This window comes from Takifugu flavidus, chromosome 18 (genome assembly GCF_003711565.1).
Source record: "Takifugu flavidus isolate HTHZ2018 chromosome 18, ASM371156v2, whole genome shotgun sequence".
Classification (NCBI taxonomy): Eukaryota; Metazoa; Chordata; class Actinopteri; order Tetraodontiformes; family Tetraodontidae; genus Takifugu; species Takifugu flavidus.
Window position 1 is genome coordinate 6,739,048 of NC_079537.1, and position 135,095 is coordinate 6,874,142.

Genomic DNA, 135,095 nt, shown 5'->3' on the forward strand with positions numbered 1-135,095 from the left:
CACTGAAAACAGATTACCAATCCAGCAGCCTCGCCTGCCTGTCCACTACACGCCCGACTGGAGAGAGTGACAGTGAATAATGATCTGGCACGGGGGTTTTTTGTTGGTTAAAACTTTCATCCCCGTCCGCGTGCTCCTTTCGTTTTGGCGCCGCATTGCTTTTCCAATTTCGCCCACGGTTGTCTGCGAGTGTGAAATGCTGGTAATTAAGCTCCACTCTCACGGTGTGTAGTGGGTCGCTCCCGGATCCGCACAGAAATCTTTGGAGTTGGAGTTGGAGTTGGGGTGGGGGTGGGTAGTTTTAGAGGGGCATTGTGCTCCCAGCACCCTCTCTCATGAGTCCCCACAGAGGGAGCGCTGTGAAGACAGAGAAGAAAACAAGTTTAGGAACTCAGCCTGGAGAAGGCTGCTGGTCTGGTAATTAAAGGATCTGCAGAAGACCGAACATTTAAAAAGCGGCGGCAGGATCCACACAACCCCTTCAGTCTGCGTCGCCGTTATATGAAACTATGCCGAAAAATATTCTGTTCTGTTCTGTTCTTCTCTCGGGCTCGATCCGACGACCAATATATTCTATTAGGAGAACAGAAGAAGCCTTTTGGGCGGGAGGGCGAAGCGTCTTCCAGTTGCTTTCAACAGCCAGTTGGCTCTTCACTAGACCTTTATGGATCCTATTAGGAGGGCACTCGTTTCCACGCACTTTCTGTGTCCAGGAGTGGATGTTAATCAGTGCCGCTCTGCAACTTTTCGACCCGTTTAACTGAAGATGTTTCAGGGGAATTAGAACAAGTGTAATGAGGAAGGCTTGAGGGCGGGATGAACAAATTCATCAACATGGAAGAGGAGACAGCTGCTCTGCCGCAGTTTTGCGACTCCACCTCTCCAAAGATCAAAGTCGTCGCAGATGTTCAAGAACAGGAGAAATTAAAGCCAGTCCGACTCCTTCCACCGGTACACATCTTATCTCCTGGGAGGACATCATGCAATCCACGAGACCTTTTATGTTACAAATATCGCTTCAGTTCCAGCAGAAAGAGCCTTTAATAATGGATCTAGAGGGCTGTGGAGCAGAAGTTTCCCATCCTCTCAACCCAGGGGAGGCTTCTCATCTTTAATTTCAGAAGAACTTCTGCTCTGCCACAGATCAGATGTGAGACAGATACGGTTCTTTTAACAGGCTCTTCTAATAGTGCCAGCATACCCTATCTATCATACTTCTTCTTGAAAAGATTATCCCACTTTTGGATCATTCAAAAATTTGAGAGAAATGAGGTTTTATACTCATTGACCACAAGTGGGCCTAAAAACAAGCTAGCTGACTGTATGCTAATCCTACAATGAAACATGCATTTTGAATGTATGTCACATAATCTACCTCCACATTTTAGACCTTTAAATTTAACATGCATGATAGATTTCCTATTTAGGATTATCTGATTATCCGTAATGATCCTTCCTGTTCCATCCTTGCTTCCTGAACTCCTACAACCAGACCTGTCTCGGGTGGATAAATGAGGAACAGGATGTGAGCCGAGCCGAGCAGGTGTTGAACAAAATAGTCACCTCAAGACGGCAAACAAAATACCTAAATGAGTCCTTCTTGACTGGATTACGGGCAGAAATTCATCCCTCTATTATGTGACGTTGATTTGCAGCTCTCAAAGCCGCCCAGTGAAAGTACGGGCATCTGAGTCATCCTGATCATTTCATCTCCACAGGATCTAATCAGATGTCCTGCCCCCCCCACCCCCGGAGAGGCCGGGGATAAGTGCATTACCACCATCATTCCACCATTGCGAATGGAATCAGCAGCCACCGGTGTTTCCTGCCCAACCCTCCCTGAGTTTGATTAAGCCCTTCCGTCCGCTGACTTTACAGGGTCATGTGACTTTCATTAGAGGGAGGGGGATCTAGGGGACTGAGAGCCATTTAGAGGAGGACGTAATTCCATGCAGGTTCTATTTATAGGCCATGCTATTTCTTAATATGAACTTGTTGTCTTGAGCCCCATCCTGTTTTCATCACAGAGTGGGTTTAAGCGGCCAGATGAGCGGCGCACAGATGGAGGAACGTGGCGCCGCAGCAAATCGTTTAAAAAAAATTGGACGTGTGAGCGTTTGACAACGACGGATGGAGACGCCATAAAACGTGCATCTGTTAGTCTTAGTGTGAGAGGAATGACCACCAAAGGTCAAGAGCAGCGCCGCCAACGTCGTCACGAGCCCACTGACCAGATGTGTTCCTCTCCGCCCTGGGGAGAAGGTGTTTCAACCATATGTGGTTAAGTCGGGTTTCAACGCCTAAAGCAAGTCCATGAGGCCTGAATCATAGCAGAAAAAAGCATCATTCATATCTACTCTCACCCCGCCTTGCTCATGGGCTTCGCTGATTACGCCATTAGATAATCAAGAGGTTATATATCCTGCAAAGGAGACAGCCAAATGATAATGACACGTGGAGCCGGAGGAGATTTACAGGCAGGCATACGCCAGGAAGCCTATCGTTCACCCGCATTAGGTGCAAGCTTCTACGATTGAGCGCAGCGAGAGTTTAAACGCCCCACAAGAGTTTCAAGGTTGTCCACAATAACAGAGGGTCGCTTTGCATTATTAATAGTCAGTTTGTTCTTGACAAGTCGTTCCTCAGAAGGCCGCACATGGCCATTATTTCCTCCAGTAATAGCATTTTTAGCCGGAGCAGCCGCTCAGCTGGCTAAGAATACATCTGATTGATGGATTATTCTGGGGAAAGTCGCGACGCTTGTAGCGCTGTGGTTTCTGACACGCTGATGAAGAATTTGACTCTTCCTTGTGGACGTGTCAGTGCTGGTCAGCCAGTTATTTTAATAATAATAGAAAGAAAAGTTCTCTGACAGGTCCTGATCCCAACTTAATGAATAATAATGAAGATACATCTGCCTGTTTCATGTTATCATGCATACATTTCACATTAGCCTGAAGCTAGTTTGTGGAAATGGGAGAGAAACGCGTGGGGAAATCCATCCCACCACAGCCTGTTGTGTGTGTATGTCTGCGTGTGTTCTTGCTGCATACTGAGTACCAAAATCCACATCCTCCTAGCAAAGTGAGGACCTTTTTGGGAAGCAAGGACATTTTGGCTATTTGCTGTCATCTGTGGCTCAAAATATTTTTTCTATTTATTTTTATTTGAGGCATTTTATTTGACAGAATGAACTTCAGCTATAACTGATTTCCATTTTGGCTTTCAGTTTGTATGCTTAGTGTAGCGGGCTGTCCAGCTGGAGGCCGGACCCAAAATGAGACCGAAGCGTAACATGCTTATGCCAATAAAAGTGAGTTTATTAAAAACCCAGCAGAAAGGTAAAGGCAGAAGAAATCCAAAGGGTAGATAAAAAGCGCAGGGAACTGCATGGGTGAGAACACAAAACGGCTGCAAGAGCAGGTAACTGGCTCCCTCAGGGAGGCACTGAACAAAGAGAAAACACATCCATCAGCTGGAAGAAAGCCAGACAGCCTTTTAAAGTGAGATGATAGGCGACTGCTTCCAGGGAGCTTCCCATGTGATCAACCCTGCATAACTTCACCCATTGTTTGCGAAAGGCCATATTAGAAGTGTGGAGCTTTTTACAGGATGTCGTAGCCAGAAGTAGCCATATTTGGATAAGAGGGTGGAGCTAGAGGGGGGGCAAGGGGCGTGTCTCTTGATGCAGCTCTGTGCATCAGGTGTGTCAACCAGAGACAGTTATGGAAATTATTTCACATTGACCACCATTTTATATTTTGGGATGATGAAAGTTAAAAAAATGTATATGTTTTTGAAAGAGTATTTAACAGCTGAAAATGAACGGAAGTGGATAAGAGGCAGGACCTTTTGGAGCCACCCCTAGTGGATCTCAGTGAGATCGCGCATAAAGTCACTTCTGCTTTGGCTTCACTTTTCAGACCAGAAGTCTGCGTCCATCTTTCATATACTAATTATGGGGGGGTGAGGATGATGGGGAGGGGGGTCAGAGTAATGGGGGCACAAGTAGAAAAACAGCACACGCACACACACACACACACAATCATGATTATAGATCGCAATGCTTTACTGTTAAAGAAAAAAAAGACTAATTCCCTTCCAGGTTCAGCCTCAGTGTCAAGGTGCCGAGAGTTACCCTGTTGGGAGTGATCAAAAACCTTCAGGTTCTGCTGGGACTAGTGCGTAAACACAACAATTATAGCTCCGTGCCTATGCTAACGCTTCCTGCCGCGAGGCTTCGGTGGGCCTTAAAATAGCAAGTGTTTACAAGATGCAACAGGAATTCACATTATGCTGGTTATGATGCTCCAAGTAGGTGTGTGTGTGTGTGTGTGTGTGTGTGTGTGTGTCTGTGTGTGTGTGTGTGTGTGTGTGCGTGCGTGTGCGTGTGCGTGTGTGTGTGTGTGCGTGTGCGTGTGCGTGTGTGTGTCTTTGGCATCTGAGTCAAGCAAACACAGCAGCTCCATAACTTTTAATGACTCTTTCAGGCCACAGATGGACTTTAAAACAGGATCTATTAACGTCAGCAGGCCGAAGCTCTTCGCTCCACACACACACACACACTGCTCACACGTGGAAGCTTCATCCCCAAAACATTGCGCCTGACACCAGCAACATTATTAAATTTTCACACGCTGCCGACCTCATATCATCGGAAGCTCATTGCGCCCCCATCCCTCCCAGGGTGGGAGTCCTGTTTACTTGCAGAGTCATTACAGGAGTCCAGGGCTGGCGGGGCAGCACCGATGGACCCACCACAGGCTGATTCAGAAAATACCAGATAAATCAGAAAATAAATAAATCAAATGAGCCGATGTCGTACCTGCAGAGGAGGTGAATCAGTTCTACGTACAAGGACGGTGAAATCAGCACAGCAGCCAACAGATGCTAAAAAAAAACAATTTTGAAAAGACGGTTCTGGTATGGTTCTGGGCCTCTTGAATGGTCTCTTTGAAGAGCCTCTCTCTTTACTGAAGTGTGCATCACGCTAAAGTACTTCCTGCCTCCTCCGGCACCAGCACATCATCCATTCAGGTTTTATTTTAGACTCAAATTTACGTCCGCCACCACCTGCAATGAGTTTCTGGGAAGGACTTGGTGCAACACATCTCAACGTTCAGTGTCCAGTGTCCATGCCTGGTTCTATCTGTTGTAAATAAACATATATCTTTTCCTATATTGATTCTTATTTAGTTTTGCTATTTTAAAACAAATAGGAAGTTCATTTGGGTTATTCTGTGGCCTTCTCACCTTTAGATTAAGGTATCGTTCATGAAAAGTAATGATTTTAACCCTGCAGTCACAACAACTAATCTAAAAAAAGAGAGGGGAAAGTCATTTCCGTTGCATTTTTCTCCACTTGTCAACTGTTGATTAGATTTGCTAGCTTGAACTGCAACATTGTGCACACGGTTCAAGAAGCATTGTCAGCCATTGTCTGCCCGCCAGTTCTGTAAAGGTAGAGGGGGTCAACGCACATCTGAAAATGAAGTGGCCTTGGCGCTGCGCCGTCATCAGGCTGCATTTTTGAAGACCTTGGCACCCATCATGAGTGGGAAGGCAAAAGGCAGACAATGAAATAGGTCACCAATCGCTGGAACAATGGCAGAGAGAACAGTGTGTGCGGAACTTCAGCAGGCAGAATGTTCCACATCCCATCTTTGTCTCCTGCGGCCATGATGCAAATCTCAACAACAGTGACATGTTTTATAAGAACCTTGCATCCGTTCTCCAACCCGTGACCATTTTTACCCCCTTTTCTTCATCTCCTCGGCCCCCCGCTGATGTTAATAATGTCACTTTATCTGCAGCTGGGTGACAGGCTCTGTGATTTGGGGAGCTTAAGACACTGACGGGCAGAAGATGAGAGATGTGTTCATTTGATGTCAGCGATGGCACAGATCAGATTTAGATAAATTAGATGCAGGCGTCAAAGTGACTTGTGTCAACAGCAGACTAAAATGTGGCAAAACATACACAAGCTGGAAGGTTATAGAAGCACAATAGGACTGGAAAATCAGCTCAGTAGGAACCTCACTGACCTTAAATCACCTACAAAGCGGTAACAAGACACCTTAGAAACTCAGTTCTACCTGCTTTGAAATAAAAGAACAGAAATATTCAATTTTACCCCCTCAGATATGCTGATGACCAGTTGGAGATGACCTTTCGGCGGTTTTATTTAGCATGGCATTCTTTATATCTGCCCTCCACAGAGATGTAAATCAGTTGGAGACAGAAGTGATGGCTGTGACCATGACATAAAAACCGGAGGAAGAGGAAAATAGAATGTCACTCACTCAGTGGAAAAGGGTAGGCTTATTCTGCTGCATCTTCTCAGACTGCGAGCTCTGGTCTGCGTTCAGAGCCGGAGGGTATGCTGGCTTGCTTTACATTCAGCTCTTTTTATTTCCAGCTCCATGTGGCTTCAGAGGCTTTGCAAAAGTTGTAAAATCAAATGACATTTCTAAAGCAAAGCCCCAGTTTATATGTTCTCAAAGCGGGCCTGTGTGTTCTGTTTGTAAAGCACAGAGAGGAGCTTCGTTGTGTTTGTGTGCTGGAGATAAATTTACCACCGAAAATTAAATTATTCAGCCAGACTCACATTTTTAAATCCCCCTTCATTCTAAAAAGGTCCCTCAGCCTCATGGAGATCAGCTGACCATGAGGGACCTCTAGCGGTGAACACTGAACAATTCTCAGTAGCGTACAAATGGCGCTCCAACTACTACCGTCAGAAAAAGAAGCCATTGTTTAGCGTTACTCTTGAAATAAGTGAAAATAATTCATGTGACCATAGCCACCATGTCCTTTAAAATAGCCCTGACACATGGAAAATGTTTATAACTCTTTGGCATCAGTAGCTTCCTTCCCTCTGACTTTAATGTATTATGGCCTGGCTGCCTCCAGGGAGCGCCCGTCTCCACTGGTTTTTCTTCACACCACCTTTTTCTACCTGCCTGAAGCGACTGTGGAAATGACTCAGACAACCGGAACAAAATAGGAAGTGGACTTTAGGAATAAGAGCGTTGAAATCAACCCTGGCGTTAAAACTGTATTGCCTTAAACCGTTTTAGGGAACAAGAAAGATGAAAATTGTACGTGTCTCCTCGGCCAAAAGAGCGTTTTAAGATTAATTCATCGACTATTTTTTTTCAGAATAAAAACCATTACGGGACACATATAAAGAGGCTATATTGCCCTCTCAATATCATAGTTCACTAATGGTTAAATAATTGCTTTTAATACTGTTAAAATATCAGCGGGAATAGTCGAGAATAGCGACGCAATTGTGAAGTTTAGTTTGAAAACGCCAGACCGGAAGTGCCTATTATCATTAATTATGATTCCGGTGGTTTCCACCTTGTCGAACCTCCCCTCCTCTCCGCTGTGCTCCCATAACAACTTTGACAGCTCAGTTTAGTCTCGCCGCCGCCGCTCCAGCCACTTTTTATCCGTTTCCCCTCAGTTTTACCGACACCCTCCGACACCCTCCACCACCCTCCGCGGGGACGAACGCCAGCGTCCTGCGTCTCCCGCTGGCTATGAGGAGTTACCTGTAGGCTCGGTTCGGCTTCCCCATTCTCAAGACTTTTTTTTTTTTTTTTTTAATTGATTCGTCGTGAGGATTCTAACCGGTAACAATGTCGAAGAGCGTGGAGGAAGTGTCCAAGCTGACTGAAAGCACATACAAGGTGGGTACCGGTGGGAAGACAACAGGTGCTCGGATGCAGCAACAACTGGACCAGTTCGGCTTCCTCTGCGACTTTAACCAGCTGAGCAAACGCCAACAGGTGTTTTCCGATCACGCTTAAATAGCGAGTTTAAAGCCGTTTGCCGATTAATAGTGATGAAAGGGAGCCTTGGCTCAAGCTAATTATGGTAATTATTCAACTCATAACTTTCTCCTTTGTTCTGTACAGATCCGTTCTTCATTAATCCCAAACACTGTCACATCTTGTGATGTATTGGACTTTCTTAGTCTCCACCGCGGTCCCACCTGTACACACTAAAGCCCAGCCCTGAAAGAATAGATTCCAAGTGTGTGCTGCAAGTTATGGATCAATAAAGTGAGAGGCGTTGGGATAATAAAGAGGAGGAACGGAGCCGCACTTGTCAGCAAGGTTCCTTCAACGTCCCACACCGTCCACAGTGATGCTGAGTGCTGTGTGTTTAATAAAGACGGTGGGGGCGGTTATGTCCCCCCCAGCTCCTTGGTGTGCTGAAATGCAGGGAAAAAAGACTTAGGTGTTAATAATTTAGCCGCTTGTGTTCTGTGTTGTAAGACTATACAGTGGGCTCCCAGACAGGCGTCACCTCTGGCACCCGCCGACGAGCAGCAAACCGGGCCAGGTTGCCTTTATGGCGTAAATCATTCTTTTTCCAAGTTCCGGAATTGTGAAATCCGAGTTTTAGCAACTTAACGTCCCATGTGTGGTTTGTTAGCGTTTCCTGCATTCTGGGCCTGGGTGTGAATCAATGCACAGCCTCTCCTCTTACCGTCATCAAAAGCATTGCTCAACAGCACATTGTTGGGTGATAGTTCCGCCACATTGCCTGCCCCCACTGAGGTTTTCTAATTGTTTCCTGTGTGTCTGTCAATCATAACTCTGTAGCGCGCAGGCGCCTAAAGGTCAGGGGTCACGGCTCCTGTGAATAGGTAGTCAGCAGGGGTTAAACGTGACTGTGCTCCATGAATGTTTAAGCTCTGAACGAAATGATCTCTCATCGTCTTTCTGTTTGTCCTGTTTGTTCAGAGTGTGATGGAACAGTTTAATCCAGGACTGAGGAACTTGGTCAACCTGGGCAAGAACTATGAAAAATCTGTGACTGGTGAGTATTTGGATCCGAGGTGTCACTTTACCTTGAAACTGAACGTTGGATTGGCAGTATAGGCGGAAAGAATAGCCGAGAGAGTCGATGCTATTAAACCATCTGATAAAACTGAACATTCTGTAATGATTTTCCAGCGATGACCCTGGCAGCAAAGCTGTATTTTGATGCAATGTCTAAGATTGGGGAGAGCGCTGCGGTGTCTCCGGTCTCTAGAGAATTAGGTAAGTTTTCCTGTTGTGTTCTAACATTTGATCTCAGATTGGGGATTCGACATTCGCTTTCTTTTGTTTACTTACTACAATCTCCTGGTTGACTTTAGAGAGTGATAACAAAAACGGAGACACTGGTAATGACAGTTCACCAGTGATGTGTCCATCTAGAGAGGGAAGAACATTATTAGTGTTCATTCTGACAAAGGTAGCAGGGCTTAGTGCTGGTCCCTGTGGAACACCCTTTGTACCCTCTCTGAAAATGACTTCTCAAACCTTCCACAGGTGCATGCATCCAACTTTAATATATCAACCAGTGCAGCATTAGACCAGATGAATCACGCATTTGTCATTTTTGTTACAGTGTTCTCATCACAGATACACTGTGACGAAGGCTTTTGTCTCAGGTCTCCAGGCCTTTTCCCCTGCAGCTCATTTGCAGTTCAGACGTCTGGCATCCGCGCTGACTGTTAGTAGTGTCACATGATTTAACCACTGCATGTCTGTCATCTCCCCTGCTGATTAGCAGCAAAACTGCTAATTAAATTTAGTGAGGCACTGGGGGCTCGCCTGCTGTTGCTGCTGTTCCTGCTACACTCAAAGGGACGTTCTGGTTTCATCAAGTATCTATGTCCGGGAGCTGCAGATGTTTTCTGGTTAATCAGCAGTTGCGGCCAGTCACGCCGATTTCCTGTTAGCTGATGGTGACGAGTGTCTTGGGCGGTTTAGCTTTCCCTCACTGTCCCATATGTTCTGCATGTTTGCAAACTGTCTGTGTTCCAGCAGCAACGTGCGTAAAATAACACGGACAACTGTGAAATGACTGCAAAAAGCGAGGCCAAAAAAGGCTTCTGCGTTTTTTTAAGTCATAGTTTGGCTGTTTTATTACGATCGGAGTTCCTCAATTCTTGGCAAGTGCTGGCTTAAACTGTGGCAGTGGGTCAAATTGTGCCAAGTCATGGCACATTACCACCAAATATAAGGGTTGTTCAAGGCTCAGTATCGCAACTAGCCCCAACCTGTTCCCTCTGTCATTTTAGAGAGAAAAGACTGTAAATAAATAAAATAGGAGCAAGATAAACAGTCGGGAACATGTCCTGTTTTAGGAAGTCAGGAGGAAATGAGGGGAGGGTCACAAATAAACTTTAGATAGTATCAGCAGCAATTAAACCATTAAAATAGACTAAACCCACAAAGAAGATTTAGAATAGAGTAGAAACTATAAACCAATATCATTAGTAGACATTTGTGAAGGAAGTAGTGATCATCAGAGATGAGACGCTGACCTCTGACCTCCAGCACACACTAATCCCTGCCTGTCAGCGACGGGGAGGGACACGCTGATCCCACGACAGATCGGTTGTGTCTGAGTCAGTAGGAGATTACGTAGAACAGGGAGTGATTAAAGACACGCCACAGCCTAATCGAATGAACCGGGACCGTTAGCTCACAGGCTCGTGTCTGGACAGTGTAGAGCAGGAGCAGAACAAATGTTCTGGCCCCGGCACATCGACACTATCAGCCCTGCTCAAAGAATGTGAAAAAGCAGAATTTCTTACAAAGAGAACATGCCTTATCAGTGAGTGTGTGTGTGTGTGTGGGGTGGGGGGGGGTGGACATAGCGAAGCTGCCCCATCAGAAACCTGAGCTCCAGTGACACGTAGCCAACCAGAAACCAGATACACTCGAGGTGCACTGGAGGACCGGCGCGCCTCGTTCTTTATTCCGTTCCATTTGCTCCTCCCCCTCTGACAGAGTTCAAATGTCAACCTTCGTTTCATTCAAGCGCTCTTTTCTTCCCGGTCTGGTCAGACCAGAGTTGGAGTTGGAGCCTGATGGAGAGCAAAAAATGTGAAGTGCTGAGGAGCTAAAGGGCTTCAGCACACGTCTGTGTGCATAACACTACCCGGGGAGCAGCGGTAGTTTGTGTTTAGACCCTTAATTATTCATACATGTGTTTGAGGTGAAACCTAATTGATTCCCTCCATATAAGCATATCTCTCTTCGATATTTCTAGTACTGTGACTCATTTCAGGCAGCTTATCTAAGCGTCAGAGTCTGTGCTGCTGGTCAGTGACCCCAGAATCTCCCATCCCACCGGACCGACAGTGCCAACAAACGTATAGTTTGAATGTGCGTGGATTTTCACAAACAGAGGCGATAGAAACACACTTTACAGACCTCTTTACACTGCTCATCCCTAATGTGAAGCTGCTGGGGTCTGGAAACTGTCCTCACCTCTGCCTGTCGCACACGTGCACATACACAGTTCTAACACATGCCCCTTGACTCAGTGTAGACACACGTGTCCACAATATCTTCCAGTTTTACAGTCCAGGGTACGCTCCACGTGGCCCGAGTGGTTTGGACACAGATGTTTGATTGGTCATTTATTTCTGGGAGGAATCCCAGAAACTCAGACTGATGAAAAGATTATTGCCCAGTAGGAATGAGGGCAAACAGGGTTTATATTTGTAATACATAATAAAGCAACGTTACACCACAATACACTGGAAAATACACATTATTAACTGGTTCACTTGTGCGGTTTTGACCCAAAGATGAGCTTAAGGTTCGGCAAGTTGCCAGGTTTATGAAGGGAACCCCCAGAGCCCCTGTCAGAGCGCGGTGTTTGTGGACCCCTGAGCAGATGTGGTGTCCTGAAATCATGAGCTGTGTAACAGGATCAACTCCCAGATGAGCTCCTGGGACAGGAGGAATTTTAGTCCAGATTTACCTTGTTTGCTTCCAACACTGTACAGCCCTGTGTGCAGACACTTCATGGTCTGAGACACGGCAACAAATGCCGACTCACAACTGTTCAAGTGACGTCAGACGCACTTTGCATGATCCAGAGTGTTTGCATGGTGTGTCGGGTTGCTCTCACAGATGGTCTCACAAAAAAGGCCCCATTGTTGGGACCTGCAACATGTTTCTGAAATAACTTTCGTAGGTATGATGATTATTGTCCTGCTTGGGTAACTGTGGTTTTCCACATTTGTTTTTTCCCTCCTGTTGACCATGAAAGAAAAGAATCACCCACCATTTTCCTTTTGTCTGACACGCCTGTGGGACGATGCAGGATACGTGGCATGTGTGCACTGAGAGTCACACATCACCGGAGACAAAGTTCAACTGATCTAAACCCCTGGCAGCGCCCTGAATTAAAGTGCGGGCGTAATACTTTGTTTTGAACAAAAGTGTAGGAAAAGGGTGGTGAGAGCCGGCGTAAGCAGCCTTTACATCCAGGACATTAGTCAGACAGCGTGTGTGGGTTTGTCAAGCTTGGCTTTGGTTAGCTCGCCGCAGCAGATGGCTTCTCAGGTTATCCACATCATGACGCCCTTTTGTGCAATTCCTACGGTCATGAAAAGCTGTTGCCTGGCAACATTTCCTAGAGATAGTGACAACAATAAACAAAGAGTGACTTGCCAGCGAGACTTTTGATTCCAGTAACACCCGGGGAACAGTGTCGATCCTCCCAGTTGAAGCGTTTGGACAGTAAATTGGCTGATGTTTTCCAAACCCCTGTCTACGCTCTGGATTTATTTTTTTAGGTCAGACATGTCAGAAACTTGCTTTTGCCCAGTTTTCCATGCACAGTCTGGTCATATGTGGTGGATTTATCCTTTATCATGCGCCTCAACCCTGTTTTTTTTTTTTATTTGCCTGTTCTGACTCTTGCTGTACTCTGTAACACTATCTCACCCCACCACCACCCAGACCCCTCACTCCTGCTTTGTCACAGGACAGATTAACCTGGATTAGGGCCTGACCTTTATCCTCAGAGCTGTTTGAACCTGTTGAGTGAAGGAGTCACTCTCCCTGTAAAGCAGGCTGGTGCTGCTGAGGTGTGAATGGCCTGTTTACATACGGATGAATGTACACTTTATAGACGGGTGGATGTTGGATGGCTGTTCCTTCATTTGGCAGAGTGCCTTGAGAAAATGGCACCGCTAACGGAAACAGATAACAGTGTGGTCCATTGGAGACAAGAACGCCAAGGACAGATGCTCATTTTGTTTGTTTAAGAAGTAATCTGTCAAGGTTTTTCACTGGGATTTTATTGGTCTGCAGCGTTTTCCTGCCAAGGGCCATTTTGACACGTGAGAACCTTTTGAGAGTCATAACCTTGGTTGCAAAAGTCAAGATGCAGCTCATTGGTGGAGCCCATCAATCTGTGAATCCTTAGGTTTTATCTGCTCATGGGCAGATTACTCACCATCAGTTTCATCCTGTTTAATATATCGATGCATCACTTCCAGCCCTGCCATGCTGCTGGCTGCTGTACCAGTGAGCTGATTATACAATGTTTTATTTAAATCAGCAGATGTAAATAAGATTTTTGTAGTTTTGATTTCATTATTTTCTCATTAATCAATATCAGTGTGATTCTCATTGTTCATGTGTATTTATATATAGCATTTTAAATGGAACCTAAACATGAGTCCCTGAGTTCACATTTAAGAGAACCGTGTATTCAGCCATACATTGATGTACATTATATATCCTATTATATAATGTCCATAATAGGGGTAATGCAACGTTAATAAAAGCATGTGATTTGCTTGCTGCTGCTCTCCCGGTTATTAACCTGCCTGTGTTTCTCTGTGTGGCAGGTGTAGCGCTGATGGAAATATCCGAGGTTCACAGGAAGGTTCACCTGGAGCTAGAAGAGAACGTGAGTGCCGGAGACGGGTGAAAACAGTTTATTAACTGCGTCGCCTCACCCATTCGCAGATTTGAATGACAAAGACGCCCTGAACTCGTTGCTCAAGCTGCAGTCCCACGAGCACACGCCTCTGCTCTTTCCTCACACTCGCAGGGTTTAGGTCGTAGGAGCACCTGTTGTCCGTGCTGAAAACAACAGGCACGTCTCAACATGCCCCTTAAAAAAACAGCTGTTACACTTTATTATGTAAAGTACAGTCTGATATTAGCTGTTGCAGTTAGCTGTTACACTCCAAACCCCACAGCAACAATGCAAACAGGTAATTTCATTCCTGTATTTATGCTTGTTTTATCATTTGCTGTGTTGTTTATGTGCTTTGTAAAAAAAAACACACTGACATATCACATAAGTTTCTCCAACAACTTATAGCAGTTTTAAAGTCAAGGGTAAGGTTGGGCTCTGAGTCGTAGCGAGTAGCTCCTGAGGCGTTGTTGCTAACATTATCAGCGAGTAGGCCGACGTGTTAATGGCCTTCACTCGGTGAGTCACAGCATCATTTCTGGTCCGCAGATGATGGGAGCCCTTTCACAGACTTAAATGTGGGTGTCGTGCATGTGTCGCCGTGGACGTCTGCATCACATGTGCTAATGGGTGGGCACTGCCACCGTGTGTCTTCAGGCCTGTGGGGATATGGATGGTTTCAGCCTGAGGCTGGTAAAGGAAAAAAGAGCAGCGCTGAAGAGTCCGTATTCCCACGCTATGGTTCTGACTCATCAATAACTGCAACCTAGAAGTTAACTCTCACCCCCACAGTCACACGCCATTGCACTTTAAATAATAATCCTTCATTTTTCTGTTTTGACGCCCTGATATCTTCCCCGTGTGCTATCGAAAGCGATGCCGTCAAACACTTGAGCTCACCCTTCCACCCAGTTTCTAATCTGTGCTGTTCTCTCCTCTTCCTGGTGCCTCTTCCACCTCCTTCTCCTGTAGTTAAAGAGGTTCCACAGGGAGATAATAGCCGAGCTGGAGAGAAAGACTGACATGGATGTAAAATACATGACCGTAAGTGGTTTGAATAAGTCAGTGCATCTTGTTATTGTCATGTAAACACACACACACACTATTATTTAGTGCTTCCATATAGAATATAGTTTCTGTTTTCTCTTCAATTTTCACCACACTGCAGGGGTTTACAGGGCGGTGCGTGTAAATCTGTCTGTTCTGATAACAATGCTGTAGATCAGGTTTTAATACCATTTGAACTGTAACTGTCTGTCACTACGACTGCAGTTACAGCAAAGAATTTATGCTCTAATGAAAGTTAACACCACTGTTGGTTTGTCAGAACCTGCAGAAGTTTTTTTTTATTTGCATGTATATGAGATCTACACTCTTGTTACAAAACGTAGATGGAAGATTTTCTATAATATCCTCAGTTTTCAGCGTCTAATATAAGGTTTTCCTCTTTGCTTGGCAAAGTTAATAAAATAAGTGAAATGTAAAGCACAGTAACACAGTAGCAACATGGATTCGTAGGGTGGGAAAGTTATTCAGCGCCAGCATAACTGCAAATCATCTGCTTTAGGCCACATTTAAGAGGTATCAGATGGAGCACAAAATGAAGCAGGACTCCCTGGAGAAATCCCAGTCCGACCTGAAGAAGCTGAGGAGGAAGAGCCAAGGAAAGAACGCCAATAAGTACGAGAACAAGGAGAGCGAGGTGAGCCGGACGCAGACCTGCATACAGATGTGCTACTTAAAACAAGAGTGTCTGGCTTTGACACACTAGAAGTGTTAAAGTGCACACAGTCACAGGCCGGTAGGGTAGATTATTTATCTATGACTGCTTTATTGCAGAATATATGATGAAATACTGTGGCGGGTGAGGTCATGACAGCCAGTTTCAGTAGTCATTACGTACGCCTCCACACCCACAGTGTGCACGTGGGTGTTTATGTGTGTGTGCATATAGGTGTTTGGATGTCTTTGTTTCTCCTGCTAACAGTGCGCTCCGCCCCTGCACAGGCCACAGGAAACAAAAGAATCACTGACATCATTATATTACCGATGCAGTGTAGGGCACGCTTTGCTTTTTATTGTTTCAGTCATTACAAAGTGGAAACCAACATGTCGGAGTGTTTTATCAGATGAGGGCAGATGGGTTTATGACATTAATAGCAATGTTGGAACAGGACGGCACAGTTTCCAGTGTAAATGAAGGCATCACCACTGTCAGATATTATTGTTAGTATCACAGGGCAGCACTTTCAACAGGGTACCCAAACCATCTTCACCACAGCCTCTTCCAGCTCCTCATTAGTGCCCCTGAGAGATCAGAGCTTCGCTCCCCCACTTTAGCCACCCTTCAAAAGAAACTCGGTGGTCCTACTCTTGGGTCACAACCCACAGCTCAGGACCGTGGGTGAGGGTCAGAACATAGACCATCTACTGTAGTTTATTAAGAACTTTCCCTCCTGGCTCAATGGCAGTTGCACGGGTCCAAGGACCAGGCTCTCTCTCTCTCAACCAAGACCCCGAGACACTTGAACTGCTCCACTTGAGGCAGCAGCAATTTAAAGAGTCTCCAACCAAACGGCGCTGCTCTGCACATATGATAAATATTGAGCAGAAAATGTTTTATAGCTCTGAGGATGAACACAGGTTGCCCATAGCAACAAGTTATGTTACAGTGTTGACACTTGTAACATGACTGCGTGCGTGTGTGTGTGCACGCCCATTGGGAATGGTGTGCATGTTGTATATCCTCTCCACCCCACCCACCTCCATCCATTCATACAGAAACAATGATGGAGCTCCTCTACAATCAGGAAAAGCTGCTCACTCATTTTGCTTCATTGTTTGTTTAACATCCTTGGACCAGATGTTTTTGTTTAAATGTAAAAACACCAAAAGAAAATAGGCTGAAGCACTCAAACCTGCACTAACTGCAGTTTGGACCGCTCCTACAGGTTGTACTTCCCCATGGGGGGGTGTCCCCCACAGCATTAGAGATTTCATGTCTGATTAGTTTTAATCAGCACTAACTGGGAAATTAGTTCCTAAATTATTAAAAATTCAGTCGACAGACTGAAACTGAAAATCAGTGATATGTAAATGATGCCGTTTGCATTCTGCCCGATGGGCTCCTAAACAGAAGTATTTTAATAATGTGTGATGGGGATTATTTTTTCTAAGCACTGAAAATGATCGTCTTTATATTTATATGACCATAAATCCTAAGAGTGATTATTTGCTGTGCTGTTCAGCTCTACAGAGCTAAATTATGGAGGATCCTGCGTTCACTGGGCTGGATTCAACCTGAAATCTCTCTTTAAATCTGTATGCTCGCAAACACAGTGGTCGACATGTTTAAACACCGTTTCCTGCTGTTATTTTTACAAATTAAACCGTAATTCAATTGACTGCAAACAGTCAGATCAGATACAAAGATGCATACATTATGCTACACCGGCAGCCTCTGCTGTGCAAGAGATACCCTCCAATGATTTAGGAGTGTAAAGGAATGAGGCTAATGAAGGAGAATTCATCTGCTTTACAATGCTAATTAGCCATGATGCCTTGATGTGTTGTCTTTAATATCAAATGTAATTCTGTTTTTTGTGTTTTCTTCACCAGAGGCCCTTCATTACTCTCTAAACTGCCTGTTTCATATTGTCGTGTGTGTGTGTTTAGCCTCCACCATCTTCACACTCCAGTGATTAATGAATGTCACAAAATCCTGTCTTTAAAAATAATGCGTCCTCACAGCTCCAGAGGATGGGCATGCTCTGTTGTGCAGCTTTGTGACCTTTTATATTCGGATCCTGTTGGCGTGGATAAGAGATGCCCTCCTTTAACGGGTGTGCCTGTTTGTCTGGTCTTTTCTCTGAAGTCACAGCAGTCGCCACTGTCGGGGCAGCTCAATGCAGCCTCGCTGCCTGTGAGGAGAGATTAGTGTGGCACTCGGCTCTGTTTATACCCTTCGCCTCTGTCAGCTGTTGGTAATTGGGGTCTGAACAGCTGTGAACCATGTGGCTATAAAGATAAGGCTGATCCCTGATTGGACATTTAGTTGGAGGGTTTTAAAAGCCAGTGATGATTTTGGCTTATTCTCTGAGTTGCTGTTTTCTGATGATTGTCTTATAATTTCCCTGCGTTTTGTTGTCAGTGCCTGGAAACGTTAGTGAGCCGTCAGATGGATATGCAGCTGTTCCTGGCAGACGGCTGCAAAGAGGCTCTGCTGGAGGAGAAGAGACGCTTCTGTTTCCTAGTAGACAAACACTGCATGTTCTCCTACCAGACCGCCTCCTTTCACGACAAGGTACGGAGCATCCGAGGCATTATCTCATCCGATTGATCCTTTCTGCGGGTGCGGCGGTGTCGCGTTTACATCGAAAACCTCACATCTATTCGACACCCCAGCAGGAACGTGTTATTCCGCAGCCTCAGGAGTCCCAATCTATTGCGTTACCATGGTGATGGAAAACTTTGAACTGAGCTCAGACGCGTTGCTTTTCTGCCTTCAATGCCGTCTGTGTCGCAACAGGCCAGAGACATTCTAATGGCGAAGCTGAGCGGCTGGCAGGACCAGTGCACCGACGCCACCGAAATGCCAGACGGCGTCCTGACGATGATTGAGGGGCTGCGCACCCCCGTCACCGTCCCCATCACACCTCTACCCTCTCCCTCCCCGTCGCGGCACAGTGTGGTATGAGGATGGCTTCATTATGTTCACATGAATATATCGATTTGAGACGCTGCCATTACTGTCCTGCACACAGACGATCTCGGCCCCCCCGGTCCCACCACTGAAGGCTCAAACCAGTCCACTGGTAAACCTGTTCAACCAGGATAACAGCACCTACACTCCCAACATTAACAAAGGTATAATGGCTGTGCTTTCCATCGATTTTGACAAATTCAGGATTTTATTTTTATGTTTCATGTCTAGTTTTTCCTTCGTCTTGTTCTAGTTTTTATCTAATTTATTCTTCTTCTTTTTGCTTGATAATACCAGATACCCAGAATTATCAATTGCTCATTAATGTTACTACTCACTTTAAAGTATGAGAGTCTGTGCTGCCGTTTCGTTAGTGTAGTGCAGAAATAAAATCTAACTATTGATATTCTTCGACAAATATCCAATCATAAATCACAATTATGCTTATTATTCACACATAATGTCTGAATTTTCTGAATGTACACGTTGCTCCTCTGAGTTCACTGAATCTCTTAACTTTGTCAGAGATGTTTGATGAGTAAAAGAAGCATTACAGACTGGTCTTCTTGCAGTCTTTTTTCCATTGTCTTTGCTTCTCCTCTTATCTTCCGTCCTTCCTCTCTGCCAGATCATCAAAGCGTTGAGGAGAACAATCTCGCCAGGTCTGTGTCTGTAGCCACGGGCCTCAACAACATCGTGAAAAAGCCACGCGTGCGCACCATCTTCCCCCACACCGCCGGCAACAACAGCACGCTGCTCAGCTTCGACGAAGGAGACGTCATAATCCTGCTCATCCCCGAGGAGAAAGACGGGTGGATGTACGGCGAAATGGAGAAGAATGGAAAGTGAGTAGAAGCACGTGTGGAGCTGGGATGCTGCTGAAGGCTGTAATTAAGCAAATGGGGGAGGAGGGCGTGCAGGGAGTTGATTACATGCTATACATACATGTGCGCATACAGTAAATGTACACCATAACTACTTCATGATGTGTGCGTCACACCGCTGTCCTCACTGCTGGATTCTTATTCCAGCCATCAGACACACACAGCTCCAGGCTCATCGGGTGTTTCCTGAGCTGGAACACACGCTGATAAGAAAATCAAAGGTAAATCTGGCCTGAGGGGAAGATGTACAAGAGTGGACGGTCCCAGCAGCCAGAGGAGCGCCGGCTCTGCCTCACTGACAGGCCGGGGCCCAGCTCTCCCACCACCTCTGACTGTCCAAACAGGCGTTTGATCTGCAGCTGTTTTGAATATGAATCAGGTCTGATCTTTAGCACTATCAGGGGAAATTACCTCTCACATTAATCAGGAAAAAAATCAAGCGCCGAAAGGAATAATTTGTGAGTTGCTTTCAAAAGTCGTGCGGTCGGCAGTAAAACTTCGGTTTCACTGCCTGAAGGCTGCAAACTGGTGGGGCTCCAGTGCCTGAAGGCTTAAAACATGGGGATGGTGGTGTGTAGGAGAACACGGAATATGCGTCTAGGTCCCTTGCTGGATTTCTGCATTGTCTTGTGTCAATATTGAGCGAGTCCCAGCAGGTTCCTTGTCAATAGCTGCAGTGATTTACAGTCCCGCCCGTGCTATTGATGGAGTGGGGATGAAATGTTGACAGAGAGGGAACATGATTTAAAATAAATATCACTTCTTTTTTTTTTTACAGCTTGATTGACATATTTAGAGCCCAAACTGTTAATGTAGTTATGAATTCTTGGAGGAAAAATAGGTGCATTGTTAAAAAAAACTTCCCTTTCAAAGGCAGAAACCTCAACCGGACCCTGGTTTGAGGCGGGTGGTCACCTGATTTGAAAGTCTGGGGAAAGATTGGGATAGTTTCATGGAACAAATGCCGGTTGCTAAATGTCTAAATATTAACTTTCTTCTTTCTTTTCTGACTGATGACAAACAAGGAAACTGAGTCACTCTGTCTTGCTTCAGCAGTTTTCTCTGACTTTTTTTCCTTGTACACTATGTCCCTTCCGTAATGGTGAGATTATTGTGGTGTGTGGATGGATTACGGCCCCGTTCTAAAGTCCCCCAGGTCTCCAGACAGCCCGAGGCTCCGCCTGACTTAATACAGCAAAGATTTTAAGCAAATCCGTTTGCATCTGGTCACTGAGTTTGAGGAAACAGAGCCTGGCATTAAGACCTTGATGTGTTTCATTCGCTGCACTGCACAGCTGCTAGAAGGATTCAAATCGGTCAGAATCAGAGAAAAATAGCATTTATCATCCTTCATCAGATGGCTTTTTCTATAATTAGTGCGGTCTTTTTGTCGCCATGGTTACCACAGTCATACATTTCCACCACATTGAGATGAAATGACTTGTTTCTCCATGATCTCTATATTAAAGGCAGCGGTTCAATGCAACAGTGTTGATGAGTGAGGAGCAGTAACATCCACCACTTCTCCTCCTCTGTTCCCTACAGGCGGGGCTGGTTCCCATCATCTTACTGCCGAGCACTCTCTGATCCACGGGTGAACAACAGGTAAGGGGACTCCAGGTTCACACACGTACACACACACACCGGCAGGTTTCATGTTACAGCGCTCTGTATTGTTGCCGGCGCTTCCTCCAGTTACTTTTGCCAATAATAACCCTTGTCGTCCTACGAGGTCCTCAACCTTTGATTCCAGCACAGAAGTCACGCCCCCCCACCCCTCCCCCCACACACACATGTAAACTAGCTTCATAAGCCACAAATGGGTCTTTCTCTCAACATGCTGTGTAAACCAATAAAAGCAGAATCACCACCAGGAAACAGGATGTTGGTGCTGCTGAAGAAGGAAAGTTCAGACTGTGGAATCCAGCCTCCTCTTCAAAGAGATTAATCCCTTTTGGATTAATTTACTAGATCTTAATGTGCTGCACCTCCCATAAAGAGGCTCCCAGCCAGAAAGTTAAAACTGTTCCAGCTAGAGTTTGCAGCCATTCTTCTGAGGACCACTGAGAGACCGTGTCTCATATCCTCTCCTTCATCTGAACACCACCTCTGATCTCAGTGGTTTGTATTTGGTTTCCAGTGTTTCTTCCGCCCCCTACCGCAGCAGAAGCGTGGTCAACCTCCACCACCAGGACACCGAAACGGACGAGGCGACGATGGTGCTACCCCCGGCAGACTACTGCGACGCCGCCCAGCACAACAGCGTCAAGAACAACGTCACAGCCACCAACACAGCCACCACAAATAGAAACCACCAGCACTCCCCCACCCCTTCTGCGGCCTCCTCCTCTTCCGATCACATCACGGTCAGTCACCAGCACCAGAACTCAGCCTGTCGTCTCCATTCACTCTAAGGTTTTTAATCAACACACCATTGATTCCTTTAGAAGCAAATATCCAAGTGGGTGTTTGGGTGACTCTGAATGGATTCAGATTTTTCCAGTGGTGTTAGTAAAAACACCTTTCTGTGTGTGTGTGTGTGTGTGTGTGTGTGTTCAGCCTGGAGAGCTCCTGTATGCAGTGTATACACTGCCTCTGGCTCAGGGCCTTTACTGTCCTTTGCAACCCGAAATGGCCCTGAACAGGATAAATGATTATACAAGCAGGGAGGATATAGTCAACTACAATACTCCTGAATGTTGTTGCGATAGGGATGAGTGAGCAGACCCAGCTGGGAGCTGCCTTTGTCCCAGTATGCCCAGAGTACAGGTCATCAGCGGTAGCTCCGCTGTTCCCTCACCCGATGATGGAGGAATATTCCTGCCTCACAGCTGCAGCTCTTCCTGACCGCTCCAGACACGTTTCCATGGGATTACGCGCTACTGTCTGCCATCTTTGCTTCTTGTCGGGAGTCATTAGTTTGCAAACGTTCCACTTTTGCATCCCATGCAAAGCATCAGCCAGTCCGGTGGTTTTCCTCCATGAATGCTTTTTTTTGATCCACCTCATTACACAATGGAAATCAATGTAAACACACCTGCCACCGGTAGCTTCTCACGTTCCCCATGGCATGTTTTATCTTTTACACCTTTCATCATAGCGTAAAGATTGTCTGACTGTTCTGGCAAAGGTCTGAGGGTCAGGTTGCCCCACCAGCTGTTTGTGCCCTGGTGGAGCCACTTGTCCCACGCATCCACCACAGACTGGAATTCCTCTCCGGGTGAACCTGATACCCACCTGCTTTACATTCTTTCAGTTTCTCCCATCTCTGCACTTCCGTCACCATCATCCGCAGTATTCATCCGTCTCCAGCCTCTGTGTTTTTTGACGGTAAATAAGTCCCTTCCAGGAAAGTGTAGCTTCCAGTGGCTGCAACCTCTTCTGAGAATACACACACACGGATCTGAGTAGATGTGTGTTGGGGACAAAGTTGGTTTGTGTTGAGCTCCTGGATGAGTGGGTGGGTGCTAGTTAGACCTGCAGCATCATTATTGTTGGCGTGCGCTTGCACTGCGTCACTTTTCTGCTCCCTTATGCGGGTTGCTGGGTTGATAAATCATTAGGTGCTTTGAGTCTTGTTGGTCCTGTTAAAGTTGAAGATGGGAAGATGGAGAGAACAAAAATGCTGGAATGCACCATCACAACTGAAAAATGCACCATCACAACTGAAAAATGCACCCTCACTGGTTTAGAGTCCTGGACTGAGGAAAAGATAGTGAACGTAAGAGCCGAGCGTTGATACCGAACGTTCACCAGAGCAGAACCTGGCCGAGCTTTAAATCAGCATTGTTCACATGCTATTTATAGACACGCAGATCAGTAAATGATTGTTGCTATGGCGTTTTCATTGCAAACATCTGTGGTGCGAGAACAGCTGTTAAACACTGAAATGAGGGGACGTACCAGTAAAACCTGTGCAGTGACCCTCTTCTGCTCTCTAGCGGAGCCTCCTGGGTACTGCAGGATGATTCACAGTATTAGATCTGCACCACTTCTTTTTTTTTTTAATGTTGCGCAACTGTTAATGTTCGGACGCTGCAGTCATTAACAGACTAATCCTCCTGCCAGGAACAATCTCGGAATCATTATGAGTGGATAGACTGGAATTTCCAGATGTTTCAGATTCCACACACACTCTCCCGTGATGAAACTTTCCCAGACTCGACGCTCATTCATGAAGCCGCCGTCAGCAGCAGAGTCTGGGGAAGGCTTTTCATGATTGTCTGTCTTTTCAACAGGCAAACCAAGCTAACGGTGTATCAAGACCACCTCCTGCTTACCTAGTGTAAGTTACACACACACACACACACACACACAGCCTCTCTGTGCCACACACTCAGCTCTGCTCTAATTCTCACAGGGGAGGGAACCCGTTCGCCACAGTCAGGCTACGTCCAACCGTCACCAACGACCGCTCCGCACCGATTATCTGACCGGTCCCATCTCTGCAGGCCTCCATTCCTCCCGTCCTCCGTGCGCCCTCGTGCACCTTCTGAACTGAACCAGAAGTGAAACCTGTGATTACTGTTGCAGAAAACTCACCTGAGTATTTAGGAACATTTTACACCGCAGAGGCTCATATTTAAGATGGATCTATTTTTGTTTTTTCCCCCCCTGACTATTTTTGTGGCTGTGGTATTGATATTTCCGTGCCCACGCTGCAGTCGACAAAAGGAGCAGAAAACCAAACGGATCTTGTTGGACACGTATTTATACGGTTGCCGTTGCTTGTTTTAAAGGTACCTTCTGTTGCCATAGTTAAAGACTGTATCATAGAGGATCTCTCCATTTCACCTACAAGCCCTTAAATCGTGTCTGAATTGATCATGTCATATATGTATCACGTGATTTACCTGTTTTTTACAACTGTGGAGACAAATCATTTGCCTTAAAGCTGTAGTCTGTTATTCTCTGTCTCGAATGTTTTTAGTAACATCACTGAAGGTGATGGCAAAAGGAACAAAAAAGTCCGTCCTCCACACACACACACACACACACACACACACACACACACCCCTCTGCACTAACGTCAGCTTTCAGTCACAATAAACCAGCATAATGTAATAAAAGCAGCACACAATAAAACCACTGCCCTCTGTGTCCCTCTGTCGCTTTCTGTCTAACAACTTTTCAAATAAATGATATTGTAAAAAAACAGCATTAAACACAAACCTAGGTAATACCCAGACCTTTGTCAGGGGAAACGGAAACTTTTCAAGACCCTAGTTAACAGATCATGAAAAATAAATTCACTTTAAGTCATATTTACAATTTTTTTTTTTTTAAATATTTGGAACTTTTTTATATCACTGAATTTTCATCACAAGAAAACATGAATAAACTTTACAAATCGTAACACAGCATGGTATATCTTTCTCACCTCACGCTTTGTTTTTTTAGCCCCTTTTTCTCCATCCTGAGATACAAATTTTGTCCAGAAAAGCTGAACTGACTAAATCCACCGGGAAAAGAAGGGTTTTATTGATAGGCTAATTTCTTGATCATAGTTGGTATTAAGGCAGGAAAGTTTCATCTGGGTCTGAGCCTTGGGATCAACTTTATAACATTGAACGATCTGGATAAAATATGGAGCTCCAGGCAGGTCTGGAAGAGCTCGGGAAGAGCTGCCAACAGGGAGTTGAACAGGAACAATGCTGCCTGTAGGATATTAAAGCATCACTGAAGTACATGAGAGACATCCATGGATGAGCTGGGACACCTCAGCCGTGATCTTCCCGAGCCCATCGGGACATCTCACACCCTCCCTCAGGTGACCCAGCCGGGGCTTTTTCCTCATCTTCAGAACTCGGTTCCTGGATTCAGCTGCTTTGAAGCTCAGTCTTGACCTAGAAATGAGCTTTTCAGGCCTTTTAGTATCTCCTGGTGACAGTGAAGTCGTCCATAACGGCTCTGACGGTGATTTCAACAGCACTGCTGTCGCCCGTTTTAATTTCATATACACGAGTAATAAAATTAGGCCATTTCCCCCAGACGGACGTTAATAAAGAGGTTCGAGACAGAAAACCAGATTACAGCTTTAATGACATAAACCGTAAACCAAAAGTTTACCTTTACATTCTTTAAACGGTGGCCAGTGCCTTGTCACCGCGGCAACAGGTTGATTATCACACGTTAGGTCATGGATAGTTGTATGAAAAATAAATGATTTATTTCTTAAATCTCGATATGTTTACTTTGTCGATAAATGTATAGAAATTGAGTATTATTGAGCGTGTTTACAGGTGAGGGAGGGAAAAAAAAAATCAGCTGAAGAAGCAGGATTCTCTTTTAGTCAGTGGTGGAAAGAGCCTCGATCGGTGATGAGAGCGTGTGTGATGTTCAGACAGTTTGTTCTCCAACAGAACATTTCCTGGGATGGAAGACGCAGACGCACGGCACACACGTGGACGCACACATGCTCGATTGTCTGATTCGGAGGAATGGGACCAGAGCGGAGTACTGAGATCACAGATGCAGAGACTACACACGACTGGTCATCTCGGCCCGTTTCCCGCGTTCCTTTAAGAAAGGCCCGAGTCCTGTCAGAGCAGGTGAGAGGGGGACAGACCGGAAATACCTGAGGGATAATCAGCAGAATAATCAGCATGATCAGTGCAAATATGCCCACCCCGCCAAAAAAAATTAAAATAAAAATGCTCAGGTCTTCTGACTGAGGTGTCCCGGGTCCGAACTGGGACAGTTGTTCACGGCGTTGCCGACAGAGACGCATCAGCCCTCGACTTAACAGGTGAAGGGAGGAATCTGAAGACGAGCAGCTTCAACGTTATTGCTTAAATCTGGGCTCCGGTACGGTCCGGGCCTCCTGGCGTGACCTCATTATTAGCCAAAAACGACGCAAAGTTCCAGCAAAATAAAGAAAAGGATACACGGCCGCGCCTCGATTAGGCTGAACGCGACCTCCTCGCGGGTCCGTGACGGCAGGGACGACACCGGGAGGCAAAAGCAGAGTTCTTCGCGCAGGACTAAACGTAATAACTTGATCATAAGTGACGCATGACTGAAGTGGCAACAGCAGCACGTACAACGGCGGTACAAAGGTCAAACGGACAGGACCGCGGGAATGTGGCCGCGTCCCCGTGGGAGCGCCGGCCGCGCTTTGGTCCGTCTACCCGAAGGTGGCGCCACAGTTGGGACACCGTCGCTGGCGCAGCGCGAAGCAGAAGAGGAGCCCCAGGGGGAAGAAGAAGATGGCACACAGGATTCCCAGGCAGGTGAAGTCGTCCTCCAGGACGCCGACCCTGCAGGTGGAACAGCATCGTCATGGTTACCATGTGATCAAACACAAGCAGGTGAAAAGAACCACATCCTGACACCACGGCTCGGTTTTCCTCATCGCCGACTTCCTCGTTTTAACGGTCAGGCTGAGCCTCGCTGCAGACGCCACGGAGCTTTTCCAAACCTCATTTATATCTAATTTGACACATCGGTGGCTCCCCCCCCCCCCCCCCCCGACACGGCGTGAAGAAACACGCGGTGAAGTCGGCGTCTCGCGGCCGCTTTTAACCGAAGTCACGGCGTCTCGTGACTGCAGCGCGCACATCCTGAGCAAATGGGAGCTGAAAGGTCCCTTTGACGGTGAGATTAGATTATACTGAGATGATCTGGGCTTAGTTTACGTTTAGATGTGTAATGAAGTCAATTCTCCCGTCCCCTGAGCCGCCCGGGTACAGTGGCAGCGCCGGGCGCCGTGTGTCCGAGCAGACGAGGCTAAAGCTTTCGGGACCAAAAGTACACATCCGTGCTCTTAATCTACCTTTCGTTCCTGGAATGAACCATATTGTGTCAACATTTACAACCGCCGGCGCTGAGAAAATCCGTGACCTTTGCCCCCGGCCCCCAGCGTGGCCGTGACCACCCGCCACCTCGTCACATGTCTGAGGCCGAGGTCATCTGACTGGCGGGACGTTGACTCATGAACATTGAGACTGACGCACCGAGTTACTGATTCCAACCGCTTAAAGAGGAACAACCCACAGTGGCGCCGCCGTCTCCTCACCTGCAGGCGGGGCAGCCCCCCACCACCACCACCGACGGCTGGATGATGGCGTAGGTGCCGTGATACGGCTGCTGGGACACGGCGGGAACCGTCTGCGCTGATGGGTAACCTGCGGTAGAAAGGGTGCGCACGTTATTTAAGCACAGGTGACAAAGCATGGACATTTTGGGGAGAGACGAACAGTCCTTAGAGGCTCAAAGAGGAAATGGGACTCAATTTAGCAACACTTTTCTCATGAATTCGGTCTGGAAACACGACCAGATTATTGTCACATGACCATAATCCGAGTGTGAAATCTAAGACGTGGGAGTTGTGACAGGCTGCAGTTTGGTGTCACAAACGACAATAACATGTGACCCAGGTCTGACAACAGCGGTGCAGCGGTTGTTGCTGCAACCTCAGAGAGCAACAAACAGGAAGTCACGTGCAACTTTCAAGAAAGGAGAGGGCCTGTTTACTTTCTGTTTGGGATTTGGGCTTTTTCCTGCCTCAAATTTCAACAAAACTGTTATCAAACTGCGCGTGCGCGGATGATAAAACAAACTAATGCTTGGGGGGATGTTACCCTTGGAGATTTGGCTAATAAAGTTCATCAGTTCGGCATTAATAAGGCCGAATCAAAGCCACCAGATTTGGGGCTGGCGCCGGGCAGGGCCGACACCTGTACCCGGCTGGGGAGCGACTCCCACGGCTTGTCTTACCTTGAGGGTCGGGGTACGCGTAGGGCGGCGGGGCGGGCGGGGGTATCGACCCATAGCCGGGCTGTTGCGGGCCGTACTCGTAAGCGCCAGGGACGGTGTTGTAGGCGGGAGGTCTGTCCTGGAGGAGAGGTTTGTTGTCCATCTCCGCAGATCGAACGAGTCTAGATCCCCGCGGTCAACTTGACTAAACTCGGCCTCAGAAGTGGAGTCCGGCCGCTGGTATCAGCGAAGCCCCGCGGAAAAACAAAGAAAGGACGCTGCGCCAGAAGGAAACTTCGTCCCTCTCCATGCGCCAACTTTGTCCCCGACGGCGCAGCCACAAAGTCTTCACCGAACGTCTCGTTGAAAGGCAGCAATGAGCCGAGTCCTCCCGGGAATGTTCAACTTAACACCATTTCCAGCTTCAGGCTTGGTCCTCAGGCACCGACGCGGCGGTCATCTGTCATCGCCTCGGCCCGAAACTCGAGTGGAAGTCAGGGACGCTTTTTTTGGTCTCTTTCTGTCTGGATTGTCACAAGAGAAGAATCATGTGATGCGCTGCTGTAGCGCCTCTGCGCACCGGAAGGCTTCTTAAAGCGGCAGAGCACGCAAATAACGCGCGCCTGCACGAGGAGCACTGCCTGCACGAGGAGCACTGCGACGGGCGGAAGACGCGCGCCGCGTGCGCGGCGGTCAGCTGTTGACATGATGCGGCTCCTTCCTCGCGCCTGAACCTTCAGGTTATAAATTGCAAGATGCGAATGTTTTAGGCCGTTTTTGTGGACTTACGTAACCGCTGCCGTTCACGTTATGTAAGTTTCACTATTGGGGCCTTAAATTCTGATCCACGTGAAAGTGATGCGGGCTGCGATGCGGAACATGAATATTAAAACAAGCAAAAAAAATTCCACACCGTAGAGAAAGTGCGGTGCTGATAAACCTTCCAGCAAAGCATTAAAACAGGAAAAGGTCCCACGAATATTGGGGGGGGGTATTATTTTTTTGTTTCCTCCTGAAAATATTCGTTTGTTTAAAAAAAATAAAGCGATTTAGTGACACCAGGCGGTAAATGTACAATAGCACAGAAACGAACGTCTTTCCTGAAGCCCCGCCCCCTTTTCAAGACGCTTAAGCAGGGCCGACAGCTTAATGGCTATAGGGTATTTATTTAAAGGTATTTATTTATTCCGAAATTATAACATTCAAGGTTAAAATCAATTTTATGTTTAAGGATGTTAGTCCAAGTTACTGATCTCAGCTTGGTTGTCTCTCTTGTTGATTGTCGTACTGGTGACGATTAAGAGACTAACACAATAATCCAAATTTAAAAATGTAACTCTAAAATTATCATAAGTTCCTCATGGAGACTTTTATTTCCAATGTTCTCGGAGGAGTCTTGTCATTAACTTCTGGAAATAGCGGTTGAGTGTAATTAAAGCCGATGTTTTTCAACAGAGCAACAATCTTTTATTTAAATACGCCGTAGCCAAACGTGTAAAACCATACCTAACGCTTTAATAATTGATACGTCGCTGACTAAATTATTGAAATATGCGCGTAGCTCACCTGCCGCCGTCTACGGTCACACGCGCCTGCGGTCCAACCAATGGGAGAGCGCGACCCGGTGCTCGCGCAGAGCGTCGGCCAATCAGAAGCCGCGCTGCCTCCATTTCCTGTTGTGGGCTCGAGAGTGGGACAGGACATTCCTTTGCTCCGAAAACAGCATATCTGGGCCGGGATGCGGCTAACTTTCGCACCGCAGACGCGTTTGTGGTGACAGTGCGGGTGTTTGCGGGCGGTCTGCGGCTGGGCCGGCGGCCACAGAGAACAGATTACCACCTTTGCGGCGTCCCTCCCGCCTCGGTGCTTTATTACGCTGCGCTGCGTTGCGTTGATGTGAATGAACATGTTGAATGGGTCGACAGCTGTCGGCTCGTGCACCTGATGTCACGTGCTCTTCCCTTGACCACTGCAGATCGGATACCAACATTCAGGTAATCAGCTGTAGTCTATTCTAGAAAACTGCAGCGAAACGCATTTATTGCGAACATTTTCCTGTTTAATTCTGATTATTTTGGTTTTTGGTTATTTCCAGCTGCCGGTCTGTTTCGCCTCCTTCCACATTTGTTTTGAATTCTTAAAATAACCGACTGTCAACGTTGGAGCGGATTAGTATCAGTCGATGAAGCTAACGCCAAGTTATGCAACAACACACATAATAGAACTTCCGGTAATTTTCAGATTAAAACATCGTTTTAGTGCCTTCAGAGCAATTTGCTTAAATATTATACTCTTTATTTTAGGAGGAACCCAACTCGAAAATCATAGATTCAGAATTAGATTATTGAAATAAATCTGTTCTCAGTAATTCAGTTGTTTAAACACTGAAGATAATTTGATATTGTACAATAATGCCTCTTGGATATTAAAAATCATTCTAACCTAATTTCAGTATTTTTTTTAATCACGTCAACGCGTTTTAAAGTCATAGTTTTTCAATAATATTTGGCACAAGTAAAACGAGAGATTTGATGGGTTATCATTTTAATAGTATATTGTCAAAAGTAAAATATAGTAAACAAGCTTTTTAATTTTAAAAAAACACACATTTCTGTGCTATTTTTTTAAATACACCAGTAACAATTCAGCACTTTTGAACTGACTGCCGTGCGCTCTCTGCGCAGGGGTCACCATGCCGATCACGCTGCTGTGGGCCGTGGACGTGTACGGCCGGGTGTACAGCCTGTCTACGGCCGGCCAGCAGTGGGTGCGTGCTGACGACATGCTGCTGGAGCTGAAGCGGGTGTCTGCAGGGAAGGGCCGCTGCTGGGGCATCGGCTGTGACCACCGTGTTTACCTCAACATGATGCCCAGCGAGACCTCCGTCCGCTACCGCGAGGAGACCTACGAGAACCAGGTCAGGCCTCAGCCGCACGGCGGTTCGGGAGGTGGTGGGTGCTGATGTTTGAGGTGCTGAATCTTTGTCGCCAGAGGTGGAACCCTGTCGACGGCTTCACTGACGTTCTGCTGCCCACCGACCGCTGGCCGTGGAGCGACGTCACCGGGCTGAACCCCCAGCCGCTGCACAGTTTTGAGCTGCCGTCCCGCAGCTGGGAGTGGGAGGGGGACTGGTATGTGGATCAGTGCTGTGGGGGAGAGCCCAGTCAGGGTGGGGTAAGAAACTAAACACGTGCACAGCTCTCTTTCCTCTTTTTTATGCCCTCATTCTTCCTGTAACTCTCCTCAGGGCTGGGAATACGCAGTGGATTTTCCAGCCAACTTCTCTCCGGATAAGAAGTGGAACTCTTGTGTGCGTCGCAGGCGGTGGATCCGCTACAGGAGATACATCGCACAGGGCACCTGGGCCAAGGTTTGCACCGTTTCTGCCTCACTGCGCCATAATGATGATCACTAGAAACATCTGACTGCCTCCCCGTAGATTCCTCTGGACAACCCAAGGAAACCCCTGCTGCCCCTCTGTGACATAAGCTGTGGTGGTTGGGAGATGAGTGACCAGTCTGGGAGGTATCCCTACCTGTGGGGGGTGTCCCAACAAGGCCAGGTCAGTGACCCCCAGTTATGTGGTTCAGAATTTGTCAAACATGTAAAGTCCAACGTCCTTTACTAACAATTAATCTAAAGTTTTCAGTCACACTACTGTATAACAGCGTGATCTATTATGTATTTCACCACTAGATGGCAGCACGATCCCATGTAATTTCCTGTTCAGCTGTCATTTTATTTGCTTTTTTATGTGATTTGTAAAGTAAGGATGACACTTTCACACTTTAGGTGTGGTTCAGAGAGGGCATCTACCCCCGTGTCCCAGAAGGCTCCAGCTGGGAGGAAGTGGAGACGCCCAAGGAGGTGGCTCAGTTATCGGCCGGCCCCGGAGACCTTTTGTGGGCCGTGCTGTGGGACGGGAACCTACTGGTCCGTACTGGCCTCAGCCTGGATAGTCCAACTGGTCTGTAGACCACCTGTGTCGTGTTCATTTAACAATTTCTTCTTTTTATTGGGGTTGTTTAAAGGGTGACAGTCAGTATTTTCTGTCTTCTTCCAGGCACGTCGTGGGTCGAGGTCGAGTCTCCAGGAACCAAAGTGGAAGCGCTCCATGTGGCGGTCGGCGTTAGCGTGGTCTGGGTGGTCACGAAAGACTATAAGGTGAGTCAAAGAAGAAAAAAACTACAGCTGCTGCTGCTGCTGCTGCTGCTGCTCGCGGTGTGTTTGACACACGTGACTGTGTGTGTTTCAAGGTGTGGTTCAGACGCGGCGTGAACTCCCACAACCCCTGCGGCTCTGGCTGGATCAGCATCGGAGGGGAGATGCTGATGGTGGATGTTGGACTCAACGATCAGGTTCAAAGATGTCTCAGTGGTTCATAATCTTGTGATTGTAAGGTTTGGATGAGTAGCTGTTGATGCAACAAAATGATTCTTATCTGGATTCAGGCTGATGTAGAGGCATAGAAACCCACTAGGGCCATATTTGAAACTTAATGGCGTTCTAATGACATGTGTACTGGTGCTAAACCTGGTTTCCATGGATACCACGTGTAGGAATATTCCAGAGTTCATCATTTAGAGCCTGACTGCGGTGCCACACTTGTGCATCTAAAGCTTATTCTGAAATTCAGGCGATTGCTGTAGAACCATGTGACCTTTTGGCTCCTCCCACTTTACTACAGCTTATTGCACCCAGCCATGAACCTTCTTACCCACTTCACCCTTGGCGGCGTTGTCGGGGGAGTCTGCAAAGTCACTGCCCTGTAACATGAGTGCGTCCCACTGTGGCGGCCAGCGTCCCGGCAGCCCCCCCCCCCCAGACGACGTCCCTCCTGGCCTGACATATGGGCCAATCTCTAATTAGAAGCTGGGCAAGCCGCCATCACCATATCCCACATTTCATGTTGGGGGTTGTAAATATGGAGCCGGCTTGTGTACGGCCTTGCCTTATTTGACCTGACAGAGCAGCGGCGCCGGTGGCTCAGTGACGGGATTTAAGTCAACTTCTCTGTTTTTTCTGCCTCGTCTGCTGCGGAAAAGTGTAAATCAAACTGTTGACACATCTGCAGTCAGCGCCTGTTGTTGTGTCTGTCAGGTGTGGGCTGTTGGTGAGGACCGCGGTCTCTACTTCAGGATGGGCGTGACCCTGTCTGAGCCCAGCGGGAACGGCTGGATTCCCGTCTCTGCCCAGTGGGGACCCAGGAAGGATCCAGGTCCCAGGTCAGTGTGAGAATTCAGCTTATTCTATGAACCAGGTTGGTTGGAGTCACGTGTGTCTCTTTGGAATAGGAGCAAGTGTGCGGGTCATGTGACTCAGGCCACGCCCCCTCCTCTCCTGAGCTGCTCGGACTCGGACTCGGAAGTGGGTCCGACCGGAATGCAACCCATCAGGAATGAGACCCCCGTCCTGGAGGCAGCGTCCCCCTCCGTGGTCCCTCTAGCGGGACCCGACGAGTCCCCGCCCACCGCCGGTTCAGACCCTCCCTCGGAGGCTCCCAAGCCGTTCATCCCCACGAGTGACAGCTTCATCAACAGTCTGGTGTCGGACCGCGACAAAGCCTCCACACCACAGGCGTCCATCCTGGAGGAAGCCGAGGAGCCGTCGCCCGCTCCGGTGCTGGCCACCCCCGACCCCGAGGCGCACAACATCCCGTGGATGAACGTGGATCTGGAGGGCGCGGAAGCAAGTCAGAGCGGGCGGGAGGCGGGAGCGTCTCCCGCCGATGGAGCCGCCAGCTACGCCCTGGGGACGCTGGAGACGTCCCAGGCTGTCGGAGAGACAGACGGGCCAGTGTGGGCCTGGATTTCCGGCGGCGGCTGCGAAGTGGATGCGGAGTCTCAGACCAGCTGGCTGAGCCCCACAGGTACCTTCAGAACCTGTACGACGATTCCGCCGTCACAAACGTGGCCGTATTCAAGCTTCTGCGTGTATATCTGTGTCGTCTCGACAACCGCGTGTCCCCGTCTCGTGCAGAGATAACCCTCATCTCTCTAAATGTCCGTCCTCTGCACCAGGTCCCCTCACCAGCTCCCTGTCCCTGACGCCGGTCCAGTCCACCGCCTGGAGCGATCAACAGCAGCAGCCGGAGCGCAGAGACGAGATCAGCCGGAAGCCGCTGGAGCGGAGCAACGTAAGAGCCAGCGGTCGCTGGGAGATGCTGTCCCCCCCCCGAGCTCACACACGTGTCTCCGTGCAGTCGGTGTGGGTCCGCAAGGGCGCGCTGCGCTGGTGGAGGGACTGGAAGCCCCAGCGCTGGGCGGACGTGGGCGTCGCCCTCGAGCAGTCCACCGGCTCCGACGGCAGGAAGGACAGTATTTTCTTCGTCTACTACACACAGTACGATGAGAAAAAGGTCGGTTCCGCTGCGAGAGCAAACGTGTGGCGCGTACGTGCACGCGACCCCGGCGACCCGCCTGAAGAGCGTTTCTTTTTACTTTCAGTACCTTCAGGTGTTTGTGAACGAAGTGACGGCGCTGGTTCCGCTGCTGCGAGACGGACACTTGGCCTTCGCCGTGTACACGCCTGAACGGACCAAACAGAGGTGGCCCCTGATCCTGGCGGCGCACGCTGAGCAGGACCTGAACCACTGGGTAACAGTAGACAAAACTGGCCTTCAGAGCTGACCCCTGTAGCCTAGGTCTTGGTAGATCTTCCCATCTAACCTTACCGCTAAAGTTCCCAGGATTCCCTCTGCTGACAGCATTGTCCTGCGTCCCCAGTTGTCCCTGTTGTCCGACTGTTGCTGCGAGTTTCGAGGGATCGCCGGGCCGCCCTCCAGGCAGGCCCTGTGGTCCACGACCTCCAAGGGGGACATCATGGTGCACGAGCCGTCGTTCGCCCTGGAGTCCACCGCGCACACGCATGGCTGTGACCTCATGTAAATATCAGCCGACCCATCTGGCTGTGGTCGCTTCCCAACACTTGACGTCCGCCAACGTGTCCAGAACTCGCTAACGTTAATTCTCTGCCTGCTGGAACTAGTTGTCCTGCCTTGTTTCTTTCCTCTGTGTGTGTGTGTGTGTGTGTGTGCGTGCGATTAACGAGGCTGCTAACGCTCGGTGCTTCTGCTGTGTGGTGCTGCAGGTTCTGGCGACAGGTCCCGGGTCACCTGCGCTGTGTAGAGTCTAACAGTCTGGGGCTGGTGTGGGGCATTGGGTGGGACGGCACCGCCTGGGTCTTCAGCGGGCGCCATGGGCAGCAGCCCGCTCCTGGTAATCTTGCCCCTGTAGACATGGACCCGTTTGTTCCACACGTATTGAGTCCTTTAAAATCCGCCCCCCTCGTCTGTGTCTCCGGTTTCTCACCTGTTCTCCGTGCAGCCCTTTGACTCCGCGCGCTAGCGTTACATTAGTGTCCGTGTGCTCTGCAGCCCAAGAGGCTCCGCTGCACCAGCAGACCGACGTGAGGAACGTTCACGTGTACGAGAACCAAAGATGGAACCCCCTGACGGGATATACAGACAAGTAGGAGCATGTGGGCGTGGCTTAACGCGCTTTGGCGGTCTTTTCTGTCTTCTGTCACTAATGGGTTGTGTCTGGGTTTGTCCCAGAGGGCTCCCGACGGACCGCCCCATGTGGAGCGACGAGAGCGGGCTGAAGGAGTGCACCAAGGGCAACACGCCCCCACCCTCCCCACAGTGGTCCTGGGTAGGCGCGCTGACCCCCATTCATCTCATCAGCAAATATTTGACCCGTTTTCCCCCCAAAACTGTGTTTCAGGTGTCAGAGTGGGCCGTGGACGTCGGCGTCCCCGGGGGGACGGACAAAGAGGGCTGGCAGTACGCCGCAGACTTCCCCGCGTACGTCACCGCCACCGCCACCGCCACCGCTCAAAGCCAACAGGGGTGTAACAGAGTGTAACATCGCTCCTCGTTTCCTCCAACAGAACTTTCCACGGACACAAAACCTTGAAGGACTTTGTGAGACGTAGAAGATGGACGAGGTACCTGGACACGCGCCTTCCTGAGGCGTCTCTGCCCCGGGGCCGACGGCAACTGACCATGTTTGTGCGTGCAGGAAGTGCAGGATCACAGTGGGGGGCCCGTGGCAGCAGGTGCCGCCCCTCCAGCTGAGCGACGTCTCCCTGATGCCGTGCCTGGCCCAGAGCCGGATGGAGCAGGTCCCCGTCTGGGCCATCAGCGAGAAGGGGGACGTGCTGTGTCGCCTGGGAGTGAGTCCCCAGAACCCTCCGGTGAGGACGCACGCGCTCCAGCGCCACTCTCGCTCGGTCAGAACCCGGCCGTGCCAACTGTGTTGACCCGCCGGCGCTGCTCTTCCAGGGCAGCTCCTGGCTGCACGTGGGCACCGACCAGCCCTTCAAGTCCATCTCCATCGGTGGAGCCAGGCAGGTGGGCCATCGCCAGGGACGGGGCGGTGTTCTACAGAGGGTCCGTTTCCCAACAGAACCCTGCAGGTCGGAACGCTGAACTGGGACTAGTTGATCACCACTGCACTTTTGTTCACTTGTATTCAAGGCTGTAATTTACCCCCCCTCCCCACAGGAGAATGCTGGTACCACATCCCGTCCCCCCCCCGACAGACGCTCCGACAGCTCTCGGTGGGCCGGACTTCTGTCTTCGCTGTGGATGAAAACGGTGAGCAGCGGCGAAACCGTTTCCACGCCAGCATCATAAACGCTCACGGAGCCATTTTGGGTCCCTACAGGGAACCTGTGGTACCGACAGGGCCTCACCCCCAGCTACCCCCAGGGTTCCACCTGGGAGCTCGTCTCCAACAACGTCACCAAAGTGTCCGTGGGCCCGCTGGACCAGGTCAGAGCAGAGGACCCTCGCATGCGTAAGTAGGTGGGGCGGGACCGGTAATGACGCCGCTGTCGTCCGCAGGTGTGGACGGTGGCGGAGAGCATCCCGGGCTTCCCCACCGAGACGCCCGGGGCCGTCTGCCACAGGCTGGGGGTGGGACCCATGCAGCCCAGGGGCCAGTCCTGGGACTACGGGGTCGGGGTGAGTGTTGCCTTTAGAAATGCGCCATTTGGCTTCGCCGACCTGAGCGAGTGCGTCTCTTCCTCAGGGAGGATGGGAGCACATCAGTGTGAGGGGGAACTCTGTCGAGGCTCCCCGCACCCGCCACCCTCCTGCTGCGTCCCCCCGCAGCCCGCTCCCCCCGCAGCGCCCGGCACAAGTCAACGGGAACGCCGGAGGGGTGTAAAGCACGCCCACCCCTCTCCTCCTCACTCTTCTGTCACCCCCTTGGCCACGGCGGGGCCCTGAACGCGTCTGACTAAAGGGTCCGGAGTGGTTCGGTCGGGCCTGGGTGGGAAGGGGAACACTTCCTGTTGGGAGACGGCGGCCTGGAACTGCTTCGGATAGAAGGGGAGAATAAGCTGTGCATGTGTCCTCTCCTCCTGGTGGAGCCAGCGCTCACGCTCCTGCAGTTAAAGGGCTTAAGGTTCAGGCATCCATCCACCGCCTGGAGCCGTCTTCATCCTGGTGTCCCTTTGTTTGTGTTTGTGTTTATTATCTTTCTTTGTGTTTGCTGTCCACTTCTCCCGGTTTTGTTTGCAGATGTTTGGGGGAGTTTTTTTTTTTCCCCATAAAACCTTCTCAAAAATACTTGATTTCCATGTTATTTCTACAAAACTGCTGACGCTTGATCAAATCACAAGTCAACAGAGCAACTTCTGACCTTTCACCTGGAGTCTGACGCCCTGCGTCGGTACATACGCCAGCAATGCTCACTCTGAAAGCATCAGACTGGACCGTTACAATGACCTGATCACTTCACTTCTATAATTGGCCTCATTGATAAGGCGTTGACTGGCGCCCCCTGCTGTCCTCGCTCGTAACTGCAGCGACTGTTGACGCTAATCGCCATTGTGACGTCACAGGGAAACCTGAGTTAAAACCTTCAGCGAATGTTTCATTTGCATTTATTTTCATATTAAACAGTGTAATTATAAACATTTCATTCAATTACACTAAGCATGATAAATATGAAGTAAAAATCTTGTTTGTTTGTTTTTTAAAATCTACAAGTTTAAAGGACAGAATGATTTCACATCTGCTCCGTGACTTGCCTCATTCTCCTCGCCGACGGCTGTGATATGTTCCTCTGATCGACTCAGCATTTAAGTTACAAAACCAAACCTCAGACCCAGAACTCAATTACAGCGTTTCCCATTTACAGACAGCAAAAAAACAAAGAAATCAACATTTACATACATCAGACCAGTTCAACATTAAATTACATTTCTCAAATGTGCAAGATTAAGCATACTGTAAAAAAACAAAAAAAAGGATTTTTAAATAATGTTCAAGTTTAAATGAAGCACGGGCTGCTGGTATTTAACAAAGGTGTAGTTTATGGTGCCGTACGGAGCCGTTTGTACGCAGCGTGGCCGTCCAATCCATCGTGACCCCTCGAAGACGGAGTTCATGAAATGCTTTAAAACTGCCAGAGACAGACGCCACAAACAAAAGCGCTTTTGTTCTAGTGTCGCGATTTCGCGTCCCTGCACGTTACCAAAGTTCGGAACCGAGGCGCGTGTTCACAAACGGCTCGTCGGGAAGAAGAAATAAAAAATAAGCAACCCCCCCCCCCGGGGTGTGATTTTGAACCGAGCAGTGGCAGTAAATCAAAGAGTGCAGTGTTCTTTTTACAGCGTCACAAAACATAGAGAGCGTCAAACCGAGCACAAAATATACGTTTGTTTTGTTTGTCCCGTAGATTTAAACACCAACAGTCTCACTGAGACGTCTCCGAAAGACAAAACTAGCGACCGTAACTGCTCCTTTCCTCCTTAAGGGAACAGTGTCGAGTGTTTGTGTGGTTTTTTTTCCCAGTCGGACATTGTTCAATCATCCTATGCACAGATGCTGCTACAGATTTTCTCTCCAAATCTGAGATTTGGACAAAAATATATATATTACACGTCAATAAAAAGGCAACCACTGATAACCAAACAACATGAAGACCCTAAATTAAATTAGAAAAGCTTAAATTCTCATCTTCAAGCTCAAATCAGAGCTTATTTCTTCTTGACTGCAGTCATCTTGTACCAGTGTCACAACATTATTTTAGCTTTTTTCTTTTACATGGGTGAGGACAAAGTCCTAAAAAGGGACACTTTGACACGTGATACGGAAGCAGTCAAACACCTGGAATGTGCTTGATTAGTGTTTGAAGCAGACGTTTAGAAAAGTAGGATTGCACAGACTTGGAATCACACGGATGTAGCTGGAGAGGTGATGCTGGACGCCCCGGCCGGAGCCTGGCCTCCGTCTCCTTCACTCATCAGGTGACCCCCGCGTCGCTGAACTTCTGCCTGAGCAAAGTGTCCACAGTTTGTCCCACAAACCGCGTCGTCGGTCCTTTTCCAGCAGCTCTTTCCCAAAAAGTGCAAGAAATAAGTTTATTAGTGTTAAGAACGTCCCTTCATTAGTCCGTCTCTCCGCCTTCACTGCGTCCTGAAGTGATAAAAAAGAGGAAAAGGGGAGTTTAGATCAGCAGCAGAGAATTATGACGTCAGACCTTCACAGTCCGGGACGCTGAGACGCGTTTCGACTTGCCTCCTTATTCGATGTCGGAGTCGGTCAGGTGCGTGAGGGAGAAGCTGGCGATACTGGCCGGCGAGATGGAAAAGCGGGAGTAGTTGGAAGAGCTGCCCCAGCTGGGCTCCGGCGCGCGCCCTGCAGCCGGAGGCGGCGAGGAGAAGCGAGCGGCCCCAGAAGAGGGCGGGGCCGCCGACGCTTTGTCCTGGGCAGGAACGCGGGCGCGGGGGAGGAGAAGTCGTCGTCCCACTCGAAGCCGCCGCCTGCGGAGACAAAGACGGGTCAGCTCTGTGGAAGATGGCCGCCTGCAGGCGAGTCGGGGTATTACCTTCTTCGTCTGTGGAGCTTTCGGAGTTGGTGAAGCGGCTCAGGCAGCCGGCCGAGGGCGCCGCGCCGCTGAGCTCTGGAGCGGGACTCCTCGAGCCGTAGGCGTGGTCGCCAAGCTCCTTGGTGGGCGTCTCCTAAATCAGCCAGTAGAGATTTTAGTAATATCGGCACCCAGAGCGTCCTGGGAGTTTGAAATTCCAGAGAGTTTACCTGGTCGAACAGGAAGACGGTGACGTCATCGAAGAAAGACACGGCTCTCCTGGCGCCGCCCTTGACGGGCGGCTCTGAGGCGTCGATGTTCAGCGTGGTGGGTTTCAACAGGCTCTTCAGGTTCTTGGCGCCGCTGTCGTCGGAGACGACGATCGGCACCGCGTGAGCGGTCTCGTCCTCGCTCTCCGAGCTGGAGCTGTGAAGCTGGTAGGCGTGGGCGTCGTCCTCGGAGTCCTCGCTGTTCTCGTCTTCCTCGTCCGCGTCCATGCCGTCTTCGTGTCCCAAGCCCGAATCCTCCCGCCTGGCCAGGAAACGCCCCTCCATGTCCGGTTCTTTTCTTTTCTGGCCGTCGCTGGCGTGGGTCCTGGTGAGTTTAGGGTGAGCGGCAGGTTCTGACGGCTGCCTTAAACCGGCGGCAGCAGGAAGCAGGTCCAGATCTTCTGGTGCCGGTGGCGCATTTGTTAATGTGACCACCTTCAGAGCGTCTTGAAGGTCTCTGGTCTCAGACTCTCTCTCAGAGAACTCCGCTTCTAAGAGACTCTCTCCAACAAGCCGCTCGGATCCTGTTTGTGCTTCAGCGGCTGTCAGAGGTTCTGTCCCAGAAGGTGAGGAATCCAGATGTTTCTCCATCCCGGGACCTCCAGCCTCCCCGCTCGCTGCACCCTCAGAGTTCCTCAGCCATCCCACTTCACCAGAACCTCCTGCTGTGCTTTCTTCGGGTTTCTTCTCGGGCTCTGATTCATTGTCCGAAAAGTAAGCAGAGTCTCTGTAATGGCTGCCCACGAGGGGCTCCTCCGCCCGAGTGGGACCTGGCCGCGACTCCTCGCCGGGAGCGCTCAGAGCTCCCTCGGCTTCGGAGATGATGATCTCCGGTGGAACCGCGGTTGCGTTCGCTGCAGGATCTTCTGGCTCCTCGTTTTTGGCAACGCCGGAGCCATTGTTGACGGGGGAGAGGTCTCTGACGTTTAGCTGGGAGTTCCACTCGGGAGACTCCAGGTTCTCGGTCTCATATCCGCTGTCTGATATTTTATACGGAGGATGGAGTTTGTGAGGGACGACCTGCACACGCGTCTCCTCCCCCTGCTCACCGAGTCTATGAATGTCCAGGGAGTCTAAAGAGTCTGGGGTCTCCACGGAGTTATCTACGGTGGCCAAGTTAGTGGACGTGCTGTCTTCTAGTAAACTGTCCTGACTGATCTGGTCTAACGAAGGCCCGGAGACCAACAGAGAAGATCTCCCCTCGGTCTCCATGAAGGATTCTTCGTGGTCAGACAGAGTGTTTTCCAGTTCCATGTCTGCATCCTCGATCAGGTCGCTCACCAGGATGTTGCTGGTGAGCTCTTCGCTGTGGCCCTCGTCCGAGGACGGCGTCTCGGGCGGTTTATCCACGCCGGGCTGAGGGTGTGTTGAGGTTCCCAGGTTGTCTTCAAGGCCAGAAGGTTTGGCATCAGTACACAGCAGATGGGGAGGAGCGCTTTCCGATAATGCATCCGTGTTGCCGTCCTGGCAGATGACGATCTCGAACCTCTCCGAGGTAGAATCAAAGCCCGAGTCTGTCCCTCTGTCTGAGGGGTGCGCTAGACCCAGGTCGTCAGAGGAAGAACTGCGTGTGAGCGGGAACTGGATGCTCGCCTCGTCTTCTGCCACCACGGTAATAAAAGGCACCAGCGTTTGGGTTTCTACTGCCGGCGGATGGAACTCTCCCAAACTGGCACCGGGAGAGTCCACTTCCTGTCTCGCCGACGTGCTACTTGCAGAAGGTCTCAAGTCGTCGTCTGCGGATGTGAAGCTGCCTAAAGTGTTCAGGTTGTCCCAGGAACCCATCTTGAATGCATCTTCTGGTTCATGGGCGACCCCGGGGGACAGGAAGTTCTCCTGCGGGCTGGAGAGCATCGACCTGTCTTTCATCAGGTTCTGGTTTTTGAGGAACATGAAGTTCTCGGCTAGTTTCTCAGTGTTCAGAAGCCTCTTCACATCTGTGTTCTCGTCCTTCCACGTCAAAGAGTCCACCAGATGAGGGGCTTCTGAAGCCTCCCCTAAAAAAGAACCCCTATACCTCGTGTCCACGTCCTGCACTTCTCCTTCATTGCGGAACGAGTCGCCGTTGCGTTCTGAAAAGTCCATGAAGCTGGTCCTCCAGGAGGGCGAGGCCTCTTGCTTGCTTCCCCCGTCGGTGAATATGTTGGTGCGGTACGGGCTGTCGTTCTCCAGGGAGGACCAGATGTGGCTGTCCGGTAAGTAGGAATCCTTGGAGTCGATGCTTTGGTGGAAAAAATCGGCCTCCGTGCTGGACTCATCCAAACGGACATCTTGGAGGAGAACAAAGTCTTGCTGGTCCAATAAAAAGTCCCGCCGGTTCCCATCATCTTCCACGATGCTCTCGCCCTGCTCCTCCAGCTGGATGTAGTAATCACGGACTTCAGACGGCTTCTGGGCATCCAAGACTTGGACAATTCCCGGAATTCCAGAGGGAGTGTTGTGGCCATCTCTGCCTGCTGTCCTGACTTGGGGATCAGGGAAATGGGCCTGAATATCTTCGCTAGAGACGGGAAAGAACATGCTGTGGTAGTTCAGGGTGGTGTCCGCGCCGGACCGCCCGTGGCCGCCTTCGTAGTGGTCGTGCTTGGCCGCCTCCCACACGTACTCAAAACTGAGGCCTTTGCTCGTTTCGGTGACCGTCAGAACCTCGTCGATCTCTTGCCGCATGGCGTCGTCGGCAAACTGCTCCAGGATGGGGAAGGAGGTGTGGCTGATGGTGGTTTGTCGCCCGGAGGGGTTGGGCTTCAGAGCATCCCAGCGTTGCTCGAAGTCTTCTTCCATGTCCTTCTGACCTTGCATGCGCAGATAGACGAGGAGACGGTGCACCTCCTCCGCCGTGGCCCGCTCGTCCGGAGACAGCCAGCAGAACTGCAGAACCTCGTGCCTGCATTTACAAACACACGTTTCTATCCATGCAAGAAGATATCTAGGAGCTCAAGGACCACGTGGAGCTCAGAGACGTGTTTTACAATTGGCCGACCTACCATCGTTCAGAATAGGGAAGCTCCAGTTGGGGTTTAAACAGCTTGATCTGCTGGTCCTTGATAACGTGATTGAGAACCTCCCGATCAGACAGATGAGGGTACGGCTGGGCGCCGTTCTCAAACAGCTCCCACAGGGTGACGCCCAAAGCCCTGCAGACAGAAGCAACAGCAACTGTAAATCACAGCGCAGCTAAAGCTGCTTCGTGCCGGCTAAATTCAGGGACTGACCGTGACCTCCGCTTGACCCAAAACCATAAAACAGAAACATTTTTTTACAACCACGTGAAGGCTGTTAATCATTTTGATCCTAACTCGGGTGTTGGCAATTGTTTAGGTAGCAAGAGGCCAGGCCAGCAACGGTTACAGTCATATATGGTTTCCATTACAACGTCCGCAGATATCTAATCATATTTGGGTGTAAACTTTACTACAGTATCTGGTCTCTTCATGATAACATCCAATCCTGATGATTAACGGCTAATGGCCTGGAAGATGGTTATCTGGTACCTACCACACATTGCTGGCCTTGGTCTGCTCCATAGTAATCACACCCCCATGGCGCTCGCCCACCAGCTCAGGAGCCAACCAGCGAAGGGGCGCGTATGCGTCGTCCTCCGTGATGATGTAATCCTCCTGGATTTAATATCATATGGTTACAGATGGCATTTATTACTTAGAGTTCATGAACAACAAGTCTACAAACTTCCTTTGAATGGCAAATCTTTTGTTCTGAATGAGCCCCCGACTACGCCTCCGGCTTTCTTTACAGAAATAGATTTAGGGGGTGACCTTATCTAAGGAGTATTAAATTCAGACGTCCAAACTGACAGCTCAGCAACATTTAAAGAATCCAGATGAGGCCACTGCCTTAGGACACTCGCACTGGATCCAGTTTCCAGGAGGAGGCCTTCGGAATACTTCAGGGAAACGTACAATTAACACCCGCACAAGCTGGGACGGAGGTTTTTCCTCACAGCTGAAGAGACGTTATCGGGCCGGTAATGAGAAGAAATACGGTACAAACGTTCAACCGGTCAAAAGAAGTGCTTACTTTGTATCTGTAAGGTCCAATTCCATAATCTCCTACTTTGACGGTGAGATCTCCGGTCAGGTAGCAGTTCCTCAGAGCCAGATCACTGGGAGCATCAAGAAGAAAACACAGCACCGTGGATCAGTTCCCAAAGTTCCAAAATGATTGATAGTGAATAGATGGCTCAGAGCTCGGCTTTGTGATTAACACCTCATTAGCATATTGTATCGTTGGTGTGGCTAAAGTAAAGCCAGGCTTAAGAAGAGCATCGTTGTCTAAAGAAACCTACTGCTGCACTCAAGCCTACAGGCCTCAGCAGAATCAAGGGCAAAGGACTCTGGCAGCCATCACAAATAACTCTGGCAACTGGAGGGAATTCTTCCACCGGCCTTGAGCCTCGCAGGCAGAGGGGCTATTCCTGACTCCTGCATACAGTGGCGGGGTACGCTGGGACAAGGGAACCGAGGATCTGCGAGCTTTTTTTGGGAGTTTCCAGGACATGGTGTAAGAACTTTTGAATCTCTCTAAATATTAAGCGCCCCCCACCCCCCACACCACCACCACAGAAGCAGATTTTAGTTTCCTTCAGTCCCGCAGCAACTCCCGGCCACCTGTAGGAGGAACGCTGCTGTCAGCGTTATGCGTGCACGGTGCGTGGCCCAGCGACCAGATGGACCGAAACCTCGCCGTCCCAGAAGATAGACGTCGATTTATTTCAAACTTTTAAACTAACAAAGGCAGCGAGGGGGCTGACAGCCTAATCCCACAATCATAAAATGCGGCACGCTGATGGCAAACTGCAGCGCACTATTTGGCAACACATATTATTAGTGACACGGTTTCTCTTTTGGAGCTTTGCTCTCGCAGATTCAGGGCAAAGCTGAGGTTTGACACAACAGGACACAGGCCGAGTTTTCCGATGTTTAAGATGGAAGCACATTTGACCTCACATGGAGGGAACCTTGGAGAATCACTGAGTTGTAACAAGGCTCGATCCTGGGAGATCCTTTTACACGCAAAATGCAACATCATCATATCCTTCTGGCAGGGGACAGCTGACACTGAGGCATTGCATGGGAGCTGTGTAATTGGAACTCTCTGAGCTTATTCTGAGCATGCAAAATAGAACTGATGAGTTGAGCATCATATCTTGCCCACCAGCCATACATTCCCAGCAGTCCCTGTGGCGGTCCCTCATACCCAATGACTAAACGCACACAAGAGGTTCAAATGAAGAAGAAATTCAGCGTTTCTACTCTACACGTGCCTGATGTAGAGGCTGGTACTCCAGGGAATAGGTAAACAAAATCAATCAAGCAAAAAGCCACCCGCTGATCCACGTCTGTATTCTTACCAGATGACACACGACAACATTGGCTAAACTCCAGAATGTCCTGAAAACTCATTATTTATATGTTGATCCTTGCTCGTGCATCTACACACATTACATACATATTTCCGGCATATGTCCATTTCCCTTCTTGCTCTCCAATTGAAACTGACCAGTCAACCAGACACTCATCTCTATGAGAGGTAGATCTGACCTGGTGAACTGGTGCCAGACCAGTTAATCAACGGTCCATTGTGCACACCACTATGATTCTACCGACCTCATGCGGCCAAGCATTATATATAGTGAAGTGGATGGATCTGTGTTTGTGAGGTTGACCGAGTTGCAGCGCCGAGGCCGTACCTGTGCAGGAAGTTGTGTTTGTGAAGGTGAGCAACGCCGGCAGCGATCTCACACGCCATCCTCTGCAGCTCCAGCGAGTCAGCGTTTCTAAACTTCCAGTCTTGCTGAGTCAGATAACCCCGAAGATCCCCCTGGAAACACAGATACACACATCTCTAAGAACTAGATTATCAACAACAACAATCACAGAACATATTATTGCAGCAATAATTAACAATGCTTCTAAATACAGGCTGCGCTACACAGAGACGACCACTTGGGGACAGTAGATTCTGTTACCGTCTCCTCCCTCCTGATGTTTGAGAGGACCAAATAAGGGTCGTGCTGGTGGCTGGACCTCTGAGCCGTGTCTCAAACATTTATAACTAAGAGGCCAGGTTCAGGAGTGGAGGAGGGAAGAGAAGGAACTGTCTCATTGAGGAAATGATCAACTTAATCACCTTATAAACAAGCAAGCAGACCCCTGTATTACCACCGAGAGTTTTCCTATCAAATCACAGCATATGTGAACTTGGCTTTCGGCAACTGACAGGTCATTCATTACCAGTGAACATTAGGTCAGACCACTCATACCACAGGGCAGCTGTCCAGGACCCCTCCTACTTTCAATATTTACTGTTTTTATTGCGTAACCTGCAACTGAGCACCATGGCTACTGATGCCCGCGTTTCAGTTCTTTACATTTCTGTACCAACACCAACTCAACCAGGAAATTAAGCATTATTTTTATACTGCTTACACTGGATTTGAACAAAATCCGGAAGAAAATGACCTAGTTTACAGGGGAACAGAGGTCAATACAGACCCCTGGATGTAGCTCCACCTTTGACAGCCAAAGCCAAGAATACACGTACACAAATCACAAGTCACATAATTTATGAGGTCGGCCTGTTGAAAAGGTCTCATCACATCCAGTAACTGCATCGACATGTCAATAAAGTCCCTTAATTACTTTTTCTCAGTCAGTATAAATGAGCTAAATCTCTGAATAGAAACATATAAAACAATCAAATCTCAGATACACAACCAACACACAGCTCCAACAAGGCGTCTTCAAAGAAGAGCTATATTAAATGTATAGTAAATGACACCCTCTCTGTCTGTTTTTATCTGTGATGGTTGTGAAACAGGTGATCGGGCCTGAGCTTCAGACCAGCCTTCACACAGAAACAACGTGAAATGTGGAACAATTGCACCTTTTGTCCCTTTAGGAAAAAACAAGAATGTAGAAAGCTCTTTAGGTAAAACACTCATGCCTGGCTCAGCTGCTTCAGGGGAAAGTTATGTAAGTATAAGAGAATTAAGTTTGGAATTCATGGACATGAATAAAAATTAATCTGCGTCCATCCAGATATAGAAAAGACAAAAATTAGGTGGCAGAGTTTTTTAAAAAAAGGGAGAAAAACTGCAGGATTAGGGACATCTTCGCTCGCCACTTCTTCCATGCGAGTGTGCAGGAGCAAATCCAATCCCAGTGTCAAAGTGTCAGATTACACTGCGCCCAGGTCACCAGATCATCACATTCACAAATGGAAAGACACACGCAACAACTATGCCTGCTCTCATACTGACAAGGAGAACCGGGAAATATGAAAACTATAAGCAGAAAGGTCCTCCTGTGGTAACCACACTGCACAAAGATCACGTAATCTGTGCTTACATCTTTGAGACAAGCTTAAAAATAACCTCCTACCCATGAATGAATGGAGGTTTAGGTTTCTGCCACTGCACACAGACGCCCATAATGCGTTCCTTTGCAAGGCTCCACTTCAATGCTGCCGTATTTTGAGATTTTGGCCAGTGTGAAGGCTCCGAGCTAGACATCCTGCTGCATCTATAATAAACGCTTGGGTTCCTGTGTCCTCACACTTCACACCATATGATTGCTAATGAAATCAAATGTAAATTAATCCCAGGACAGTAATATGAGAAGCCCTTTCACAACACAGCCAGAATTAATGTATTAATGACAGCAATAAACAAAGATCAATGACCAAGTCAGCCACCCAGAACCAAAGGCAGGCGACTGAGATCTGTACATTGGAAGCTGCCGCTCACGATAGGGTGTGTGAAGTTCTTGCAGCAGTTGCTTGATGTATTCTGATGTCTAAAATTGTTTGAGTCAGGGTTACCCTGCACGGGTAATACGGAGAGGCCTAACCACCATCAATCACCAGGTTGTCAGAGGGGACATCGCGGCGCGCTTGCCTTAAGGAGCCCGTCTTGTCCACTGCAGCTGTAGTGTCGCATTTCATGTTTCAAAATCTGGAGGATGATTGACAGCACCTGAACAGCTGCCATTAAACTGCGGTGCTTTCATATAAATTCAATATGCTGAGAGGATCTTTCCAACATTGTTACTTTTAAGTATGTAGAGGGAACTGGGATGTGTTGAAAGTTATCCAGATCTATTGTGAAGGACAATAAGTTTGAGGACTTGAAGTCCTCCATCCAGCTGGGGATGGCGAGCATATGCATCAATCAGTTGCTCGTCCTGGCACATTATCGCTTTCAACAGGCAGGATGTGGTCTTCATCACGTTATCGTCCCTAATGGCTCACGCAAACTCGCGATAAGCCATTCACCTTGACTTATTCCAATCTCCTGTCAGACCCTTTAACAGGGACCACAATGCCGGGACAGCGGCCAGACCTGAGCCGTCCCAGCGGCTGTGGAGGGGAATGAAGACACAACAGAGACACTGCTTCTCACAAAGAAAACAGGTCAGAAAATGGGTTGAACTGTGATCTTTAGATCTCAACACACCTCCAGACACAAACACAAGTTTTATTGCTTCCTCAACAGCGCTGAGAAAGGCGTTTGTTTTATTTCTGAATTAGAAACAACAGCTACCTCAGCCACAAATACTGAACTATACTCACACCTTTGTGATCATTCAACACAGAATAGTGTGTTCTGGTGAAAAGCTAATCATTTAGACGGCGGTGTTTATTGACGGACACCGATGGGGTTATTTAAGAACAGCTTTTGTTTACTTTAACATGAACTCAACAGTCTCAGTACACACAAGGTGGCACCCATAAAAATGCACAAACAGCAACTGCTGGAGCTGACACCAGAGGAGTGTAAATGGAGCCTGTTGCTTTACTGGGTAAAGTGGGAATGTGAGAAGTCCTGGGCTTTAACTTGCTATGCGATTGAGGGGTGCGGAGGGTGAGGAGATGGGGCAGCTCCTTACAGTCGGGACCCACCAGACATCGATAAAGCAAATGAATCAGATGCCACAATGAAGCCTGGGTCACGCTAAATGTGAAGGGCTAATTTGGGATTAATCTGGGTCAGCTGTGACTCCTGGCTGGTCAGTATTTAAATAAAAGGGACCGGCCCGTTAAATCTTTGAGCTTAACGGTCGGGCTGAGGGCTAATTCTCAAATGTCGTATTTAATGAATGCTGCTAAGTGAAGGACTGGCTGACACGGTAAAGAGATTATCCATCAGTCTCCCCACATTTCTTCACAAAGGAACATTTCACAAGAGCGTTCACACAACCCAAAGGCACAATTTCATTCTAGTTCTAATGAACGACCGTGAAAGAGGGAGCACAAGTGCGCTGCAAATTCTGAAGCGCCGTCGTGGTTCAGTGCAGATGTTGGTGGCTGGACACTCACCATTTCACAGTACTCAAAGACCAGCAGGATGGGGATGGCCTCGACACACTGTCCCAGGCACTGGAGGATGTTGGGGTGCTGCAGAACTCTGAATGAAAAGAACACCGTGAAGCCACTTGGAAATAAACAAACAACACATAAATGATGCGAGACGTTTACCTGTATGGGTCACCCTGCTGTAAGAAATCATTTTGCTCCTTGGAGCTTGCATTAGCCTTTAACTCCTTCACCACGGCTCTGGTTCCTCCTGAATCTGTGTAGAGCTCACTCAAAATAACCTGTTATAACGCAGACAGAAAAGACCATCAAGGAAAATTTGTAAAAGTCCGGGGAAGAGAATTATATTGAGTATGTACGATACCTGTCCGAACCAGCCATTGCCAATCTCTTGAATGTAGCTCAGGTTGTGGCGTGCGACCTGAAACTCGGGGGATCCTTCTGTCAAACCAATCAAAAAGCAAAATAAACACGGTATCAATGTCACTACACCAACAGTTGTTATTACAAAGTGTCTCTGTCCAAGTGTCTCTGAGAGCGCATGTGTCCTACCTGTGATGCGGCCAGGAGGTTGGAGGTGTGGCGGTCCAGGGAGGGCTACGGGGGACACGGCAAGGGTGTACACCTCAGCTGGGGACTGCATAGAAGGTGTGTCCTCTGCTGGTGGAGTGAAGTCGATCTCATCGTCAAAGTGGTCCTCAAATTCCTGCATCCAATTAAGACGGAACAACTCGGTGCATCACCAATCAAGCTGATGCCACCTAGCCTGGGTACTGTACCCGGTCTCCCACCTTAAAGTTGATCTCCCGCTCCTTGCAGCAGGTCACACAGTTCACTAGCAACACCACAAAGGCCACAAGAGCTGCCAGCGACACCACCAGGGACACGCCGAGGGACAGGGACAGTGTGTCCCCTGTGCCTCCACCTGAAACGAGGACAACAGACACCAAATATGATGAACAATATGTAGATTTCTGACTCTCAAACTAAAAGGTGGAAGCCTGGCATGAGGAGTTTGACAGCATTAGTGGTTTAGTAGATTAGATTATTGTCACGTGTTATTATACACCACCTCAACCCCCATCAAAACAGCTCAAAAATAGTAAAAAACAACATTCAATAAACAAGAAACTACTGTTAAGAAGCCTGGTTGTGTAGATAGAAGCTATCCTCAAGGCGACTGGTGAGTGCCTGGATGCCCCAGATGGTTGCCCCACGGGAGGTAGGCAAACAGGCTGATGGCTGGGTGACACCAGCCCTTCAGGAGCCTTGTTCTGGCCACAGGTAACAGGCGTAGCCGCCCAACTTGTGAACCTCATCCATGATGTTGCCTAACCAGACATGGAAGCCTCCTGTGAGGATGCTTTCAGTAGCAGAGCTCATTTCCTAAAATCAGCAATCAGTTCTTTTATTTTTGCAATGCTAAAAAAAAAAAAAAAGGGTTATCATTGCATCATAGACTATAAAGTGAGGGCCTGAGGCCACAGCCCTGAGGTACACCACTGTTGTGAACAACTGTGGATAAGTAGCAGGTCTTAACTGGTTCTGACTGAGTCCTGCTGGTCAGAACGTCTGGTATCCACCTGCAGCTGGTATTGCTGAGGCCCAGCTCTTTCAGTGAGGGAGACCCAAGTGTGTGCTGGGCCAAAGAGTTTGAGAAGTCAGACTAATCTAACTTGGCAGCACTGGCAGGATTTTTCAGAAACTTGTCTACAGGGGAAAGTCAGTCACAAGAAAACAATTTTAAAAGATGCCTGTATCATGTTGTGTATTTAAAATGAGCCTGACCAAACCTGCCTTCCCTGACAAGTCAGTGGCAAACACAACAAGGAGTTTCTCTTCTCTCATCCCGAGTCTCGACATTCATCTGCTGACATGTGGGCCCGTTTACAACTAAAATAGGAGCAGCTCTGTCTGTGCCACTTACCCCTGAATGCTCTTTTCCACTAGATGAAGATTTATGATGCGCTGCATGTTCAGATTCTACAAATGTGTTCTGTTTTATGCTGAGGTTGTCAGAATCAAAGAGCTAAAGATAGGATGTTGTACTCTGGTCAGGCTTGATTAACCTCGAATCAAGAGTTGTGACACAGGCTCATTCAGAAGGATTATTTTTCCCACCCTAGACAGGACAGAAAGTAAAAGTGTAGGGTAGAGGACCCCCCCCCTTACTCTAAATCATCTTTTCTTGACTTTCCTTGAATTCTATCTGCTTCTGTCGCACTTATGCAAAAAGCGATCAGCCAAATCAAGCTGTCAGAAATGACACAACCAAAGAAACAAGCCCAGAAAATGCACAACTCAGGCAGTATTTTCTCTAATTTAAGATAGTTATGGGCGATTATGCAGTCAGCTTAGACACCTTTGCGTTACCTTTTTTCACAGGGAATTCAAGTTAGCCTTAAAAAACACACTGAGCTGGACTTGAAAGGTTCTGCTCAGCCTGAGAAAGATCTGGCAGTGGTGTCAGGTAGTTATTTTAATACCGACACCCGACTGTTCAGCAGAGCGGAGGGGGCTCCAGGCAGCGCCAGACTCAGAGGAGCTGCAGCCCCATCCAGACAGCAAAAGCAGGAGACGGCTCATGCGAGCTCTATGTGAGATGGCTTCACTTGGCCCTTTAGAATTCAGCTGCATATATAAAGAGCAGCTCACCAAAAGGGGAAGCTGACCCATTATGCAGATCCATCCCACCTCAAAACATCCCACCAGAACAGAAACGAGCATTTTATCACACAGGATGAAGAGTGACACTGTCAGAGGTGTTTTTTCCACTAAACATTTAGCAAAATAACAGAGAGGGTAGTAACTCATTGTCAATGCTTGTTGAGGCAGCCAATCACACAGAAGCGGTCCCAGGAAACAATGACCTGTAATGTCAATGATTTCCTGCTTCTGTTATTACGTAATGGATCTGCAACCTCATCTGACAAGCTTCCCTCAAGGTGGTCTCGATCACCACCTTCATTGATGTATAATTTGTGCAATATGTTGTTTACTGAAGACTTCCTCTAAGCTGTTGTTAATCACTCTTACGTCTTATAAAGCACAATCGAGATCAAGTAAGATGAAGACACAAAAAGGTCAGAGAACAGTTTATGGGCTGCAATAAAACTATAAAGACCTTGCTCAGACTGAAAAATTACCTTTACACTGGATGACACTTGAGCAAATACCCCTATTGCTAATCATTGACTACGATAAGCTCAGAATGTCTTATGATCCTACATTACTGACCCTCAGCACATCTTTGTGTAATCATCCATTGCTCGCTCACGCGCACAGGTTAGATTGTACCTGTCTCAAGTCTTTGCAAAATTCAGGGAAAAGGTGCCGAACCCTTCCAATACTTTAATGTGGGGTGGAAAGAAAAAGCCTGGGAGTATGTGGTAAATATACACAAGTTAAACCACCTCTATTTTAGAATAATAACTCATCCTGTTAGGGGAGGACACTATCATCGGGGTGCTATTTGAGCTCTATTTCAAAACAAGAAACAGTTTTTCTATGCTGGTAGTTCAACACCTATTGTATTGTCCCATAAACGGTTAAATGTGAAGCTCGACCAAGCCTAGTGAAATGTTTTTAAAGCACTTGGGCTGTATATTAACTTTGGTGCACAAACGGTACTGGCAGCTTTGGAACTGTTGCGTGTCACTCAAAATTAAACTGGACTGGTTAATAATTGTCCCCTTTCAACGTTTCAAGTCGAAATAAAGTTGCCGGTGCGGCTCGTATCCCATAAGAAATATCATATTTTCATAACCAATATGTAAAGGTATATGCTGTGTTTCAAAGAGCAGAAAAAGAGAGATGCAGCGATAACACAGTTTCACTAGAGAGCAGGAAATGCAGGTTGTTGTTGTTAGCTTCAAGATGCTAAACCAGATGCTAAGCCGGTGGACAGAGCAGAACCAATGAACTAATTGTACAATATATCAGATTCCCGTCACATATCTCACCTGGTTTGTGAGGTTGAGGCAAAGGGGCACCTGTAGACAGGCAGAATACCGAAAGAAATATCCCAATACCCAGCAACAAAACATATCCTTGGCGGCTCTTCATCCTCTTAGATTAGCTAACAAATCGTTAGCTAAATGGAATCGTCGTCCTTAAAAGTAAACGGGTGGTTTTGTCCTATTTAAGCTTTGTACTACTGACAGTCAATCTAACGTCCATATAACCTACACACACAAACATATTTTAGTCTATTTAACATTAGCGGCTTGCTATTAGCCTCAGTGCTAGCGTTAGTTAGCATTTCGATGCTAACAATTTCGCCATACCAAATCGGATACGGCTACAAATGATCGCGATACAGCGTCCATAGAAACGGACGGTGCGACCAGCCTTCACGACCACCTGTCATTTTTGTACATGGTTATGAATGCTATTACGGTAAACACGTCTAAGACAAGTTAATCAATAAGCCCTGACAGAAAGGAAACACCTTTCCACCGAAGCGCCATGTTCCTGTTCAACGTCACATCACGGAATGGGGCGTAAAAGTTAGATAACAGACAGGTTCTCCAGCCAATCACAGCAAAGAATTACTGGCCCTAAACTACGTCATCGCTCGGCCAAGCACGTGACCCATCCGGTCCTCATCAGCACAGGCAGCCAATATAAATAAATAAACGAGAGAAATAAATGATTTTATTTTTTGACATAGATGATGAGAGACTGTCCAGACAACACCTAGATAGACCATAGGTCAGAATTACCTGATGCTCATCTAGTCAAGTTTTAAATTAAAAGAACACTTAAAAGTCGTCTTTCTTCTAGAAAGGGAGCAGAGTGGCGCAGTGGGAGCGTGCTGGGCCCATAACCCAGAGGGCGATGGATCGAAACTATCCTCTGCTAGCTTGAGCATAGTGTTTGTTATTGTTCTTTGTTGTTTCACAGCTTCAAGTCATTATCTCTTGCCGTTATCTCTCTGATTTGCCCATTTGTCATTAAATAATGCCATTAAATAAATTAACCCCATTTTAATGGGTACCAATGTTGTGGGCTACTTATAATTAAAGTATTTCTTCTGTTATCTGATATGTGTGTCTCCAGATAATCACTAATCCTCGAATCTAACGAAACCCACAATCGTCTGTAGCTTTATTTTTCAAATAAAACACAAAAAAAACCCTCAAATAAAACACAAAAAAACCCTCTTGATTATTGGACACCAATTAACGTTAATTCAGATGTTTAAAAGGTCTCCTGAGTTCCATCTTAGTTCTGCTCCAGCTCTCATGAGCAGAGTGGCGCAGAGGAAGCGTGCTGGGCCCATAACCCAGAGGTCGATGGATCGAAACCATCCTCTGCTAGCTTGAGCATAGTGTTTGTTATTGTTCTTTGTTGTTTCACAGCTTCCAGTCATTATCTCTTGCGGTTATCTCTCTGATTTGCCCATTTGTCATTAAATAAATTAACCCCATTTTAATGGGTACCAATGTTGTGGGCTACTTATAATTAAAGTATTTCTTCTGTTATCTGATATGTGTGTCTCCAGATAATCACTAATCCTCAAATCTAACAAAACCCACAATCGTCTGTAGCTTTATTTTTCAAATTCAAAGTAAAAAATGTCAAGTAGAATTTTTCATGAAAAACACAAAAAAAACCCTCTTGATTATTGGACACCAAATAATGTTAATTCGGATGTTTAAAAGGTCTCCTGAGTTCCACCTTAGTTCTGCTCCAACTCTCATGAGCAGAGTGGCGCAGAGGAAGCGTGCTGGGCCCATAACCCAGAGGTCGATGGATCGAAACCATCCTCTGCTATTTCCATTAACGTCTCTTTTCTGGATGCAGTCATATGTCCTTTAACATAGTAATTATGCTACTTTAACAGTAAGGAATCTATTTGAATTTTATTTATCAGCTTGTATCTGTTTGCAAAACATAGTGGGTGAGAAAATTATATGCTCCGATGAACTGATGGAGGAGGAGGAGGAGGAGGAAGATGAAGAGGTGGGTGAGGCGTGAATGAAATCTCACTGGCTTTAACGACAGATACATCGGGTGGCTTCCTGCACTCTGGATCAGGAAGCAGCAAGAGAGGAAGAGACCTTTGAATCGCAGAGAGCTGATCGGGGTGAGTACTGAGCTCCTCTGCAAAACCGGGGGCAAATGTGAGATGACTGCTGACAGCTCAGCCCGGCCGCTGATAGGGAGAGCTGAGAGTTGTTTAGTACCTGGGGCATTAAGGCACGGAGGAACGGTGCTCTCAGATGTGTTTGATCTGATGAAGGCTGCCATCTGACAGCAGCAAACACCTGCAACACTCACGTTCCCTCTTTGCATGTGTCGGTCAGCTGCAGGACGACCATGGCATTTGCTGAGATGCTGAGTGACGAGAACATCAATGCTGCGGTCCAGGCTTGTCACGGTGAGTCCACCCACATATGCACCTACTCTACCGACTGTTAAACACATGCTCGTATGAACTGCAGATAAGAGTTCTAAGCGGTTTGTGCTTTCCCCAGGAATTCCAATCATCTTATTTTCTGCTTTGATGATTATTCTTCCTTTGAAATGTTAAAACTGCTTTGATGCTGCAAGATCCTCTCTGTTATTACATTTCACGCTCGAGTAAAGGAAGCGCAGATCCAGCGCCCAAGTTCCATTCACCCCCCCCCCCCCCCCCCTCCCACCGGAGAAAGCCGCGTTGCTCACGGTGGCGATGGGGAGCCTGCAGGTTACTAGGCAGCAGCCGGCAGGAGCACCTGTACCACCAGATACCTGCGTGTTTACGTTCAGCAACACACAGCCTACATGCCCACAAATCCCAAAGTGCTTAATAATTTATCCCGAGTAATTATGACCACATGACGAAGCAAACACAGCCGAAACGGCTCCAGCAGATCTTAAATGTCAGCACTTATGTGCCCTGTATGCAAGAGAACTCCCCCAGGAAAGGAAAGGATTCCCGAGCAGAACCATTTCAGAAGCTTTGGGTTTCCATAAGTAACGTTTGATGTGCTTTTAACTTTCATAGTGACAAAATCTATGTGGTATTTACCATAGAGTGCTGCGGGGGGTATCGGTAAATGTCACTGCTGGAAGAAAAACAGAATTTTTTTTTCTGTTTTCCAGTAACGCACATAGTCTGACTGTCTCTCACTCACTCTGCAGCTCCTGGAACCTTTGACTTGGACTCGTTCTTTACACAAGTCGGGCTGAGCGCTTCATCCCAGGATGTTGGGGAGAAGGTGTTTACGGTTCTGGACCAGGACAAGAGCGGCTACATCGAGGAGGAGGAGCTCAAGTACGGACAATGTGTGTGTGTGAGTGTGTGTACTTTGGTTGTGAGGTTGAACTTATCCCTGTTCTCCATTCTCACATCAGACGGTTCCTTCAGAATTTCTCTCCGGGGGCGAGAGAGCTGACAGTGGCGGAGACCAAGGCCGTGATGGCAGTTTTGGATAAAGACGGAGATGGGAAGATCGGGATGGAAGGTGGGTGCACGTGGCAAAAAGAAGGGTAGCAACAGATGCGAGGCAACCGGTCTGCAGCCGGGAGCTGTCCGCTGTTCGGTGCTGAAATGTCTGTGAGGGGCCACAGGAAGGAGTCTCAGAGGCACAAAACAAATAAAGATCGCGCACGTCAGCGTAAATGTCACATGGTGCTTGAAGGAAACCCTCTCTGATCCTGACTGCACCCCCACCCCCTTACTCCTCCACAGAGTTCTGCGACATCCTGAAATAAAGATCTCGCTCAGATGGACACACGGCTGCTTCCCGCAGTGGGGACGATGGAATTCCAAGGAGATCCTGACTTTCCTGACTGTTCCATACCCAGAATCCTCAGACCATTCCTGACCTACCTGCTGCTCTGCCCACTGATGCGACTGAAAACCACAAGAAGCATTTGGAGGGGAAGCTGGATACAAGACAAATGCTAATAAATGTGTTTAAACTGACATTTGACCTCTGTCTGGGTTTGTGACAGACTTTGATTCAGGGTAGCGACATTTGAGGCAAGACTCCAAGTCAAAAACGATGCAGAATAAAGTGAGAAAGCACTGATCAAACATGCAGAAAGAGCTGCAACCAGAGGACAGTGCAATTATCTACCGATTTAATCGTTAGGTGTTGGTTTGTTTTTCTGGTTTCGATAATTGACAACGTGATTTCTCCAGCGGCTTGTCTCTGCATTAATTATCCACCGTTTTAAAACAAGCGAGCAATTAAACGAACGAAAAAGCCCCATTTAAGTAAACGGACTGCATACAGCCAAGATCAACCTAGTTTTACTACAATTTAATTCTAATTTTTAAAAAGCACTGCTTCTGGTGACAGTCTACTGCGCCATCGCGTCCCTCGTATGGTTCAACGTCGCCTGTGCATTTCCACCATTAAACCATGGAATCAGAATTGATGAGGTGATCTGGCGCGCAGACGTGTCCTATTCTCCCTTTTCTTGGGTGTTTCCGATCTGTCGCCGAGCTCAGTCCAGAGCGGATCCGGTGTCTCCTGGCGCCCTCTCATCATATATGATACGATAACTATGTTGCCCCTGAAGGTGCGACCGTTCTGACACCTCCATCCGCTTCGATAAAACCACGGCCTAAGGCCACGATGTCGATGTCCGCATCCTGAATGTTGACCATAAATCATTTGAGAGGAACAGGTCGCTCGACGCGCGGGTCCGCTCGGGTTACGCCCGGTCTCGCTATAGGCCGCCTCGCACTCCCACATCCCTGTTTGTTCGCCTAAAAATAGATCCAGACAACTTGACACATTTTTTCGGAACCCGCGCATCTTGGTACCTGATACTGAGACCCCAAAGCTCTGTAAATGGTGTTGCTGGAGGCTATATAAGAGGCGGCGACGGCGGCTTGGCGCATTCACCCGCCTTGGTTTTCACTCGCCTCAACGCAGCGCAAAAAGGTGAGTGCAATGGGCACAGCGCCCGCACGGCCCCGCGCACTGACACGCAAGCTACACAGGGAGGAAATCAACCCGGACGAGGAAATCCCTGAGGACTATTGCTGTAGATGGAGGGGTGGGGAATGAGCCAAAACACACCTGGGGCGGGAGGACGATTGAATCAATGAGCTAGGAATCCAAATGGGTCCGGTTGAACTCCGAGGATCGACGCTGATGGATGGTTAACGTGTTGTATGTTCTCTTGGCTGGATCTCTATAGCACAAAGTCACCTCCAAGGTTGTTTATTGTGATCATTAAGGAAATGTCATTTATTAAGGTGGGGGTCAGAGGTCATTCTCTCAGGTTGTTCAATCCAACTTGTGCAGTTGAACTTTCGCCTGCTCAATGCTTGACTGCGGTTCTCTTAAAGAAAAACAGCAAATAGATGACACACGATGAGCTCGTTTTATTCTAAAACTAGCCATTGAAATCATGAGATGGACAGCTCGTGATCAGAGGCAACGCTCTCTGAATTTGCCTCCCGCTGATGCAGTGGATTGTTGATGGTGTTCGCTAATCTCCAGTCTTCTCTTCAGGATTAAAAATGGCCTTTGCTGGTATTCTGAATGATGCTGATGTGAAAGCAGCTCTGGACAGCTGCTCAGGTGAGATCTTTAACGTCTCAAATTTGTCTGATTTTAAATGTTTTATCTCTGTCAGTAGCACAAATGGAGCTAACGGTGCCAACGCGCGTGTGTTTGTGTTCCAGCTGCCGACTCCTTCAACTACAAGAGTTTCTTCCAGAAATGCGGTCTGGCTGCCAAGAGCCCCGATGACCTGAAGAAGGCCTTCGCCATCATCGACCAGGACAACAGCGGCTTCATTGAGGAGGAGGAGCTGAAGTATGCCCCACGCTACAGTAGTAAAAGCTAAAGTAGTAAAGATTTCTACTTGAACTGACTCTCATTTCCTCCATCCAGGCTGTTCCTGCAGAACTTCTCTGCCTCTGCCAGAGCACTCAGTGACAAGGAGACCAAGGCCTTCCTCGCTGCCGGTGACAGCGACGGCGACGGCAAGATCGGAGTGGAAGGTGAGCCCCGACGTTGTCTCTGAATGCTTTTCCGGCCTCTTTAGTCATCATCTTTGGGAACTAATGGTGGTTTTCTTCCACTTCAACAGAGTTTGCCGCCCTCATGAAGGCATAAGCTTCCATTGCCCAAGATCTCCTGCTCAAATCTGGAACTGCAAACTCCTTGCATTCAGTAACCACCAGCTGAAAGAATATTTTTTATACCTTATTTATGAGTTGCCTGTGGACTGTTATTTCTCAGCATGGAACACATACAAGACTGTGAGCCTTCTTCAGATGTGTTAAATGTTCTGAAAGAAAAGAGATACCTCATGCAAATGGCACAATATTTTCTGCATGCTTGAGGAAGAGTGAAAAACCAGGAATAAATACTCTTTTGGTGTAAAGTCTTCTCCCTCAGCGCAGTCGTCTTTTGCTTGTCGGCAACAGAAGGGGGGTTTCAGAGCCACCTGGCAAGAAATTAAACATTCATGGCGCGCTGAGAGGCAATTAAAGTGAGCTGCACGCACTTGTTTTGATAACCGTGGCTGGGGGAGGGTGGGGGGACAGTTGGACACAGGCAATAAGCCTGCAGACACAGAGGCGAAGGCCCTGGGGCTTTGCTAACATGCTGCCAAGCGAGCTGCCATGCATAGCGTAATTAGCCGCCTTCTTCCAAAGTCCTTTTCTTCACCAACTGCTTCTCAGTCAATTGTGCGACGTGTTGTGGCAACGGGGGGCTAATAGCAGAATAACAGTCGCTCTGACATCAGCAAGCTTTCAGCAAGTGGGGAGGGAGATCTTTAGCGGCGCCGGGCTCTGAACGCGTGTGGCGCTGTAACGCGATCCGCTTCTTCAGAAAACGTCGGGTTTCTTCACACATGCATCGACACGAGAAGTATTAAAGGGCAGGTTTCAAATGGTTTGGGGGGGGATTGCAAGTCAGCTGTCTGTAAAGCCCCAGCACTATCAGGTGGCACCACCATAGACCCACTGGTCACGATAGGTCAGAATCTACAGAGTTCCTACAGACGGTGCTGCCACCTACAGATCAACATCACACTCTGGTCTCTTTAATGGTTAAAAAATCATCTAAAAAAGTTGGTCGTAAATATAAGTAACATTTATATCTATGTTGCACACATCTAACTCTCCCTTACATACATGTCTACAGCTATTGCATGTTCTCCCAGTACCTCCAGTTGGTCCTCCAGTAATGCACGGACCTATTCTTAGTCTTATGGGCATACTAAAGACTTCTTCAAACGCACCTTTTAAGCGTCTTCATGTATGAAACTAAAAATAGACCGCTGCCTGGCCCGATTTTTGCCCCCTCCACACACACCCCACCTCGACTGGGTGTCGGTTATCTTAACCCTACAGCCGGCAGCGCGGACCTATAAAAGGTCAGAGGGAGCAGCGGGCAAATCACTGCAGTCGACCAGTCTTGTCAGTTTCATCCGTGCCCAACAAAGCAAAGGCTCCTAAGGTGAGTTTGATGAGTGGACGAGAGGACCGAGCCTGGCAGCACGGTTTTAACATGCCACGCTTGTTTTGTTGCTTGTTTGTTTATTATTGGACACGCAAAAGCGTCCGTTGCGTGATGGTATGGATTTACTCGGCAGAGCTCCACCTCCGCCGGGTTTCGGAACTGAATTACGCAACCGAGAAATTCAATATATTTTTACTGGAGTTTAGAATGATGTAATCTTCTCTCTCTCTCAAACATCAATATTCTGAAGCGTAAGCAGCGATGAGTGTGTGTGTGACAGTCAAACGCTAGAAAAATAACAAAATAACAGACAATCACATAAAATTAATTCATTTTTTGATTATCTCTGTAGATCAAAATGGCTTTCTCAGGTACCCTGAAGGATGCTGACGTTACTGCAGCCCTGGAAGCGTGCAAAGGTGACTCATTATTATTATTATTATTATTATTATTATTATTATTATTATTATTATTATTATTATTATTATTATTAAATCCATGTTCCGCGCTGACTGTAGCCGATGGCACGTTCGAATACAAGAAGTTCTTCGCCACCTGCGGGCTGGCCAGTAAGTCCGGGGAAGAGCTGAAGAAGGCCTTCGAAATCATCGACCAGGACAAGAGCGGGTTCATCGAGGAGGAGGAGCTGAAGTGAGAAACACGGGAGCGTCAACAGCATGCTTCTGCTGAAAGTATCTAATGTGCATATTTTTTTCTTCTGAAGGCTTTTCCTGCAGAATTTCAAGGCCGGTGCCCGCGCGCTGACCGACGCCGAGACCTCCGCTTTCTTGAAGGCCGGTGACACCGACGGCGACGGCAAGATCGGCGCTCAGGGTATCCGCGATGTTCATTTCCTCTCATTCTTTTGCTGAACTCTGTGTTGATTATTCATTTGTGTGTGTGTGCTCCTGTAGAGTTTTCAGACATGGTTAAGGCATAAACTGGCAACTGACCAACAACACCCGCTCTGATGGAACAACTCCGCCTCCTCCTCCTCACCTTTTCATCTGAATATAGATCATTTTTATACTAAAGAGACTTCTATGCAACACACTGTCCAAACTGATGATTGTGAATGTGTTCATGTCTTAAATATGAATTTTGCTTACTGTAAAATCTACGCTGCACTTTCCAGGAACTAACGTTAAAAAAAGAATAAAGATTCTTTTGCTACGGTGTGGGGGTTTCTACTGACACTGGATCATTTGCATGGACATCAACGGAAAGGCTCACTTTAAATAAAATCATTTTTCATCGTAGTATATGTATACATCTATAATAACTGAACTGCGTTAAAACCACAAGAAATAAGATATGTATATATCAATTAAAATATTTTATTAGGTGAGTAATATATTTGTTTGTTAAATTATCTTCATATTAAAGTAAATATAATTTTCCCTTTTTTAAGTGAAATGATATAAACTTCTATGCGAACGAATTACTTAATCGATTGTCGTTTAGTTCCACAATATGGCCACTAGAGGGCAGTAAATTATTTAAGATTAAGTCTAAAGTAGGAACCAAAAAGACGACAGAATTGAGAAGAGGGTGTGGGTCTATAGGTACTGGGGTGTAAAGTGAAGAGCATTAACAAATGTAAATGAATAAATGATCGCCGTAACTTTATAGTCTGTAAAGGATAACCGAGGCTTATGACATCATGAACCGGGTGAAGGTAAAACCTCACCTCTGCCCTACATCCGGTGACCTCTCCGTTTCTTCCTGAGATGATTGGGTTTCTCTTTAATAATAAAGCTCGTGTGGGGAGCTTTAAAGGAGAGACCTCACAATTTACCTGGCACTTGGTTTGGGTTTAAAAGTTGATAATAGCAGATGGAAGCGCGCACTTCGTGCCCATAACGCCGGTTCGAGTGTTTTCTCCACACAATGTGTACCTGTAGAAATCAAAAATGACGCAATTTAAATAAGAGTCGAGACATCTCGCCAGTGTTAATAATTGCCCGTCTCGGTCAACAACTGACGCGTAAAATGGCGCAGCGCTCGCCAAAAACGCACTCATCCATCTAGACGTTGGCGGCTGCTGCGCTCCTGCCTTTGGAGGATATCCCCGAGTGTCAGGTTGCACGAGACAGAGTCAGAACAACCGGACTATCAAACGATCAAACATCAGACCTTTCACGCTCATTTCTAACACCAGATCAAAAACTCGCTGCACATTTCAAGGATTTCTGTGTCTGTCATGTCCCAGAACGGTGCACAGGCAATGAGCCATACCTCATTCATTAGCATCTGACAGTCAGAAGTATAGACAGGATGAAAAGAATCGATACCCCAGCGTTCGGGAAAGTGGAAGTACAAATGTGAATCAGTGACCTTTGTGAGAATTACCTCTGCGTGCAGGTGGCGTGATGTGCGCGACACTGCGCATAATGCATCATCATCACCATCAAGGCGGGACAGGACACTGGCGGCACTGGGTGACCTCGAGCCCTTAATCAGCACAGTTGACAGGGCGATTCAGCGCCACTGTCCCCTTAGTCAGTACGTGGCAATACTGAGCACCCTTGAGTTTCACTGATGACCGTTCGCGTCTTTGTGGTTAAAAAAATCTGAATTCAGATTAATTCCGGACAGAAACAAGCTCAGGGAGGACATTTGGTGCCAAAGACCAGATCGTTGGTGGGTCTTAAAGCCCTTTTCACTCCCCCATAATTCACTTTAACGGCAGATTTGGCATATTTGCTGCGCGCCGTAAGAGGATACCTGCGTCATTGGGCACGGAAGCGGAGAGAGAGTACAGCGAAGCTGCAGACTCAGACTCGTTTATTCTGTAGAATTTCAGATGTGAGCGGGGGGAGGAAGAGGAGGATGGTGGGGGGATGACAGGAAGAAGCGCGGCGCGGGGTGGGGTGGGGTGGGGCGGGAACACGTTTTTTTAAACTTAATTTGCTATTTACAAGGTCGTTACAGATGTACAGGGTGGCTGCCTTCGGTCCTGGGGCGTTATAAATAGTAAAGGTTAATTAGTTAGCCGGGAAACTGGATCAGGGGCGGGCGGTGAGAATTTGATCCACAGACAGGTAACTCAAGCGATCCCCATTGTCAGTGCATTCAGACCTATATAAATCCGCCTTGACAGACAGCGGTCACCACAGAGCCTTACCTCTCAGCTGGATCGCAGACCGGGCGAGAACTCCCTTTAACACGGTAAGTGCTCCCGATTCAGGTGCATTTCTTTCTTTTTTTACGTCTGGTTTTCCCGAAACATGCGTTGCGGAACCTGCCCTGCGCGCTTTGACGCGCAGACTTACTTTACATCAGGCACAACCTGTGCGTAAAAGGGGATCCTTTGCGTCGGAGGAGATGCAGCTGCAGCATTTGCCTTTTTTCTCGTAACTTTCACACTTCCTTGACTGGTTTTCTGATGTATCCGCCCGCACATTTTAATATCTCACTGTTTCTCCACCAGAAATAAAATGTCTCTGTCATCCATCCTCCCCGGCGACGCCATCGAAAGCGCCATCAAGGCCTGCCAAGGTAAATCTCTTTGCGTTGTTGCTATTTGGGTGTAAATCGATTATATTTCCAGGTTTTCAGTGACTGGAAAGGGAGCCTAGTGGAAATTGTGTCACTCACGGAAGGGCAATGATTATTTTCTCTAAAGCTGTGCAGTCAACGAGGAAGAATGTAAAGTTTTTAAAGCAAACTCCGACAGGCAAACCTTGATATTAAAATGTCTTCTCATCTCCACAAAGAAGCTTCTATTATTGTCTGTTGATAACTTTTTATAGAAATACTCTAGAGTTCCTGTTGTCTCCATCATGTGTGCAGCACCAGACAGCTTCTGCCCCAAGAAGTTCTTCCAAATGTGTGGCCTCTCCAAGAAGAGCCCCCAAGATATCAAGAAGGTCTTCGCCATCCTGGACAATGATGGCAGCGGCTACATTGAGGAAGAAGAGCTCAAGTGAGTCTTCGTCATCATCATCAGCATCACCATCATCATCCCTTTGTCCAAAGCTCTTTGTTGTTGTTTGCAATGTAAAGAGGGATCAGTCTTCATCTTGTCGCTGTTTGTTTGAGTCTGATGGACGGGACGTTGGTCTTGGCCACGCTAACTTTAACCCATCTTTTAGATTTTTCCTCCAGAGGTTTTGTACTGGTGCTCGCGTCCTGACAGACAAGGAGACCAAGGGCTTCATGACCCTCGCCGACGACGACAGCGATGGGCGAATTGGAGCAGATGGTGAGCAGACGAACCCCACATATACACCTGAAAAATGTTCTTTTTTATAAAAAGAAAAAGTGACGTGGCGGTTTCTTGTCTCTGCAGAGTTCCAGGCCATGGTTTCATCCTAAGCAACTGGACCATTCCACCACCAGAGCTGTACTAGTTCTAGTTCATTCTTTTCCAATCTGTTGCGATGAAAAACCTTTAAAATACTTTAAAAAGCTCTTGCTGGTCCGCATTTCAGTCTTAAACAGACCACAATGCTGAATTCTGAGACATTTGTACAATTTACCAAATGTCTTAGAAAATAAAACAATAAAATCCACAACATGGAGCAGTTTGTGTCCATTTTTCCCCACTGGTAATGTGATCTTTGACTGTTTCTCTGACTTCAGGGGCCTCAGAAAAACACTGCTTCAACTCATTTTACAGTGTCAGAGGTGTGTGTGTGTGTGTGTGTGTGTGTTTAGTTGTAGCTCAGGAAAAAGCAGGAGAGATGACCTTGCTCACCTGAGTGTCATCACTGCAGGATCAAGTAACACCTGACCTCAGCTTTGTAAATAAACCTACCTAAAACCTGGGCAACACACACACACACACACACACACACACACACACACACACACACACACACACACACACACACACACACACACACACGTAATGAGAGAAAGAAAACCCAAGCATTTGCAAAACTCAAATATGAAATCGGACGGGCATGATCTTTTTTTTCTCGATCATTCATGCAAACACAAGAACCAGAGCAGGACACGCAAGCGTGAGGGCTTGTGTTAGACAGCGTGTGTGTGTGAGCGTGTACGCGCTTGCGTGTGTGCAGCAGGACAGTAGGACATGCAAACTCTGCAGAATGCTATAGCCGAGGATGCTAACATTTCAGGTGCACCGGGCGGCTGCTCAGGCCAAAAGAGGAGGCATTTTCATCGGGCTCACCCTCTTCCTCAGACAGGAGATCCACAACTTTGCATGTCACGGCCCAGAGACTTTAAATAACACGCAGCATTTTCATCCCCTGCGCCTGCAATTGACGGGATTAAAATTAACAACCACTTCCCCCGTAACCCACCCTCTGGAGGCTCCAAAATGCTGCACCTTCCCTTGGTGTCTCCACCCTTCTGGGGCTTTAATCTCATAAACACCACAGGTAGAAGCTGCCTATTACTGCCACCACCTGCCACTCAGGGTGGTGGGGCAGACCCTGGAATTAGCATGAGGCAATACTCAGCAGTGCACTCACAGCCGATTCAGACCAGACAGTTTCTTCTTCTGGTTTCATTCACAAACACAAGTTTGAATGATGAAGCCACGAGATTCAATCCCAGGGGGTTAAATGTCCAGGGGTGTGGAGGCGGGGGCTCTGGAAGAGGGACGGGCAAGGTTGGGGAAGTCAGGGGGTAACACAAACCAGGGGACACACCACGGGCTGACCCCGAGGGTCAGGAGGTGCACGTGGGACTCAGGAAGGAAACGTGAGCCAGCGGGTTGATGCCGACCACTGGATCGTACCGCTCTGAGACAAGTTTGAGATGATGTGACCAGCAATTCAATGTCCTTCCGTCCGTCCGTCCATCCGTCCATCTATCCCAGCAGTCAATGGGTGACACCCTGGACAGGACACCGTTCTATTACGATTCCTCCAGCCAGCCTGATGTGGACAGAGAACATGCAAACTCCACATAGAACAATTTGGGAATTGAACCCCTAACACCAGCGCACCCTGTGCAGCCCTTTAGGGTTGTACTCTTGGATTATAACGCTCAAGTGGGAGGAGTTAAATGTTAAACCAAATTTGTTATAAACTAAGAAACTACTGAGTTAATATGAGAACAGTGGCAGAAAAATGTGACCCCAATAGATGCCGGACTTACCTTTCAAGAGGGTGAAAAACACCAAATGGCATTTGCATCGTATTTGTGTGTATTTTGTGTGACTGTTTGCCCAACGTGACGCTTGCAGCTATAGGATGTTCTGGATGGACTCACGGCCTGCTGGTCTACTTAGAACGTCAATAATTGATGAGCTCCCTTCATTGTCACCAAAAACTCATATCAAGAAAGTGTCAGGCTCACCTTACTGATTAAGCCCGTGTGAAACTTTAATGCGCACACCGTCTTTAAGGGACAACAAGCCGTCCTCGAAGAATCAAGGTCAAGGGGACGCCGGCTGGACCGTTCTGGAGGGGATGCCCTCTGCACCGGACTCAGATTGTTTGAAAGAAACATCATTCTGGGTGTTTTTAGAGGTTTCGAGGTATTGGCGATATTGCTACCTGATAGTCCGAACAGAGGGGAACATCGTAAAAGATTTAACTGGCGTGTTAGGAGGACTGAATAGGCTTTGTGAGCTCAGAGCAGGAACTCTATCCATAATGCAGGGCATGACAGCACCGCCACTGTTCCTCAACAAGCATTAGTCCAGAGCCTCTACTTATGATGTCTGCATGTAGCTTCCCCTCATTAATGAATGATGGGCCATGTGTCTATCAATGCCCGCCTCTGCTGCACACCGCCCGCTTTTATTTACATAAAATCCACTTTCCCGCCGCGTCGTACGTCCAGCATTGCCGCATCTGGCGGCTGACAGCTTTTGAAATGTCAGTCAGTCTCTTTTTATGTACAGTAATGCACGTTTGCAGGACACACCCGGCTTAAACCGTGCTACAGGTGGGGCCCATGCTGACTCACACCCAGACCAAGTCCTGGCCGCGGGGCGATGCAGACGGTTACACGGCAGATGATTCTATTTTTCAGATGTGGCATTTTGACGATTTAATTACAAGAACGTGTCTGCCTGTTCCAGTAGTCTGAAGAAATAGTAACAGAGTAGTTTGATAAATTTGAAACGCGTTTTCCTGTGTTTCAGTGCATGTGGGTATTTTACTTTTTCGATCATACCGCAGACTGACAAACAGACAAGTTAAGCTTTATATAATTAGGTGCATGATGTGCTTCTGGTAACTTCTCGACTTTCTAATTATCATAAGCTGTCGTGCTTCAAACACACACGTAACCAGAAAGCCCACAGGTGAGAGGAACCAAATGTACCAAAATACTAAATATTCATTTAGCCTAGTGTGATTTTCAGTGATATGTGCTGCCCCCTAGTGGGACATTACCCTCATCCAGCTCAGCTCATGATACTGCCACACATATTGTTTTTGATTTGCTATAAAAGGTGTTCAGAGATAATATAAAGACACACACACACACACACACAAACACACACACACACACTCGCACTATCTCTCTCTGTCTCTCCATCAAGGGAATTGTATGTAAATATAGTAAAAATATGTATGTGTGTTAAGTATGGTAAAATATAAAGTATAAGGATGTAGTAATATGGTAAAAGTGTCATATTTTGGAATGTTTAACCACAAATGTGGACCCTGTTTCATCACTCCCGGAGATTACAGACAATGTTGTGAAAAGTAATGGATTCATGACAGATGATGGTTTCACAGAGAGTAATTATTGTTCAATCTCATTACCAGGTGGACAAATATGTTACATGTTTACATGTCTGACTCGTGAGTGAGTCTCAGCTGACAGCTACCATTTCAATCGCACACATTGCACCTATAAGTAAAGTATTCACAGTTCACGTGCAGTTTATCCCTGTGAGTGACCCTGTACGACTGTATCAGACTACACCAACACCTGCAGTCTAGCTCTGTGCCACGCCTATCACTGTATCCATGATACCTGCTGTCTGGTGGACTCCAGCTTGTTGTTCGGGTTTCAGCTCTAGCCACAGTGTCAGTTTCCTGTTCAGGTCCTGTACTGGCCATCAGATCTCACTATTACCTCAGTTGGACCAGCCAGGTTGACATTGCAACACCCCCCCCTACTCGTTTCCCTTCTCTAGTGGAATTCAGAAAATTGTGAATAATTCAGCATTAACAAGCTGTCGGACTGACAAACTCAGTTCATTAAATCTCTCTCTTGCTGCATCTCTTGTAGCTGCGGAAAGGATGAGGCTCCAGTGTGAATAAATAATGCTGCAATTTCTTAGAGAGTGAAGTGATATTGTGAGAAGCATCTGGTGGCATTCCAGATTTTACTGGTAGGTGTTGCAGTCATTGCTTTTATTTATTTTTTTGATCTGTTATTAAAAAGCTGTTATTTGTTCATTAATTGATTTTTAAAATGTCATTCTAATGCCAACTGCATTAAAACAAAGAAAAGAAACTCAAGAAAAACAGTTAAGTAAATTAACAGGAAAGGACATCAAATAATTGGTGATCACAAAAGAATCCATTTACCCAAGGAATACTAGATCACCGTTGTAGCATGTCTAAGAATAATACTATTGAAAAAAATAAGAAATCGCAGCTTTTAGAATAAATTCAAGCAACAATTTAACTGTTTCAACACCCGAAGAGCCGTTTAGGTAATTATGACTGAGCCGGTTCCTTGAACCGATCAAAATATTCTGCTGAGGCATATCTTTACAGCGATTTTACTTCAGTAACAATATTTGACTTTAATATAGACATACAATGCAACTAGAACAATGCTTTCATTCTCAATTGTTTTTCTTATTTAAACTGCTACGGATAATGATAGACCTAACCTATAATTATAAACGAAATATACATTCTGAAACCCGTGAATAAGAACTAGCACGTATTTTTCCTTTAAAAAATAATGCAAATTGATGGTTATCTATTTTTAATTGATGTGACAATTTACCTGATAAGCCTGTGCGTTAGGACTTTTTAAACGCATTATTCACTTCTGAAATGAGGCAAAAGAAGGAGCTTAATGAAAGGAACTGAACTTCCCTTCCTCACTTCCTGTATAGAGTTTCCGACGACTGGTCATAGATTACACCACTGCTTTTTATGGTATACCGTCATTGATAAATAGGACTGGGGTAACGTAATTTCCAACATATTTACGTAAATTTTAAAATCAGAAAATCAGCCGAACAAGCTAATTCATAATCGTGTCGATCACATACACAAAACAAGCTTTTACTTTTGCCGGATGTGGCGTCACGCCGATCTTCGGCTGCAGCGCGAGGGAGCGTTTGTTGCTGCCAGTCAACGTCACGTAGGCCTCCCAGAACAGCGAGCTTTCGCTTTTAAGGTTATTTTTTCCGTCAATCAGTCCCCTAAGTGTCCTCCAGCATGCCCATGTACCAGGTAAAGCCCATCGTTGACCGTCATATTGCGATTGACTTGCCAACCTGCATGTACAGTTACCAAATCCACGCGCAGCATGGGGACAGTTGCACCGCTGAACACGCGCTTCAGGTAACTGGAACACGGTTGCATCTCGACAGGGACACATTTTAATGCATTTCTATGCCGATTTTGGCACATGGAGTTTAAGATGTGACTTTTAGGGGTTCCGAGACGCTGGTGGTGACCGCCCTTCATCTGCGCGTTAGGATTTGCTGCTTTAGCCATGCTAGCCTGCTAACGTAGCTTGTCAGTACGTCTGGCTGATGCAACAACATTTCTCCCGTTTTTCCATTCACACATAAACGATAATAAACTCTACAAAGAAGGGACGCAACTGTCTTGTGTCTATAACACAGCTGTGATACTATTTATGAAATGTACAGGCAACTGGAGTTAAACTTCGTCTTAAAGCTCAACAGTTATGCTGTAATTCCAGCTGTTCTGCGGTATATGTGTTTGAATGACGCCACTTTAAATGTGTGCTCTGGGTTTTTGTACGTTGTCTTAACGTTGTCTAACCGATTAAATGTGTAGTTGACCACTACATAACCGCGACAGACATTTCAGGACCTTGCTGTCCCTTGGAAACATGTTAATATGGCAAGTTATTTGTTTTAGGGATTCCGAGACTGGGATCCTGTTATAATGTTGATTGTTGTACATAAAGGTGTATGAGCTGCTCGAGTTGTCTGCTAAAAATCCATATTTCTTCTCTCCTCAGAATGGGGAGGTGGAGCCATCAGTCAAAGCCCTGGAGGCTCGACAGGATGAGATTATGAGAAAACTCTATGAGCTGAAAGCGACAGTAGACGGCCTGGCCAAAACAGTGACCACTCCAGACGCCGACCTGGATCTGACCGTCGGCAGCAGCCTCTCGTCCCAAAGCTTCAGCTCCGCGGCGTTAAAAAGTCCCACAGACTTGGACGCGGTGCTCGGAAAGGTGAGAATCTGGGGATGTAATTTCCTTTATCATCATAAATGCCTGCCTCTCCATCTTCTACTGGACGAACATGCACAACCCGTTTGATACACACCTTAATTTGTGAACATTTTATAATAATTGCCATCTCTTTTGGATGGTGCAATCGTTCATTATGTCGTTTATCTCTCAAGGACTTGGGCGCCCTCCGTGACATTGTAGTGAATGCCAACCCCGCACACCCCCCCCTGTCCCTGCTTGTGCTGCACGGCCTTCTGTGTCAGCACTACCGGGTGCTCTCCTCTGTCCACGTCCATTCTTCTGTCGCCAGCGTCCCTCCACAGCTCATGTCCTGCCTTGGCCCGCGCCATCCTGACAGCTATGCACGCCACATGTTCCAACTGGGCTTTACCCTCATTTGGAAAAATGGTAAGGCAGAAAAGCAGCATTTGTATTGGGGATATATTTTTTTGCACATGTTCACTCAGTAGAAAGCACAATATGGTCAGCAGCTATTGTAAACAGTCAAAAAAAAGAGTTGTCAAGAGGGATTGTTTGTTTTTTCTCTTGTGTGAGGTGTGTCCAATGTGCTGAAGGCAGCTTGTGAACCAGTTGTGCAGCCATTTGTGTAACCTCATGAAAAGACAAGTGTTTGTATTCGTGCCTTAACGTCTCCCTCTCTTCAGTCCCTAAAGTACAGATGAAGTTCAGCATCCAGAATATGTGTCCCATTGAGGGTGAGGCCAACATAGCACGTTTCCTCTACAAACTCCTGGTGCCGTACCCCAGCGATCCTGCTGTTGCCACGTTGGTGGACAGCTGGGTGGACACGGCTTTCTTCCAGCTGGCAGAGGGCAGCACCAAGGAGAGGTCGGCCGTCCTGCGGGCCCTCAACTCGGCTCTGGGCCGCAGTCCCTGGGTGGCTGGGTCAGAGTACTCCCTGGCCGACATGGCGTGTTACTGCTGCGTGATGCGGAGCGGCTCGGCTTCCGCTGCTCCCGCCAACGTCCAGCGCTGGATCAAGTCCTGCGAGAACCTAGGCCACTTCAAACCAGCCGAGATGCTGCAGTGATTTTGGGTTATCTCAGTGTGAAAGGGGCATTAGAATAGCCAGGTCCAGAAGAACTCAATGCTTCCCTCCTCACTAAATCTCTGAACTGACGGACTTGCTCGAAGCACGAGGACTGTGACGACATGGACAGGGCGGTGGATCACACTACTGACCCGAGCTCACCCTCCAACCACTTTGTGCCTCTCATGAAGTATTGGTCATATTTATGGGTGTTTTCAAGAATAATACTTTGTACCATCAGATTTTCTGACATCATTAAAACTTGAACTGGGACCTGGTTTGTTGAATGTTGCAGTACACCACTGTGGCCAACAGGTGGCATACATGTCAAAAGTTATCTCTAGGCTTCAACTGCCATTGTCTACAGAGCCAGTGATGATGGAACATGCCATCCTTTAGCACCAAATATATCGTGAAATCTTATTTTACAACACATTTAGAAGCTAGGCACCTGTTAAATTTTCTTAAATAATTCGACAATCACTGCTGGGTTTGACCTCTGTTCCAAACATACATCATACGTTGAAATGCAAATGCATTCAGGTGTCAGATTATTCTCTGCAGCGATGCTTTTTCAAGCATCGCTGCACCTCTGTGTGTTGAGAATTCCAATCCCAGCCTTTTATCTCACCTTTGGCGTGAAGTATCTACACATACAGAATTAAACATACGCCGAAGCTGATCCCACAAGTGTCGGTTCTCTCCTGAGGTTGGCTTCGCCCCTTTTGATGTGTCATATTTTCTCCAGCTCCAGTCCAGACACGGCTCATGCCTGTGCATCCTGTCAGCCTCCTGTTCTTCCCCAGGCAGCAGCCCTCGGAGACAAAAGCGCTCCGATGACATCTGGGGGAGACGCCGGGGACCCTGCTGCTGTAAAAATGTGCCATTCTGCGTTCCTGGCTGCAAACGGATTCCTTTGAAACAGTAATCAGTATCTGTCGGCTCGGTCTGAGCCGCATGCAAATGAGGCCGTCTGTGTGTGCAAATCTAATTGTTTTGTTTCATGGAAAAAGGTCGGACACGCAATAGAGGGCTTTCTTTGTCTCTTTATGCATCATATAAAACACACAGACAGGAGATGATCGCTGCCTCGCTGTAGAAAAAGAATGGGCCTCAAATGAAAGACAAAGCTGAAACGTAACCCTGCGGCCACCTCAAATCACAGATAGAACTCACACAAGTCCATGATTGTCGCTTCGATGAAGCATCTGAGGAGTTTTTTAAAATGATTTTAGGGCGACGTGGTCTTGATTTTGAGGTCAAAAGCTCGCGAAAGAGCATCAAGAGCCACTGGAAATGTGTTCATTGAGTCGCCGAAGTGCACACGTTCCTGTTATACCGCAACAGCTGGATGCGCTCAAAGTAGTCGTCGGTCAGAAAGTTCCTCTGGGAGGTCACCAGGTTGCCTTTCTGGCTGAAGAGGCGCTGCACGGGCGCCGCCGATGGCAGGGTGGTGTTGTACTTCAAGAAAAGCTGCTTCACTCTGGGGAAGTCCTGCAGGCAATCTAGACTCTTCCCCGAGCCTTCCACGTACTTGCGGACCTCCTCCGTCACGCCGCGCTGCTGGATCTGCGCGGCTGGTTTGACCGACCCGTAGCTGAAGAAGTCGTCCTCAGATTCGATGGTGGACAACCTGCGGCTGGTGTTCACCTCCACCATATTGGTCGGGTCCATCTGGGACGCCTCTGTGGCCAGAAGGGTGCACATGTCCTCCCTTTCAGAGGCGCCCATCCACCATAGACGGAACTGGGGCGTTGTGGCGGTCGCGATCCTCGCCTCCGTGCTGCTGAACAGCTCCTGGAACCGGACGTCAATGGCCACCACGACGGCGTTGATCACGTCTCCTAAATAGTTCGCTGAATCCTTCTGTTCACTAAGCTTGTTCTTCAGGCTGAGGAGAGTCGGGATGACCAGGCCCAGATAGCACTTCTGCTCGGCCTGGAAAAGTTCCAGAGCGAAGGCGAGGGGGTGGAACACCGTCACGTACTCCTTCAGGAAGGCCATCTCCTCTGGCTGCAGGCGCGGAACCTCCAGGCGGGCGCACAGCTCCGTCAGCTCCCGCTCTGTGAGGGACATGACCTTCTGCACGGCGCAGTACTCCACGTTCCAGCAAATGATGGCCGGGACGACCAGCGCCATCTTCCCGATCTCTTCCGCGGCGTCCAGGCCGACGTGGAGATGGTGGCACTTGCTCCATATGGCGCACACCTTGGCCATGGCGCTGTAGTGCAGCTGGCACATCGGCCCCTGCGACACCGCCTGCCAGAAGTCCTCGCCGACGATCAGCTGTAGCGTGTGCGACGCGCAGCGCTGCACGGTGGGCAGGAACAGCAGCACGTCCTGCTCCGACTCGCCCTCCAGGACGACGCTCACGTTCTCGTAGACGCCGATGTCGTCCTCATTCTCCGAAGTGTCCAGCGCAAACTCTTTGAACACGCTCACGAAGGGGCTGCCGTTGTCCGTGATGGTGGTCTGCACTTTGCTCTCAATGTTATGCGCCCCGTGGATCTCGTGGATCCGCCCCGCGATGGCGTCGTACGTGATGCGGCCCTGCAGCCGCGCGAACCCCAAGGCGGCCGACTTCCTCTCCAGGGATGCTGGGTCGATCCAGTGGCACGTCATCCCGAAGAAGCTCCTGCCGTGGGCGGTCCAGATGTCGGCCGTGGTGCACACGTACTGGACGCCGGCGAGCTTCTCCATCAGCTCGTCCCGCATCGCAGAAAAGCCCTGGTCCACCTTGGTGAACAGCGTCACCCTGTCCATGGCCTTTAAGCCTTCCGTCAGGCCCGTGATCAGCTTCCTGAAGCCAGGCTGCTCCAGCACGTAAAACGACTGACAGTCCTCCACGATGAAGTTGAAAATGAGGTCGTCAGTCTTTGCTTGAGTCATGCATTTGGAGATGATCTCTGCTTTGAGTTTTTTGAGCTGGCAGTGGCTGCTCTCCTCGCCGTTTTGCTCTTCCCGCCTCCTCCCTCGCCTGGCATCAGGCCTGGCATCACAGCCCAAGTGTGTTCTCTAAGACAAAAAAAAAAAATTAAAAAAAAAAAGCTGAACTTTAGGTGTGCCATCTGTAAGGAGCGACTGCGGAACACTGCAAGGCTTCAACTATGATCAAAACAACCAAAGCAGCAAAAAGGATGTTTTTCTGCAGAGCTAAACTGATCCTGGAGGCGCCATGAGTTGGTAATCTGTACTTAGTTATAATGTAACGTCTCCAATCACAACGACAGTTAACGCTATTCATTAACTCCTCCAACCATTCAGCCGGAGCAATCGTGAGCGACAAATCTCCATTAAACTTACGTCTAAGTGCTTCTTTAGGTTCGATGTCGATGTTTTCGACGTGGACAGCAGATTAACCCTCGGCAGACACAGATTACACTGGACGATGATATTTTTCCCTTGATCTGCCTTGTATGTAAAATGGTGTCGGTAACGCCAAGTGTGCATGGCCGATTTGGGCTCGCTGCCGCTTTCACTTTGCTCCACATCCATTTCGGACGCTTTTTGTGGTGTCAGCGACGTGCCAGTTTGTGACCAAAGTATCGTAATCCGATTTAGTAATGGTGATTACACGTAAAGTAACGATGGCGGCAGACAGAAACCCTCGTGAAAAGGGGGCAGGCCTTTTGTTTCGGATGCTGCGCAAGCACAGCGGCGCGCATTTGCCGCATGCGCATCGACTGGAGGCGAATCCCAGCGAGCAGGACGCATCCGGCATGCGCATGCGTCCTGGTCACACAGGCGTACACTTATTTATTTATTGAGTAAAAACTCAACTCGTTAATAACAGTGGGTTATCTATCTATCTATCTATCTATCTATCTATCTATCTATCTCGAGACTCTTGGGAAATTTGATAAACTCGCTGATTTACGGTGCGCCTTTATTAACTCACGCTCTCCTCCTAATTGCTTTTCCGCTGCTTCAGTGGGGAATTCGCCTTGTGGGGTCGGTGCACCGCATGGAGGGGCCCCTGTCACATTACTTATCTGTTTCACACCCCCATCGTCCTCCTGATGGAGAGTGTGGCTAAATACAAGTTACAAATGTAAAGCCAATAGCGCCCCCCGACGTTTGGTGAGGGTAGGGCTCTCACTCAGAAGTTACTGACGCCATATATAAGCATATTTTCCAGCGCCTAGTTCCTGTGACCCCCTGGGGACAGCCTCCGAAAGGTCCGGTGAAACCCCGGGCCACTTCAAACCAGCCAGTGGAACATTGCAGTGCCCCACTGTGCCCAACAGGTGGCAGACTCGTTGTGTCCAAATTTATCTCCAGGCTTCACCTGCTGCCTCTTTCAGAGTCTAAACGGCGCTTTGAGGCCAGTCCTGTAAACATATAATGGCTCCTTCTTAATACCTCTTGAAATATTTAAAAAGCCATTTAAAAGTGAGACATCTGCCAAATCTTAATCTGATGTCATGTCTGTGCTGGTTTTACCTATTTGACTACTCTTCCAAGCATTTTCTACATACTTGTTGACAACTTTAAGATTCCTCCTCGGGGGTCATTTTGAAATGCAAATGCATTCAGATGTCAGATTATTCTCTGCAGCAATGCTTCTTAAGTCTGCGTTGAGAATTCCGATCCCAGCCTGTAAAGCGGTGTTTTATCTCACCTCTAACTTTGCCAGCAAAAGCCACAAGGGAGTGAAGTATCTATACACAGAATTATACATACGCCGAAGCTGATCCCACAAGTGTCGGTTCTCTCCTGAGGTTGGCTTCGCCCCTTTTGATGTGTCATATTTTCTCCAGCTCCAGTCCAGACACGGCTCATGCCTGTGTATCCTGTCAGCCTCCTGTTCTTCCCCAGGCAGCAGCCCTCGGAGACAAAAGCGCTCCGATGACATCTGGGGGAGACGCCGGGGACCCTGCTGCTGTAAAAATGTGCCATTCTGCGTTCCTGGCTGCAAACGGATTCCTTTGAAACAGTAATCAGTATCTGTCGGCTCGGTCTGAGCCGCATGCAAATGAGGCCGTCTGTGTGTGCAAATCTAATTGTTTTGTTTCATGGAAAAAGGTCGGACACGCAATAGAGGGCTTTCTTTGTCTCTTTATGCATCATATAAAACACAGACAGGAGATGATCGCTGCCTCGCTGTAGAAAAAGAATGGGCCTCAAATGAAAGACAAAGCTGAAACGTAACCCTGCGGCCACCTCAAATCACAGATAGAACTCACACAAGTCCATGATTGTCGCTTTGATGAAGCATCTGGTTCTACACATCTGAGGAGTTTTTCGGAAAGGAGACGCGGTCTTGATTTTGACACCAAAGTCGTCATCACTGGCAGCAGCTGCACTTTTTCTCCTTCTTTGATGGGATGTACAGCAAGTGGCTGCTTATTGGGACCTCGCCCATCTGCGTGGCCGACCCTTTTTCCTCCAACTCAGCCAGGATGCTGTTCTCGAACCCCAGTGAGGCGACCCGAGAGAAAAACTCGTTGACGTTCTCCCCTGTCAGCGACGACACGGCCCAGTACTCTGCGCCGATCTCCCGTGCTAGCTTCAGAGCGTCTCGTTCCATCTGAGAGTACTGAGCGGGAGAGCTCAGGTCTTTCTTCGTGCCCACGAGGAACAGCTGGATAGCTGCTACGTCGTTGTCCTCCAATGACTCTTCCAGCCACTGCCTCACATGGGAAAACGAGCCGATATCGTTCACGTCAAAGGCGACGATCACGACCTGAGCTCCTCTGTAGTACGAGGAAGCGATACATTTGTACCTCTCTTGTCCCGAGGTGTCCCATAGCTGGAGCGTGAAGGGAACACCCAGCACCTGGAAATTCTCTATCTCAAAGTCCACCCCCAACGTTGCATTATAGTTTCTATCAAAGACGTCTTTGCAAAACCTATTAATCAGACAGGTCTTGCCCACAGCCAGGTCGCCCACCACGATCACTTTAGAGATCTTATAAGCCAGGCGTCCGCTAGGCTGCTCCTGACAGGCCGTCTTGACCTTGTCGTTAAAGTTCTCCCTTCTGTGCAACGCAGCCTCTCTCCTAAAACACTGGGGGAGCCGGGAGATGATGCGGTCGTTCTGGATGGGAGGAAGGAGGTTCATGGCTGAAACCCAGACAGCTTCAGCTCGAAAGGACAGATGGTTCCGCTCAGGTTCTGCTCTTCTCCGGGCGCTGGGCTGTCATTGAAAACATTAATATTGACAGTGAATCGTCTGCAAATGTCAATGAACAAATCAATCTTCTTTTTTCCTAATACTGTATCTATTTATCCCCATGCAAACATATAAATGAAATATCCTAGATGTGGGCAGTAGGATTTCCTCTCTGTACATTTGATATCAAGGGAAAAAAATCAGATAAGATAGCAGCAAAGATCTGAGTCACTACGATAATTAGTGACTGATAATTAGTATTGAAAGATTGTTGCAGTAAAGTTTACGAATGTGCCTCGGCAGAGAGAGGATATAAAGCACATGACGCATTAAAAGAACTCTGTCAAGTATTTCGCTGATCAGTAGACCTGCTATTTTCCTAGCGCAATGATCTGGTTTTGTTGCCGACTCCCCGATAAACTCCAAGGCCGACTTCCTGTCCCGGGACATTGGCGCTCTGCTGTGTTTCCACCTCTGCATAAACCGTGACCACATCCCCGGCGCCAGGTCGTACAAAGGAGGGGGCCTTTTTTGGCCCTTTATTAAGATAAGGGTGGCCTCTTTCTGCCTGCTGGACTCTGCCCGTCTCTCTGCACCATCGTGTCCGTCACTGTGTTCTGCTACCCTGACCCTAAAGGTCGCCAAGGTGGCGTCCGATTGGCGCTTGGAGAAGAGCCGTTATTGGAATTCATTAAACATTGTAGACATGGAGGGTCCAGTCAGTGGAGAAGTCGTACATGGTTAAGTTCACCTTGTTAGACTTAAGTTGGGGATTAAAGCGTTGAAAAGTAAAAATGGCCATTTGAGGTGTTTTTCAATGTTTTGCAGTATTTATTTTTAAATGTTGGCCTCTCGATAGTGTCTGGCCTGCTAGATGTTGTGAGACTCTGTTAACACATTCACCTAATATAACACATATTTTTCTGTGGCCAAAACAAACACATCTGTCTTTATATTATTTTGGTGATGTTGGAAGGAAATTAATCCGGGCAATGTGACGGGAGGAAGGGGCGGATCTGGTCTTCAAGAAGGGCTTCACACTTAAGTCATTTCCCTTCAGAAGACCTTTTGTTTTGGGCTGCAACGGGAGCTGCTTGGACCCAACCCAGTGATCCAACAAATGGAGGTCATTACTGTGTTTGAGGGGCCAGAACGACGACCCCGAGCTCCCACAAATACCTGTCACGTTATGAGCCAAATGTTAGCTGATGTTAGCACGTGGCTAATATTACTATTGCTTGATGGTGTTGACCCCCCCCCCCCACACACACACCCCACCACACACACACACACACACACACACACTTGCATTTAACGTGGCGGCATAAAGGTTTATTTTGTATTTTGTTTGCAGTATCATACCTTGGTTTTCTATTTTTAGAATTGCTGACCAGTTGAAGTTAGTTGCCGCCAGTTGTACAGACAGTTATGTAACCATGTAACAGTCATGTCGCACATATATAGAGTATTTGGCTTTATTCAAAGCTCAATTGTCCTTTGATCATTTACTGTAAGTTCTTTCAGAGTTTGTATTTCTAATCAAATACAGGTTTCAAGCACAACGTGTTATTTGCTGTTAAAATGAGAGTTTAAACTGTAATCGTGCTAATTTGTCCTGTATACAAAACCATCTCAACTACATCTTTACTGTTTAATTGAAATATTAGTCCCTGTAAATATGACTTTTTATTATTTATTTCCATATTATGCATCTATTTTCTTTTATTTATGTTTGTCTAGTTTCTTGCCTTTATTACAGATATATGTCTTTGTCGCTCATTCTTTTGTTTGATATTAATAAAGACTTTGGGGGAAAAGATCAGGTCTTAAAAACATTGCACAGAATCGATATGGAATCGATTTTGTTGAGCTTAATGACACTGACAAAACCTCGATGGGCCTCGATACATCGAGCAGGCGCCACCTATAGGCGAAATGGAGTAAAAACTCAACTCGTTAATAACAGTAGGTTATCTATCTATCTATCTATCTATCTATCTATCTATCTATCTATCTATCTATCTATCTATCTATCTATCTATCTATCTATCTATCTATCTATCTATCTCGAGACTCTTGGGAAATTTGATAAACTCGCTGATTTACGGTGCGCCTTTATTAACTCACGCTCTTTCCTCCTAATTGCTTTTCCGCTGCTTCAGTGGGGAATTCGCCTTGTGGGGTCGGTGCACCGCATGGAGGGGCCCCTTGTGACATCTGTCACATTACTTATCTGTTTCACACCCCCATCGTCCTCCTGATGGGGAGTGTGGTTCATAATCAGTGGGCATGGAGAGGTCATTGTTCTTATAAATTAGCAACATTTTAATAGTATCACGTGTGTTTCCACAGGTCTAAACGCAAGTGAAAAATGTAAATTCCCGTTTTTATTCAACAGCACGCCCCGTCTATTGGCTTAGCTCTGGTGAGGGTGGGGTCTCACTTAGGAGTCACTGACGCCAACAGTGGTCTTCTTTGGCAACAGATTCTGACAGTCGCAGTGTCTGTGTACAAACACGGGAAAGTATTTTCAGCCACGGGAGAAACCTCGCACGTTGACGATGGCCGAAGAGTCCTGATGATCAGCAGCAACATGTCCCGTTGTCTCACACTCCTCGAACCTGTGCGCGCCTGCGTTTACAGCTGCGGCTCCATCCTGTCCTCCGGAGCAAACAGTTGCTTGTAAGCATCAGGTGAGCCTCTTCAGACAGTTTCCGCTTCTTCTCCTTCGGTCTGCTGGGTTACAGACTTGTGGTGGAGCAGGAAAAAGGTGGAGAAAGGCGGATCCGGACAAATATGAGCAAATCATCCGCGCCCTGACGCGCGCCGGTGAGTGCGTGCTGGACCGCTGACTGTGGACTAGTATGAAGCGCAATGGCTTGGTGTGACCGCGGAGTTCAAACGCTGTTGGCCACAGTGGGGGCTTTCGCCGCCTTCAGCCTGATGACTATCGCCATTGGCACGGACTACTGGCTCTATTCGCGGGCGTACATCTGCAATACCACCAATGCCAGCACGGACGAGACCCAAACTCAACCCAGGACCAAGAAGGGCGACCTCACCCACTCCGGGCTTTGGAGAATCTGCTGTATTGAAGGTGAGCCCGCCCAAAAGCACTGAGCTGTGCATAAATACGAGAATGTGTTATAGTTGAACACAGAACGCACAGTTTTCACATCTATTCATGCAGCATTTTTTTTTTTGGAATCGTTTGGAGTTTTTTCGTGCGTAAAGACGCACGAAGGATGCGCTCATCGAACGTTTCGAACGCAGTTAACAGAGCTATAAACTCCCATACTATTAATAAGACAAGTTTCTCTGCTGGATGCATATTTAATTGTAGTTTACCAGCTGAATTTGCGGCGCGGATCGAAACGCCGAACTAATTTCCAGCATGTTTGTTTTCCAGCCGATGCGGCTGCGCCCCAGACAAGCCGGCAATCGGAGTCCATTCACTCAGAGTCGGCCACTGTCAGCAAATGTGCGCCCTGCGAGTCTACTTTCATTCATGCCTTCTTTGTATCCGATGCTGTTGCTTGGCAACATCACTGAAATCGCTATGGAAACATGTCCGGAGATATAAAAATAGATGGCTCTTAGTTCATCACGCTCGGGATAAAAGCAAAAACAAGTTTTTCTGAGGGTGAAAATACGCCAGTTTCACCTTTTCAGCCTGTTGTAATGTTTTTAACCTTTCCTTTTTAAAAATCATATCTTCCTGGTTGAAAAGGAGGTGCGCTGCAGTGACGTCTTACTTTCAGAGGTTAGACAGAAGCTCATTCACTCACTCACTTTCCCCCTCTGGCCTCCCCTTTGCCTCCCTATGAGTGAATGAATGAACCTGTGGCATTAAACACAGATGTTTTGGAAATCGAGTTGAAGCTTCTGCAAAGTTGATTTTAATGAATATTTACAAAATCCCATCAGTTATTTGACTGTGGCAGTCTGCTAGATTTAGAAGATTTTCCCACATTCTGTTTCTTTAAAAATAAAACGGGATCAGAACTCATGTTTAAGCAGCCCTCGTCTCCCTGTAGGAGGAAGACAGCACATTGAGTTGCAGGAAAAAGAGATCAGAAAAGTGTGTCACCTCCTAAATGTCACACCAAAAGTCTGAGTTCTTTTCTCGCCACGTCTACCAGAGCGTCTGAGAGATGTTCTCCCAGTTCCCCGTCGAGGTTAAGCCGTCCCCGTGTTTTTGCTGTGATGATCGACACCATCCTGGTGTTATAAGGCTGCTTATTTTGACGCTTGGCTGTCACCTCTTTGAGGTGCAGAGGCTTCAACCTGTCCTCTGAGAAACAAAAAAAATGAAAAGAAAATTTAAAATGGTGCCACCGGGCTTGATTTTCCCCACCATGTTTAAAGGAAATGAGGGGGAATTTCAATAGAGGTTGATCAGCGACAACGATCAACTGAGCACAGCGGGATGTCTTCATCCTTTGTTCTTAAAGGGCGAAATACAAAAACAACCTATGATATCATCCTCTGCCGAGCAAACATTTTCACTTCCGTGCCTCTGCTGAAAACTACGAGATGCTGGACAGTGGCTGTTGTCATGGAGACTCCTAAGTACAGGGGAGAAGACAAGAAGGGAAGATGAAACCCCAACACCCCACCCCTTCTCTCTCTCTCACACACACACATACACACACACGCACGCACACCCCTCCGGCTGTACAGCACTCTGGTTTATTGATGGTGAGGATTGGGTGTATCACGGAGGGTGGGGGGGTGGTTGGGCTGGGTGGCGTTGGGTTGGGGGGCATCACCATGTTTTGCTGAACAGATTGCAGCGACAACCCTTCGTTGTAACAAGTATTGCCGCGGCCCTCCCACGACAGGCAAGGCCACTTTAACTCCAGCCCTCGTTTGCTGGAGTTTCTCCGATTTCGTGTTCGTCTCTCGTTTATGTATCTTTCCCACTCAAAAGCTCGCAGGCCTTCGCCGGGTGCAACTGATTTGCATCAGAATCGGGAACGCATCAGAGGCTTTTTTATTCCGCCTTAACGGTACGTGCTGCCTGGAGTAAACAAAACCATCCCTGACAGAGAGGAATGACCTAATGACTAATCCAATTGGCTGATCCATATTTACAGTCGGCGTCCCGGCCAGAGGAGGCTGCCGTTCTTCAGGGGATGGCGGCAGAATTTGTGAGGAGGAAGGAGGTGGCGGGGTCACTTCTCGGTTTCCGCAAAGTTTTACAAGCTGGTAATTAAACCACGTCCAATGCGAAACTGTGGGGGCAGTAATTAGCCAGCGGGCCCTTGCATCCTCCTGAGCTACTCAGTCCTTCTCCTCACGTCCGACGTGCTTCCTGTTTATTGGATTAACTCCATTGCTGCATGTGAACGAATGCTTCCAACACCTTTTACAGTTATTTGGAAAACATTTGCCTTTAGGTCTACATTTTAGGAGTCACTTTTCTTTATTCCAGTAAGCTAGTTTAGCATGGCACAAAAATGGTGGCTGGACTTGGCCTCTTTGCTTTTCTAATGTTGGCTAATTAGCTGATAGCTAACAAAACATTCAGCCAGGATTTAGCTCATATTCAGGATGATTTGTTCCTTTTCATGCCATTAAAACACCTACGACTGCACCAGACATCTTTTCAGTTTTGACAGTTGAGGCAAAATTTCCAGGGGGAAAAAATGTACAAAAGGGATTCCATAGATCAAACATAAATAAAACCATTTCCCTGACAAATCATTTTAGGTACTGTACATTTTTTAAAGTCGCATTCTTTAACAGCCTTCAAAGATCCAACAAATCTCATTTTTCTCCCAACAAAGAGGATACGTGTTCCCCGTACTCCCCGGGCAGAGCCAGGTTTGAGGAAAACCGCCTGCCTGGTGACAATTTAATTAACCAACTGCCAGTCATATCAAGACCAAATCACTCATGTTGGCGCCAAATTGCTTTTCCTTCATCCTCACTTGGCCCGTGGAAAGACAAATCGGAGGGGGTTTGTTTGATTACCCACATGCCTCTGTGCTCCGCGCCCGACTCTTCCCTGCTTACCTCGTTAATAAATGCCTGTGTGAGTGTGTGCGTGCCTGCATGCGTTGGATGCAGAGCCTCACTAGCGCTGCTTCATGTGTTTACAGCTTCATAAAGCCTAATCATCCCACCTGATGTACACCTCTGTGCACCCCCCCCCCCCCCCCCCCCATCCAGGTCCGTGCCTGCAGCAGAGCGCTGGTTCTCATCTGTGTTATTGTTTTTTTGGACGTCTCCACTAAAAATATATTTCCTGCCGTAGGCTTCCAGTATTAACGCCACTTCTGATTGGTCTAATTATCCATCAATGGCAGAGCCGCCGATGTGTGAAAGTGGGGAAACCGCGGAGCGCGTTGTCATGATGCACCTCACCTCCGGAGAGTGACGACTCAATCCGACGGTGCTATTGGCGTATTCCTCTGGGGTCGCTCCCCCATTGGCCGCGGCGGCGTTGCTTCAAAGTAATGGCAGCGTGCATCATCCTGTTGCTACCGGCGCCACAGCTGTGACAGCTGCTCAGTTTGTACATTTGTACCTACACGTGTTCGCACACACGGGCTGTAAAGTAGGGACAGATGCGTGAAGGGTAGTGCGTCTTGTGTGTGTGTGTGTGTGTGTGTGTGTGTTTCTCCATGGAGGAGCCGTCACTTATTCAGCAGGTGTCAATGTGGACGTCAAAAGCATCCTCAGAGATTGTTTATGGAAATGAGCTTATTAAAGACTTACTGAGGTTGCTATAGAGAAGAGGAGGAGATGCTCAGCATGGGGCTCTGCAGCTCCGCTGAGGCCCTGAGAGTCTGTTATCTCCGGCAGTATCTGTCAAGGGCATCGAATCAATGCTAGATCCGCCGCAACGTACGCACTCGAGCCCCCTTGAAGTCCAAGACTCGGTTTCTATATTATATGTTCTTTACTGCAGGGTCAACATTGGTGTCTTCTGTGGTTTCTTTAATTTTAATGTGGCCGCCTATCTGTGATATCCATCCTCATCATCCCTCTGTTGCTGTGCTTTTGTTGTTTCATTTCCTCTTCCCTTCATCTCCTGGTTTATCGCTGCTCCCCCCTCCCTAGTCTGTATACAGACTTTCATCACAGGTAGGATCCATCACACACACACAAACACGCGCACGCACACCGTCATATTTCTGTCTTTGTGGGGTACAGACATGATTCATAGCCATAATATCTTACAGAGTCTTTTTCCCTAACTCTAAACATTCCAACTATCCCCCTAACCCTAACCAAAAAATTATAACCAGTAACTTAAAACCAGGCTTTAACCTTCAATCATTCGTTTTCAAGTTGTGGGGACCAGCCAAAATGGCCCCACGTTGCAAAAATGCCCTCACTGTTTAGTAGAATGAGTATTATGGTACTCGATATGTAGCAAGTACAAGGACACACGTGCACACAGACATACACACACATTATGTTCACACGTGCATTAATGATGAAACGATCTAGTGTTCATTCTGCAAATTAAAGGGCAGCAAAGGTGTGTAAATTCATATTCAAATGGTTTAAACTCTTTCACAGATTTTTTTTCCCAGAGATAGGAATGAGTGCTCCATTTGCATCATCTGATTTTATACTAATTAATTTGATGTCCCTTATTAAGCAGGAGACCTAGTTAATGTAAATGAGCCGTGGACTTGTACAGTGATGGCTGCCGACACCTCGGTGTTTGTCTGGGTCGGTTATTACAAGGTCATACTGGTGAGACCCTCTGTCTGTCATGGATGACATCATTACAATTGTCTGTGGTTTTTGCTTACAGAAGATGGAAAAGCTGTTGGAGCATCCCCCCCATCCCACTGGATAGTGACTCTCTGTTGTGTCTGTCCTTTGGGGTGATAAGAGTCTTGAAACCAAATGATTGGCCAGTACAGTATCTGATACTGTAGAGCAGCATGATAATGAGTCAGCTGCCCGTAGAAAAGCAACGGAAAGCTTTGATAAACTCTCTGCCCATTAGAGATGGCCAGTTTCAAAATCACGATTGCAGAATTAGCCAGCACAAACCTAATGTTCCTGTTGTACAAACATTCACCCAGTCAGCTCCTTCAAATCCCCTCTTGTTGTGTGCAGGCTAATGCAAAGCATAAATTTACTCTTGCTACAAAGTGCAGCTGCAGCCTCTGCACAGGCAGCATTTAACTCTGTGGGGGTTGTTTTGTAGTGTACCTAAAGCGTTGAGGGTTTTTTTTACAGCCCAAACCATGAAATAAAAGGTCAAGGAGCAGCAGGCATTACCACTATGACATCGGGTGCACCCACTGATACCACCCCGACCCCAGCTCAATTACAGCTACTCTCTCTCCCTCTCTCCTTCGCTCATGATCTTGCTTACCTCGATATTTAAAACAGTGCACGTGTGCTTGCTCGCTCGCTCAAGAAGGCCACTTGTTCCTCCCACCACTCAGCCGCTCACCTGACACGCACCAAAACCCCTGGAATCCCCCTGGGCAATGCAATCTTAATCCTAGCGTTGTGTAGGATACGCAGCGCTCCCTCCTCCCAAAATGTGTGCAGTGAGCTGTGCCTGAAGCAGAAATTACTGCGGCTTGTTATTATTCTCATCATTTGTGATACGTTTACCAGAATTGCATGTTGGGCTGAGGTGGTCTGTTATTTCAGAGCAAATATGTGACTCATACCTTTAGTTTCCTCTATTCAACGAAAGCTGTTGACATTGGCTGTATTATTCAACCACTTATTTCTTTTGTGAGGATTCACATATAATAGTCAAATACGATGATGTGTTCAGCTCTTCCAGTTTTTTACTCTCACCTATAGGAGATGTTAAGTCGGAGATACACGTGTGCCACAGACTCATTTAAGGCTGTGTGGTTGTTATATGGGACAGTTCATCGAGTATTTGCTATTTCCTGTTAGACTATTAGACTCTATAAAATGACTGTTGCACTCATGGGAATAAAGTCAAACAAATCACATTTGGAAGAGCAACAGCTAAAAATCCAACCTGTTCTTTCTTTTCTTTTCTTGCAGGCATCAATCAAGGCAGCTGCTACAGAATCAACCATTTTCCCGATGACAACGACTACGACACGGACAGCTCCGAGTACCTGCTCCGTGAGTGCTGACCTTCATCTTACTTGTTAAATTCGCTGTGATAGCAGACCTTGTACAGCCATATGGGGAAACGGAGGAATTATCATTCCTCATGTCCAATCATTTACAGAAACAATGTTTTACACTTATCACATTTTACATTTTAAAAAATGTCAAAGATTCAATCTAATCTTCAAAGACTTTTGTGTTAATTTACAACTGCAGGTGCCTGTAAATGGGTGCTGCTAAATGTTCTTGAACAGAGGAAACAAGTGTTTTTTCTTCGTGTGATGTCATGGTATTTTAATTCATTTGACAGCCTTTTTTGGTTGATTGCCCGTCATATCTGCACCTTTGTTCCAACACTATTACTTGTTACCTAAATGGTCATGGATAAAAAAGACAGAACTGAGTCTCCAATTTGAAATGATTCGATCGATCAACTCAAAGCTACAAAAGACAAGCTCACTCACGAGTGCACGGACATTATGCAACTGCTTCACGGTTTACTGGTCCATCTTTGTCAATTGTAACATTTTTCTTGCATTCGCACTAAAATGAGCGCAATCCTTCTAGAGGATGTATAAAATATAAATGAAGAACATTCCTCTTGTGTAGGATATTCAGTTGTGAAACAGTCAATACGGAACAAAAAAGACTCATTGTGCTGGACCCATTTCAAGTTCAGTCCATTAGTCAGGAGGGTTCTTTCAACTTCAGAGTTTAATAGTCTCATCTCTCCTTGATAAAATGGGACAATGATTCATTACAGTGGAGGGGAATGGTGGAGACTCCTGCTACATACAGCAGCTGATTGGCATAACTTTGTCACAACATGGCAGGAAAAACATAGAAGATAATGGAGCTTTCCAAAATGGGTGGGAGAAGAGATGGAGAGCTAAAATGGGCTCAGCGGGGTGATGTGGAGTGTGCAGAAAAAAATCAGCCTGAATTAGTTTGACCCTTGATGTGCCAGTGATTAATCTCCTTTAGAACAAAATCCATTTTCTTCAGGAGTTCTGAGCTGTCAATTATGTATGTGTAGGTATAGTCCGCGCCTCCAGCGTGTTCCCCATCCTCAGCACCTGCCTGTTGATGCTGGGCGGGCTCTGCGTCGGGGTGGGCCGAGTTAAGAACAAGACCAACAACGTCCTCCTCAGTGCCGGCATCCTCTTTGTCGCTGCAGGTGAGCAATCACGTAAGAGCTGGAGTTTAGTAATGACTGAGGAAGCAAGACATGGCTCCTGTGGTCACATATTGTGTTTCATCAATGGTGCAATCATAGGAGAAGAAGAGAAGGTCAAGACTTTTATTCACCACATTCCTCAAGTGGTGAGGGTACTGATGAGGGTCCTGTAATCAGTGGTGGATGAATACCCTTACATAGTGGGAGTTTTTTAGGTTTCATCACTGCAGCTGTGATTGATCAGTCAATGGAGTCTTCTTCTCTGCCTCTTCATCCTTTTCTTCCTTTCCATTTCATTAGGTCTGAGCAACATCATTGGCATCATTGTTTACATCTCCAGCAACGCAGGAGACCCCAGCGACAAACGCGACGACGACAGAAAGTACACCTACTCCTACGGCTGGTCTTTCTACTTTGGCGCCCTCTCCTTCATTGTGGCTGAGACGGTGGCCGTCCTCGCCATCAACATATACATTGAGAGAAACAAGGAAGTCCGCTGGAAGGCGCGGCGCGAGTTCATCCGTTCGCTCTCCTCGTCCTCTCCGTACTCGCGGATACCCAGTTTCCGCTACCGCAGACGGACGTCAAACGCCAGCTCCCATTCTACAGAAGCGTCGCGTGAAAACTCGCCAGTAGTTGGGCTGAAGGGGGCCCAATCTTCCAGCGGAGCCCTCGATGAGTTATCCATGTACGCCCTGGCGAGGGACAGTGTGACGGACAATACCTACAGTCCCGAACACGAGGCAGCTGCCGAATTCCTCCAGGTCCATAATTGTTTCCCCAATGATCTGAAGGATGGAGTGAATCGCAGGACCACACCGGTGTGAGCAGTTTTATAAAGAGCAGATTCTAGCTTTAGGATCAGGCGCCAACTGAATGGCAGCAATGGCCGGCCACAGTTTTGTGAAGAAAATACCCAAGAGCAGAGAAGAAGTAGTGTTGGCCAAAAGGAGCCAATGAACCAATCATTAACTGCATTTTGACATCATATAAGCGGAGTAAAGTTATATTCTTTGTGCTGTAGCCAATGCAAAAGTAGTGGTATCTCTCAGCTGTTGAAACGCTTCGCAACGTGTGGCTCGACCTCTTATTTGTGTGCTGATCACGAAAAAAAAACGAACAGACTAAAGCAAACAATTGTGCCATTTCCGAAGTGTTCTACCTGTAAAGTATTTAACATGGTGCTAAACTAAATGTACTCTTTAACTTGAAAGTGTTCCATTTTTGTGTGCAATCGCGATAAAATGGGATTTTTCGAGATAAAACGTGATTTCTTCTTAAACGTTTGTATTGTTCTCCTTAGCCAGTTTGGTCTTGCCTTATAATCTTGTCATAGATATAAAAGTCATTATCGGGACTGTTTGGGAAAATGCGTGGCCTTTAAAAATAGCAGCAGTCAGTGTCTTTTATATGACTTGAATCTTTCGCAGATTGCTTGATTTGACGACACAAATTTCCCCCGAGCCCTCTTTCTTGAGCTTTTCCTTCCATAGAACAAAATGTCCATTTCATCATTGGTTTTGATGGCTTCTTTGTTGACCTTTATATGACCCCCACATCAGTTCCATCACGTCGTTCAAATTGACGGTAACATTGTGTGAGTGCCACACAAACTTCACAGCTGTGAAATTGGAACAGGTCAGGGCTCTCTTTAGCCCCAAACAAAGCCATAGAGAACGGTTAGCAGATAAAGATCAGAGTCAGTTGGAGAATATTTGTCTGTCTGTCAAACTCCCTCTGAGTCCATCTGGCCATTTTTCAAAACCCAGATAGGTGCAGCAGGAGCTGTCTGTTGCCACAATTCTAAAGGATTTGCTTCTATTAACCAGGTTGTGTGTGAGCGTGTGTGTTTTATACATGTTTTTGATACCTGTTGGGGACCTTGTCAAAACAGGAAGCTTATCAGGACCTCAAATTTTTTTAGGGACCAAAGATAAGTCCTAATTTGGCAAAAAGGTAATTTTTGACATCTAAATTCAAAAATATGATTTGGTTGCGTGCCATCGTTCTGCACTTTCATCCGTTCCCCCTCTTTTTTCAGTCTCAGGTAATACCATGCTCTTGTGGCAGTCTGAACTCGTAGAGGTCCTCTTCACATGTTGTGACTGTGCTGGGAAATAGACCAATGACAAGCATGGATAAAACACATAAAGGATCAGAACAGCTTAATTGTATTTAGTAAGTGCTGTGAATATTTGCTTGAGCTTCATTTGCGGTGTCAATAACAATTTCACTCAAGCACAGAATATTATCTGATTGTATTAAGTGTGTGTGATATGCCATTAGAGATACTTTATATACCAGGCTGAGCTTGTGTAAAAGGAAGCCATGAGTTTGATCCATTCCAAGTGTTAATCTTTTACTCCGTATTCTAGTTTGTAGGGAATACAAAAGTGTTTGTAAAGTAAAGATGTAAAATTGTATAAATATACAGTAATTAAAAAACAAAAACGGCAAAAAAAGAGATATGAACAGAATAACAATGCCTTCATGTACAGTGGCGTTAGTCATCAGCTCCATTCTCCCATTTTATATTCAGGTAAACACTCACCAGTTTTGCCGTTATGTTAATCAACATTCTGTTTTGTAAGGGACAGGAGGCCATTTGCTAATGTTGATTAAGAGCTTCTTAGTGTGAATTTAGCAATTTTCAACTTGTTTCAATTCAAATGTAAAAATTGTAGTAGCGGGAAAATGTTGGCCAAATGAACCGTGTACAATAAAAATCTGAGGGAAACAAAAATGAAGCCTTTGTTGTGTTGTATGCTATAAAACCTCTGTTCGCCAGTAGGACTAGATAGAGCATTTTTACAGCATTTACTCACAAAGCACATAGTATTTCATTTATCAATGAATCATCTCTTTTTCTCATTTTCACTTAACAATAAGGAATGTACTGAACAACAAGCTAAATAAGGGTTGTTGTGTCATTTATTTTGTTAATTTATTTCTTTGTTTAATTACAAATGTTGTAGACACAATGATGAGGCTAACAAGCTGAAACTTAACTACTGAGGACAATAATCATATGTTAATTTGTATGGGATTAAAGCTTGTAACATCACAGAATACAGACTACCAATTTAGTTATTTACTTGTTTGTTTGTTTTTTCCAAATCAAGGCGGTACTGATACATTAAAATTAAAATCCATGCTAATGTGTTGTTGTGCCAGATATGAATAATGCACACATGGAAATGAAAGTGCATGTCAATGCAGCTTTGTTGTGACATGATTACGACCCTTCATTCAGCTTTCATTCAGCTCAGGATGACCTTCCCTGAGTCCAGAGTGCCACTTCACGAGACTGATTCACTGTCGGCCAAGCATGAGCTACGAACCGTTGCAGCCTCAGAGCTAGCTTGCTGTTTGACAGAAATAAATCAGGCCGTGCCGTGCGGATGGCAGCTGTCTTAGATCAAAATGCTAAAGAGATGTCAACCTCTCTGATATGAGAGATAAATCAGCCCAAACCCCCCTTTTCCCCCATCTGAGTGATCAGATGTCAGAAGTCAAAATAAAAGCATGTCCTGCCCTCAACACAGTTGCCATAATCAGCAGCTGTGAAACAAACAGGACAGAAATAGAACCATGAAAATGAATCAGAGCCATTAATCCAGCTGTAGTGGGAACTCATAGTAATGTCTGTTGTAAAACCCTTGTAACTCCTATATAATTCCGCCTGTTTTTAATCTGTGCTCATTAGCTCCCAATCCACCGTCCCACATCACCTCACCGCATGTTTCATGCAAATTGATGGCTGTTGCTACAAAGGTTGAACAAATGTTTTCAGCAACACCTATGTGGTGACTAATCCCCCTCCTTTACGAGGAGAATACTAATGTGCCCCCCTGCTAAAATCCCTTCAGGCAATCTTATTTTATATATTTAAATAAAATTGCCTGTCATTAACAAATGCATGCAGGTGGGTCCCTTTTGGAAGCTAGAGACGATCCATCACAGTTAAAGTTGTTTTTCTATCCTGTAATTTAAAAAAAAAAATTAGACACTAGCTAAGCATAGATGTTGATCTCAGTTTTGCCTTAACATTTGATATCAGAGGTACAATACCAGAAAAATAAGTTACAACAAAGAAAAATTTCAAGCCAATTAGGCAAAAATCAAAACTACCTTGAAAAAAGTTAAAACAGACACATACTGTATATCGGACTATACCTACACATACATAATTTGCCAGGCGAAGTAACCATCAATCCATCAACATCTACAATCCAGGGGGTTGCCGGGTCAGCTGTGAGGTGTTCCGCCCCCCCACAGTCACAAGGGGACCTCCGGCAAATGAGCCAGGTCCAGGGGTCACTCAGCAAGATAGGCAGCGCCAAAAGAGACTGTTATTACTTGCTGATGGAGGAACGCTGGCTGTCTCCCATCCCCAGCGAGGGGACTTATCCTCTGGGAGGAAAGGCAGTTCTGCTGCAAACGCACCCAGGTGAGACACGGTAATGAACACAACCATCTCTCGTCTCCTCCACCTTTACTGTGGGGGTCCCTGTATATTTTCTTATGCTGGCGGGTGAAATGATTTATCTGTAACGATCAATTTCTTGGTTCAGTTAAGCTACTGATGGTGTTTACAGAAAGCCCTTAGGTTCACATTACCTTCGTTTTCTGAGGGTGTCAGACATCAGACTCTCCCTCTGTTGCTACAATTCAAGACATGCAGTAGACACATCACCACTTCCACGCAAACATATGCACAAATATTACTGTGTAGCATTTTACCATTTCTGCTTTCATTGTTTGCTGATAGAGACTTGCCGTTAATACATTAAAGACCCAGAGCTGTAGGATGCTGAAAATGGGCCAGAGTCCTGTCCAAAGTAGGGCACACGTTTATAAAAAGCAAGCCCATTTTCCCAAGTATTTCATAGACATAGGGTTGATTGTGCCTTTGAGATGTATCGGCCTTTTAATGGCCTTTTTGTAAAAACTTGGCCAGTATTTGTGCACCACACTTGGGTCTAATCACAATTTATCATTAAAGAGACAAACGCGTAGAAAGTGCCCTCAAAGTTCAGGCCAAAAATGAGAAATAAATTCATTATGAACGTCATCTTCTTTAATCTCCTTTTCTAAATCTGGATGAGCCGCTGGCATCAGGTGGGACACGTGTCTCATGCAAGCATTAATTTGCTGATTGGCTGAAGAGATCTGCTCATCAGCAACTATTAAAGGAAATTTTCCCCTATCCCACCCCACCAAGGTGTCCCTTGGCACACCGCCCCTGAGAAGACGCTGGAGCAGAATACAAAGAGCTGTGACAGACGTCAGATAAACCTGGATTTTTGACATTTAACAACTCTGAAAGGGTTTTTCTGTTGTTAAACATTGGGGAAATCACACGCACATCCTGTTTTTACCTCATCGCTGACTGGCCCGAGCCAACCTGGGAGGGAGAGAAAGAGAGGGAGAATCTAGGGCACTGCTATCTGGGCCCCTTTTCGACAACCAGCAGGCACAAGGCGGAGAGCGAAAGAGCTGCGAGCAGGAGATCGGAGAGGACGTCTGAAGTGTGGGGAAGCTGTGGAACCTCTGAGCGCCTGACGTCAGGGAGCTGAAGACAAACTTGACGGCCTTCGGCAGCATAAGGCCACGCACACGGATAAACACACGGCATCAACATGTTTGAGGAGCAAGCCACAAAGGTCAAGATCACGTCTGTTGTGATTCTGGTGGGCATGTCAGCCATGCTGGCAGCTGTCGTGACCGACCACTGGGCTGTGCTCAGCCCCCGGGTGGAGAAACTCAACGCCACCTGTGAGGCCGCCCATTTCGGCCTCTGGAGGCTCTGCAAGAAGAGCATCTTCATCGTGGAGGAGGACCCTCAGGGCAAAGGCTGCGGCCCCATCAGCTTACCTGGAGGTACGGTTGCCTCTGCTTCTTACTCCTTTTTTGTGTTTCTGTTTTCATCCCACATGTGTTTGGTAGAAAGGTCATTTCTGGTTTCTCTTACTGGAAGACAGAAAAATAAACTTGAACTTTTTGGCCATGCAGAAATAGCGTACAGGTGTGTGGGGGGGGGAGTGAAAAGAAAAGTGATCTCAAGGACGGAGTTTGGAGATTTTGCAGGCCTGTGGAAAACACTGCTGCTCATCCTTGTCCTCCATCTGTTGTCTGTTTATGCTCCTCACAGACACAGGGATCAGCACATATGTCAGCACGTGCACACAATTTGAATCCACATACGGACATTTGTGCAGCCAGCTTCTGGCTGAGATGTCTTTATCTCCGGCAGAGAAAGTCTCATTCAGTCAAACGGCAAAAGTCAACCGTCACCGTTAACATGACAACAAGAGCAATCTGGTCTGTCTCACTAAAATTTACCCCAATTCTCCCTCAGAATTTTCTGAACATATGACCGAGTTAGATTTTTTTGAAGGTTTGTACAATCCTGAAAAAGAAATGTGGAGCGGCGGTATACATCAAGAATATCAAAACTCATATTGTGCCTCAGAAGTTGTTATTACACGTGCCATTATGTCGTTATGATTTTCTGCCCAAAAAGCCCTCTTGGCCACCCACAGGTCAGCAACAACTCTGATCCTGACCTGTGGGTGGCCAAGATGGTGGACTGTTTAAATTACACCAATTAGCACTGATGACTGTACAGTCTGTGTTTTAGCACATTTAAAATGATCATCCAATATTGATACAGTAGCCAGTGTTTTTAGTATGATGGTACTCACTACAAATACACATTTCTGTGTTTGGCATGTTTGACACGGCCTTGGCATGACCTGGATTTAAGTCCGACTTGCCATGGGCAAGGTTTATGGGTAAAACACCCCATCCTCAGTCGACAGATGCTGAGCCCACGTGAAGATGTTGTTATTAGCTAATGTTAATCACCAAAGTGAGTCGACGCAGCTCACACATTTTGATTAGGTTGTCTAGAGGGAGAATAGTGCGGTTTGATGGGAATGTGTATGCCAGTCACACTCTTGATCTCAACAACACTGTCGTGGTGATTTCTCAGAAAACAATTTCAAAAATAAAATAAAAAATAAGCGGAAACTTTTTTTGATTGCACTTTAATTGCCACAAATCAACTGAAGAAGAGCAGCAATTAAATACAAGGTCAGTGTTGTTCCCTGATTGAAGCAGACAATCTTTGAATAGATATTCTGCATCTTTGAACCGGTTCAGCCCCCTCTCTTCTCTAACATGGCATAAAAAGGCCTCCAAAAGGAGGTCAGAGCTTTTCTGTCTCGTATTAAAAAGTCTGCTTCTCCAACACAGCTTCCTTATGACAGGCTCTGTCAGGCCCTGGTTGGCCCCGGGGTAAACAGTATCTCACTGGCCTCCGGCTGTGTGTGCGTGCCTCGCAGCCTAATAGGGAAATTTCTATCTGATTCTGTCATTGACTCTATCCTCCGGCTGTGGCACCTCAGGATCTGTACAGGCCTTAATGAAGTGTGGCTTTACACCACAGCATACGAGTTTAACCACACCTGGGACGCTGGGACAGTGGACAAGCGTGCAGGTAGGCAGATGAGGGCGCGGGATGCCTCAGGTGATGGGGACCACTCCAATTTAAGAGGAGAACTTAAGAGATTGATGTGAACCATGGTGGCCAGACAAAGACAGAAAAGCTGACAGAACAGAGCCGTGACAGATGGACATCACAAAACTGTGACAACGGCGATGACAACAAATCTGTGGAGGCTTCGGCGAAGGAGCCAGCCCCCGTTGTGGGCGGGATAACATGACCAATATTGATGAACAGTTCAGGAAATCACCTCCACGGTGTGACAGTAACAGGGGTGAATTAAAGGGAACCACCTGGAAACCAGCAACCATGTGCTGGGAGGGCACTTGACTAGAAATATCAGCTGTTCTGGCTTCACTCCTGCAACCACATTAGCATCATCGCACTTTGTGATCGAATGAAAATAAGTCGTTTGGTCTCGCGATTTGGCACGAGGAGCCGCCATGTGGCCCAGTGTCAGTGTCAATAATTTAGTTATACACGCACGTTGGTAGCCATCAGAACTAGACCAGTGAGGGAAGGGGGAGGGGGTTTTCTTTAAAAAGTGAGAGATTTAGTCACTACTTCAAACAGACAGAGAAGACTTCAGAATCCTTTAATTCAACCCTGATCGGAGTCAGTCCATTGTTTTAGCTAGTTGAGGCGTGTTGCAGCATTTATTACTGGAGCAACAGCAAACCCAGAGTTGATGAGTGCGTGAGCAGAGCACGTTTTCGATGAACCGTCGGCCCAAGCAACCAGTGATTGTACTTAACAATACACATTTGCATTTTTTCCCCCCAAACAGAGATGGAGCCAGCTGTCAAGAGGTGCGTACGTGCATCACTTTTTCACGTAGGCACAATTACGCTGCTTTTGAGAGAGGAGCTGCAACAGCAGCGGAGCGGAGAACCCAAATGGCTTCTGAAAATGAGCTTCCCACAAATGATGCATGACAGCTTGAGTGCTGTAAAACTCATGCAAAGGCTTTATGGATCGCGCCCAGTGCTCGGCTGGGAAATAAGAAGGCACGTGTGTGTGCGAGGTAGCCAGGGAGGGGGGAGTTATTTCGAGGAATATTTCAGAGATTCCATGTGGTCAGTCGATGGGTGTAATCATCTAAAAACATCTTCCTGCTACGCTGCAACAATGCCTGACTTCTCAAGTCGATAATATGAGCTTGAGCCGCGATTTTCCCTCAAACTTGTGTCTTTCTTCATCTGACGGACTCTGTGGTGTTAATCTTTAATTCAGGCAATTTGAAGTTAAACCGACTATGACTATGGCTATGGCGGCTTCTGGGGAACAAAACTGAATTTTCAGAGTTTTTCAAAAAAAAACAGTAAAGTACTTTTAGAAATGTCATTTTTACATTGCAAATGATGATCTGAATGTGAAGCTAAAGCTGATACACACCAGTGTTTAAAGACTCTCCTGTGCTGCTGCGGCCCAGTTACCAATACTCCTGGTGGAATAGCCAAATAACACCACCCCGCCATCCGATTCACATTGACCCAGAATTAGTCGGTCATCCTGCACAGCCAGAAAAAGAAACAGCTACCCCCCCCCCCCCCCCCCCCCCCACCACCCCATTACCTAAAAAAAAACCATCATGTCTAACACGACTACAAAAGAGACTAAACCAAAATGGAGAAAAAAGACAAAGGTCATGAATACTGCGCATCAGATCACAAGCTTACCAAACACGTCAGCATCAGACGTGGACTGTATCGAGCCGAGAGAGACAGTTTAATGGGCGGAGAAAAAACAGAAATGACAGGCGATGCCTCGTCATAATCGTTCTCCATCCTGGAACCAAATCATCTAATTACCTAAACTTCAAGGTCAATTTTATGCACCCAGATGTTGATTCTCCTTTAGCCGCTAACTGAATGACTTTTAACTCTTTCGTATCCACATACACGCTCGCTCATCCTGGTTTACGCTCACTTGGAAACATCATGTACGATAAGAGCTGTCCAGATTTCTCCCCACTGACTTGGTTAATGTTTGCCACACATCAGGGTACAATCCTTGGCCCTCTTGTTTTCAACCCTTTTTGTGTGTCAATTTAGACGTTAACATATCTGTGTGCTGTGACTTTTAGGAGTTCCGAACACTTACATACACTACACAGGGGAAAAAGCTGTATCTCCTCTCAAATCTGGCGAAAAGGTTCACATTTGTGTTCTCCTTGTCGCTGTTACTGATATTCGATACTTTGTATTGCTTGACATCCTGCCAGCAGCTTTTAGCCAACACAGGATGTAGGTGTAAGCATGACACAGGCCCACACGCGGCTAAATTTGAGAACCATTGCTGTCCTTCTGCCCATAAGACTGTCTGCTACCGGCTTTATCACATCGATTGTAATCTGATGTGTTCCATGAATTTTCATATTAAACCTAACACAAGTTATTAGGTAGGTTTAGTCCTGATTTGTTGAAATAAATCAGATGTTTTTGTCTTCCGCAGTCATCCTCATCGACACTTTTTCAGCTACACCTAAACACCGTCATTATTAGCTAATATTACCTTTGCCCCGTGGTGAAGACCCTCTGTGAGTCCAGACTAATGAGAATAATATATTTCCAGGTCCAAGCCCCCCCCCCCCCATGCTACCCCCTTACATCCAACCTCAAACACACTTGCAAGTATGCACACACACACCCCTTTATATGCCTCCACATGGGTAACAAGATAGGACCAGGCAAGACCTACAGTAGCCTGTTGCTAGGTTACCCTTTTAGTGAGTCTTTCTTAATAAACAGCTCCTCGGTTGCCTGGTAGTCGCACACAAATGTGAGCACGCACCGACACTGACAGAGAGAGCACCTGTCTGCTTTATGGGTTTAATCTCAACGAAAGAGGACGGCGAGAGGAGGGAAGAAGGGCCGCACACTTGGCCTTTATGTCCCCTCCACCCCCTTCCTTTCACCCCATCTGCCCTCAGAGACGCCTGATAGATAGGTGCATGTGCGGCTGCACCCGGGAATCCTTTATCCCCGCGGAGCTGGATGGGAGACTGAAAGGCTACAGACAGGCAGAAACACATCATTAAAGCGTAGGCAGGGTCTGTTGAGGTGTAAACAAGGAGGACGGTGAAGGGCCTCACGATTTATCTGATAATAAATCAAGCTGTGCCGAACCAGGCGATTTGGGGGCGGCGCTGAATCCGCATCTGATCATCAGAGAGACCAACGACAAGGTGAACTTATTAGTCAAGCAGGAGAGCTTTGACTTTAAACGGATGCGTCGTGCATTTTCGTTCCGTGCTTTTTGAAGTTCTGCTGCAGTGGAGGAAACATATCTGAAAGACATTTCGGAGTTAATGAGGCTGAATTACTCTCTCTCGTTGCTGAACCGAGGAAGATTTGACACGTCTGATGTGGCTTTACGTGTTCCAGCACGTGTTCAACCCGTCTTTCTCTCTCTCTCTCTTTCTGTCTCCCTCTGCAGCAAAGAACTGCTCCTACTTCAAACACTTCACCTCGGGGGAGGAAGCAGAAGTTTTTGAAGTCAAGACCCAGAAAGGTGGGTTTCCTCCGCAGCCTAGCTTGTTCGGCATATTAAGGAGAAACATTAGGCCACCTTTGTGCAGACCATGACGCGCAGAAGAGAAGGGAAGATTTTCATCTCTCCACCGTTCTCTCAGGTGTAGCCAGACAACGGTACGGTTTTAGCAACCGTGCTAACACACAACTCACCAACTCGCCCAGGTGGTGCAGAGAGAACAGACAGAAACCTGGGACAGTTTGACGACCGGTGATTCCTGTGAGGGTCATTTTTGTCACGCCCGGAGGGTTAACGAGAAAGAAAAACTAGGTTATGTAAAAAGGAGATGAGAAAGGAGGTATCAGAGCGATGGAGGTGTTTCCATAAGCCTCATCTACAAACGTTTTGGATGTCAGTTTAAACGAATGACTCTTTTCAAGTTGACCTAGTTCAGAGACTAATCATCTGTCCTAACTGGCCCCAGTGCAGTGCTGAGAGAATCATTACGTAAACGATACCTGCTCACCAACCGCCCCGGCAGGTTTTAATCATCTGTCGTCTCCCATTATGGTCTGTCCCTCTTCCTCAGAGTACAACATCTCTGCAGCGGCCATCGCCATCTTCAGCCTCTTCTTCATGATCCTGGGCAGCCTCTGCATGGTCTTCTCTTTTGGAAAGGGCCGCGACTACTTGCTCCGTCCCGCTGGGATGTTCTTCGCCTTCGCAGGTGAGACCCATTAGATTTGTCCAACTCCTGTCTCTGCCCAGGAACTGGACTGTTCATTCCCTCTGCCTCAGGTAAAGAATCTTAGTTCTGCAGCTCATTTAACAGATGACAGAGCTGATTTTTCACCTGCAGAGAGGCGCGGTGCCGACACTGGAATGTATGTTGGGTTTTTTAAACGTGCCACATTAACTTCGATGGGTGCGAGCTCACGTGCGCTCCTGCAAACTGTGGAGCAGTGACGCCGCTGCGTGTGTTCTTCTCAGGCCTCTGCATCATCATTTCTGTGGAGGTGATGCGCCAGTCGGTCAAGCGCATGATCGCCAGCGACGAGACCATCTGGATCGAGTACTACTACTCCTGGTCCTTCACGTGCGCCTGTGCCGCCTTCACCCTGCTCATCCTGAGCGGCGTGGCCCTGCTGCTCATCTCCATGCCCCACATGCCGCGCAACCCCTGGGAGACGTGCATGGACGCCGAGCCCGACATCTTGGACTGAGGCGACCCTGGTGCTGCAGCTTGGTAATCCTTCCCAGATTTCATCCTTCCGCATATTTAGATTGCTGCTCGTGTTAACGTGGAGGGACTTGGGGCAACTTTGAAAGCGCATATTCTTCCTTTTAAATGCAATTCTTATTTAAGATGACAGTCCTGAGGCGTCCACCAGCACCGGAATGGTGGGGAAAAAACGCAGTTAATTAACTTGTGAATGCATTTCAAAACAGTATTAAAGCAGGTACAAATGAGGCACCAGAGAAACATTCAGAAGAGGTCAAGATGCACCTTTTAAGAGGTCTGAGGTGCAAAAAATAAGACAATTATAACAATGAATTGATCATCATACTCCCAACGTACCTGGCAGGAATGTCTTCATCGCTTTCCTGTAAAAGATACAAAAATAACAGAGCACGAGGGCGAGCACGCACGCGGCTCAATACATCAGTTTATACTGCGGGGCAAAAATGACCAGAGATGATTGTGTGAAGCAGAAGAGGTGAGGACAGTGAGTAAATAACGGCGCCATCCGCCATTTAAAGTGAAGCGGTGAATCATCACAATGGGCTCCTGTCAGCCGACTCTTTCCTGTCCTCAGAGGACTTTCAGCCATCGACCGGTGCCATCGATTGTATAGAGAGACAACTGGCCCAATACTCCCCTGTTGATGTTCCCTCATTTATTTTGGGTCAATGTTCAAGATCTGTAACGTAGGACCTGGATCATTGATCTGTAACACTGTTCCCTGGGCCTCTTTTTTCAGTGCATAAGCACGCTAATGCGCTTCTCTGGAAAAAGCAAGAAGATCATCAAAATTGACTAAATTACAGCTAAATTAAAAGCTCATCAGAAGGTTTTCATATGAGTGTCTTTTGTAAAGAGTTAATGGACCTCGAGCTTTTAGATAAATGTCATGACTGTCGACACAAACTGCACATTTAAGGGTATTTTATAAAAATGAAATAAGCCGAAAATGCTCTAGTATCAGATTACTGCTTAATTAGCCAGCTAAGGTCTCATAGGAGACGTGGTGTCTGTTGTGTCTGAACATTTATAAGTTGTTTTTTTAACTGTAACAATTCCAAATGTGTAAAAGCACGTCATCGTTCAACATGAGGTAATTTAGAATGTCTGGTTAGTTGGTGTGAATGGGAGGAGGACAATCAAATGTTGAACTGTGCTTCTTCTGTGGGTTAAAGAAAAGACTTTAGGCAGCCATTTAATCCGTTTCCAAGGTTATACAGCTCAGTCTGATGCAGTAAAACCCAATAAAACTTAAATAGTAAGTAAAACTTAATAATCTTCATTTCCTAACTGAAGTCTTTTTTTCAAAATTGCATAAATAAAGAATGGTAATTCTCTTCCATGTTGGTGTTTTGTGGAGTTTCCTCCTTTTCTTTTAGAGTTTAGCAGATTCAAACCTGTGAATGTGAGGATATATTGAACATTTTCAGGCCATTATCATCAAATTAAAACTCCAAAATCAAAATGCAGTTGAACTGGACAACAGCTTAAACTAACGCCGAGCTTCCTAAACATCCACGAGAACTTTCTTCTGAGTGATCCGGGTCTTTGATGTGGGGGAAACACAAAGCACCAGGTTAATAAATTCCTGGAGATGTTGGAGGAGACAGGTTGGTGTGTTGGTTCTGGTGGATTCCAGAGGAAGACTGACTTTAAAAAGTAGTTCACTATAAATTATTCTTTTTGAAAGCAGGAGATTCTGATTTGAATCACAGTCTGCAGCTGCAGGAAGGAATGTCCACACAGCCTGATGTATGTGTGGATGCAAAGGGGAAGAAAATCCCACCTCCACCTGGGGGGCTTGACCCCGACGTGATTTGAACACGCAACCTTCTGATCTGGAGTCAGACGCGCTACCATTGCGCCACAAGGTCTCGCTCCGGTGTCTATTTATGATCCAATAAAATGTTAAAATAAAAGGCCGCATGTCGCTGAAGAACGCGTCTGACGGAAGCATACGCTCAGTGTTCCCGGACCTGTCAGGAACGCCGGCTGTGTCAGTCAGTCGGTGAAGACAGCTGACGTTTGCAGTCACCCCCATGAATGTAAAAGTGCCAGTTCCTCTGCTGACCTCTGACTGAGTGCTGTCAAAGCTGTGACTGCTCTGCAGGCAGCCGCACAGTACAAGCATTCCCCATTCAGTCCTGTCCCTGGGAGAGCGTACGAGCCGGCAAAAAAGAGGCTTATAACCGAAATCAGAGGGTTGGGATTCTTTCCAGAGGGCTGGTGAGATGGAACTGACAGGAGCGAAGAGATTTGGGGAAAAAACGCCAACAATGTTGTTACCTTTTTAGATTTGAGCGACCAAGACCAGAGAGGAGGCAGGACAATTAAAGCTTTTTCCTTGACACTTCCCAATGTTATTCCTTCTGTCTTCCCGTCTCCTGAGTTTTCTTGTCCCTCTTTCACACTTTTCTCTCCAGACGGCCACAGTGAGCTATTGGTTTGTCTCCACCGTCTTTTTATCTACCTTCCCCTCCTTTTCTTCCCCTCCGCCCAGCGTCTTCTGTCTATCTATCCACTCCAGTACTCCCTCACGCAGCCACTCCGCTGCCTAATGACTCGGATCAGTGGTGACTGTTGAGAGAAGATAGACCTGTAATAAGGCAATACAGCACGGCGCGGGAGTGCAAGGCACTACCGGTGCTCCATCTGTGCAGGACCGTCTGATTCACTCCCTGCGGAGCGCATGAGGACGGAGGAGCCGATGGAGCGTGGATCTATATCCGGGGTTAATGTTGGAAGGACGGGAAAAGCGAATCGGTGATATTCCGTGGGAAATGGGAAAGCTTTGAGTGACAAAGGATCATTTCTGCACATGGAACATCCCAGTTAGCCTCAACGTCTTTCTTCCCTCTGAAAACAGCAATCACCTCGACCCCCTCCCTGCGCCCCCCCGTGATCAGCGGGCCCTCACCCACTCGGCTGTCTGCAAGCTCCACTTGGATGTCACCTTCAGTGCCAAATACCGCGGCATCTCTTAATCCAGCTGACAGCTCATCGATGCCTAGCTCAACACTTCTGGAGGGATTATTCTTTATCCCTGACTGGATGGGGTGTCACTTTAGCAACCCCCCTCCCCCACCACCACTAGCATGCTTCTCAGTGAGGAAGTGTGTGTGAGTTTGTAGAACAAGGTCTACAGCTGTGTGGTACATGCAGCTAAGGCTAACAACCTTAGCAGGGACTCTGCTCTGAAGGTTTTCCTGAAGCTGTGGAGGATGGTGCAAACACACACACACACCACACACACACACACACACACTGAAGCTGAGCCAGGGAGGGAGTCCAATCCACCAGAGAGGGCCAAGATGTCTGGGAGTGTCCTCAAACTGTCCCCGTTGAGACAGAAAAAACAGGGAAACAGTTGAAGTCTTCAGACCAGAACAGGCCAGCAGACACACGCGTGCTCGCCACCACACCTTCAACGGACCAGTGAATGCAACCACGCACGCTCATGCTTTGGTCTCGCTGCCACGGGCAACAGGAGTATGGTCAAAAACGCAACTGTTTTTCTTCCCCCCCCCCCCCCCACAATTAATTCAAGTCTATTTTCACAATCAATATGTAGGAGAGGCGGAAGAAAAGGTCAGACTGTAATTGCCCAAAACGTACACATACACCAGCGTGCACACACTCACTCACACACACGGAGAGGAAACAATAGCTAAGAATGATGAGCACGGAGGCGTGATTTAGTCCAGCTCTCGTGGAATAATAGATTTGAGCTCTGAAATAATGTGGGTTTTTTTTTTATCATTACGTAAGAGAAAAGCGGAGAAGCAGAAGAGAAGAAGTGAATGGTGCTCCGACAGGCCAACAGCAATCAATCAAGGAGACAAATGATATTTGAAAAGTTTTTTTGGTTTGTTTTTTTTATCTTTAAGAAAACAACAGCAGTGAAAGTCATTTAAATAACATCCATTGGTGGAAGTTTGTGGCCCCATATTCATTATTTTCTGTGTTCTATCTTTTGCCTCTGATAGAAACAGACAGATTTCTTTTCTTTTTTTTAGAATTATTCTGCATTAGGTGACGTTATGAGCAAGAATAATTGAAAATGAGAGGCAGCAGTGATTCATATCAGTGAAATTAGCTTAGTCTATGGTCGTGTACACACCATTTGTATCAAACTCCATTATAATCAGCGTTTCCTGTTAAATCAGGACGAACGCTTCCAAAAGAGCAGCAGGTTGGTGCCCATTTGCATCTTTGTGTGCCTCTTGATTCCCTTACTGACTGGGTAAAAGCTCTGCTCTCCTTTATGATGGAATGTGACTCATTCGCTGGTAAAGTGGGAGGAGAGCTGATGTTTCATTTCACTTTCATTTATTTCTGTTGCTAACGCCGCTGCTGGGAGCTGCTGTGGGTTTTTCATTTGCATGGAGGAGCTGAGACACACACAGATCTTCTGGGTTGAGAACATTGGTGCAAACTTTTCCTGTTTTCATTTGGGAAAGTTGATAAAGTCGTACTGAAGTCGCAGATTAACTCACATATGTGTCACAGCGGAGATCTTTTCATTTCTAAAAATGTTCGTGTTGACTGATGAGCGAGGGGATGATGTCACATCAGCTGCTTTATTAACCTCTCACTGTGGTGGTCGATTCACATTTTTTGCCATTTTCCACATCTCTTCTGAGAGGGAATGATGCCGCTCCTCCTCCCCTCCGGCTCCTCTCACGTCCGTCAGACGTCCAACGCCCTCGTCGTGGCAAGCGTGTCTAAAGGTCACCTCCTCCGGGGCGGGCGGCGCCGTTTCAGGCTTGACAAACGTTGTTAGCCGCAGAACGCTAATAGATTAGAAGTGATTTGATAACTGGCGCTGACTCACTGTCTTCTGCCGCCTGTTTGCCGACCTGGTTTTATTTTTACCTTTGCCATCATTTGCATCGTGCGTCATTCATGCAGATTCTGTGTCCAGCTCTTTGTTTCAGGCCGTTTTTTCCCCCCCGGATTTTCTTTTTCAGGGTGTCACTGATTCTCTCTGCACAGCCGCTTCTATTTTGCTCTCTCTCTTTATTCACCTCTCAATCTCAGCCTGCCCCCTCTGTCTCCAACAATAAAACTTCCAATTTAATGGGAAAAAAAGAGTAATCATAACAAAGTGTGGCTAACGCTACCAGCACAGATGCAGTTACACAACGATGACGCAGTCCTTTGAGTTTTAAATGAATGTGTCAGCGGCTGTTTGTTAGTTCACCTGCAACACACAGATCACACACACACACCAGACCATTTCACACCAACATTAAGCGCCTGTTGACCCGGCATAAAAGCTATTTCATGCAGTGCTTCACCACTAGCATTTGTACAGGTGTCAAAGGTTACCTGAACAGGAGGAGAACTCAGCAAACCACTAGAATTTATTGTAAACACGTTATTGTCACCATTGATGCCAAGATACATTATTTATACGGCATCTGTTACACTCAAAACAGTCTCCCTGGGGGGGGGGGCTCTACAGAAACCCAGAGTCTGAACCAAGAGCAAGCGACAGCGGCATAAACACTCCCTTTGAACAGGAAGAGAGCTTGTTTGGCAGGTCAGATCTCACATCTAAATGCGAAAATCATCTGCAAAAACAGATGAAAATCATCTGCAAAAACAGTGAAACTGCAGCTGTTGTGCATCCTGATGTGAGACAGCGGTGCAGCTGTCCTCACAGCAAGACAACATGTCCCTTTAGAATTGGAACTTTCCAAACAGTGGGACAGAATTCATTCCTGTCTCGTGAAAAGCCCACAGCCCCGTCACTTTGCACCCTAAAACCGTCTTCCATCTGCAACAGAGGGTTACTCGGCGCCGTTCCGGCGGCATCTCAGAGGCGTGAGACCCGGAAACGCTGCTCAGAGCACGTGTAAAACCTACCAGACTCTCACTCTGACACCTCCCTCAACTGCTGCAGGCGGCCTCACGTATGAAATGGTGCAGCAGGGGGTCCGATCTGGCACCTTGGTGTTGTTATTTGTGAGTAAAAGATGCCAAGAAGCCGTAACAACGACCTTCGTGCAAACTGAGAAGGCCCCAAATGGTTGTTCCCCACGCAGACGGCCACATATTGAAACAGATCTCTGTGCACAAGGACCACCAGCAAAGTCTTTCATTTTAGTAATGTTTTAAATTTAGAAGTCCCAACGATACTCTTCTGAGCCCTTACAGTCTGCGGAGTGGCCTTAAATCTGTTTATATGGCGCCAAAACTGCACCGAGCTTTAAAAACCTGCAGACGCGCAATCAGTCAGTCGTGGGCTAGCGTGTCCGCTAACGTGTGTTGCTGCCCGTGTGGAGTCATGAGAGAGACGTGAAACCGACTTCACATGTCAGCCGGAGACACACGCTGGCTGCGTCGGCAGCTTCGACACGCGTGTTTGGATTATCGGATTGTGTGCGTGCAATCTGATTACGGAGCGAGACGGGGCGCGCGGAGCAACAGCCACATTTCCATCCAATTACTGGTGTTGCTGGGGGAATTGAGCCGCCTGCATTATTAATCTGTCCTGATTGGGGCCGACGCAGGTGAGTGAGCCTGGCGATGAAAGACAACGCGGCGATGAGATGGAGGAGAAGGCTGGAGAAAGGTGCGCCGGCGTCCACCTCTTTCAGGAGCCTGGGGGGAGTGGCAAAAGACCTTGAAGGAGGGTAAAGAGGAGATGATGTGTTTCGGATTTCCCTCCTGAGAGAAATCTCATTGTTTTGAGCTACAGTAACTCTCGTCTGGCTCCACAGGTAAGATGGGAAACGGGCGAGGGAGGCGCATGTGCGTGTGTGTGTGTGTGTGTGTCTAACATTTATCTCCGTCTAGACAGCAACAATGACCCCTCATGAACTCATTACCCTCAGTCTGAGCACTCATTAGCTACGTGCCCACCTCTTCCCTTCTCAGTCCTGCTGCCTGAGCTTAAGCCCGTCCACAGGTCTGAAACATGGACGGGTTTTGATCCTTTTTATCATCGTTTGCGTGTTTGACCCTAAACACATGGGCGCAGGGCCGACTGGGGACTCCCACCCACAACAGCTCAGACCCAACAGAAGGTGCTATAATTACGATGGGATGGTGGCATCCCAGAAGGACCAGCTCCTTCCATTGTGGCGCCCTGTGAATCCGGGCAAACCTGCAGCCGTTCGGATACGAAGCAGAACATTCCCTGGGACTTAGAGATCACAGTTTTGGTAGACCACCGTTTCAAGCCCCCCTCCCATCCCCTTCCCCCGTATGTCATCTCCCACTGACAGACAGTGAACGCAACATGAAGTCTCTCAAAATAGGATGGGAGGGAAGAAACTAGCTGGTTTTATTTCACCATCTGGTGAATTATAACCTCAGACGGGTGTTTTGACTTGGAAGGAAAAGTGGCAGATCCAACTCTGAGAATCTTCACCCTCACAACTTTTTTGAGACCTTCTGCTCTGTGGCGATTGGCTGATGTGTAGCAACCGACGTCTCCATAGTTACGTGAAGGCAGCTCCGTGACAAAGCGAAACCCCTCACCTCTGAAATTCTAGCGCACACAGACACATGTGCACGCACACGCTCCTCTGCAAACAGCCCCACCCCCTTCAAGGCCTAATAGCTGTAATACTGAGCGGCCCGTCGCTTAATCTTCATGGGGAAATGCAAGCTGAGCCCAGAAAATGAAATAAGATGGCACATCTCTCTGCGCGATATATCTGGGCCGGCAATAAGTTGGGATTTCATTATACATTATGCAGGAGCGAATCTTCGGCTCTAAATGAAATGTGCACGGCACCTAAATGGCCGTCTGGAAAACAGGAGCCTATTATCGCCTGGATGGGACACAATCGGAATCTTTCCTTTATAGATTTTTAAAACATTTTTCCCTGGTATCGCTCCACCTGGACCTGGGTTTTTAGATCGGCATTAGGGAGCAGGGGAGCTGGTTTGGATCTGGCCGTATCCATGGAAACAGCTTGACAGGGAGGTGTCAGTCACGGCTTGTAAAGGTTGCATGTGCATGATTGATAAGGGCGAGCACGTCCGCTCATGGCGACGAGGAGCCGCTGTGGCCCACCTGTTGATGGGCCCTCACCATCATCACTCACACGACGGTCCGCCGCCGCCACGTTCACCGGAAGGACGGCCTATGGATTTATGGCGCCACTGACCCAGAGGATGAAGGAACAGGAAACAGACGGAAAATGCTGTTTTGACAGGCCCGCTGTTGCCGTGGAGACAGACTGACATTTATCTGCAGAAAGAGCTTGTCACAAAAGCTCATGAAACGCCTCAGAGGTGTCGCTTCCTTCCAATCGCCGTCAGTGTCATCATTAATCTCGGGACTCTCGGCTGCCACCGCGCTCTCGCGGCTCGTGGCAGGAGGAGCTCCTCGCAATACGTAAGTAAAAGTTCAGTCAAATATGAAACTCTAGTCGCCTCCTCCTCACCCAAGCCTCTTTTATGGACAAAAGAGAGAGAATGAGGCTCCTGGCTGGAACACTGACCTCTCTCATAACACAGCTTTAATCTCAGGACTAACAAGGTTAAATAAAGGTCAAACAGAAGGAAGACAAAGGTGAACGTTACACTTCTGTCCTCTTACATTCTGTTTGGGGATCCAAAATGTAAAATATAAATATGTTACATGAGAGAGCAATGGTACAATATGTTAAATAAATACAAATTTAGGAGGTTGAACATCCAAAGACTCAAGGAAGAAATATGTATAGCAAGATATAAGATAATATAAAGGGTTTAGTTTTCCTGATTCCTACGTGTTTTGAGTGGCAGAGCCCTGAAAACTGGGCCGAGCAGGGCTCCATGTGCATCACTAAAATTCTGAAATCATTGATGTTCCTCATTGAAGACCATTCTTAAAACCTATTTTTCAGATGTTTTGATCTGCTTTTGTTTGGCTGCCCTCAGCTCCAGCAGCCTGTTTGCCATCGCTGGATCAGGATGAGCGCTATCACACCTTTCTCCTGATGCCAGTGCATCATTCGAGACATTTTTCTGCAACATTTCCAGAGCTGTGTGTTTAAAACAAGTCCTGTCAGTCCTGTCACGTTCTGTCATGAAAATAAAGAGACACACTAAGATCCAGGCTACACAATCCTGCATACAGAGGCCGTTTGTCCAGTAGCTGCTGCATTTTCAGTTGTTTATTTTAATGTACTTTTTAGCATAAAGAAAGGAAAGAGGGAAATGGCAGACAGATGAAATATAAATGCAAATAGGTGCTATGGAAATACATTCAGAATGACATTTAGAAAACATTCAAACATCACTCCAGCCTCTTCTCGCAAAACATCGGCAGTGGCGCACGAGAGTGGGAGGTAGGTACTAATGAGGACACCACAACATTCCTAAAGTTAGGGCCAGAATAAGATGTTACAATGAGAAATAGGACATGCACTCAGCTGCAGGGCTCAGGTGGAACCTTGTGATTAGTTTTTTTACAATGAGTGGATGAGGACGAGAGGGGCCGGGGAGACCACGCTCCCACAGAGAGCTTAAGGAAGGTTTGAAAATGGGCCTAACTAGAGGAAAGGTCCACGCCCCAACTGCAGAAAAGGTGGACAGAGACAGTGGAACCATCCAAATACTGGTGCCACCCTCACCACACTGCTGCTCTACAGGATTATCAATATTCTCACACCCTCTCATTCCAAACCTAATGGATGATGTCATCACAGCCCCCTCGCTGTGACAGCAGCCCGAAGACAAGATCTTTTTTATTTTTCTTTTCTGGACTGAGCTCCAGTGAGCTGGACTGAAGGAGCAGCTCGTGTCAGAACCACTGGGGGTTAGAAAAGTGACAGCAAAGGCCAGCTGGTGATGCTGAGCAGCAAGAGGCGGGCGAATCAGGTCTCTAAGCAACTGTTCCTGCACTGCTGGAACCAACAGAGCTGCGCGTGTGTGCAGTTTTTATTTATTTATTTATTTTAGAAAGTTTTGTGTTTTTATATTTTGTCAAAATCAGTGTTTTCCAGCAGAGATAAAATGAGTTTACCTCCCAGAGTGAGACGATAGTTGTGTGTCGATAGTTCTGTTGATTTGATACCAGAGTGATCTGTAAGGATGTCCAGAGGTCTTCATTACCAGCACTTAATGTACCGTGGAGACAGAATCAGATATATCAGACATGTTGCCATCCCTCACCAAACATGGTTAAATACTGGTAACATATACAGCAAAATCAAACCAACTGCGTTTTTTTTATTTCTTTCACCAACGCTTAAGAAATTACAGGTGCGAGTCTGTGGTGACATCTAGCGTTCAGAGAGGTTATTACATCTTATAGCTCTCCAGGACGTTGAGGTCGTTTCAAGAAGTGAAAAACACAGGTGATAATGAATGATATTCAACACAATGTGGGTTTTACCCGTACAAAACTAAAATGGATTCCGTTGTGGGGGGAGGGGGTAGCCAGGTCGCGGAAGACCTTTGACCTTTTACTGATTTACAAAAGGATTCAGTCTCATGGATGCCATGCATAGTTTCTGCGAAATACTTTCAGAAATGAATTATGAATTCAGATCCTTCTTAAATAAAACTAAATTGCACATTACGACTATTATTGTTATTGTTCTTATCATCATTATCATTATTGTTGTTGTTATCATTAGTATCATCATCATTATCATGTGGTTTTATTTTGATGCCTCGTGGTTGCTGCGCCTTTACTGTGAAGGTCAGACCCTCTTACTTCCTGTCTCCGTGCGTCTTTACCAAGAGACTCCACACGGCTGCGCATCCCTGGCCGGAGCTGTCAGGGGGTAGAGAAGAAAACAAAACAAAACTGAGAAGATCTGGAGGAAGGCTGACCGGGTCTGAGGAACTGTTCCCGAGTGATCGCGGAGTCAAGAGCCGACGGGCGGCTGCTGCTCCGGGACCCGAGCGACCGCCTGAGCGCGACTTTTTCAACACTAGTTTTGATTTCTCCGTGGGGAAGTTGACCAAGCTGAAACCTTGGAGAACCTCGTGAGACTCTCGCAGTGTGATCTGATGAAGTGCGCTCCCCGCTGAATCGGTGTCTTTGCAGATCTGTCAACCTTCGCCCGACTCCTCGCTGCCGCCGCCGCCGCCTCAGGGGGACTATGTTGGTCAAAGAGTACCGGATCTGCATGCCCCTCACAGTGGAGGAGGTAGGTGAACTTGTCCCCTCTTTAACCCCCACCCCTCCTGTAACGAAGCAGCGGAGATGCGGGTCCTTCCCGACCTTTTACCCCCGCAGGTTTGGTGCTTAAAGTTGCGGGCACCGCGCGGCGGCGCTGCCGCTGCCTCCCTCGCGTGTGTTTTTATTTGCTGCAGGAGCGCTCGTAAACAACAGCAGGGAGCTCAGTGGAGGACATGTGGGTCGGAACACTTTCTCCATCTTCCACTGCACTTTTCCTGACTTCTTCCCTGCTGCGCGCGCGGTTACGTAACAGCTGCCCGATTTTCTACGCGTCACGTGAACCAGCGCCGATTATTGTCTGTTTACGTGCAGCTGCACGAGGGATCTGCGACTTCTGCTGCACCAGCGACTCATGTTCCCGAGCATCCTTTTGCACATTCTCCCTGCTGCTTGATGCCCCCCCCCCGCGTTCCGGTGTCAGCTGCACCACACCGGGGGACGCTCTGCTGATGGGTTTTATCCAGTTTGCTCCTGTCATGAAGGTTCCACGCCCCATTTAACCTCAGTCATGATGTGACCCGAGTCCCCGCTGAATACATGTGTTGCTAAAGCCTCACACTCTGGCAGGTGAGGACTGAATTGGACTCATTTGAAGTTTTTTTTTATCTCTTTTTTTTCTCAGCCAGAAGCCAGAACAGCCTCATCTATAGTCTGTGTTGATCCCGGTCTTTCCCGATTGTCCGTCCCTGAAGCGGTTTCATGTTTATAATTACCAGGATGCCTCTTCATCATGTCCTGACCTGTGGCACATCGGCTTTTTCGCCCCAGCGGTGATTGACGACACTGTTTTTCCTAAAGGCTGCTACATCTTCGGCTGTAATAATCGGGTCCATTGATTGGCCGACTGGCTTCACTAATGAACGTCCGTGATTTGTTTATCCTACCAACAGTTTCCAGCAATGCCAGGGCGTGCGGGAGCCCACGGAAAGCTGGAAATCGGGGTCTTTCAGCGATGCGTGACGAACAGGCGGCCCGCAGCCAACGCGTCATGTCCTCCCGGTGATCAACCGTGATGAGCGAATGATTCATGTGTATGCGGTTCTCCTGGAGACCGATGAGGGGGTTGCCTGGGCCGCAGTGACAGGGCGGGTGATTAGGTTGCACGTAGCTGGCACCGGATAATCACAGCCAGGGTGAGAAAAAGGATTACGCCGCTAAACCAAGAGGGAAAAAGCTGCGGCAACACATCTGGATAGCAACACTAGCTGCTACTTGACTAAAGTGCTTTGTGGTTGTAGGCTGCTATGGCGACGAGGGTCCTCAACACGCTGTTTATCATTAGCATTTCTTGTGCACCTGTCGTGACTTCCTCACAGCCTGGAGTGAAACGTGGATGTTATAGAAGGATTTCCTGATGGATTCGAGACGATTCTGGACGTTTTGACATCGCCATGCTGTCATTTAGAAGCTATAAAGTGTGCACAGGGTCCCAGCATCAAGTAAGGGTCCCAACCAATTGGTACCCATGGTGTGGGCTCATCCCCATTCTGGAAGAGGAGCTGATGCTGATGTTTAGGGTATTAAAGCCTTCTGCAGCATCGGCCGGCCGCTGTGAGGTCAGTCTCTGGGGTGTCCCTCCATATGTTCGTGCCCCACAGCACGAGGGCTTGTTTACGTCCCCAGACAGGCGGCAAACAAGATGCTCGTTCCCTCCTCGGGTCCCAGATGAGCTCGTAAACTCAGCCAGACAGCGACCGGCCTCAGAGGCAGAAGACAGCTGTCTGAGAGAGAGAGGGAGAGAGCAGAAAGCCTCCGAAATCGCGACTTTGTTTTATGAATTTGTCTCTCGTTTTGGACACGGCAGTTTGGTTCACATTCACCCGTCAGTCTCCATCACGATGAAACTCGGTTGAACTTCCAGAAGACTCACGACCGCCACCAATGTGCGGCCGAGCGCCGTTTTATTTTTCTCGTTGCCATCCATTATTTTTGGGGCCTAAATTTAGCAGGTCTGTTCCATAGGCTGCAACATGGCGTGAAATTCTTTGCCGTCCCGAACAGCACGCGGTGATGTCGTGAGGATATGTATAGCGCGGAGACATTCTTCCCTGGTAGTAAGAGGTCGTGGCGACGCTGCTGTCGGCGTTTAGGGCGACGGCAACTTAGTAACAAAAAGTTTACAGACGACTTCATACCAAAAAGTTTCTGGGGACTTTTCTGTGAATTCATGGCTGTGAGCTGAAATGTGAAGTGGGAGGCGGGACGTGGGGGGACCAGACCCAGCTGGGACGTGGAGCCAGAGGCCCCCTGCAGGTGTGATTAGACGTTCTCATTTGTTGACTGTGTCCCCGTCTACGTTGGCCCCAAATTCAAGTTTTTTTGAGTAGCAATATTACAGATGGCGCCTGTGAGGGCCCTAAAGCACAACTTTAATTAATTCTGATTCATTGTAAAGAACAAAGGTCCCGCCGGGCTGCCTGGAGCGTGTAAACCGTGGCGTTCCGAAATGAAACAGCTAATAAGGGCTCCATGAAAAAAGAAAAGCAGACAAACTCTCTTATTTCTATTTGGAAGTCTGCCTTTTTCCGTGACATCTGCCGTGCCCGTGGCGCCCCTGCGCGCCGTGGAAGCAGTGACACATTATTAGCTGTCCCACTGTCATTGTTCCGACACCTCTGAAGAATGGAGACTTCAATCCCAGTAGAACGGCAGCCTCGTTGATAAATTATTTCTTTTGCGATCCAGCTCCAGAGCTGAAAAGGCACCAGGAGTTGGGATTTTTTTTTCTTAAAGTTCGCTTCTTGTTTTGCTAGGTCGGCTCAGGATGGTTCTTTCATCGGCGTTAGACGGAAACTAGATTATTCTGCCTTACGTGAGTAAAGCAGCACGGCTTTTTAACACATCCCCTTGTTAGCGCTGCATCATTCCCAGGATCCACACCGCCCGCCACTCAGCTCTCTTCGGGATCTCTAATTATCGCCGTGTGGATATAAAACTGTAGACACAGGGATTACCAGCACATGTGGCTTCCCAGCCGTCCCAGCTGACCTCCACAGATTGGAAATTGCTCAGCCGGCGCTGCCGTTGACAAGGAAACCAGCCACAGTTGGGATCACTCGGATCACAGACGCTGCGAGTGTGCACTCACGGTGCCGGCAGTGGCCACGTTTCACAGCTCTGCTGGAGCACGCAGCCTCCATTTTCCACATGCCGACATGGAAAAGCATAAGCAGAGACAAGGGGGGGTGGAGGGCAGAGCCAATATTACAGGTATGGAGGAGCGATGAGAAGAACCACAGATGAGAGGAACCACAGATGAGAGGAACCACAGATGAGAAGAACCACAGATGAGAAGAACCACAGATGGTTTCAGCGACTAAAAACCTTTCAGTCGCCAGATTTCCCGGACTACTCTGATTTTATTGGTAGGCGTCGGTTTCTTCGGCTCCTCACAACACTAAACACCAAAAGAGAGACACATACACTTGAAAAGCTTGAGTCCGCAACCCAATTGTAGAGTTCCAGCAGTAAAATGGAGCGGAAATTAAAGGGTATTTATTTGAGATTGTTCAAATAAAGGCAACCACAACAAATACGGTGAGATAAGGAATAGCTGGGAGTGATCCTGACAGTCAACGTCAACTTCAAACTGTGCTGTTGACACTATGATCTAACCTAATGTGAGTATTTTTAGCACATTCGCTATATTTGAGGCCCCTCCGGCGAGGGAGGTTAGCATGGACACAAATATAGCATGGAGTAGCATTAGCGTACATCACAGCAGCTGCTGAAGAAACGCACCCATCCTCGCTCGCACCAGCGCCGCAGGTCGATGGCCATTATTATGTCACGGTGAGGGCAGAGGGCACGACCTCTGTGACCCTGGAACGGCATTTGTAAATGCTGTAAGAGCTTTAGCTTTTGTCTTGTAATTACGCTCCCCCGCAGGTGCACAGCAGCTCTTGTTTTCAGCGCGTGGCTCAAGGGTACTTCAACTACTGCCCCAGCACCTCAGCGACAGCTGCTCACAGCGCTCGTAACGTTCACGAGGGAGCTCAAGCCCTCCAGTTTCAGCTCAGAGTCCGAAAAAGGATTGGATTATGATCGGTTTGGCCACGAGGTCACCGTGGCTAAGGGATCAGTCACATACATGAACGCTGGAGGAAAGGTCATTCAGAGAGAGGTCGGGGGGAGGGGTGAACGTCATTGTTGAAAGTGGATCTGCAGGGAAAAGCCGAAGGCCGAGCAAGAGACGGGCCGTGGTGTTGGTCACCTTCACCCTGGATACAGGCGGGTTGGTACTGAACACCAGGACGACCTACAACGACTTGTGTATTTATGGTGTGTTCATAGTGGCTAAATTAGCTTAACGATGCAAACATTCTGTAAAAGCGTCTCCCTTCGGAGACTGGGAGTGAGTGGTCCTGGTGTTTCCACTGGTGTTTCCAGAGAGTCTTACTACACAAACGCAAACCTGATCCGGCAGCTCAAGGGCTGAATGGGTGGAATCTCGCCCCTAGCCCTGCGCTCTTTAGCATCACAGACGTAAGCTAATTTGGAGGCCGTGTGATTAAAAAAAAAAGATTTTTTTGAGAATTTAGATGCTGAAAAATCCCGAACGTTGAACCACAATAAGCACAAATAGTGGAGCGGCCGGCTCGTCTGTAATTAATTTAAATTTAACAATTGACTGATCCATAGTCCCAGTTCGAAGTGTCACCTGTCAGGCCGTGACGCACTGCCACGGCGTCCTAATGCGACGTGCCCAGCTGCTCCCCCTCGGATGCTGCGTCCCGTCCCATCACTCCGCCGACACGTCAACCGTGGATCAGCACAAAATTCTATTCTCCGAATCAATCGTTTCCTCTTGTTTAGACAGGATGTTGGCGCTGGGTGGGCGGGGGCCTCAGTGGGACGGGAAGGGAGCGGGGAGGACAGGACCAGGACACACACCTTCCGGTTCAGATTAGAAGGGCGATGCCAGCGCTGTGATGTACATAAAGTGATTTATTTTATTGTTTTCGGATGCGTGCGGATGCAGCTTTCTAACTGAATTTCCTCTTCACTTCGCTCTGCTTGTGTCCCGCCTGGTTAAAAACATCTTATTCCTCCTCGTGGGCCAGAACTTTAATCTGATTTTGGCTGTAAGGTGCCGTTTAATCTTCTGGTCCCGGTTGCCTGTTTTTACCTGTAGAGGGTGAACTCCAGCATCCCCAGTGACCCAGACTGGGATTAGGGAAGAGGCAACAATAACTGGTCGGAAGAGCGGCGTCTTGGAGGTCAGGCCCGACACATGAGCCAGGACGAGAGTCGGGATTATTCCTTCTTCTCCCGTTCGTTCTGGTGCTTCTCCATCCCCGTCCCAGCGTGGACGTTCCAAGCACACTGTGCTCTCTCTGTCTATTCATTATGGATGTGATGGGTTTTCCCCCCAGCAAACAGAAATCCAGCCTGCTCCAAAACACTCCAGGGTGGAGCAGAAGTGGGGGGGGGGTTATGTAATCTGGAGCAAGAACCAAACTAATCCTGAGAAACGATGATAAAACAACCTACTTGGTTTGTTTTTCCAAGGATTCTTTTCTAATACTGGTGTTTTTAAGCTGTTGCATCACCAATTACTTGTTTTTCATGAGAATAACCCACCATACAACAATAGACGAGGAGCTTTCTAACTGGGGGGTCCACTGGGCCTTCCTCTCAGATGTAGGCCCTGACGTTTATCATCCATCTTGAAGCGCGCCGGAGCACGGAGCCCCCTCCCGCCTGTGAATCCAAATAACGGTGCGAATTCATTGATCTTAAGTAGTCGTAAAAAACCAAAACATCCATTGGCCGCCGAGGAGAAACCTGTGGAAACCTGTGCCGTATCTGCCCAAAAGGGAAGTTGGCAGAGCGGGGAGGCGCGAGAAGAAAGTGAAAAGGAGTAAGGAGTAAAGAAAACCGCCGGTGGGTGTGTGTTGGGGGGGGCAGACAGACAGCCGTCAGACAGACATCAGTCAAATGCATCAGAAGGTTCCTGAATACTTTTACTCTGCCGCTCTTTTATTCCAGCTCATCTGCCTCAATCCAGCCGCATCAGCCTCAATCTCGCCTGTTAAGTGCAGGCGTGGGGGCGTGGGGGGGGGGGGCGGGGTGCATATTACAGTGGTTCGTACCGAGCGATCTCAGCATTACGCAATCTCTGGCAGGGTGACCTCAGACGCTGCGGAGAAGAGACGAGAGGGTTTGGGAAGGAAGGCAGCCCGGACGGGAGGGAGCTCTCCAACAGCATGAATAAGTTCTGCCCATTTACGCATCTTTGAAAGTTTAGATATTCTCTTCTCTTCTTGAGTGGTTTTAGTGGAACTTTGACAACACGCGACGGTGTCACTCCAGCTTTGATTCATTCAGAAAATCTGCTTATTTTCCACAGCGTTGCACTTTTAAACCATAGAAACGGCGCCCCTGGGCTCCCTTCACGTCTCCACTCCTGCATGAAAATCAGATCTGGGGCTCTTAGTGGCTGCATATTTTTGCACTACCAGTAGAGGAGCGTGAACTTTATTATCCCTGAAAGATGAAGAGTAGCAGATCCACACTTAAACACCCACTTCTTTTTGCTCTTTTTAATCTAAATTCGCTTCCCTCCGGTGGAATCGCAGGTGCGGGGTATTAACATAAATCCTAAAATTATGGAATTTTTAGAGAACAGCCTTTAAAATCCAATAAGAGCAATAAAAAAGGAGTTCACGAACCCAAACATCACTTGCTGTGAATTAGCAGTTAGCTGGCCTGTTGTGTTCTTCTTCTTCTTCTCGTATTTCACAATCGGTTGTGGTGTGGCGGCGTCCTGCAGATCTTTGCTGCCGCCGTGGCGTCACCGCTGCCTGGCTTCTGCCAACACCACAGTTCCAGCCCAGACGTCCCTAATTATTGTTTGTGAGTTCCTTAATCACACATTGCCATGTTCTCACTCCCATTGTTTGCTATTATGTCTCATTCCTGCTGACAGCGGTCGTGAAAGCCTCCGGCGTTTGACCTTCCTGAATGTCCGACGTGTCGACTTGGCGTCTTCCTCCGTTTTTGCCTACGTCAGCGCTCCGTAACTAGATTCGGTTGGAGGATCCAGCATCACCTGCGCCTCTCCTCCAGGCTCGTCTTCCTCTCAGATATCGCCAGCATGGCCGTCCAGCTGGCGCGGCGTGACAACCGCCCGAGTCACCTGACTCCCTCTCTTGGCCCCGCCCCTTCAAGGATCTGTGCAGCACGTATGGAAAACAGCAGCACCACTGAAGCAGATGTTACTATAGATGAGATGATACCTCACTCCCTTTCTTATACACAGATCTCAAGGAATCCTGTTGCTAGGGTTTCTTCTTCCAACCACGCCCCCTTTTTGGCTCAGCAACATATTTTGCATTGAAGCATCGCGGAGGCGTTTTTGGAACGATGGTGACAGCATATTGACAGCATAGTTGGATGAAACCCAGTTTTTAGCCTTATATCGGTACTGTTTGTGTGCCGGCCGTTGATAAGCGCGCACGCCCTGAGTTGTTAACGCAGCCACCTTAAGTGTAAACAGCAACAACATGTGTGTTGAGTTCTTCTTACTTCAGAACGCAGAGCTCCTCCATTCACACACACGCGGAGCCAAAGCTGGACCTTTTTATCTCTGCAGGGGCACAAATACGACGCGCTGACAGGCGCAATGATTCTGTGGCTGAATTTTAATTACCTGTTTCCATTTTGTTCGAGGTGTGAGACTGTTTGTGTGTGTCTGTGTCTGTGTCTGTGTGTGTGTGTGTGTGTGTGTGTGTGTGTGTGTGTGTGTGTGTGTGTGTGTGTGTTCTGTCAGGATTCTAATCTCGCTCTCGCAGTAAGGGCTCCCGGGCTGTGACACAGTGACCACCGCGGCTCCACCACCTGCCGCCGCCTCAGAGCGGACGAGGACTCGGCACCTCCGCCCACCCGTTCAGTCTCTCCGCTTTACTCCCGCGTTTGAGGCGGAGGGGAAACGTTGAAGGGTTTCACACGTGCGGAGAAGTTTGTTTTCTGTCTTTTAGCTTCTGACTGAAGCTAAAAACTGAGAGTTTTGACATTTTCAGAGATGCACTTATTCATGTTTTTGCAGGGGTGAAGATTGAATTACGCAGTCAGGCCTGTGCTGGACGCTGTGTCATAGCAATAACCCCCCCCCCCCCCACACACACACACACACACACACACACGCCTGCTGCGTTCAGGTGGACTGGGCTGTTATATCGAATGTCCTGGTCTGAAGCGCTGCAACATCGTGGGAGCTTCAGTGCTGGATGCTCATGCGCTGGTGCTGCATGTGGGTCTCATCCTTCTTCTGTCTTTTGAATTATTCGTTTCCTTATTCATGCAGAAATCCTCGGAGGCGGTGATGCCTTCACTGTGCCAGCCGGTTTGGGAAACCAGACACTTCCAAAGATGTGACAAAAAAGTTGCAATAAACACCTTATGAGTCCCGTTTAACTGTTTAACTTTATCTTTGCTCAATATCAGAGGGGAAATGGTGATTACATCTATCTATCTATCTATCTATCTATCTATCTATCTATCTATCTATCTATCTATCTATCTATCTATCTATCTATCTATCTATCTATCTATCTATCTATCTATCTATCTATCTATCTATCTATCATGCCAACAGTTGTGAAGTCGATAGCTCAATGCCGCCGTCGTCCCCTTTGGGAGCAATCTGTCGTCCCTTTGCTCTTGATGGAAAACATTTGACATTCTAATACAGGAACCAACGACCTCATTTTGTTTACTAGTAAACGCTCTTCCCGCTCCACTATCACGTTTCTCTTCCCTTCATCCCTTCGCCTCTGGCTGGACGTACAGTCACATGACCACATCCTTCTCCTTTTTCTTCTGTTAGCTTAATGCAGCTATCCTTGGCTGCAAAGTGTGTGTGTGTGTGTGTGTGGCTGTTAAGTTCTAAATGAGCCTCCGGCACGTCGGCATGGAGACCGGATAGGTTTTCCGAGTTGTGGAAATAGCCCTCGCGGGCCGTTGGAAACCTCCATCCCGGAGCATTCCTGCTTCAGTCGTTTTCCAAAAGCATCGAAAATAGTTTCCGTGTGACGTGCCGCCAAATGTGGCGGGTCCAAGTGGGTCAGCGGGCGATGAGTGACAGTTGTGGGTGCTGACTGATGTACCGTGGGGGGGGTGGGGGTCTGTTCTGATGCTGTTACTATTGTGGACGCCGACATGGGCCGGCGGTCACTCTGCTGACAGGTCGTAATCCTGCAGATTGTTTCCACGTCTTTGGTGGGGGTGTTAATCTCGCCGAGCCTATTTTAAAAAATCGTTCTGTTCTGACATTTCCAGGACGGTTCTGTTCATAGCCGTTAAGGCCTGAGAACCTTCATCACAGCTGTTGATGGACCTAATCCATCCACTGTCAATCTTGGGATTATTGATTTGCATTTCTCCTCTCGGCCTTTCAGTACCGGATCGGTCAGCTCTACATGATCAGCAAACACAGCCACGAACAGAGCGAACGCGGGGAGGGCGTGGAGGTGGTCCAGAATGAGCCGTACCAAGATCCTGAGCACGGGTCGGGACAGTTCACCGAGAAACGAATCTACCTCAACAAGTGAGTTCCTATTCTGCATCCAGGGGAAAATGTGACCTCTGTAAATGTGACATCCAAGCACAGAATGTGGCATTGGAGAAAACATTATTTTGGTATTTGTTTACTTGTTTGTGTTCAGGGAAAATGTCTTTCAATTTTCCATATGTGTCCTTAAATATATGTAAAAGACCTGGTACCCACCTGGAAGTGACTCACATTGTAAATGATGGCGTCTCTTATTTGAAGATGGCTTCGTCATGGTTACGGTGACCTGTCCAGGGGGTATTCCTTCCTCACCCCTGGTGACCGCTGGAGTAAACCCCCCCCCCCATAACAGACCACCACTTGGGCGCGTCTGTCAACAGAGGCTGATGGACAAACGGATCAAAGCCTGTTTGTTTTAGCCTGAGCGGACACTTAACTTACCGAGCTGAGCTAAAGTTAGCGAGCATCCTCACCCTCTCTTGTTTACATTACACGGGTCACAGATCCGAGGTCGCGCGTTCCACCCGTCACCTTCACGTCAGTCAACACCATCCAGCCGCTGTGCACATCTGTCCAGCCCGAGGTTCCCGCCGAATGGGTTCCTCTGCTCCGTTCAGGAAAACAACACCGCCTGCCGGCTAAATTTCAAGCTCACATTGAATTCTTTCTGCAGGATTGTGGGTAATTACACCTCTACAGCGGTTCATACGCATTTCAGAGGAGAATTTTAAGAGCAGCCCACAGACACACCGCTATTGTCCAAAATGAGTTCCTAATGAAGCAGACTGTTCTTTGGTAGAACGCCCACTGGTACTACCAGCCTGTTCAAACAGGTTCAGTAAATCCACTCAGGAGCAGGAGCAGGTAAGGTGGACGTATTTAGAGAGGTGACAATCTGACGGATAAAATCCGAAATAATCACAGTTCTTCCAGAATCAGCTGTTGTGACCAGCCGGACGGGCGCGTGCCAGGTTTCCACTGGACGCCGCTCCAACCGCAGCGCTTGTGTTTCCACCGGCAGCACGTGTGGGATGTGAGTCAAGCGTCGACCATGGTCGGGCCCGCTTCGCTCACGTTCCAAAGCTAAGCATCGCAAAACAATAACAAAGTCCGTACTCAGGGGTGTTTGTCCACTCCAGGCCACCGTAGAAACATGGCAGATGAACGTTCTAGCACCCAGGGACGGGGGACCCTCCTCCTTATTGTCGGGTGATTGGAACCACAAGTTATATGTCTTATTTTTAATGAAAGAGAAGAACTCTCAGTGTGTGTGTGTGTGTGTGTGTGTGTGTGTGTGTGCTGGGTGCGTGCGGGGGTGTGGTCAGTGAATGTGATGGATAATTTGGGCCGACGCTGTTGGATGTCGCACCTGCCTCCCTCCACCTACAGACCACCTGTTCTAATGTTAAAGCAGCAGCCTGTGGGTGTGTGTGTGTGTGTGTGTGTGTGTGTGTGTGTGTGTGTGTGTGTGTGTGAGAGAGAGAGAGAGAGAGGGAGAGAGAGAGGATGGATGCTCTCCGGGGTGTTTGACAGTCTGTTGGAGAGTGCTCAGAGGGAACCTTCTGTCTCATGTTTCGGTGTCTCAGTTTTAGTTTGAAACAGTAAATTGCAGAGAAAATAAACGCTGAAACCGACACTGACTTAATGAATCGGGGGGATTAATGAGGCTACAAAAGCGACGATTAGTAGAACTGAATTATCTTGGTGTCCAAATGGTTCCAGTTCTTGTATCTCCGCCATGGCCGCCCCCTGTTACAGCGCTGCACCTGTGATGCGCGTCACCTTCAGTGTGTTTCCTCACCCCCTTGTTTTGGTGTGTTTGTGTGTTTCAGTAAGCTGCCCAGTTGGGCCAGAGCAGTGGTCCCCAAAATTTTCTATCTGACAGAAAAGGCTTGGAACTACTACCCGTACACTATCACAGGTAAACCTTTATGACTCCTCAGGTACAGGCGAACACTGTGTACGTTGACCTTTTATCAACTTGTATGCTATAATAACATGTTGCCTCCTGCCTCAGAGGTATGTGGTTGTCATGTGGCCAGTTTCCATGGAAACCACGGAATGTCGGGCACTTTACCTGGAAGATTACAGCTGTCTTATTAAGCTAATAATTGGATATTACTAATGTAATGCGCGATGGCACCTGCTCAGTTAATATCCAACCCGCTCCGTTCGTTTAATTCACTGTTTTTGCAGAGGTTTCACCTGTTGATTTGATGCGTATGAATGCAACAGGAGATGCTAATGTTCCTCTCATTTCTCTTGTGCCATTGGTGTCACCCATCATCCCTCCCTGCCCGTCACACCGATGGCTTCCGCGGGGGCAGAGTACACGGTGAGTGGTGCCGACGCAAAACTGCTCACGCTGAATAACATTTTCTTTCAAAAGCTTTTCACCAGAGGTCAAAGGGCAAAGTAGCTGTATTCACACTAAGCATAGCGGGTGTATTCTGTCCTGTCTACCTCAAAGTGTTTTCAAGGATTTATAACACTAAACAGAAGAAATACAATAATTCATGGTCATTATCTGAGAGAAACTAAACACATCTGATAACTTTAAAACATAAAACGCACAAGATAAAATCAGAAATGAACACAACGAGCAGGTGGAAGGGCAGAGAACGCTCCATCCTTTTGTACAGGAGGTGGACAGGATGCAGGGACAGGTGAGGAGGACTCATGGAAGACAAACAGGAAACCCATTTATATGAGGATGACCTGTAGAAAACAGTTTTGTTTTCCTGTTTTCTTTTTAAAAACATGACATGTTTAGATTGAAACCGTTTGAAAAACGCTGTAGTTTCCATATCCGGCCACAAGTGGGCGCTGTGCTTCGCGTACAGACGCTTCCTACAAACGGGCACACAGAAAAACAACTCTTATCTGAGACACCAGGTTACCATGGCGATGTAGCCTGTATCAGAAGCTAATAACCAAAACTCCGGGGTACAATATAGGGAGCAAATGAACTCCGATCAGAACAGAAACAACACTTCTTCCTCGCCGGCTGTGCCGACCCGTCCTGTCGATATTGGCTAATCAAGCCAAATTCCCCTTTAAAACGTCAGAAACCCTGCAGCTCTCGACAGGATCCATCGACTGTTGCTGGGATTAGTGCAGCATTAACCGATGACTGTGGCAGCGAAGGAACATCGGTCGAGTCGACTGAAAATCGGGGGCGTTTTCGTCTCTCGATGTGAGAAACTGGTGGTTGACAGAGGTCAGGTCAGATGACATGAAAGCTTTCTTGAGTTAAAATCAGCAGCGAGGGCTGCATAAATGAGGTTTTGCTTCATTAAAACGTGTGCGGGAGCTTAAAAGTGCCACTTGTGATGTTTTCAAAGCTGCGATCATTTGAATAAGAGCCTCAGACCAGACTGAGGTCATTATATTGATGAGGCTCATTTAGGCGGGAAGTAGAGCCATCATGTCTGCGTAGCCCCGCAGTCAGTCCAAACACTGCGATATCTCAGGAAAAAAATGGATTTCAAGTCTACGAAGATGATGTAACTGCCTCGGAGCACATTTGAGCCCCCTCATCTTGAATTGAACGGCTTTGCCTCTGAGTACCAGTCATCTGCCCAAATCTGGTTTGTCGTGATCACAGTGGGTTTCTGGCACAACAAAGCCTGGTGGAGCACAATAAATATTAGCATGCCAAGTGGCCAGTGCACCCAAAGCTAAATCCATCCAATTAACCAAATCCAATTAAAACAACAGATTAATGTGTAAATAGAGGTGGGGGGTATGGATTGGTCGTGTTGGCCAATACCTCGTTTTAAAAGAATAAAATTACAAATCAACTGATGACTAATGCCTGAATGATGATGGTAGCACAGCCAAACCATATTTTAGAGCATGAAAACTGAGGTAAAACCCTAAATTTGCAGGCTTTTCCACCTAAAAATTAGAAAACATCAAACAAAGGCATGCTAGTGATGCTCACTGAGTGCAGACAAATACTCTTTGCTGTTTGTGCTAGTGGCGGCTAACAAGACTTAGCTGTGGGTTAGGCTGGTTTAAAGACACATTATATGAATCAGTTGCAAAACCTGTAAAACAAATCTGTCTGAACACAACCCTGAGCAACCAAAACTTCACCTCAAGGCTAATGGTAGCATTTTAGCATAGCCTAAGATATGGTAACTACAGGCATACTGGCTGAGCCTTTACATCACATGATGGGAATTATCTTCTTCAACTTACATCCATCACACACATCCCTGTAATTCTATCATTGTGAGGACTTCCATAGAGGTGGTACTTAGCCAGCTCCTCACCCTAACCCTAACCATCCCAGCTAACCCCAACCCAATTCTAACCTCAACCTTAGCTTAAACCACGTCTTAAATTTCAATCAATCATTTCCAGCCAAAACGTCCTCACAAGTAGAAAGTGTATTTTGGCTTTCAATATGTTGCAAGTGGAACAACACACAGAAAGACACACTGACACTTTATGGGGGCCGAGGGGGCAGTGCTATTATCGCCCCTCTCTCTTTAATGCCTCCTCTTCTGCAGTAACATTAGCTGGGGCATTAGTTTGGTCTGTCTGCGTATCTGTTCCAGGCCTGTTGTCATATCTGAGGAAGAGCCTTCAGGGAGTTTCCCCTCAAACTGAGACACTAAAGCTGAATACTTTTCTGGCAGGAACTCATAAAATAAAATAAGAAACGTGGCAAAGCGCTGATATTTGGTCAGCTGCACTGTGCCACGCCAATAAAGAGATATGGTGAAAGGGAGTTAAAAAAAATCAACTTTTTGTGGTCTCTGTGTGTGAGGATAGAGAAGTCTGTATTAAATTAGCTTTCTGATCGTTCCTCTCTCACTGCCGTGTCCTCTGTCCCCTCAGTGCTCCTTCCTGCCCAAGTTTTCTATCCACATAGAGTCCAAATATGAGGACAACAAAGGCAGCAATGACAACGTGAGTAGAGCTCCCAGGATGATGTGACCTGTTTTTCATAAAGACTTTACCACCCCCTGATCTTCCTGTGCACTTTTCTATTTTATTTTCCTTCTCGTCCAGCTAATTGTAAAAGTCATTGAGCCTCTTTGTGGGTTAGTTTGTGATCGCATCAGTCATTCGTGTTTGGATGTCCTCCATAATTAAAGCCTTTTATTAACTGGAGCATTTATTTTCCTATCTGCAAGTCATCAAACGTCTCATTACCATCAGTCTTAATTTCCCTTTACCCATCTGAAAGATGAGCGTGTGATCATGCTGGGTGGGAAATAAAACCGCTCACAGAGGTAACACTTTAAAATGCACTGATTAAACACCTTTGTGAGAGGAAGGTCACGGCATTAAATTGCAGCCAGTGTGAAAATGTATGTAATCACTAAATAATTAGAGATGACAATGTCTTTTATTCCATTAAGCTTTGATTTACTTCATTCATCCTTTAACCTCATCTTAATCAGCGCATACAGATTTGATTTATGCAAATACAACAAATAAAAGTACATCGGGGAAGATGAGTGGTGAGGTTGCAGCACATGTGGTTGAGCATTGGAAAGTACTAATTTCTTTCTAGAAGCATCACTTAGCAGGGAGCAGCCACACTTCTGGCGGTTACGCAACCTCTATCCGCGGTGAGGGTGAAAATGGCGGGCTGCAGCGCCACTCTGTGGCGACTCATGGGTATTGCAGTCCGTCTTAATAAGCTTTGACAGCCGGTGGTGTTTTCACATTTGAAAGTGACCATAACACAATGAATGGGTGCTCGGTTGGTGTTGAATAAAGGCTTTTCTCCTTCACATTCACCCAGTTGAGGTACAGCTTGTTTATTTTTCCCTCTTCCACTGTTCTTTGCTGTCAGCGTCCTCAAGGCGCCTCTCCTTGCCACCCACCATTTTTTTCCCACATTTGAAACACCTTGAAAAAAAAGAAAGTTTGAAGGCTGTAGGAAGTGTGAACATATCCGAGTGAGTCAGGACGAATCTTTCTGAAACCGTGAATCAAAAATCAGCGAGCACACGGCGCTGACGGTGTGAGTCACAGCCGTCCTCACACTTTGTTCGTAACCATTATCTGAAAGGAAAATGAGACCACGACGTCACATGTGAACCATTCACACACACACACCCCCTTTCTTTCTGTGAACATCTTTAAAGTGTAGCTCGGACCCAGACCTGCAGCACATTGTCTGCATACAGCGTGTTATTGACCGCGGTGCTCACACATCCAACCTGCTTCCTGTGTTCTAGATCTTCGGTGCAGAGCTCAGGGACGAGGAAACAGAAGTGTGGTTCGTGGACATAGCCTATGATGAGATCCCGGAGCGCCACTACAAGGAATCAGAGGTGAGCGGAGTCCAGACAGTGACCTCAGGGCCCCCAAAGGTCAAAGCAATGCGTACACTTGGGCAGCAAACCCACAGGAAGATGGAGAAATGGTGGGAAAGACAGAAGAAGCAGCGTGGGGGTGGACAAATGGAATAGTGTTATCTCTCACTGCCAGCTTGTTTTTTTTTTGTTTTGACCACCAGCTGGCCATCAGCCTTCTCAGACTGATGGAAATTCATGTTAGCGTGTGGGGGAGGTGATGGACATTAGCTGTGGTGATTTGATATTTGTATGCGTGCGGGCGTGCACCCATCTATCAGGGCGTGATGGTGATAAAAAGCCGGGCTATTAATAATCAAGGAGGGTCATGATGCCACTGCTGTGGTGTTTTATTATAGACACCCTCACTTATGCACGCACGCATGCACGTGCACCCACACACACCGCCGAGATTTATAGTCTGGTTTTATCTACTCAGAGCTAAGAATAACGCAGACAGCTCGGGAGGGAAAGTGTCACATGATCAAATGTAAATACATTCGTAAAGACAAAGGCGTTTGGCCACACCAGAGATCATACACACAAACAGGCCTCGAAAAGACAGGATGATCACTAAAAATGTTGTAAATGTAAATTAATAATGTAAATAATATCTCTTTTTTTCCTGACTTTGTTTTGCTCTTCTCTAAACATTCACTCACAGCTTCCAGAGTTCAGTGTCCAACAGGTTGTCATGGGAAAAGATCACTTATAATTAAAGCTGACTCAAGAGGCTTTTACTGATTAATTTTATAGACCCAAGGATGAGCAGCTTCTTATTATGTCACCCCGAATAAAAATGACAAGAGCTTCCAAAACCGAACATCTTGAGCGCCCCCTGCCGGGTGACTGTAGGAACGGGTCGCATTTTCGGTCATTCTGCAACCACTTTAGAGCTCATTTTCTGTGCGATGCTGCGTAAAACTGGGCAAAGTTGGGGTCGGATCATGATTTGCAACAGAAGTCAATTGGCACAGGAGTTTATACTGCAGCTCTGCTTCCCTTATTTTGAATATTTGTGCAATAATTTAATAAATAAAACCACTTTAGCACCATATTCCGAGCACCATTCTCAGCAGGTTTGGCAGAACACCAAGTTCAAGAAGTAAAAAAATCCCGTGATTTGTCTTACATAACAGCAAAATTCGGCAGTTAGGCGATATCAATGTTACGTCTTTTTATAAAGAAGTTGACACAACGTTCTGGTTAACAAAGAAAAAATGGTCTTTTACCATCTTTTTATTCTTAATCTGCCAACGACCTTTCCTTTATATTTAGCAGGTGAGATTTTCTCTCTAGATTGGTTCACACACAACATCCCCCCCCCATCCAGGACACATGACCCCCAAGACAAATGAGACTGTGACATAATTAGTCTATAGGGGCTGTGATTAATGTACGTTAAGTGTGTGATCAGGCTGTGCAGCCCTGCTGTAGGCGCCTAAATGAATGCAGGTGATCCCGTTCATTAAGCAGGTGTGTGTGTGTGTGTGCGTGCGTGTGTGTGTGTGTGTTTGTGTGTGTGTGTGTGAGAGAGAGAGAGAGAGAGAGAGAGAGAGTGATGGTTGGAATCAACAGTTTGAGCAGCATAATAGCTCTCAGATCCCGAGGAAGAATTGTGATTGTGCTCATTTTTCTCTTGTGTCATGGCTGCAGGACCTGCGTTGCTTCAAGTCGAAGAAGACTGACCGAGGCGTCCTGCAGGAAGGATGGATCAACAGCCAGGACCCCATCATGTGCTCCTACAAACTGGTCACGGTCAAGTTTGAGGTCTGGGGCCTGCAGTCACGCGTGGAGCAGTTTGTGCACAAGGTGAGGTTTGCTGCTATTGTCATATGAGGCGGTTGGGGGGGGGGGGGGTTCCTCACCGAACCAAACGTTGTGACCCTTAGAAATTGGTGTCGCTGCCAGTCTTATAAGGGGACCAAATCCATCTCTTATCAGCACCTCACATCCGGCAGAGCACATTCTAAACTTTATATCTCTATTTTATAAACTCATCACGTCAGCATCTGTCCCTCGGGTGAACTGTCCCCATCGCTCACACACACACACACACACACACACACACACACACACACCCACACAGGTTCGGTGACACTGTCAGTGACTCACATTCATCACATTAAACTCTTTCTCAGCGGAAGGTTTGAAACGTCTAAATAACCTTCAGAGGAGGGTGACTCCATCTGACTCACACCTCCTCCTTCGCTCCTCCTCCAGGTGATTCGAGATGTTCTTCTTCTGGGACACAGACAGGCCTTCGCCTGGGTGGACGAGTGGATCGGTGAGTTTCTGTGATAGTAATCTGAAAAAGAAAGGTGGGAGTTTGAACCTGCCTCAAATCTTTAGACCCTTTCGTCTTTTATGAGAATGTAAAAAACAAACTCCGCGCCGTCTCCGTGCCAACAGACATGACCATGGAGGAGGTGAGAGAGTACGAGCGTGCCACGCAGGAAGCCACCAACCTCAAGATCGGCACCTTCCCCCCCTCCATCTCCATTTCCGAGACCCCGCTGCCATCCTGCGCCCGCGGTGGGCCCAACAGCGCGCCGTCCACCCCCCTCTCCACGGAGGCTCCCGAGTTTCTGGCGGTGCCGAAGGAGCGTCCCAGGAAGAAGTCGGCGCCGGAGACCCTGACCCTGCCGGATCCTGGCCGCAGGGATTCCATCTTCAAACTGCCAGGCTTCTTTTCCTGGAACTCCAGTCCCCAGCCAGAATGAGACCCCCCCCACCATGAAGGATGCCCGACCAGCACGTCCCACAATGCGATCGCCCCCTCCTCCCCCAACCCTCGGCCGGCTGAAGTGAAGGAGACTTTACGAAGCCTCAGCGACCTCAGCCCCTCCAGCAGACTCTCAGACGGGCGGTCTGATCTCTACAGTCCCGCTCGGCGTCCGCGCTACGGCGTCCTGGCGCCACAGAATGAAGTTCCATCAGTCAGACTGAGAGTCGTGTACATTCCTGGTTTTACCCCACACAAGAGCATCGCCTGAACGGTCCGAGTCAGCCCACAGAAACATGTACAGAATTTCCCTCTCTCGTGGTTAAGCGTGTCCGTTTGTGGTTGGGACTGTTTGACAGCCCCCTTTTGAACACTGTATCGGTGGTGTGTGACGGTTTTCACCTGTGGTTGTGTATTCTTACGCTGTATAAACATTTTGGTTGTCAGTACTTTTGGCATACCCGGTGATGCTGCTGCCCCCCCGCCCCGTCCGGTCGGCGGCGGCGTCCGCTGCTGCACGACTGGGACGTTTTCTGTCATTCTGGTTTGGCTTCAAGGTGGCGTCCTCAGACGTGACGGGCGGCCCACGCATCATAGTGCTGCTGTAACTATCACCGTTTCGTAGGAATTCTGTTGTACTTTAGCGTCAGCTGCTGTTGTCACACCGTTTATCTGCTTCTCCATTAAAAGCGTGAGCACTTTGATTATTCCCACCATTTTTAAGCGTAACGTGACTGTACTTCCACTGTAACTTTAATACTGTATGTAGACCTTAAAATAAATGAATGCGCATTACATCTTATACTTTCAGAGCATTTTTCCCTGATCAATCAGTTCTAATAAAAACTTTATTTAAAAAATATGACACACCAGAGGGTGCAACCACTCCCTGCACTCTAGAGTTCCAATATGTCTGTACATGTCTTACCAATAAAGAACTGAATATAATAAATAAATAAACACAATTGGTCTTGTCTCTACACCAGAGGGAGGTTAATGAAAAACTCGTCAAACATTTACATTTATGATAAAAGCAACAAGTGGAAACCTTCCCAGCTGGATCCAAACAGATGACTCAAACACAAATTGCGAGGTCAGAGAAACAAAATGAGATTATTTTTATGCGTAAGGCAGCCGCCATTGGACATTTTAAGTGCCAGACAAGTTTGGGTTTTTCCTTTCATTATTTGTCCTGTAGGTCTTTGGTGAGGCAGCTGGTCCTTTGTTCCTCCCTGAGGTTACACATGGCGTTGAGGAAAAGTTCATACCAGAAAAAGGTAAACCCCGTGGAGAGCGCAGCCTTTATCAGGCTGGGCTTCAGGCCTTTGAACAAGCCCCGGGCCCCCTCCTCCTTGGATATTTGTATCACGCAATCCACCAGGCCCCTATAGCACCGCACCTGAGCGTGAAAATCAGAATGTTTAGAACGTGAAAAACACTCCCTGCACGAAACCAAACCCTCCAGAGAGCCCACCTGTCCGAACTGGACCCTGGCCTCCTCGAAGCCCCCCACCTGCAGCCTCTTCTTGAAGAGGTCAAGGGGATACGTGATGGTTTTACTGATTATTCCAGCACCACCGCCACACAGCAGGCTCCGCAGGTTACCTTTCAGTGGGGGGGAGGGAGTAAAATGATTTAGAACCCCCGCCAGCGAAACGGTAAAGGTGATGGGTTTCAGCTTCACTGACCTCCGGAGTCTGCGGCTGTTGGTGGTGGATCCAGCAGCCTTTTGAAGAAGTTGTAGAAGAAGAACTGCAGCCCGGCGTAAGGAAATACAGCGAGCAGTGTTGGGGACAGGCCGCGGTAAAAGGTTGACGCTCCCTCCGTGCTGCACATCATGGCCACGGCTTGTCGCAGGTTACTGTACACCTGCGGAGATGGGGAGCAAGCAGTTGAAGATCTGAGAGAAAGAGTGTTAAAAAAATAAAAGTAAACAATCGGGTAAACGTTGGCGACACTAGTGTCTACCTTGGGTTCTCCCTGAGCAGCAAAACGTGTCCTCAGGGTGTCCAGGGGCTGACAGGCCACCGTCGCCGAGCAGGCGGCCAGACCTCCACACACGAAGTGCACTCCTGACGTCTGGCTGTCGTACGGCGTCGTCTCGTGCACGACTTTGGTCAGAAACTCAAAACTGGTGAACTGGAAGAGCACCAGAGCAAACGTCTCGCCGTCACATAAAATCTGCGGGCCCAGTCTAAAAGTGCGAGGTGGGCGTTTACAGACCTGGACGGCGCCGTAGCCGATGGAAAGGAGCTGCGCCGGGATGTGGCCTTTCCAAAAAGCAGAGAACCCCTCCTCTGAAACTATGCGGCGGGAGGCCTGAAACACACCCCAGTACTTTCCTCCTGGACAGCGTGAGGACACGGGCTCAATCTGGAGCTGTGGGGAAAGTCTTGAGCTTAGTTGGTGCAAACGCCACATCAACGGACAATAAAAGCCTGCCAACAATGTTAGCACCATTTAAGGTCTTTAAATACACATACTTGATAGTTATATGGACATGTATTTACCTGGAACCTGATTTTTAGAACGTCGAAGGGGCTGATAAGGGCCCGCGTGACCATCCCGGCTGCTGACCCGGCTAAGGCAGCCTCTTTGGGAGAGGGGCCTGCACCCTGAGCACCAGGATTGTAGCCCACCATGCTTGCACAGGCTCTGCTAATAAGGTGTAGTTTGTAATATTAAGAAACATGCTTAATGTTTTTAATCGCTTGAAGGTGCCATGCCTCAAAAACAGCACCACCCGCTTGAATTATGAATTTTTGAGGCAGGAGCTGTGATGGTACTGTGAAATGGGTGTATAAAGCCCCCGAGCATTATGGCATTTATGCGGCAATATTTAGATTTTTTTGTCCCACTAATAATGCAAATTCTTGTGTACTTCGTTTAACTAACTTTTTTCCAACATTTAAAATCTGCCTCCTGTGTCTGGCCAGTTGGGGCTGTGTACAAACATGGTTACCATGGTTATAAATGCACCTTTTATATCAGTGGCCCAAAAACTATTGCGTGACTCCCAGAAATACCGGGTGTGTTCATAAAAATTCCTTTAACCCCTCAGAATTAGAGATTTTTACACAATATAAAATCAGATTCTCCTACATATATGCCTATGGACGACACTATTTAAGACAAAGTTTTGATTTGAGTTGATCTTAGATTGCAAATTCAATTGCTGTTAAAATGTGTTCCTAACACTATTGTATTAATAACCCATAGCATGGTGTAAAATTCTAGAGGGTCGATAAATTTAACATAACGTTCAGCAAATTTAGAGGACACGCTGTCTCCTATAGTCTGGGACATCGGGAGGGGCTAAACTAACGTACTAATAACGGGGGGAAAATCCGTAAAACAAGCGACACATACCTTAAAGCCCGTTTCTCATTACTACAACTATAGGCAAATGCAGAATGTGAATCCCCACATGTACAGTCAAGATATTTGTACAAGACATTTCTACAGCGCCTCAGGAGTCGCCAACATCATTTCCGGGTTATACAAGCGTTTTAAAGCGTCAAGATGAATCCCCTCCTCTCTTTGGCAACCGACACCGGAAGTAAAGGCGGCTTCGCTCTACACGATCAGCAGAGGAGGTGGCCGATACTCATCTTGACGTTGCGCCTCATTTCTAAAAGGCGACGTTGGGTAACGTAGGTTTACATTTCCCAAGTGAAATAACCAACTTTTAATAACGTTCGATGTAAAGCTTTACATTTCTTACACTGGGGGAATTCTGCACCCGTTTTCCAAATGTGAGTTATATTTAATGTGAGTTTTTTTTATCAGGCACTATGGTGTTAATTGCATTTCGTCTTTTTATCAACTGATTGGAATGTTTAATTGCTAAACATACCCGGTGTATACCATTAGAATGAGATAACCTTGTTTAGGTTGCTGTTTTATACTATTACCATTTCATTCATTCGGGCATTGTTAGGACAGGTATTGTTAGCTAGCTAGCTAACAACAACAATAATAAAAGAGTTGAGTGGCGTCAAATCCAAAAAGTTGCCCAAATTCATGTAAAATAGCATGAAAGCAAGCTAACGTAATACTTGCTAACAGTGGGAAATATTAGGCTAGTTCCCTGTTAATGGACTACTGTTGTTGCAGTTGTTGATTTCAGGGGGGATCTGATGGGATGTTTGACCTGGGCTGCTCATGTAATCCCTTTTATCTTGGTGTGAATGGGCTGTGAATAGCAGCCAGTTTGAAAGCAGGGGACTTGGCTGTTGTTGTCATGCGAATAGTTCTGCGTCTGTAAAGTATTTGGTATCCAGTTAAATAGCCCTATATATATATATATATATATATTTTAAAAACAGCAACGGTTTGTGACAGCTTGCCCAGTGTTTATCGTTATGACAGCTCTCAGGTCTAGTACGTCCAGGATGGAAAGCCCTACTGAAGACTACAAGATCCAGTCATTTGACCAGGACACCCAGATGTTGTTGAAAACAGCACTGAAAGGTCAGCACATTTCTGCGGTCTGCTAAATGAACTTACACATCAACTCTTGCTGCAA

The 135,095-nt window shown here is 47.4% G+C and overlaps 16 protein-coding genes and 1 non-coding gene across 25 annotated transcripts in view; 11 read left to right on the forward strand and 6 right to left on the reverse strand.

The window, feature by feature from the left end:
* Window positions 1-7,376: 7,376 nt before the first annotated feature.
* baiap2l1b (BAR/IMD domain containing adaptor protein 2 like 1b) lies at window positions 7,377-24,426 on the forward strand. 2 transcript variants are annotated; one of them, XM_057015838.1, is made up of 14 exons: window positions 7,378-7,697; window positions 8,760-8,835; window positions 8,973-9,059; window positions 13,667-13,728; window positions 14,713-14,784; window positions 15,308-15,442; window positions 17,891-18,043; window positions 18,269-18,430; window positions 18,504-18,606; window positions 19,071-19,287; window positions 20,872-20,931; window positions 21,467-21,692; window positions 23,565-23,611; window positions 23,687-24,426. In XM_057015838.1, exons 1-14 carry the CDS (start codon window positions 7,647-7,649, stop codon window positions 23,757-23,759), a joined length of 1,524 nt encoding a protein of 507 aa, XP_056871818.1. In that variant the 5' UTR covers window positions 7,378-7,646; the 3' UTR covers window positions 23,760-24,426. The 2 variants fall into 2 exon arrangements, with proteins under 2 accessions (XP_056871820.1, XP_056871818.1); XM_057015840.1 differs by lacking the exon at window positions 8,973-9,059 and having other exon boundaries at window positions 7,377-7,697.
* A 923-nt stretch (window positions 24,427-25,349) lies between these two features.
* On the reverse strand, window positions 25,350-28,557 carry bri3 (brain protein I3). Its single transcript, XM_057015841.1, has 3 exons — window positions 28,045-28,557; window positions 27,344-27,452; window positions 25,350-26,585 (listed from the first exon to the last, which is right to left on the reverse strand). Exons 1-3 carry the CDS (start codon window positions 28,184-28,186, stop codon window positions 26,453-26,455), a joined length of 384 nt encoding a protein of 127 aa, XP_056871821.1. The 5' UTR covers window positions 28,187-28,557; the 3' UTR covers window positions 25,350-26,452.
* A 135-nt stretch (window positions 28,558-28,692) lies between these two features.
* On the forward strand, window positions 28,693-37,600 carry tecpr1b (tectonin beta-propeller repeat containing 1b). Its single transcript, XM_057015837.1, is given in 26 exon segments — window positions 28,693-30,017; window positions 30,708-30,940; window positions 31,015-31,197; window positions 31,271-31,393; window positions 31,463-31,585; window positions 31,816-31,990; window positions 32,087-32,187; window positions 32,280-32,381; window positions 33,124-33,248; window positions 33,318-33,892; window positions 34,044-34,159; window positions 34,226-34,381; window positions 34,470-34,619; window positions 34,749-34,906; window positions 35,113-35,240; window positions 35,399-35,492; window positions 35,579-35,675; window positions 35,748-35,827; window positions 35,914-35,970; window positions 36,045-36,219; window positions 36,308-36,375; window positions 36,377-36,441; window positions 36,530-36,622; window positions 36,693-36,799; window positions 36,872-36,991; window positions 37,059-37,600. Coding segments are annotated over 25 exon segments (3,534 nt in total). The 5' UTR covers window positions 28,693-30,017; window positions 30,708-30,715; the 3' UTR covers window positions 37,197-37,600.
* A 1,959-nt stretch (window positions 37,601-39,559) lies between these two features.
* Window positions 39,560-53,930, reverse strand: lmtk2 (lemur tyrosine kinase 2). The gene is given in 14 exon segments (XM_057015836.1): window positions 39,560-39,745; window positions 39,748-39,801; window positions 39,867-39,999; window positions 40,076-42,998; window positions 43,099-43,248; window positions 43,610-43,731; window positions 44,150-44,234; window positions 45,822-45,952; window positions 49,451-49,538; window positions 49,610-49,728; window positions 49,812-49,888; window positions 50,000-50,153; window positions 50,239-50,372; window positions 53,410-53,930. Coding segments are annotated over 14 exon segments (4,458 nt in total). The 5' UTR covers window positions 53,513-53,930; the 3' UTR covers window position 39,560.
* Window positions 53,931-55,401: 1,471 nt separating this feature from the next.
* On the forward strand, window positions 55,402-57,365 carry LOC130514759 (parvalbumin alpha-like). Its single transcript, XM_057014538.1, has 5 exons — window positions 55,402-55,538; window positions 55,759-55,832; window positions 56,579-56,711; window positions 56,792-56,901; window positions 57,129-57,365. The coding sequence occupies exons 2-5, from the start codon at window positions 55,772-55,774 to the stop codon at window positions 57,149-57,151; spliced, it is 327 nt and encodes a 108-aa protein (XP_056870518.1). The 5' UTR covers window positions 55,402-55,538; window positions 55,759-55,771; the 3' UTR covers window positions 57,152-57,365.
* An 886-nt stretch (window positions 57,366-58,251) lies between these two features.
* LOC130514760 (parvalbumin alpha-like) lies at window positions 58,252-59,794 on the forward strand. The gene is made up of 5 exons (XM_057014539.1): window positions 58,252-58,335; window positions 58,912-58,980; window positions 59,085-59,217; window positions 59,296-59,405; window positions 59,495-59,794. The coding sequence occupies exons 2-5, from the start codon at window positions 58,920-58,922 to the stop codon at window positions 59,518-59,520; spliced, it is 330 nt and encodes a 109-aa protein (XP_056870519.1). The 5' UTR covers window positions 58,252-58,335; window positions 58,912-58,919; the 3' UTR covers window positions 59,521-59,794.
* A 976-nt stretch (window positions 59,795-60,770) lies between these two features.
* Window positions 60,771-62,054, forward strand: LOC130514757 (parvalbumin beta-like). Its single transcript, XM_057014536.1, has 5 exons — window positions 60,771-60,873; window positions 61,229-61,295; window positions 61,395-61,527; window positions 61,601-61,710; window positions 61,791-62,054. The coding sequence occupies exons 2-5, from the start codon at window positions 61,235-61,237 to the stop codon at window positions 61,814-61,816; spliced, it is 330 nt and encodes a 109-aa protein (XP_056870516.1). The 5' UTR covers window positions 60,771-60,873; window positions 61,229-61,234; the 3' UTR covers window positions 61,817-62,054.
* Window positions 62,055-63,777: 1,723 nt separating this feature from the next.
* On the forward strand, window positions 63,778-65,402 carry pvalb8 (parvalbumin 8). Its single transcript, XM_057014537.1, has 5 exons — window positions 63,778-64,047; window positions 64,310-64,377; window positions 64,672-64,804; window positions 64,974-65,083; window positions 65,171-65,402. Exons 2-5 carry the CDS (start codon window positions 64,317-64,319, stop codon window positions 65,194-65,196), a joined length of 330 nt encoding a protein of 109 aa, XP_056870517.1. The 5' UTR covers window positions 63,778-64,047; window positions 64,310-64,316; the 3' UTR covers window positions 65,197-65,402.
* Window positions 65,403-70,072: 4,670 nt separating this feature from the next.
* aimp2 (aminoacyl tRNA synthetase complex interacting multifunctional protein 2) lies at window positions 70,073-72,541 on the forward strand. 2 transcript variants are annotated; one of them, XM_057014875.1, is made up of 4 exons: window positions 70,073-70,346; window positions 70,999-71,217; window positions 71,391-71,625; window positions 71,883-72,541. In XM_057014875.1, the coding sequence occupies exons 1-4, from the start codon at window positions 70,221-70,223 to the stop codon at window positions 72,266-72,268; spliced, it is 966 nt and encodes a 321-aa protein (XP_056870855.1). In that variant the 5' UTR covers window positions 70,073-70,220; the 3' UTR covers window positions 72,269-72,541. The 2 variants fall into 2 exon arrangements, with proteins under 2 accessions (XP_056870855.1, XP_056870856.1); XM_057014876.1 differs by having other exon boundaries at window positions 70,076-70,235.
* A 753-nt stretch (window positions 72,542-73,294) lies between these two features.
* Window positions 73,295-75,914, reverse strand: zgc:161969 (uncharacterized protein LOC569044 homolog). Its single transcript, XM_057014873.1, has 2 exons — window positions 75,572-75,914; window positions 73,295-75,283 (listed from the first exon to the last, which is right to left on the reverse strand). The coding sequence occupies exons 1-2, from the start codon at window positions 75,761-75,763 to the stop codon at window positions 73,571-73,573; spliced, it is 1,905 nt and encodes a 634-aa protein (XP_056870853.1). The 5' UTR covers window positions 75,764-75,914; the 3' UTR covers window positions 73,295-73,570.
* A 1,392-nt stretch (window positions 75,915-77,306) lies between these two features.
* Window positions 77,307-80,949, reverse strand: LOC130514866 (ras-related protein Rab-34-like). The gene is made up of 2 exons (XM_057014699.1): window positions 80,827-80,949; window positions 77,307-78,407 (listed from the first exon to the last, which is right to left on the reverse strand). The coding sequence occupies exon 2, from the start codon at window positions 78,330-78,332 to the stop codon at window positions 77,556-77,558; it is 777 nt and encodes a 258-aa protein (XP_056870679.1). The 5' UTR covers window positions 78,333-78,407; window positions 80,827-80,949; the 3' UTR covers window positions 77,307-77,555.
* Window positions 80,869-91,384, forward strand: LOC130514865 (voltage-dependent calcium channel gamma-4 subunit-like). 2 transcript variants are annotated; one of them, XM_057014697.1, is made up of 5 exons: window positions 80,869-81,480; window positions 85,455-85,478; window positions 87,393-87,476; window positions 88,501-88,641; window positions 88,942-91,384. In XM_057014697.1, the coding sequence occupies exons 1-5, from the start codon at window positions 81,258-81,260 to the stop codon at window positions 89,466-89,468; spliced, it is 999 nt and encodes a 332-aa protein (XP_056870677.1). In that variant the 5' UTR covers window positions 80,869-81,257; the 3' UTR covers window positions 89,469-91,384. The 2 variants fall into 2 exon arrangements, with proteins under 2 accessions (XP_056870677.1, XP_056870678.1); XM_057014698.1 differs by lacking the exon at window positions 85,455-85,478 and having other exon boundaries at window positions 80,875-81,480.
* Window positions 91,385-93,884: 2,500 nt separating this feature from the next.
* LOC130514867 (voltage-dependent calcium channel gamma-1 subunit-like) lies at window positions 93,885-102,210 on the forward strand. The gene is made up of 4 exons (XM_057014700.1): window positions 93,885-94,524; window positions 99,590-99,664; window positions 100,215-100,352; window positions 100,616-102,210. The coding sequence occupies exons 1-4, from the start codon at window positions 94,284-94,286 to the stop codon at window positions 100,846-100,848; spliced, it is 687 nt and encodes a 228-aa protein (XP_056870680.1). The 5' UTR covers window positions 93,885-94,283; the 3' UTR covers window positions 100,849-102,210.
* Window positions 102,211-102,670: 460 nt separating this feature from the next.
* trnaw-cca (transfer RNA tryptophan (anticodon CCA)) lies at window positions 102,671-102,742 on the reverse strand. The gene has a single exon. It is a non-coding gene; the product is annotated as a tRNA-Trp (tRNA).
* An 8,729-nt stretch (window positions 102,743-111,471) lies between these two features.
* On the forward strand, window positions 111,472-131,364 carry LOC130515490 (cytoplasmic phosphatidylinositol transfer protein 1-like). Its single transcript, XM_057015763.1, has 10 exons — window positions 111,472-111,809; window positions 111,871-111,973; window positions 121,407-121,555; window positions 123,352-123,440; window positions 123,847-123,854; window positions 126,371-126,442; window positions 127,726-127,821; window positions 129,499-129,654; window positions 130,066-130,129; window positions 130,255-131,364. Exons 1-10 carry the CDS (start codon window positions 111,487-111,489, stop codon window positions 130,563-130,565), a joined length of 1,371 nt encoding a protein of 456 aa, XP_056871743.1. The 5' UTR covers window positions 111,472-111,486; the 3' UTR covers window positions 130,566-131,364.
* Window positions 131,365-131,738: 374 nt separating this feature from the next.
* slc25a19 (solute carrier family 25 member 19) lies at window positions 131,739-134,087 on the reverse strand. Of its 2 annotated transcripts, none has more exons than XM_057015764.1 (7): window positions 133,937-134,087; window positions 133,078-133,225; window positions 132,791-132,946; window positions 132,536-132,706; window positions 132,256-132,436; window positions 132,042-132,172; window positions 131,739-131,966 (listed from the first exon to the last, which is right to left on the reverse strand). In XM_057015764.1, exons 2-7 carry the CDS (start codon window positions 133,207-133,209, stop codon window positions 131,751-131,753), a joined length of 987 nt encoding a protein of 328 aa, XP_056871744.1. In that variant the 5' UTR covers window positions 133,210-133,225; window positions 133,937-134,087; the 3' UTR covers window positions 131,739-131,750. The 2 variants fall into 2 exon arrangements, with proteins under 2 accessions (XP_056871744.1, XP_056871745.1); XM_057015765.1 differs by having other exon boundaries at window positions 133,078-133,222; window positions 133,937-134,063.
* A 60-nt stretch (window positions 134,088-134,147) lies between these two features.
* mif4gdb (MIF4G domain containing b) overlaps window positions 134,148-135,095 on the forward strand; it is a 3,915-nt gene continuing 2,967 nt past the window's right edge. For 2 of the 5 annotated variants that reach the window (XM_057015766.1, XM_057015770.1), the window contains exons 1-2: window positions 134,171-134,322; window positions 134,921-135,040. In XM_057015766.1, the coding sequence (XP_056871746.1) occupies window positions 134,932-135,040 (109 nt within the window). In that variant the 5' untranslated portion in view covers window positions 134,171-134,322; window positions 134,921-134,931. Of the gene's footprint in view, window positions 134,339-134,895; window positions 135,041-135,095 lie in introns of all 5 variants that reach the window. The other 3 variants (XM_057015767.1, XM_057015769.1, XM_057015768.1) reach the window with 3 other exon arrangements.

Excerpts from the sequence above, each read along its gene's own strand:
- zgc:161969 (XM_057014873.1), bottom strand. The coding sequence starts at position 75,763 with ATGGATGTGGAGCAAAGTGAAAGCGGCAGCGAGCCCAAATCGGCCATG. Across the intron at positions 75,284-75,571 it reads ACCTAAAGAAGCACTTAGAC|AGAACACACTTGGGCTGTGA; the intron begins GTAAGTTTAATG and ends TTTTTGTCTTAG.
- baiap2l1b (XM_057015838.1), top strand. The coding sequence starts at position 7,647 with ATGTCGAAGAGCGTGGAGGAAGTGTCCAAGCTGACTGAAAGCACATAC. Across the intron at positions 19,288-20,871 it reads GAAATGGAGAAGAATGGAAA|GCGGGGCTGGTTCCCATCAT; the intron begins GTGAGTAGAAGC and ends TGTTCCCTACAG. Across the intron at positions 20,932-21,466 it reads GATCCACGGGTGAACAACAG|TGTTTCTTCCGCCCCCTACC; the intron begins GTAAGGGGACTC and ends TTTGGTTTCCAG.
- LOC130515490 (XM_057015763.1), top strand. The coding sequence starts at position 111,487 with ATGCCTCGTGGTTGCTGCGCCTTTACTGTGAAGGTCAGACCCTCTTAC. Across the intron at positions 111,974-121,406 it reads TGCCCCTCACAGTGGAGGAG|TACCGGATCGGTCAGCTCTA; the intron begins GTAGGTGAACTT and ends TCGGCCTTTCAG. Across the intron at positions 130,130-130,254 it reads CTGGGTGGACGAGTGGATCG|ACATGACCATGGAGGAGGTG; the intron begins GTGAGTTTCTGT and ends CCGTGCCAACAG.
- LOC130514866 (XM_057014699.1), bottom strand. The coding sequence starts at position 78,332 with ATGAACCTCCTTCCTCCCATCCAGAACGACCGCATCATCTCCCGGCTC.
- LOC130514865 (XM_057014697.1), top strand. The coding sequence starts at position 81,258 with ATGGCTTGGTGTGACCGCGGAGTTCAAACGCTGTTGGCCACAGTGGGG. Across the intron at positions 85,479-87,392 it reads TATACAGACTTTCATCACAG|GCATCAATCAAGGCAGCTGC; the intron begins GTAGGATCCATC and ends CTTTTCTTGCAG. Across the intron at positions 88,642-88,941 it reads CATCCTCTTTGTCGCTGCAG|GTCTGAGCAACATCATTGGC; the intron begins GTGAGCAATCAC and ends CCATTTCATTAG.
- slc25a19 (XM_057015764.1), bottom strand. The coding sequence starts at position 133,209 with ATGGTGGGCTACAATCCTGGTGCTCAGGGTGCAGGCCCCTCTCCCAAA. Across the intron at positions 132,437-132,535 it reads CTGCTCAGGGAGAACCCAAG|GTGTACAGTAACCTGCGACA; the intron begins GTAGACACTAGT and ends CCATCTCCGCAG. Across the intron at positions 132,173-132,255 it reads AACAGCCGCAGACTCCGGAG|GTAACCTGCGGAGCCTGCTG; the intron begins GTCAGTGAAGCT and ends CCCCACTGAAAG.
- aimp2 (XM_057014875.1), top strand. The coding sequence starts at position 70,221 with ATGCCCATGTACCAGGTAAAGCCCATCGTTGACCGTCATATTGCGATT. Across the intron at positions 70,347-70,998 it reads CCGCTGAACACGCGCTTCAG|AATGGGGAGGTGGAGCCATC; the intron begins GTAACTGGAACA and ends TTCTCTCCTCAG. Across the intron at positions 71,626-71,882 it reads TACCCTCATTTGGAAAAATG|TCCCTAAAGTACAGATGAAG; the intron begins GTAAGGCAGAAA and ends CCCTCTCTTCAG.
- LOC130514759 (XM_057014538.1), top strand. The coding sequence starts at position 55,772 with ATGGCATTTGCTGAGATGCTGAGTGACGAGAACATCAATGCTGCGGTC. Across the intron at positions 55,833-56,578 it reads TGCGGTCCAGGCTTGTCACG|CTCCTGGAACCTTTGACTTG; the intron begins GTGAGTCCACCC and ends CTCACTCTGCAG. Across the intron at positions 56,902-57,128 it reads TGGGAAGATCGGGATGGAAG|AGTTCTGCGACATCCTGAAA; the intron begins GTGGGTGCACGT and ends ACTCCTCCACAG.
- LOC130514867 (XM_057014700.1), top strand. The coding sequence starts at position 94,284 with ATGTTTGAGGAGCAAGCCACAAAGGTCAAGATCACGTCTGTTGTGATT. Across the intron at positions 94,525-99,589 it reads CCCCATCAGCTTACCTGGAG|CAAAGAACTGCTCCTACTTC; the intron begins GTACGGTTGCCT and ends CTCCCTCTGCAG. Across the intron at positions 100,353-100,615 it reads GATGTTCTTCGCCTTCGCAG|GCCTCTGCATCATCATTTCT; the intron begins GTGAGACCCATT and ends TGTTCTTCTCAG.
- bri3 (XM_057015841.1), bottom strand. The coding sequence starts at position 28,186 with ATGGACAACAAACCTCTCCTCCAGGACAGACCTCCCGCCTACAACACC. Across the intron at positions 27,453-28,044 it reads CGCGTACCCCGACCCTCAAG|GTTACCCATCAGCGCAGACG; the intron begins GTAAGACAAGCC and ends TTTCTACCGCAG. Across the intron at positions 26,586-27,343 it reads GGGGGCTGCCCCGCCTGCAG|GGTCGGCGTCCTGGAGGACG; the intron begins GTGAGGAGACGG and ends TTCCACCTGCAG.
- pvalb8 (XM_057014537.1), top strand. The coding sequence starts at position 64,317 with ATGTCTCTGTCATCCATCCTCCCCGGCGACGCCATCGAAAGCGCCATC. Across the intron at positions 64,805-64,973 it reads ATTGAGGAAGAAGAGCTCAA|ATTTTTCCTCCAGAGGTTTT; the intron begins GTGAGTCTTCGT and ends CCCATCTTTTAG. Across the intron at positions 65,084-65,170 it reads TGGGCGAATTGGAGCAGATG|AGTTCCAGGCCATGGTTTCA; the intron begins GTGAGCAGACGA and ends TTGTCTCTGCAG.
- LOC130514757 (XM_057014536.1), top strand. The coding sequence starts at position 61,235 with ATGGCTTTCTCAGGTACCCTGAAGGATGCTGACGTTACTGCAGCCCTG. Across the intron at positions 61,528-61,600 it reads ATCGAGGAGGAGGAGCTGAA|GCTTTTCCTGCAGAATTTCA; the intron begins GTGAGAAACACG and ends TTTCTTCTGAAG. Across the intron at positions 61,711-61,790 it reads CGGCAAGATCGGCGCTCAGG|AGTTTTCAGACATGGTTAAG; the intron begins GTATCCGCGATG and ends GTGCTCCTGTAG.
- LOC130514760 (XM_057014539.1), top strand. The coding sequence starts at position 58,920 with ATGGCCTTTGCTGGTATTCTGAATGATGCTGATGTGAAAGCAGCTCTG. Across the intron at positions 58,981-59,084 it reads AGCTCTGGACAGCTGCTCAG|CTGCCGACTCCTTCAACTAC; the intron begins GTGAGATCTTTA and ends TTTGTGTTCCAG. Across the intron at positions 59,406-59,494 it reads CGGCAAGATCGGAGTGGAAG|AGTTTGCCGCCCTCATGAAG; the intron begins GTGAGCCCCGAC and ends CCACTTCAACAG.